The 135,964-nt window shown below is 55.2% G+C and overlaps 7 protein-coding genes across 12 annotated transcripts in view; 3 read left to right on the top strand and 4 right to left on the bottom strand.

Moving 5' to 3' along the window:
• Positions 1-6,584, top strand: part of SLC6A7 (solute carrier family 6 member 7) — a 13,517-nt gene extending 6,933 nt beyond the window's left edge. Inside the window, exons 4-14 of one of the 2 annotated variants that reach the window (XM_066560409.1) lie at positions 235-469; positions 942-1,080; positions 1,351-1,485; positions 2,119-2,222; positions 2,775-2,899; positions 3,274-3,386; positions 3,462-3,593; positions 3,922-4,021; positions 4,387-4,487; positions 4,686-4,853; positions 5,765-6,584. In XM_066560409.1, the coding sequence (XP_066416506.1) occupies positions 235-469; positions 942-1,080; positions 1,351-1,485; positions 2,119-2,222; positions 2,775-2,899; positions 3,274-3,386; positions 3,462-3,593; positions 3,922-4,021; positions 4,387-4,487; positions 4,686-4,853; positions 5,765-5,980 (1,568 nt within the window). In that variant the 3' untranslated portion in view covers positions 5,981-6,584. Of the gene's footprint in view, positions 1-234; positions 470-941; positions 1,081-1,350; positions 1,486-2,118; positions 2,223-2,774; positions 2,900-3,273; positions 3,594-3,921; positions 4,022-4,386; positions 4,488-4,685; positions 4,854-5,764 lie in introns of both variants that reach the window. The other variant, XM_066560410.1, reaches the window with a different exon arrangement.
• Positions 6,585-9,126: 2,542 nt separating this feature from the next.
• Positions 9,127-43,379, bottom strand: CAMK2A (calcium/calmodulin dependent protein kinase II alpha). 2 transcript variants are annotated; one of them, XM_066560412.1, is made up of 19 exons: positions 43,202-43,363; positions 37,629-37,723; positions 34,680-34,739; positions 30,716-30,770; positions 30,409-30,474; positions 28,836-28,908; positions 28,389-28,491; positions 27,847-27,930; positions 27,170-27,264; positions 26,683-26,805; positions 25,838-25,921; positions 24,492-24,534; positions 22,735-22,775; positions 17,882-17,914; positions 16,752-16,800; positions 15,375-15,450; positions 14,466-14,560; positions 13,870-14,107; positions 9,127-13,675 (listed from the first exon to the last, which is right to left on the bottom strand). In XM_066560412.1, the coding sequence occupies exons 1-18, from the start codon at positions 43,261-43,263 to the stop codon at positions 13,875-13,877; spliced, it is 1,470 nt and encodes a 489-aa protein (XP_066416509.1). In that variant the 5' UTR covers positions 43,264-43,363; the 3' UTR covers positions 9,127-13,675; positions 13,870-13,874. The 2 variants fall into 2 exon arrangements, with proteins under 2 accessions (XP_066416509.1, XP_066416508.1); XM_066560411.1 differs by lacking the exon at positions 17,882-17,914 and having other exon boundaries at positions 43,202-43,379.
• A 7,003-nt stretch (positions 43,380-50,382) lies between these two features.
• ARSI (arylsulfatase family member I) lies at positions 50,383-53,169 on the bottom strand. The gene is made up of 2 exons (XM_066560305.1): positions 52,850-53,169; positions 50,383-51,787 (listed from the first exon to the last, which is right to left on the bottom strand). Exons 1-2 carry the CDS (start codon positions 53,167-53,169, stop codon positions 50,383-50,385), a joined length of 1,725 nt encoding a protein of 574 aa, XP_066416402.1.
• Positions 53,170-73,500: 20,331 nt separating this feature from the next.
• On the top strand, positions 73,501-93,310 carry TCOF1 (treacle ribosome biogenesis factor 1). Of its 3 annotated transcripts, XM_066559909.1 has the most exons (18): positions 73,501-73,611; positions 74,144-74,199; positions 76,737-76,879; positions 77,612-77,718; positions 77,995-78,343; positions 79,172-79,257; positions 79,716-79,928; positions 80,515-80,784; positions 84,657-84,831; positions 84,978-85,120; positions 86,947-87,114; positions 87,520-87,751; positions 87,975-88,066; positions 88,752-88,980; positions 89,998-90,597; positions 91,681-91,778; positions 92,279-92,315; positions 92,774-93,310. In XM_066559909.1, the coding sequence occupies exons 1-17, from the start codon at positions 73,501-73,503 to the stop codon at positions 92,309-92,311; spliced, it is 3,105 nt and encodes a 1,034-aa protein (XP_066416006.1). In that variant the 3' UTR covers positions 92,312-92,315; positions 92,774-93,310. The 3 variants fall into 3 exon arrangements, with proteins under 3 accessions (XP_066416006.1, XP_066416007.1, XP_066416005.1); XM_066559910.1 differs by having other exon boundaries at positions 87,978-88,066; positions 92,279-93,310; XM_066559908.1 differs by having other exon boundaries at positions 92,279-93,310.
• Positions 93,311-93,581: 271 nt separating this feature from the next.
• CD74 (CD74 molecule) lies at positions 93,582-97,575 on the bottom strand. 2 transcript variants are annotated; one of them, XM_066559911.1, is made up of 9 exons: positions 97,470-97,575; positions 96,117-96,292; positions 95,902-95,993; positions 95,760-95,813; positions 95,502-95,597; positions 95,188-95,278; positions 94,678-94,866; positions 94,279-94,364; positions 93,582-94,178 (listed from the first exon to the last, which is right to left on the bottom strand). In XM_066559911.1, the coding sequence occupies exons 1-8, from the start codon at positions 97,538-97,540 to the stop codon at positions 94,291-94,293; spliced, it is 843 nt and encodes a 280-aa protein (XP_066416008.1). In that variant the 5' UTR covers positions 97,541-97,575; the 3' UTR covers positions 93,582-94,178; positions 94,279-94,290. The 2 variants fall into 2 exon arrangements, with proteins under 2 accessions (XP_066416008.1, XP_066416009.1); XM_066559912.1 differs by lacking the exon at positions 94,678-94,866.
• Positions 97,576-101,655: 4,080 nt separating this feature from the next.
• Positions 101,656-104,574, bottom strand: RPS14 (ribosomal protein S14). The gene is made up of 5 exons (XM_066560081.1): positions 104,450-104,574; positions 103,094-103,244; positions 102,649-102,810; positions 102,389-102,465; positions 101,656-101,764 (listed from the first exon to the last, which is right to left on the bottom strand). The coding sequence occupies exons 2-5, from the start codon at positions 103,240-103,242 to the stop codon at positions 101,697-101,699; spliced, it is 456 nt and encodes a 151-aa protein (XP_066416178.1). The 5' UTR covers positions 103,243-103,244; positions 104,450-104,574; the 3' UTR covers positions 101,656-101,696.
• Positions 104,575-109,473: 4,899 nt separating this feature from the next.
• NDST1 (N-deacetylase and N-sulfotransferase 1) lies at positions 109,474-130,507 on the top strand. Its single transcript, XM_066560159.1, has 15 exons — positions 109,474-109,554; positions 120,619-121,526; positions 122,053-122,535; positions 122,741-122,828; positions 123,052-123,206; positions 124,240-124,425; positions 124,804-124,932; positions 125,091-125,273; positions 125,604-125,700; positions 125,845-125,968; positions 126,138-126,312; positions 126,496-126,666; positions 127,855-127,964; positions 128,698-128,800; positions 128,905-130,507. The coding sequence occupies exons 2-15, from the start codon at positions 121,017-121,019 to the stop codon at positions 129,022-129,024; spliced, it is 2,634 nt and encodes an 877-aa protein (XP_066416256.1). The 5' UTR covers positions 109,474-109,554; positions 120,619-121,016; the 3' UTR covers positions 129,025-130,507.
• The last annotated feature ends 5,457 nt before the right edge of the window (positions 130,508-135,964 follow it).

The raw sequence follows: 135,964 nt of genomic DNA, 5'->3' as shown, positions 1-135,964 counted from the left end.
TCAAATACTTTTATTATCAACATTAGACTGGTGTAAAAGTTTTTGTATGAGGCAATAGATCATCAATACAGAGAAGGCACGTCCAGATGTTGTAATGGCAATAAGTGGCTCCCCCAGCAGGTGAACCTTGGACTGGTTGATCATTTGGCTGCTGAGGTGCAGTGTCTGACCCTGCTTTTGGATGTGCTTTGCTCTGCTCCAGCTCACTCCTTCTTTACCCTCTCCTTCCCCCAGGCGTTGGCATGGGCACGATCCTCATCGTCTCCCTGGTGGCCATTTACTACAATATGATCATTGCTTACGTTCTCTTCTACCTCTTTGCATCCCTCACAAGCGACTTGCCCTGGCAGCACTGTGGCAACTGGTGGAACACTGACCTGTGCCTGGACCACCACGTCATCAGGGCGGGGAACAGCTCCCTCCCCGTCAACATCAGCAACACCGTCAGCCCCAGCGAGGAGTACTGGAGGTAACGGGGACAGCCTGGGGGTGTGGCTGGTGTCCAGCCAGGGAGAGGATGGGGAGGGAATGAGGGGTGAGGATTTGCACAGCTCACAGCACAGATGCTGCAGGTCTCACTCACGGGGGTGGTGTGGGTGCAGCAATGGGCTCGTGTGCTCAGCTCTGGGTGACAGCTCAGTTTAGCCACTGGCATGTGGGAGGTGTCCATGTTCTAGTGCTGCTTTGTTGGCTGGGAGATATGCTAGACTAAAATGCATCCCACGTCTGGAATGGCTGGCAATTTGCTCTGGAGATGCCAGGCATCCCTTCTGGGCTCTCTAATACGTGGTGGAGAAATCACTCCAAGTGTTCCCATTTGCTTGGCAAGGAGCTGCCTGTGATAGCTGACAAGGTCATTTTGCAGCAGAGGCATTTCTGGGGTCAGAGGGCCTCTGGAAGGAGGCAGCCCATGCTCACCAGCAGCTCTCCTTCCTCCCTAGCCGATATGTCCTGCACATCCAGGGAAGCTCGGGGATTGGGGATCCTGGGAGGATCCGCTGGAACTTGTGTCTGTGCCTGCTCCTGTCTTGGACTATTGTTTATCTGTGCATCCTTAAGGGAGTCAAATCCTCTGGCAAGGTAAGGGCTGGCTGCTCTCCTCTGGGGGGGACCTGCAGCGATGCTCACGGGGTGTGCAGCTCTGCACCTCTGGGGAACTGGGACCCACAAATGGCATCCGCTGGGTGTCAGGTACTTTGGGGATGCCTTGCACACCCAGACACCAGCAGGGCTGGCACACCGGCCCTGCTGCAGCCCAAGGACCCCAGGGTGATGTGTCCCACCCTAGGGACAGGGTGTAGGGCTGTGCTCTCATTCCCAGCTCTCCCTGCTGGCTCTGCTCTCCCACAGGTCGTGTACTTCACTGCCACCTTCCCATACCTCATCCTGGTGATGCTGCTCATTCGTGGTGTGACCCTGGAGGGGGCCTGGAAGGGGATCCAGTTTTACCTCACACCCCAGTTTGATCACTTGCTATCTTCCAAGGTGAGTAGGATATTGTGCAATTTGCTCAAGACACAAAACTGAAACTTCTCCTGCCACCTCCTGAATGCCACAGAGGCAGTTCCCTCACTCAGGTGTCTTTTCTGGCCACACCCTAACCTAAAGCTCTCTTGGTTGCTTCCAGACCAAAAATCCTTGTCCCACACCTGGTCTGGGCCACTATTTCCATATGTCCCCACCCTCTGCATGTGTTTATGGCTCTGCATGGATGGGATGGTACCAAAATTCCCCTGAGTACCAGGACCAAGGGCAGGATCATCCCAGCCCCTGTGATGGGCTGATGGATGCCTGTGGTGGATTTGGCTGTTTGTGGTTCTCAAGAAATCCCCCCATGAGTGGGGGTCAGCAGTGGTGGTCATCAAGAGACCACCCAAGGGCATTTAATGCCACACTGGGCTGGCCCTAAAACATTCTTATTAGCCCTTCCATTAGCCAGCTGATCCACGATGAGTGGTGAGTGTTAGCAAGGAAAGACAAATATCCCATAGGCTGTGCATGCTTGGAGTGCTGGGGAAGATGTGCCCAGGGCTCTGGGGAAGCAGATTTCTAATGTCATCTTCCTCATGTGGAGGATCCCAAACCCCTGCTCTCCTCAGAACTGCTTCCTTCCCCCAGGTGTGGATCGAGGCAGCCCTGCAGATTTTCTACTCCCTTGGGGTGGGCTTTGGGGGCCTCCTCACCTTCGCCTCGTACAACACCTTCCATCAGAATATCTACAGGTGGGAGTCTGCTGCTGTCTTGTAAAAATTATGACTTGTGAAAACCTCAGCTGTGAAAACCTGAGCTGGTGGGTTCAAAGCCAGCAGAAGCTCATGGTGCAGCACAGTCACCTTGCTCTGCTCCTTGCACTGAGGGCATACCTGGCAGTTTGTGCAGGCTTGAGAAGAACACAGGGATCCATGGGAAAAAATTTTCCTAAGCGCCAAGGCAGAACACCCAGCTCAGATGTTTTGGGCTGTAGGTGCTGAAAGCTGGGGATATTTGAGGCTGGAGTTGTGCATGTGCCCAGCATCCAGCGTAGTTCACTGAAAGAGACACTTGTTGGACGTTTCTTCTGACCCCATCCACAGGGGACAGAGAGATTTAGAGGAGCCCAACAGTATTATCCATTAAATACATGCTCCTTTTGACCCTGGGAAGCACTTGCCATCAGAGGCACTGAAGGACAGTCACAGGGTCACCCTACTGTGGCACCTGGGGCTGGCAATGCCACCGTGCACTGGTGTGGGAAGGAATGAGCATGTTCAGAGCATCTTCCTCCTTCTCTGTAGGGACACCTTCATAGTGACCCTGGGCAATGCCATCACCAGCATCCTGGCAGGGTTTGCCATCTTCTCTGTTTTGGGATACATGTCCCAGGAGCTTGGGGTCCCTGTTAACCAGGTGGCAAAAGCAGGTGAGGTCAAACAAAGATGTTTTCCCCTTCTCCCTCTCTCTGGGTGTGCTCAGGAGCATCCCTTCCAGGATGGAAGGCACCTGAGGGTGTCAGCCTGAGGGATGAAGGTGGATGCTCAGCTGGCCAGGGGGAGGCAAGGAGGCAGATAAGTTCCTGTGGTGTAAATATTGAGTAACAAGTGTTGTCTAATGAAGGTGTGAGCAAGGCTCAGGCTGTTTCTCCACCCTCTGCCACAGGACCCTTCCTGCCCATCTTGCCAAAGTCGTGGCAAGTCTGTGCCATGGTGCTGCTCTGCTGAGCTCTCCTCTCCTCCATCCCCCCCATGCCCAGCTCTGTCACCACCTTTTCACCCTGCTGTCCTTTGCCTCCCCTAGGTCCTGGTCTGGCCTTTGTGGTGTACCCCCAGGCCATGACAATGCTCCCCCTTTCTCCATTCTGGTCATTCCTGTTCTTCTTCATGCTGTTAACCTTGGGCCTGGACAGCCAGGTAAGGACAGAGCCCACGGAGCCAGGCGTGCACTCCAGGCAGCCTGAGGGCTCAGGGGACCCTCTCCTCCTGCAGTTTGCATTCATGGAGACCATTGTCACAGCAGTGACTGATGAGTTCCCCTACTACCTGCGGCCAAAGAAAGCTTCCTTCTCTGCCATCATCTGCATCGCCCTCTTCCTCATGGGGCTCATCCTCACAACAGAGGTATGGCTGTGGGGTGGATCCATTGTGGGGCCAACTAGGGACTCGTTTTAGGGAGAATTTAGGTCAGGAGCCAAGTTTTCTCATGTATATTCATATCAGGTAAGCAGATGAAGGAGAGAGATGAGCCTGGGCTTCCAGAAGGTGGGAGGGTCAAGGGGAGTGGCACAGTGTCATTGCCATCCCTACACCAACCCCATCAGGAGACTGATGTCTCTTGAGGCTGCTGACTGCTGTCCTCCCCAGGGTCCCCAGAAGTCAGAGGACATGGGTGGAGGTTTGTTGGGATGATGGTCCAGGAGATGCTGGCCTCTGTGCTTTGTCTCCACAGGGTGGGATGTACTGGCTGGTCCTGCTGGATGACTACAGTGCTGGCTTTGGTCTCATGGTGGTGGTGATCACCACCTGCCTTGTGGTGACACGTGTCTATGGTAAGGCTGCCTGTCCCCACAGGGGCACAGGGAAGGGTGTGCTGCCTGTCTAAAGAGAGGGACTTAGAGGGAGCAGTAGGGAAACCAACAGCCTCACAGTGGAGCATGAGACTCTGCTTCCATCACCTGTTTGTTCTTGGCTGTCACTTGATTCACCTCTCCAAAGGTACAAGTGGTGCTGAGCCTGGTCCTTCAGGCAGCACCAGCTGGGCCCCCCTCCTGCATCTCCCAGATGGGTGGGGGGAGACTGCCTTAGAGGGTACAAACCACTGCTGGTGATCTGGTGATCAGTGCAGGGCAGCCTGGTACAGGCACAAGGCTCTGGGGGAGGGATCAAAGCTCCTGAGTCCCTCTCCCTCCCACAGGCATGAAGAGGTTCTGCCGGGATATCCACATGATGCTGGGATTCAAACCAGGCCCATACTTCAGAGCTTGCTGGATGGTCCTGTCCCCAGCAATGATGATGGTAAACTGCTCAGCTTGAGCTGCTGGATGGTGCTGGAACACCATGGTGCTGCCAGTGGCCCTGGGGGACCTCCCAGGGTGATAAGTTGGCATCTCCTGCCCCAGAGACCATCCTTCTTCTGGGAGGTGTCCATCATCTCCATCTCTTTTTTTGAGCACGAGACCTCTGGGATGATCTCACTTTCTTCCCATCCCACAGGCTCTGCTGGTGTATAACATTGTCAAGTATCAGCCTTCTGAGTATGGCAACTACCAATTCCCCAGCTGGGCAGAGGCCCTGGGCATCCTCATGGGAGTGCTCTCCTGCCTGATGATTCCCATGGGCATGGTGGTGGCTGTGCTCCAGGAAGAAGGGACGCTGTGGGAGGTAGGAGGTACTGGGGCCTGACACTGCTGGGGAGCACCCCAGAAACGTGCAGCAGGGAGCACAAGCCCCTGCCACGTCAGAATCCCTGGAAGTTTCTGTATCCTCTCTCCTGGGGGTGTGTGTCCCCATTCCCCCTTGCTGCCCATGGGGTGTGAGACATGGCACATCCCAAAGCATTTCCAGCAGTGCTGCTTCCCTTGATGCCAGGCAGGTGCTGAGTAAAACAGCTGCCCAAGGGGCAGCCCAGTGTGCACTCCCACTCCAAAACAAGCCTGCTGTGCCTTGTGAGAGAGCACATTGTCCCCAGCGTGGGCTGGCCATGGGCACCTGGGACTTTGCACCCGCTTGGCACAAGCAATGACACAGCAAGGCAAGCAGCTGCCAGACTGTGCAGGCAGCCCAGATGGGATCCCTGCCCTGAAAGGCTTCTCCCAGGAACAGGTTACAGAGCTGCTGGCTGCTCACAGCTTTCCCAGCCCTTCACTGCTCTTGCCAGGCTGTTAAAAGCAGAGGAGCAGAGCTTGATGCCCTCCCCAGGAGCACTTGCTGGCTGTAACCTGGCTGACACAGCCATGGGCACTGTGGCATGGCCAGGAGCCAGCTTGGCCAAGGCTAACCCCTTGTCTGAGTGGCTCTAACCCCACAGCACAGGGCTGTAGCCCTACAATAGCCCCTCACTCCTGCAAGCCCTCGCCACCAGCACCCACAGCTCATGACACCTCCCCATCCCACAGCAAGACACTTAGACAGAACCACCTTCCCAAAAGGTTTCGGGACGAGCTTTTGACCCCATCCCCTCCTCACTGGTTCTCTCAGTCCCTGGGGGCCAGCAGGGCCCTGGGAGGGGTGGGTGAGCTGGGGCTGGGGAGCAGAGGGTGCAGGTGCCTGTGCTCCTCTGCCTTCCCTCACAGCGGGTGCAGCAAGCCAGCCGGCCGGCCATGGGCTGGGGCCCGGCCCTGGAGGAGAACCGCAGCGGTGCCTACGTGGCCAGCCTGGCTGGCAGCCAGTCCCCCAAACCCCTGATGGTCCACATGAGGAAATACGGGGGCATCACCAGCTACGAGAACACGGCCATCGAGGTGGACCGGGAGATGGAGGAGGAGGACGAGGAGGAGTCCATGATTTGAGGGCGCCCAGCATCCCGCAGGCTGGGTGGGAGCTCGCCTCCCATTTTGCACAGGTTGCACTGCAGCACTTCAGGACAGCTTGGGGGGGCCTTTCAAGGAGTAGTCAAGAGCTGCTGACCCTGCCAGGTTCCCCATCACCCCCCTGGCCCTGCCAGGACAGAGCTGCTGCCTGTCCTGGTGCCCCTGCTGTGTTTCTGTTCAGTGTGACAAACTGTGGTGAGTCCATGTGTTTGTGTGACAGTGTCTGGTTGAAGTGTCACGGCTGTCCCACTCCCACCCGCAGCCCCAGCCCTGCTGTCCCCTCTCAGGGTTGCCCAGGGTGGAGGGATGTCCAGCTGCAGGAGGTGGGGAGGAGGAGAAGGAGCTCCTGTGTATTGATCTGTTCTCTGTCTGTCTGTATTTGACTCCAATAACCCATAAACACATGTGAGAGAATCTGTAACAGCCTCCATGCCCAGAGGACAACTTGTGCCAGAGTGCTCTGATCCCACAGAGGTATTTCGGCAAAACCAGCACAAATCAGTGTCCTCCTAAAGCAATTTGACCTAATAAATGAGCAGTTATAAACAAGCAGAAGAATAAAAGAAAAGGCTTTATAAACAAACCAGGCTGTATAACCCCCAAGGACCTTGGTGGATCAGGGTGGCTCTTCCCTGTGGTGTCTGGCAAGGTTGGGGTGATTTGAAGGGAGAGCAAAGATGGTGTAACCTGTCCCTCATGTGTGCAGGGGGTCAGGGACAGGTTTCAGCTGGACCTGTGTCTATTGCCAAGGGAGATCCGAGGTGTGGCCCCAGCCCTGAGTGCTGCCTTTCCCAGGGAGAGGAGAAGGGCTGGGTTTCAGTGCCTGTGTGTGATGTGGGGTAGATCAGCCCATGTCCCACCTCCTGCTGCCACTGCTGGCCTGAGGGCCTTGGTAACCTCCTGGATGAGTCTGTTTGGACCCGGTGCTGCCAGTGCCCATCATCCCAGTGTCATGTGTGCCTTGTGCCATGTGCCATCAGCTCACTCGTAGCTGTGTGACACACCCCCTGCCTGGTTTATTTGGGGAGGTGTTCAGCATGGAAGAAAGGCACATCCAGAGGAGCTTCCAGGGCTTCCCATACACATCTGGAGGGGCACAGCTCCTCCTGATCTTTTTTCTGCAAATCTTTTTCCTGGTAAAAGACAAAACTGTAGGACAAAGAGAAAAATGAGTGTCTGTGTCAGGATTGTGGATGTGCTCCTGGTGCACTGGGTCCAGCACTGACCTCCAGGATGAATTCTGTCAGGAGGCTGCAGTCTTCTTTCCCTACAGTATAGGAGATTTAATTATTGCCTTTGCCCCTCCAAGAGCGTAGGATCGGCTCCTACAGCTCCTCCTGCCTGCTCACCTCCTCTTGTCCAGGGATGCTGAGCTCATTTCCAGATGGCTGTGCCTTTCCTTTCTCCTGCAGGACCCCTGGTGGCTTTCCCCATACTCCCCACGGCTGCAGCCCATGGGGGTCCCCCAGCTCCAGCTGCCCCAGCTCCCTGGGGCTCTGGCAGCACAGCCATGGAGCACCTTGGGCTGCTGGCCCTGGGTTAATCATTAGATCCCAGCCATAAAAGTGTGGCTGATGGAAAGCCCAGGCCATGGTGGCTGGGGAGCAGGGAGGGCCTACCATAAACATTTATGGCCCCAATGAATGCCTTGCTCTAACCTTGACACTATTTACTGAGCAGGAGGCCTCTGCCGGTCACGGTGCTGCCCAGCCATCGCTGTGGGTGCCGGCCAGGGAGCCCGGGCTGGGCTGGCCTCTGGAGGGGCACACACAGGGGTCTGTGTGGGTGGTGGACTCCAGGGTTTCATGATGGCACTCCTGGTCACAAAGCACCAGAAGAAGCAGGAGAACCTGATGCCTTCCCACAGCATGAAGCTGCTCTGGGCTCACCAAATGGTCCAGGCTCTGATGTTTCTCAGCTTTTCCTACCTGCAAGGGGTCCTACCATATTCCCCAGAGCCCCACAGCAATCCTGGGATCCTCAGGGCTCTCATTTGGTAGCTGCCATCACCCAGCACTGTGCTGCAGACAATGGGAGGGACGGAGCTGAGGCTGTGCCAGGATGTGGCTGGGAGGCAAAGCTGGCACTGAGGAAGGACACCAAGGGCAAAAGGCAGTGGGGCAGTGGCACATCCAGAGGACACGTGTCCTGTGCCATGCATGGCTGCCCAGGGCTGGGGGGGACGCAGCAAAGCAAACATTCCAGTGCTGACACCTGCTGGGGCAGATGGCAGGGACAGGGGGCAAAGGGGCACCCCTTTGGGCTGGGCCTGGCGTGGAGCAGGAACAGGGAATGTGGCAGCCTGACTCCAGTCCCCCTGAGGTACCAGCCCACCTGCATGAGCAAAGCCCAGCAGCTGCCCCTGGGGGCTCCCCAAACCCTCCCTGGACTTAGCTGGAGGTCCTGTGCCCCTCACCCTGTAGCACCAGGTTCCTCTAAACTCCCCCAAACCTCCCAGTGGGCACCCCCACCCCCATTTAGCTTGAGCACCTGCTGGGGCCTCCCAGACCCCAGCAGCACCCAAAGCCCTGTCCCTGGGAAAAGGGCTGGAGGCAATGAGCTGGGTCTGGGCAGGACCCTGAGCTCCCCGAAACCCCAGAGATGCTGGAGACCAGGGGTGGGCAGTGTCCAGAGCACCAGCACCCTGCAGGCAGCAGGATACCTGCAGCTCCTGCCCAAGGCCTGCTCTCAGCCCTGATGCTTTCGAGGACAGGAGTGCGGTGACGGAGGGACAGGGGGTGGCAGACGGTCTGAGTCACTGCAGTGACGGAGAATCATCCGTTTCCATGCTCAGAAGTTGGTAGCTATTTATTGCACTTGAACACCAAGAATAAAACTGACACTCGCCCTCCCTCCCACACCCACCCCCACCCCGTTCCCCGTCCCTCCCCAAACAGAGCATCCAATTTGAGCAGTGATCATTCTGTTCACAGCCGCAGGTTCAGAAAAGACAAAGGAAAAGGAAACAAAAACAATCCTCCCCCACACCCCCTCCCCCCTGCCCCAAGTTCCCACTGAATCCAACACGGTCACACTGCTCAACAGTTCGAGTGCACTTACAAAAAGAGAAGAGAAAGGCTTCAGCTGCAACCGTACGGACAAACAGACACGAGGGGACAGGCAGCTACCCCTCCCCGGGGCTTGATTTTTTTGTTACGTGACAAAGCTCGGTATACTCTTAATTATAATATATTTTTTGCAATCATCTTAAATAAATATTTCCATAGAGATTTCCTGCAAGTATATATATTTTTATATATATATATAATATATAAGAGAGAGAGATAGATTTCATTTTCTTTCCTTAAACCACTGTTAACATATTTTCCCTGCTTGTCCAAAAAATGTTACAAAAGCCCTAAAATTGTGCAACAATTAGAAAAAAGGGACAACAATCCAAAGAAGGAAGGAGCCACTCGACACAGTCCCCTCCACTGCTCCCTCTCTCCCACTCCCTGTTGATGACCTGCAGGAGGGAAGGAGATTCAGATGAATCTGGTGGCAGAGTGGCCACCAGCCCCTGCTCTGGTGTCCCCACAGCCTCCTCATATCTGGGTTTCCCTGTCTGATATGGACAGGACCTGCACCTTGGGACACGGGCAAGGTCTCTGCTGGCTGGAGGACCTGTGCAGCATCAAGAGGAGGGGTACACCACAATCCATCCTGTGGTGGGGAAGAAGGGTCAGTCTGTCTCCTGGGGTGATCAGAGGATGTGATCTCCTGCTGGCAGACACTCTTGGTCCATGGGGCTGTGTGGCTGCCCCTCACACACAGCCCTGCAATCCCACCATGGGCTGCAGAGCCCACCGGGGGCTCCAGGTGGGAGGAGATGACTGCTGCCTGCTCCAGCTTCTGGAGATCCATGGGGCATCCATGGGAGGAGAGGCAGGTTGGGGGTCAGACAAGGATTTGGTGCCTGGCAGAAGGGGCATTTCGTGCGGGTTCGGGGGGGAAAGACAACTCTCCCAGCAGTGTCTGGCTGGGGTGAGGAGGAGGGTGCTGCTCCTCCAGCAAAGAGCAGAGGCCTCTTTGTCTTCCAGAGGGGATGCATCAGCAAGATGTGAGAAATGATGATGTTGCCAGTGGACCTTGGCAGCCAGGAAAGGAAAACAGGCAGCTCCCAAACCCACCTGTGGAGCTGGGAGCTCAACACCACTACAGCAAGTGCCTCCAGTTAGACATCCCCTGCGGTCTGGGAGAGGAGGAAGAGAGGATGAGTTTGGAGGACTCCCGAGTTTGGTTTGACCCAGGCACCAGGATACCAGAGGAGAGGAGTTCTGTCTGTGCCAGCCTTGAGGACGATGGGACAGGAGGTCATGGTGGTAAACTCCATCCCAACAAGGTGGCCCTGTCCATGTTGGTTATTAGGAACATCCCTGGACGTTGTCATTCCCAGAACCATGGTGGGGTTGTTGGGGCAATGCCCGTTTGCATGTGTCAGGGACAGTGTCAACAGCTTAAAAGTAGAGATGTAACAGCAGCATCCCTGGCTCTTCCAGCCAAAGAAGGATGATGGAAACTTATTTATATAGCTTTCCTGCAAGTTTAGGAGAAATCAGCAAATGGGAAGGAAGACAGAAACAGATGCTTTCCATGGATACTGAAAGAAAAGGTGGAGTCCATCAGTGCTTGCTGAGATGCTCTGGAGATACAGGAACCCGCTCTGGAGAAGCAGGGCAAGGTGGGGCAGAGACACCAGGCAGGACAGACCCCTAAAGTGCAGGTGCTTAATGCTGCCAGCGTGGGCATGTTGGAAACTTGGGTCTCCCTTGGTCAGGCTGCAGCTTGACTGGAAGACTAGAATGAGTTTAAACTTCAGACTCTGCTTCCCTTGCAAAGGAGTGTTGCAAGGACATCCAGCTGCCTCCTGAGGAGATAATCTTAGGGAAATATCAAAGAGGAGAAACTCCCTCCAAAAAGACACCTCAAAGCCTTCCTGGGAGCCAAGATGCTTCTCCCTAGAAGTAACTGTGGGTTCTCAGTGAAAGAAGCTTGTATCTACCCCAACATCTCATCTGGTATTCCCAGGGAATCCCACCAGATCCCCAGTCCTTTCTCAGTAGCAGCTGCTGGAGCAGCTTGACCCTCACAGCCCATGCAAGGTCCACAGCTATCAGCAGCTTCAAAACCAGGCTGTGATGGCATCTGCCCTTCAGCCCCCATGCAGAGCCCTGATATGATGTCCTCCATCATCATCCACCTTATACCAATTCCCAAAAATCCTCTTGACACCTGGAGAGCTTGGACATCAGAAGGTGGATGACACTGACCACGGCTGGCTTCAGAGCCAGCTCTGGAGAGGGAGAGAGAGAACTGTGAAAGAGCTGAGTCCTTCCTTTAAAAATTAAAAAAAAACTTCAGCACTACATGACTACAGGAAGAAAAACAGATCTGTAAAAACACCCAAACTCTACCTTAATAACTAATTCTTTCCCTGCATGGATTTCCCTGCTTTGGGGAACTCTTGCAAGCCTATGGTGCACAAAGGCATGGGGAACCCCATGGGCACCCATGGATCAGCTCTGTGATTTGCCCCCAAAAAGGCAACTCCTACAAACATCACCAGCAGCCATCTCACTGCTGGCCCAGAGGAACACACCAAAACACTTCTCAGGGCCTGTCCGTGCCCCAGCAGTTTAGATTTCTTCCCCTCCATCCAGTGGGAAAATATTTTTGCAGTCTGCAAGGACGCAGCTGCGTTTGGCATGGTGGCTGTCCCTGCCTCAACAGAGAGCAAAGCATTCAAAACCACAGAAAAGGCAAAATACACACTCAGAATTTACATGGAGGAAACATTTCCTCTTTTTTTTTTCCTTTTTTTTCCTTTTTCCTTTTTTTTTTTAGGTCCAAAACAAGCAGTTTTTGTTCGTTTCTTTGTTTTTCAACACACGCACCGTCTAGAAAGTTGAACACCATGCAGACAAAGAGAGTGGAGCTAGAAAGTACCCCGGGGCAGCAGTGCTGCAGGAGCCTCACACCAGTGAGTGAAGAGGCTCCAGTCAGGAAAAAGAGAATGTGAAATGGAAGAATTGCCAGAAGAACACCCACCCTCAGACCTCTACCTGATGGCAAAGAGGTGAGACCAACGTTCCCCTTCCCAGCCATGTCTTCTGTCCTGAAAGCCACACGCTGGTGGCACTCCCAGAGCCACCCCTGTGGTTTGCCCTGCAGGAAGACCCATAGGGTGCAGGAAGGTGCCACGGTGATGTGGGTGCCCCTGGAGGTGGGGGTCCCTGGAGGTGGGGGCCTTTGCCACCCAACGCTGCAGGACAGAATGGGACAAGCCACGGTGTGAGAGGAGGGGGCTGGCAGCCGTGGGACCCCTGGCAGGAGCATCGTGGCAGAACAGCCCCACTTCAAATGTAAACGCAATGAAAAAACAGCAACCCCCGAAAATCCCCCCTCCCGCCCCACTTAAACAGTTGAATGTTTCTAGTTATTACATAAAGATCCATTTCAGCAAATACTCAAAATCAAGTTACGAAATACACGGTAGGTTGGTTTGTTTTCCCTATAAAAAGGCATGCGCTCAAAGGAGAAGACAGCGAAAGGCTCGTTTGTTGTTGTTGAAGCACAATCAGATTCTGCAGTTTGTCACTAAAGCTTGCATTCCTTGTTGTCGCTGGAAGGAGTCACGGGGGCCATGGAGGTTGGTGCCCCGAGCCAGCAGCCAGCTTGGCTGCCCCCATCCCATCCTGGGAGTCAGGAGCAAGGGAACGCCAGTGCTGTGTGTGGGGGGCAGGGGTGGGTGCTGGGGTAAAAGATCCAGGCTGGGTGGTGGGTGAGGAAGAGGAGGCTGCAGGGGTGATGCTGCTGCCCAGACATGGATGGGAGAGCCCCAGCTCCCGTCTGTGCTGATGGGAAGCAGTTGTCATTCTCCTCCTCTCTTCTCCCAGCATCGCCAGTCTCTGCTCCAAAGGGAGAAGGGAGGAAGAAGGGAGAGCATCCTTCTTGGCACAGCAGTTGCCTGGAACCAGGGTGCAAACCTACTTGCTCTCCTGGGAAGGAGCCAGCCTATGCTGGGAAGAGAAAATGAACAGATAGTCTTTACTCACCCATCCAAACACGGCCCTTCTTGCACAGGTACGCATGAAAAATGGACTTGGCAAATGGATTGAGTTGCAGTTCCCTGGACGAGGCCACTGGGAAGCAGGAACTCAGGTTGGGAGCAGGCAGGAGTCATGGCAGCAGACAGGGACCTTGATAGCAGCAAAGCAAAATCCACCAGCACGCAGGGAGGATGCAGCAGAGAGCAGCTCAAAACTGCCCCCCTTTCCTCGGAGAGCTTCCAGCAGGGGTGGGGATGGAGGTGGATGATGAGCCTGAGCCCAGTTCAGGAGATGTGCTGAGTGAGGAGGCCACGAACGCTGTGCAGCCGATGAGGGGGGCCTGTACACCGGCCAGATGCTTGGGTTTGAGTCCATGGTTTCTCTTGTTCTGGTTCATGCAGAGGAAGGGGGCCCAGTGCCGTGACCCTGGCGGGTGGGGGTTGATGGATGCTTGTGCTGCACTGGCGGGGCTGTCGAGTGTGTGCGGTGAGAAGCGAGGGGTTATTCCAGCGGGAACCAAGCAGCAGAGCCAACAGCCAAAGTCCTGTAGGTGAACATGTCGGAGGGGGTCTCCCCTTGGTAGTCAGTCAGTGACAAACCCAGCACGGGCAGGGCCACACTTCAGCTGCAAAACACAAACCGGGAAGAGCCGGAATTTGCTTTAACCATCCCTTTGGCAGAGCATCCCTCTCCCCACTGCTATCCCACAGCCATCAGCCATCTCCCCACCACAGATCCTCAGCACAGGATCCCACCTCCTGTGAGCTGCAGCGTGCCCACCCCCAGCCCCCCCCATCCCTCGTGGCCCTGGATGCTCACAGGGATTACTGCGGTAGGACCGAGGGCGCGCCGGATCTGTGGAAGTGAACAATCTGCCATTTGCCATCCCGGCGGTGCCAGATGCGGGTCTCCTCGGACTGGGCAGTGCGGGGGATCCCTCCAGAGTCCACGTACTGTGTGATGCGGATGTAGGCAATGCAGGCAGACTCGTCCCCCATCAGGTGGATGTGGGGGTTCAGGATCGTCGTGTGCACAGGTTTGCTGTTCCGGGACCACACTGGGGAGGGGGACAAGCACAAGTGGATTCAGGCAGGGGAAGTGGTTTCGGTGGCTCTTGCTCAGGGTGGCAGCAATGTTGGAAGGGGAGACACTTGTGTTAAGCTCTCTGCTTGATGGGGCTGAGTAAATGCTGTACAGGTGGATTCAGGATGGGTCCCTCTAGAAAACAGCTAACCTAACAACCTCTAGAGATACCTGGCCCCAGGGGACCTAACACTTCCTGCTGGGATCTTCCAGATCAGCCAGAGATGCTGCCACAGCAACCCTAGCCCTATTCCCTCCAACAAACTGATGGAGGTCAAGACAGACACATGGGAGGTGGGAGGGGTCCCTCACAAAGCAAGTGAGCTGCTTACGGTTTTCAAAGTAGAATCGGTGGAAATCCAGGCCTTCCACAAGGTTTCCCAGAGCCTCAGGCTCAAAAGCAGTCATTCCAGGGTCACACATCTTCCTGGGGAGCCAGGAAAGGGAGAGAAAAGGGAGAGGTTATCTCACCACCTCTGGCATGAGAGCCTCAAGATCCCAAATGCCTCCTGCTCGGGATGGCTCCCTCAGCCTGAGGAGTGTCTGCACCAGTGAGTAATTATTGCAAAAATCTGACCTCAGCCCTGCATTCTGCCCAACACACCTCCCCTCCTGTCCATTAACTGTAGCCAAGGCCCCACCAAAGCAGGGTGCCTTCTCCATCAGTCACACTCTGCAATTAAACCTCCTCAAACATTGTCATCATCTTTACAAGAAGAAAGACATCAGGAAAAAAGCTCATATTATCTGCTCTGTGTCAAAATATCCCTGCTGCGATCCTCTGAGGCAGGGATGACAACCTGCACTCACTCAGACATCACTAATTACATCAGCCTTGGACACAGAAGAGGTGTACTCTGAACAGCATCAGCTCAGCAAGCAGAAATCATCTACACTTCAGAGCAGCCTGTGGCAATCTGGATATAATGGATTCCATGGATACAAACACTTCTTTCACCATAAGTCATGTTTACAATTATTCCTCTTTCTGCAAACCAAAAATTGGGCTCATCTGTGACAGTGAGACCAGCGAACTGTGGCCAGCTGAGCACAAGAACAGCATCAGGCTCAGAAACTGATGTCTCCTTCTTTTGGATGATCTCCACTCTTCCCCACTACATCAACCTTGTCACCCTGCCCTGGCAGCAGTAAAATCTCCTGGGCAGCACTGTAAGAGTGTGAGACCCTGGCCTGGGAGGCTGAGCCCTCACCCAGCCCAAACCCACACTGGGCACACTCACGTGTAGGACTCGAAGTCGCCATTGCTTATTGCTTCAATCAGCTGCTCTGTGACTTTAATGATTTCTTGCTTCCGTACTGTTGGTTTAAAGAGAACAAGGAAATAAAAGGATAAAGCAAACCAGAAGTAGGCACTGGTGTCACCATATCGGTGAGAGATCTTTATCTCATCAGAAACAGACCAGAGGATGTGGGGGGACTTTGAAAACTGTACAAGGAAAAAGCAGGAGAGCGAGTGGGGAGAGAGAGGTGGAGAAGGGCTCTTCATCTCCAGATTTTCAAAGCCAGGGCAAAGCTGAAAATGCCTGTAATTTCCTAAAGAGCCAAAGGGTTAATCACCAACTGGGAAGCTACCCTCAGCCCAAAAGTTGGGACAGGTTGGTCTTGGCTGAAAAACCTTGCTAAGCTGGGACCCTCTACCCCATGAAGTCACAGCAGAGGCCAGCCAGGACAAGCTGGACCAAGGAGCTCTCACCTTCCTTTTGAAATGGGAGGAGACAGTCTCAGAAGGGAGGAGAACAGGTGAGTGACATGTGCAGCCACCCCAGGAGATACAAGAAGGGACCCTGCAAAGGGCACAGAACTGTGCAGCTGCTGCCAGAGATTCCAGGCACTGCCGGTTCATCTGGGAAGGGATGGGCTGCAAGAGCAACTTTGGGGCTCCCAAGGATGCAGGAGGAACTGTCAGAGGTAACCCTGGGCTTATTAACAAAGCTCTGCTTCAAATGCAAATTGTCATCATGCTTGATTTTTTTTTTTCCTTTGCATTGTGACTCATGAAAGGAGAGGGAGCGTGTTCCTAGGAGCTGTTCACAAAGGCGAGGGAATCCCATCGCTTCCTGAGCACCACCTGCCTCCACAGCCAGGCCCAAGGAGCCCCTCTCCAGGAGGACAAGTTCTCTCATTAGCTCTCATGTCAGGCCAAAGTCCATTTTGCTTTGTGCCGGGATCACTTCATCGAGAGACTTTACAAATTAACACGGATAAATTATTCCCTGGGTTATTCTTAGAAAGCTGCCTCTGGCAGGCAGGCAGGCAGGCGGGCAGCAGACAGGGATTTCCCCTGGAGGCTTTTCCCAAAGGGAAGCTTATTTTAAAAGAGCAGCCAGGCTGCTATCCCTGCAGATTTCTGCCATTTCCACACCTGCTTTCAGGGAATATCCCTGTTCATGGGAGCACCTTGCTCCTCACCAGCAGTGCCCCAGCTGCTTGTGTCAGCAACCCAGCAGTGAGGAGTTAAAGCAACTTCTGACAAGCCCTGAGGCAGCTTGGTGGTGGTGGGTTTTGCTGTGGCAAATATCTCATGAGGGGTGGCCAGACCCGTGGGCACCCCTCCAAAACAACCTGCCCACCTTCCCACTCGCCCTTCCCACTGGTACCTTTGGTGTCTTCATCCTCAATGGTGGTGTTGGTGCTCTCCGACGATTCCTGAGCAAAGAACAGAAAGGAGACATGGCATGGTGAGGAGAGTCTTCTCCCCATGACAGGTGTGCTTGTGTGTTCGACAGCCCCCCGAGTCTGCCCCACAGCTCAACTGTGCCAACAGACAGAAACCAAGGAAACGCCAGCAGGTCCAACCTGTCCTCAAGCACAGCTCTAGGGCAGCACTGGCAGAGCCCTCCCTGACCTCCACTCCTTGTGGCCAAGGGCACAAGAGGTGGGCTGTGGAGGGTCTCGTAGGAACGGCGCTGCCTTTCCTACTGACACCTGTGGGGACAGAGATGGGGGCAGGTCCAGGGGCCGTGTGGAGGGTTCCTAGGAGCGTTGCCGGAGGGGCAGGGAGAGGGGCTGTGCAGGGGTGGAAGACACCATGTTGACTGTACAATAAAGAGAGAGATGTACAAATTAACAGAGAGAAGGAGCTGGGATGAGAAAGAGGGGACTGTGCAGGAGTGAGAGAGACCACACTGACCGCAGAGTAGGGAGAGAAATGTACAATAAAACAGTGCTTCCAAGACCCACATGGACCACTGAAGGCTGAGACACAGCTCTTTCAAGAAACAGCTGAGCACTACACAGATTTGGGGGGAGAGGGGTACTGACCCCCGTCTCTCTCCGGGAGCCTCATCAAGGCAACTCTGCTAGCGGAGCTAGAGCAATGGCTCTGCTAGCTCTTCCCAGCAGAGCCTTGCTTGTGTATTACCCAGAAGACCCCGATGTAGGTTGGCAAGGTGTCCCATGACCATACAGTCCCCGCAGAGGCATGGAAGGTGTTTCTCCAAGGCTCCTTGGACCGATGCAGCCTGCAGACCTGAGTCAGGAGAACTGGGAGAAACGGCATGAGAACCCATCAGCAAGAACCAGGGCTGGCTTCCCACCAGCTGGTGGCCAGCAAGGGCCTGCACCAACCCTGTTAATGGGGTTTGTGGGTGATACGGCTTTGAGGATGTTCCCTCCAACCCCGCTGTCCCTTCTTCCCTACCCCGAGGTAACTTCCAAAAACGGGGGAAGCTGGAACATGTGGAGAGGCCCAGCAATATCGGCATTTAGGAAGACGAAGGACACTCACCATTAACTGAACGCTGGAACTGGACTTTCTTTTCTGGAAAAACAAGGAGAAGAGATGGAACAGGAAGAGACACAGAGTGAGAAAGGCTGAGAGCAGCACATGAAAGGCAGCAGCTCCTGAGCCACCCTTCTTGGTCCTCATGGGCAAACGAAAGGCGCAGAGGGGCTCGTTGCTCCTGTGGGGACGTGCTGCTGGCTGCAGTGTTGGTGGTGACTTGCAGCTCCCTCCCCACATTCCTGCCAGCACTTTTCTCTCCTGACCTGTCACAATCTCTGGGGTTACTCATCCCAAGGACCTGGCTAGTCCAAAAGGGAATCCCCTAGGAGTCAATGACCACTCTGGTGGCCTATGACCAGGCCAGCAAGCTCACAGGAACAGAAGCGGGGTACTGAAAAGCTAAGGCAGCTTCACCACAGCCCTGTGCCCAGTGTGAACGCTCTGCTGACTTCTCTGGATCTGCTCTGGGTGCATCTGCTGATGGCACTGACTGCTGTGGATACACTCCTTTAGCTTTGAAACTAGACCAGTCCTAAGCTGGCTGGTTTAAGGCCAGAAAGGCTTTAAGGCCTCAAGGCAGGCTCACAGTGTAGGAAGCAGTCCTGAACACAGCTCCAGTGCTTTAAATCAGGACTCCAAAGAGAGGACCTGCACATTTATCTCCATCCTTGACCACTACCACTAGGCTTTAAGGTTTTTTGAGTTGGATGACCCCATATCCACTCTTCTGCTTGCAATCCCAAACTAATTCTGGACTCTCCTTCCTTACTGTGCTCTGCTCCCCATCTCCATCACTAATTTAGCTGGGAGGCAGGGGGACATGCCTGCTGACCTCATAGCCCTTCTGCACCTCTGGCTCCCAGGGAATGAATCCCAGTGTGCGTCAGGGAATACCAACGTGCAGAAATCAGAATCTGCAGAGCCAAATAACAAAGTGCTGTACCAGCATATTTAACAAGGCACCAGCTGTGCCTGCCCTGCAGAGGGAAAAGCAGCACACACTGTGCAAATCTCTTGGGAAAGCCCATAGAGCGACCCGTTGGGGTGCGTGGGTGGGCTACAGCATAAAAACTGATGATATCCATTCTCCATCATTGCTCCTTTCATATCCTGACTCCCACCAGCATCCTCAGTGAGTTTCCCCCTCTACTACTGCTGCTCTCCCCTTCTTTGCTAGGTCATAGAATCATGTAATCACAGAATGGTTTGGATTGGAAGGGACCTTAAAGATCTCTCCAGTTTCCAGTAGACCAGCTTGCTCAGAGCCCCATCTAACCTGGCCTTGAACACTTCCAGCAATGGGGCACCCACAGCTTCTCTGAGCAATTTGTTCCAGCGCCTCAACACTCTCACAATAAATAATTTCTTCCTTATATCCAATCTAAACCTGCCTTTTATCTGTGTGAAGCCATTCCCCTTGTTCCAGAACTCCATGCCCTTGTCCAAAGTTCCTCTCCAGCACTCTTGTAACCCCTTTAGGCACTGGGCCATCTCTTGCCTTTCCTTCACCCAAAAAAAAAAGATGTCCTAAAGGGCAGAGTGAGCTGTGGTATTTTGTCAGGAACCTCATGGAGAAAGGGAGCCACTGGAGCTGGGCTGTTGCAGGAAGGACTGACAGCTTCTGCTACCCAAGGACATGAGACGGGGCATCAAACTGCAGAGATTTCAGACGCAACAGAATGCAACACAAAGCAGTGACTGCACCGAGTCTGGACATACAGTAACAGGATGTGACACGGGGCAGTGAGCTCTCAGCCCAGGACGGGACAGGATGTGACATGGGGCAGGGATTCCATCAGTTTACAATGGGACAAGATGTGACACTACACAGGGCAGTGAGAGTATCATAGCTGCTGGAACGAGAGGACCTTCCCCGGATCCCAGAGCAGGGCTCAAGGGGGAATTCTGGTCCCGGGAATGCTTTTAGTAGGTGAGGAATTTCCTCAGGAGGGTGAGTTTTGAGCCCTCTGAGCCTGGGCTGGCACCGTGCTGGTGTTGGAGGGCTGTGCAGACAGGCCAGAGGGCAGGTGCAGCTGCCTGCTGCCCACCAGCCCAGCTTTGGGCAGGAAAGGCAGGGATCTGCCTGCTCCTGTGGGGATGGGCAGGAGAGGCAGGGCTGGCTGCCTGGGATCTGCCTGCTTTCATGAGGATGGCCAGTCCAGCACCTTACTCCAAGTGGGGACACCACTCTCCTGACAGTACCCACACCACGTGGCCCTGCTCTGAGCAGGCAGGACCATCCCCTTCCCACCGTGCCAAACACTCAAGGCAGGCCTCCAGGTTCCTACCTTGCTTTTCCAGCCAGTTAAAGAAATTAACACTGCTCAGCAGTGTCCTGACATTTGCTGGTTGCCCAGTGGGCCATTAGAGCTTCACCCACAACACCCAGCCTCCCTGTGAATGAGTTATGCTGCAGGTTCCCCCAGGCTGAGCATGGAAATGAGAGGTGGGGATGGTTATGCTGAAGGTGGACAATGCAAGGAAGCTGTTGGGAGTGAGCTTGTCTCTACCTTGTCTTCTCCTCCTGCACCTTCCTGGCCATCTAGCCAAGCTGTCTCCCCTTTACTTGTTGAAAAGGGAGCAATAAAAAAGCAAATTCATTCTCAGAGTTTGTCCACACTCTCCAGATGAGTGCTGGTGGGTAGGTTGCACTTAGAATGAAGCCTCATCATCTGCTCCCTTCTGGCCAGTGAGGGCTGAGGGCTGGGGATGCAAACCAGACTCTCCCCACTGAGTTTCAGTGAAGAGCCAGAAGGTTGTTCACCCAAATAAGCTATTTTGCTGCTATAGGAAGTGCCTCTTTTCCCAGGATAATGTCTGACCTCAAAGCTCCTTTGAAGTCCAACAGGGAGCATCATTAGCAAGCTGGGCTGGCAAATGGTTGTCTACCACAACACAGAAATTCAAAACTGTCCCTTTTTGCTGGAAAATTAGATTCAGGACTTTGCCTGATGAAGCTTCTTCATCCAGCAATCTCTCCTTTAATAGGTTAAAAATGCATCTTCTGTTTGGTCTCACCTGTGCTCCAGCAAGGAGCTTGTACCAAGTCAGCTCTACCTGTGGTGACACATCTTAGGTGACTCTCAGAAGCAACCAGGACCTCAGAGCAGCAGAGGACAGGCCAGCAGTGTCTGGCACCAGGGGTGTTGTTACTGCCCTGGGATCTGCCAGCCCCAGCCCTATTAATTCTGTTCTGGGAGTCTCCTGATATCCTGACAGCCCAAAGTAATGTCCTCTCAGAGCCATCCAGGCCATCAGCCTCATGCTGCAGAATAACACTGCATGGCCAGAATGGCCTCTCATGAAGCTGAGCCCAGGTTGGAGGGTTGTGCACGGTCTCAGTCCTTGCAGGCTTCTCCTGTCCCAGCTGCTGGGCCTGGGAAGAGTGAGAGAAACACATGCCATCCCTATACTGTCAGCTTCACCAACCATCCCTACTGAGGAAGGAAGAAGCTGGCTGAGGGCTCTGCTCTTCCAAAACCCTGCACCTGTCACAGCCCAACAGTTGGGTCCCTGCAAAAGGGCAGGAGAAGGTTCTGTAGGTTCTCCCAGCAAAGGGCCCCTGTACAGGAGGAAGAGCAGCCACATGGCAGTCGGGCTCCCAAAGCTCTGCCTGACGATGGAGGATGTCACCACGATGGAGGATGTCACCACACCAGCTCTCCTTGCTGAGTGATCCATTGTATTTATGAAGGGAACAGGTAAGGAGAGAAGGACCCTCACATGGACCATTCCTTCCTGCAGGAGGAATTTAACAGAGCTCAATAACCACTGCTATCCACCACACCTCCATGTCACCAGAAACAGCAGAATTCTGCTGCCACCTTGTCCTGGAGCAGAGCTGCACCCCCACCTCGGAGGGGCTGATGAACGTGCAGGCTCTGCAGCCCAAGAAACAAGATCCACCAAGGACCAACTTGCTTTTAGAGCATCACCCAGCCATTTACTCTGTCGAAGCACCACCATGTTTCTTTGCTGTCTGCACTGTGCACAGGGGACAAGCAGCACTGTTAAAAGCACCCCCGTGTCACCCAGCAGCACACCAGCCCTTGGTACAGGATGGGACAGGAACTGGCACCAGCCTCACCAGCTGCAGCAGGACCCCCACGCTGAGCCAGCAGGAGATGAGGCCACCCATCCCGCTAGAGAGCTGCTGTTGGAGCCATGGTCCTGGGGTGCAAAGCTGCCTCCTGCTGCCCCCTGTCCTGCTCCAGCCTCTGCCTCTCTCCCTCCCTGGGGACAGCGAGGGACACGAGGGTATTGCCGGCACTGAAACAGCAGCGAGTTCCCGCAGCGCACCCTCCATCCAGCACCAGCCCTCGCCCCTGCGCTGCAAAATCTCCTGTGCGCTGCCTGTGCTGGCAGCAGCCCGGGGACACACCGGGGACACACCGGGACAGCCGAGCCAGCAGCTGCCCTTTAAAGCGCGGGGTGCAGCAGGGACTGCCGAGCGGAGAGCACGGGCACAGCACGGAGCCCCCAGGGCCAGCGGGGCACGGGAACGCTCACCGCCGGCACGGCACGGCACGGCACGGCACAAAGACCCCCTGCATAGGGACCCCGGCACAGGGACCCCGGCACAGGGACCCCGGCACAAGGAGAGCACGGCCACAGGGACCCCGGCACAGGGACCCCCGGCACAGGGACCCCCGGCACAGAGACCCCCGGCACAGAGACCCCCGGCACAAGGAGAGCACGGCCACAGGGACCCTGGCACAGGGACCCCCGGCACAGGGACCCCGGCACAGGGACCCCCGGCACAGGGACCCCCGGCACAGAGACCCCCGGCACAGGGACCCCCAGCACCGCCCGGCAGCGCCGGGGCAGGCAGCGCAGGGCACCGGGGCTCAGCTTACCTTCACGCCGTCATTCTTCTTGTTGCCACCACTTTTGCCTCCTGGAGAGAGGAGGAAGGAGATTAGCAGAGCCAGGCAGGGCACCAGGACCAGGAGGGCGAGGATCAGCAGCATGGTGCTGGGTGCCAGGGTGTCAGGAGCCCCCGGCCCGGCTGCTGGGGTTCTCCTTCTCTCCAGCAATCACCGCTGCACCCGTGGGAGCTCAGGGGCGACCTTGCCAGCGCCGTCCTGTCCTACCGCAGCGGCTCTTGGCCCGGGGCATGACCCGATCCTAACGTCACGCCAAGCGCCTGGGGCGGCTGGAGGGGCTGGCAGGGCTGCCCGGCAGAGGCGGGCTCTGCCCGGGCCGTGCTGTTGACCCGGCGTGGTGCAGTGTGGAGGAATGGGCTGCCCGCCTGCCGCCCTCTAATTTTAGCCCCATGCTGCCGGGATCATGTGCTGCCGGCCCGCCGGCCCGACAGCTGCAAGCCCGCATTTTGACAAGGATGAGAAGCAGGCGCCTTGCCCTGAGCCCACCCTCCGCTGCCGACACTGCCCCGGCCCCCCGGCTGCACACCCGGTGCCCCGGAGCCCAGCGCAGGCGGCACCGCCGGAGCCCAGCGCCTGCCGCCCTCAGCTCCCGGCCAGGAGGGACTGCTGAGCCCCTGGGCCGTGCGTGGGACGGGCAGCACCAGGAGAGATGCTTTGAACTTCCTTCCTTTCGGTGCTTCCTGTCCGCCTCTCCCGGCGTGGGGCTGACATCGGATCCCCCCAGCTGCTGGACTCCTCCAGCGCCCGCCACAAGTGCTAAATGTGTCAGCGCGATCCCCCCACGACAAATGCAGAGAGCAGCCCTGGCCACAGCCCTCTGCCCTGGCACCCCTGCCCACCTCCTACACCTGGCACTCGGGGAGCCTCAGCAAAGAGCCCTGAAACACCCAACTAACCCCAAAGAGCTGCCACCAGCCAGCTGAGCAGCGTGCAGGGCTTGGCTGGTGTGTCCCGGCCCTGCAGCACCACCGCAGGGCTGTCCCCAGCACTGGGGCAGGGCAGGAGGTGACAGCGGGTGGCTGAGCCCTGCAGTCACACGGTTCCATTTGGTTCCATGCCTGGGGAATCGCCTGTGACATCCCATATGCAGTGAGGTGTCCCCAGAGGAACAGCTCTCAGGGAGGGCACTGGAGCAGAGGGATTCTGGCTGCACTGAGACCTCTCCAGTGCACAGGCCAGGCTGCCAAGCTGCTCCTGTCTCCATGGCAGAACCAGGGATGTAGGGAGGCAGGAGGAGAGTGGGGAATCCTGCAGGGTTAGCATCCACCTGCCTGGGGAGAGACCTGTGAGATCCTGCTGCCATCTGCCTGCGGTGGCACCAGGGGCCTTTCCCTACTCCCGATGCAGAGGATGCTCTCCCTGAGCCACAAACATCTCCAGGAGGACACAAAACCAAACCAGCTGCTTGAGCTCTGCTGCCCCCAGCACCCACATCCCCATTCCTGTCAGATGGTTGGGTGGACACAAACCCCAAAACCCTAAAGCACTGTGGATCACTGAGCCTCAACCCCACACTTTTTCTCTTGCATCCCAAGCCAGAAGCCAGCCTGGAGGTGCCAGGTGACCTCTCCTGGAGGAGCACCCACAGCCACACATCCCCAGAGGCACGAGGCTGCAACCTCAGCCTCTCTGTGACACATGAGGCAAAGCCAGCTCTCCAGGGACCCTACAGATTTGCCCTGGGTATCCTGTAAGACAAGGAGATGAGTTCCAGAGACAGCACCTACCGGAGAAGTTCCTGGTGGCCAGCATGGTGGTGAGGATGGCTCCCTGAAAGACAAGGAAGGCAGAAGGAAAGGGCGTGCTGGACCCCAGGTCCCTGCACCCTGCTGCTCCCCCCATCCCTGGGGGAGGAAAGCCCTGCTCAGCACCTGTCCCCCAGCCACGGGAAGGAAGGAACTGGCCCACGGATTGATATTCTCCTCCTGCCATCAAAAGCAGCTCTCAATACCTGACTCCATACCCCAGCACCATGGCTGGCATTGGGTTGCATTCTCTAAAACTGCCTTCCCTCCGAGATTAAAGGGATATTAAATATCTGCAGGGCACTTTTCATTCCCATACTGCCCTGTCCTAGATGAAGCACAACCCCACTGACTGGGGCCAGCAGCTGGCAGCAAGGGCACCCACTGGGAGTGGAACCGGATCTAATTGTGATTAAAGCTGTGCCAGCTCAGAGCAGCAGGGCAGGGGTTGCTCATGGGAGCCACGCAAAGATCACCACCACAAAACAACATTTGTAAAAATCCTTCCCCTTTTCCAGCTGAGTCTACTAACTAGTTGCTAAGTGTATAATAAGATTACTTTGGACTAATTGCTTACAGTAATGGATTACTATTTTGAAGAGCATGCCTGAACTAATTTGATTACTTGTCTAGCTGAAAAGTAATAATAGTTTATGGCCAGTTTCTTTGCTTGATAATCTTGTAAGTGGCCTGCAGCTGCACTGCTCTGTGTCACGCTGTGTTCAGGCCTCGAGCACTGATGGCTCAGGCTGTGGCACAGACCAGCCTCACCCCACTCTGCAGGCAGCACTGTGATTTCCAGAGCCCATTCTCAGCACCCTGCTGCCAGCTGAGGCTGAGCAGCACCGGGAGATGGGTGCCCCAGGGAGGTGCTCAAGCTGGAGATGGTGATTTCAGAGGGGTCCAGGCTGTGGTGCATGGCAGCACCCCAGAAGGGAAAGGCTGTGGGGCTGCTGGGGTGGGTGAACTTTTTGTCTGTCTGTGGATCACTTTATTCTTGGCCATCAGGAAAAGGGTCTCACTGTGCCTCTCAGGCCAGCCCCAGAAAGAAGCTATCTGGACACTGGCTCCAGTGGAAAAGTCCTCACCCAGTGTCCAGTGTAACTCAGTGCTTTCCTTCACCATGGCTTTCTTTGAGCAGTTGGGAACCCCAGCCAGATGAATCTGTCACCCCACGCAGTCTCCTTCCCCTTCTTCACAATGGGGGTCCCCAAAAGCCCATCACCCCCACACCACTGCCATAGACACCACCCTGTCATTTCCCACCCAGGGGACAAGCCCACCAATGATCTGATTGTGCATTTAGCAGCCAGCTTGGACAGAGTTACCTTCAGCTTCCTGCGGGCATTGAACTTCTTCAGACAGTCCACAGTCTCCTGCCTGTGCATGCATGACGCCACGGTGGCACGGTGCTGGGGGCAGAGAGAGAGAAAGCTGCCTCAGAGCAGTTCTGGGGGAAAGGGCCCCCCAGCCTGGCTCTCACATGCTCACACACGTGTATGACCTCCCACGGCCGAGGCTCGGGCCAGAGCTGCCTGCAGCAGCAGCAGATAAAAGTTTAATGGGCAGTGGGAGATGGAAGCTTTGGAGTCAGCAGGATCTGCTCTGGTGGTAGGGGTGTGTGGAGAACTGGCTGCCCCCTGAGTTAACCCCTTGACTGACCAGCCATGTTTAGCAATGTGCTCAGGGTTTGCACATGTCTGGTCAGGCCCACAGACTCCTCCTGCCTTTAGGATCTGATTCAGAGTGAGAACCAGCAGCTGAAACAGCAGGATGCAATGAAGGGTGGAGGGACTGCTGCTGGAGTGGATGGATGGATGGATAAACATGAGCCTACTCCCATTGCCCCTGAAGAAAGACACCCCCCACCCCCCCGCCCCCCCAGGACAGCATGACACTGAGAAATTAGTCAGTTCCCACCAGGGCAGGGAGCCTGTGTGTCCCTCCCATCACCAGGTCCCCCAGGAACACGCTGTTTGCACTCACAAGCTTTTTGCTGCTGTAAAATCTCAAGGAAAATGCTGCTGTGAGAGCATTGAGAGGAACCCTGCCAGGAAACCATTCTCCCAGGATGCAGAAGAGAGCTGGCAGCATGTTTGATACCAAGGGATCCCCAGTGAGATGTTCCCCACTTGTGAATGCCCAGATCTCTCTTCCTTGAGCCCCAGCTCACCGATATCCAGGGGTGCTTCAGAGCCTCGGCGGCCGTGATGCGCTTGGAGGGGTTTATGGTCAACATCTTGTTGATGAGATCTTTTGCTTCAGGAGTGACCGTGTCCCATTCAGGGGAGGGGAACTGCCAAAGCAAAGGGAAGGGGGTGAGACATGGCAGAGAGTCCCTCTGCACTTGGGACAGGTTGGAGAATTGGTGGCCACTGGAAAGAGCTGCCAGGTGGAAAACCAAAAAGCAGGAGGAAGAAAGAAGTTGGAAGGCTCAGGATAAGACCTCTCTCTCTCTCACAAAGTGGCCCTGAAATGTGCCAGTGTGTGTGCTGGGGATGGCAATGAGGCCAATGCTCTGTGACCAGGGCAGAGGAAAGTGCTTGTTCCCAATTCAGTCAGAATTTGTCTTGGTTGCTCTTCTAGAGCAGCAGCTGTGAGGCAGGGACAGCAGGAGAGAGAGGAGACTGTGAAAGGAACAGCAAGACAAACCCACTCACATCGTAAGCCCCAGCCTTGATCTGCTGGTAGAGTCGGTGTTGGTCTTCATCCCAAAAGGGTGGGTACCCAACCAGCAGGATGTAGAGGATGACACCTGCCCAGGAGAGGAGATGGGATCAGTGGGAAACAATTCATTGCTGGCAGCAGGGGCACACACAGCCTGGGGACTGATCAAGCTCAAGCAGAAAAACAGAAATTAGGGAAGCATAGAGATTTGGTCACTGTTTAAAGAGCAAAAGGTTTGTTGGTGGGTCCCGTTCAGCACCTGGGGAGGGTCAAGGCTGTGGCAGCCACCACACAGCCCAAAGTGGGTGCCCTGGCAGGGGTGGGTGGTGCCTCCTCCCCATCATGGATGGAAAAAGGCTCCCCTAAGGCTGCAACTGCAGGGAGGCATTGCCTGACTCCACCAGCACCACAGGGAGAAGAGGCAGGATCTCATCTGACTGGGAGCTTTGGGTGCATAACTCCGAGTTAGGCACCCACAGGGGGGTGATCCTGCAGAGAAGGGTGCCACTGGATTGGGGGAGAGTGTGTTGCCCAGGGTGATGTGCCATCTCCTGGGTAAATCCTCCACCCTGACTTCGCTGAGGTGTGACTGGAAACTGCAGCTTGGGACACGCTGGATGAGCAGCCTGCCTCATCCAGCCCAGCCCGGCCCGGCCCCGGTCTGACTCACCGCAAGCCCACAGATCCACGGCTTTGCCGTAGGGGTCCTTCCGGAGCACCTCGGGGGACAGGTATCCCGGGGTGCCGGCGAAACCTGGCACAGACAGCACAGACAGCACAGACAGCCCGTCACTGCCGCCGCCAGGCAGCCCCTGCCCCAGCTCACCGGCAGGGACTGCTCCCGGCCAGGCACGGCCAGAGCCCCGGGGCTGGCACACCCCGAGCCCCGCGACAGAGGCCTCTGTCACTCCCCAGGCCAGAGCAAACGGTGTTTTTCTAGCACTGCCAAACCCCAGATGGTGCCCAAGGCTGGAGTGCTCTGCTCTGCACTTCCAGCACTTTCCCCCCACTGGTCTGGCCCTGTTGCTGGCTTGTCCATCTCACTAGGACACCTCGGTGACTCAAGAGTCCCCACGGAGCTGTTTGCTCCACATCAGCCTGCTCATCCACAGTGCTTCCCGGGCTGGTGCTCTGGGGCCCTCCCAAAACCCTGGGCTGGGGTCCTGGAGCCCCCTGAACCACCATGCCCCGCCTCAGGCCAGTCCCACTCACCAAACCACGCTTGCTGGTCACCCTCCACCTCGATGGCGAGGCCAAAGTCAGCCAGCTTGACGGCAGCCCCCTTCAGCTTGGATGCCAACAGCAGGTTCTCGGGCTGCAGAAGGAGATGGGGTCAGAGAGGAGTGAAAACCCCTCAGGGTCTCTGCTCTTGGCAGGGGGAGCTTCCCAGCACTGCACAGCACAGAGGAAGATCTGGATGTGCTCCCTAACTGCTTTGTCCTGCTCTTTGTCCTGGTGTCCCTGGATCCCAGACTCCCTACCCCAACTTCTGTCATTTCACTCCGGAGTGGTCTTTGCTCTGTGGGTTTCCCGCAGCCCTGCACGAGTTCCTCCCTGCTGTTTCAGCACCCTGAAGGACTCTGGGCGTTGTTCCCCAGGGCTCTGCATCACAGATGGGGTCCCCTGTCCTCCCACAGGCACTCTGCCTGCAGCTCCTACCTTCAGATCCCGGTGAACCACCCCCATCTGGTGGCAGTGCAGGACGGCCTCCAGGATCTGCTGGATGCAGTGGCTGTGGGAGAGAGAAGAAAGCTCACACAAGTGCTGTGGGAGAGAGGAGAAAGCTCACACGAGTGCCTGGTGAGGCAGAGTTTTGTCAGACACTTCTGTTCTGCTGCATTTCACCCCTCTCCCCATCCCTCTGCCCATCAGCAGCCCTGCAGCCCAGCTCAGCATCCCCCTCCACTGACACCCACACACCTGTGGGGAGCAGTTCTAACCCAATAAGAACCTAACAGAGCTATTGTGCACCAAATAATGGTGAGCAGGAGCTTAGGGGACACAGCTGAGCCCACGGGGACCCCACAGGAGCAGCACTGGAGGCGGGGAGCTGGAGACCAACAGTGAAATCACAATACCAGCAAAGATTTGGTCTCCAAACCCAGGCAGAGCAGATGTGCTCTGTGCAACCTTTGCTCCAGCCCCATTTCCCTGCTTTCCTCTAATGCAGGTGGCTCTGCTGTGTCTGCTTGCTTTATATCTAGTTCATTACATTCCAGCTCTGCTGTGTGCGTGAGACAGGAAGGGAAAAAGACAGAGGCACTGATCACTTCTGCTCCAAAACAGCTTATGTGCAAGGCAGAAGGTCTTTATTTACATGTATTTTATTTTATTTGTATGACACTAATAAGTGGATGGACTGTAAGTGGATTCAGTGCAGGCAGCCCATTAAATGAGATTGTTTTCTGCCTAGAAATAAAGGATATTTCCATGCAGGGAGGCAGTGTAGAGTTTACCACCCCCTTGGACGTACAGGCTATGCTTAGCCTGGGGGCAAAGCCAAGAGGTACAGCGATATCTGGAGACTGGAGAGGGCCAGATCATGTCCCCTCAAAAGAGTGAGACTAATCCTGTCCCCCGGATGAGCTGCAGGGACCAAAGGGGTGGCTGAAATGGCTCTGCAGAAGGTACCTGGAAAGTGCCAGTGGGAGTGTGGGAGGGAGCAGAGCTCCAGCACAGCCTGTCTTGACTGCTCCTCCTCAGTGCTTTCAAGTGGCAAATGCCAGAGGAACACTTGCAGAGGGCTAGAATGCAGCTCCAGGGGGAAGGAGTGACATCTGCAGGGTGTCTGTGCTATCGTGGCCCTGGCTGGCCACTAGTGCTGGGTTTCCTCCCTGCCAGCCTGGGGAGCCCTGGTGCCCCCAGAGCAGGGAGCACCCAACACCCAGTTCATGTACAGGCAGGTCAGATGTTGGCTATCCCAGCATCCTGAGGATGAGGATGCTGAGGGCAATGGCTGGGAGCCACAGGAGTCAAAGTGGACACCAGTGCTATGGCAGCACATGCACCTCCTGGCACAGGAGCTGGGTGAGTTTAAAAGAGCATTTTGGGTGGTTTTGGGGTTTTTATGCACCACAGTTCCAGTCTATGAGTATGTGTTGCAGACCGGCTGTAAAACACCTCCCAGAACAGAATGAGCTGGTGCTGCAGAAAGCCAATCATGCAGGACCCTGGGAGGGAGCAGCTTGTGAGAGAAGGGGACACCTCCTGTCCCCTCCACAGCCTGGCTCACCTGGCATCTGCTTCGCTGTAGTACTCCCTGGCCACAATGTCCTCAAAGAGCTCCCCGCCGGTGACCCTGCAGGAGAACAGGGGCTGGATTTACTGACAGCACACCCAGCCCTGGCAATCCCCCCAGAAACGGCACTGCACATGCAGGGGGGAGAACTGGGGGTGCAGCACAGGGACCTGCCCTCTGCCCGGGCTGGGGGACCCGAGTTGGGTCAAACCCAGCCTGTGGGAAGGGCTTGGGTGAGGTGGAGGTCAGGTCAGCCCCGGGGCAGCACGGAGCTGCTGTGGGTAGGGGATGCATTACTCACAGGTCAAATATCAGGTAGTGGTGGCCCTCTTCAGAGATGCTGTCGTGGAGCCTCACTGCAGCAGAGACAGAAGGGTTATGGGGTACACCTGGCTCCCACCCCCCTCCCTGGGAATGCCTCTGCTCCCCTCTGGGCATGAGCAGGAGCTGGGGAAGGGCACAGCAGGGCTATTCCTCTTGCTATTGCCACTGGCTGGGTGGGGGACCCCAGCCTTGGCCCCAGCCTGGGGCAGTCATGCAAGGCTCAAAGATCACATCCAAACTGGGGAGTGCCCCAGGGCTGTGCCTGGCCAGGGTTCCAGGCAGCTGCTGGGCTATCTTGGGCACTGGGAAGGCTCCAGGCATGGGTGTCCCCAGCCCCATCAGGAGAGGTGCCCAAGCAGAGGGAGAGCTCAGCGGAGAGCTGAGCTAACAACTCTGGCACCCACAGGGCTTTTTATTTTCTGCTCATGACCTTCCTTTTCTCCTTAGGAATCTTCATGGGATGAATTTCCCCATCTCCTGGCACCCTCTCCCCTCGGGCACACCCCTTGCCAGGTACAGCCAGGTACAAACCTGTCACCCTGCTGCATGCTGGTTATTCAGGCTCAGATCCCTGCTCACACTTAGCAGGCAGGTGTGCAGCAAGGGGACTGGCACAGAAACAGGTGGGGTGGATAAACAGACACTTCTCCAGCATCCTCTGCCCCCTGGTATTTTGTTTGATTCCCTTGAGGCTATAAATATTCGGTGCTTCCTCTCTCTCACCTGGTTTCAGCCTGATACAACTTCCAACATATTTGAGAATGTTGGGAATCAGGGAAGAAAAAAGAAACATTCAGGTGAGAGATTTTGTGGGAGTTTTTACTCCTAGCCCCTTTTACTGCATCTAAATCAGCTGAGCCCTATATGGAAACATCCTCCAGACTGAGTGTGAGCCAGGGGAGATAACAACCCCAGCAATGAGCACAGACACTGCACCATGTCACTCTTATCTGCCAGGCCAGCAAACACCACTTTGCTGCTCCTTTTCCTGTCTCCAAGCTCTGTGGGCAAATCCAGAGGCTGCCAAGAGCAAGTTGCCAGCAGCATCACCTCACCTGGCCAGGGTACAGAGCAAACGAGGGCTGATGGGTGTCACCCTCTTCTCCTAAGTTCTTCTAAGACTTCTGATGTTTACAGTTTTGTAATGGAGTTTCTCATGCGCTTTTCATGTAAATAATGATTGTTTTGCATTCCTTTCTGGAGGAGGAGAGAATTGATGGACTGTTGGTTTGACCAGTGTGGCTGGAGAGGCAGCAATTTCATCCTTCAATCCATTGTCACTTCTGAAAGTCCATGAATACTGGAGTTTGGAAATAAACTACTCTCTTTTTACCTTGGACATTTCAGTGTGTGCATGTCATTCATTTAATGTCCTGTTGTGACAGATGGGCTGGTGAGAATCTTTTCTGTCTCTCTTGTGGTCTTGACTACTGACACAAGTTGCTCATCTCATTCCCCAGTTATCCCTCCTGACTGCTGGCCTCTGCAGACATCCCCTGTGCTCTGACATCTGTGTCTGCTCTGTTTTTCTCCAACATACAGCCCCAGCTTTTCTGCCTTCCTCTGCTGGAAGAAACACATTTCCTCCCGTTTCATCTTGCCTGGGAGGGATTTGGGGGTATCACGCCTGGGATCCCACAGAAGCCAAAGGATTCTCAGAGGGATTAGGTGAGTTTGGTGTGGATAGGGCCAGCATAACCATAAGCATATGGTCCAGATATGTTCCCTGCTTGGGAAGTCCCAAAGCCTGAGGCTGCCAGGAGCCAAGAAGGTATAAGAGGGAGCAGCTGCTCTAAATATAGCCTGATCCTACAAGTATCTGTTACTGACCATAGTCAGAGAGAGCCACACTGGCCAAACCACTCCAGCTCAGAGCTGAGAGCCAAGGCAGGAGCAGGACACAGCTTCAGGAATGAGAGTCAGAGGACAAGTACCTGCAGCTCAAACTCCAGGGCTGAGTGCAGCCAAAGTTTTCCCAATAAAGCAAGATTTCCCTGAATGGAAACAGCTCTCCCTAGTATATCACCCAGTGCTGTGGGTGTGCTGTGGGGTCCTGGGCCTGCCTTTGACTGCCCCTGCAGAGCTTTCCATGTGAGCTCTCCAGCAGGCACGGCACAGAGCACAGGTTGGTTCCTCCAGGAACAGCATCTCATGGGAGATGGAAGGACCCCCCCTCCCTGCAGGGAGCAAGTAAGAGGACAGCAAAGCCCCTTGGCAGCTGGGGTGCTCCTCCCCGGGAAGGGCTGGACAGGGCTGTTTTGGCTCCTCCAGCAGCAGTGCCTCCTCTTCCTCAGGCCAGGCTGCTCTGCAGTGCACTGCTCATTCCAGCTCCTGTGTGGGTACTGAGCCGCCTGTGGAAGCTGCAAGCCCAAGTTTCCAGGCAGCAGGAGCAGTGGAGGGGGGTGAAAGGAAAGAGGGTGTGGGGTGGGGGGTGGAGAAGAGCCTCCTGAGTATAAATAGCAGCAGATTGGGCTTGTTAGCATCTCATGCTGTTAACCCCTTCCAGCCTTTGCAGCTCTGAAGCTGCCGGGTCACAGCCAAACAGTGAGGGGTAGTGTAGGGATGGGGGACAAGGACAGGGACAGATGAGGTGTTTCAGTCCTCAGAGAGCTTGCCAGACCCAAGGGAATGTGATGGAGAGGGCGAGGTGGAAGACAGCGGTGGGAAAGAGCTGTGGCCAAGCTGGGAACCTGGGGAACCTGCAGGTGCCATCCTGCAGGTGCCATCCCGCAGGTCTCACACGGTGAGTTCCTCCAGGTTTAGCATTTCTTCCTACTCACACACTCTGCAGTGTGTTCCTTCAGGTCTCGGCAATCCCCGCATGTATTTTGGTGCAAAGAGGAGGCTGGAGGCCCCGGAGGGACCCCTGCAGGACAGCTCCTGGTCCTGCTGGAGCAGAGGCTGGGGAATGCTGCAGAGTCCGGCAGCCCGGCAGCGAAGGGGAGACCTGCCACGCAGCCGTGTGCCCGAGACAGATGGAAGCTGACAGTCTTTTTTGGAACTGAAATATTTATGGGACAGGAGCCACATGGCTTGTCCCAGTGGCCCTGGTTCTAGCTCCCTGAATCTGCTGCAGCAGCTCCTGGGGAAGGATGGATCCAGGTCACCGGAGCAGTGAGGGGGCCAGGGAGCAGCTCAGCCACGCAGGAACCCTCGCAGCTGCTGACTGTGGGTTCAGAGGGCTGCAGAAACCACCAAATGCTTTCCCTAAAGCTGCAGGATCTCACTGGGGTTGGCACATCCTGGGGTGCAGCAGAGAGAAGAGGGGGCTCACCCAGACCATCCGCAGGGATCAAGAGCCTGCATCAGCATCACTTCCACGATGGAGTTTGGGATTTATTTTTTTTTTTTTAACTGCAGTTTTTCCCCTCCCCTCTCTCTCTCTCTCTCCTGGCCTATTTTTGTCTTTTGCAGGGGCTCAGGAGTTTTCCTGAAACAGCTTTTCCGAAGGAGGCTACTTTCAGATGGACGGTCGGTGGGAAAGTCTTCGCTTCCCCCCGCCATCGCTCCTCCCACACGCCCCGCGCTGCCGCTGCTGCTGCTCCGAGCCGCAGCCGCTTTTTGGAGCACGCACAGCAATACGGCACCCGAGCGGGGGGAGAGCAGTAAAAATAGCCTCTTGCAGCCTCCTGGGGCTCCGCTGCTCCCCGAGGGAGCTGTGGCCAAGTGGGTTAGTCCGGACCTGCTTCAGCCCCGCTGTGCCCAGTGGGGACCTTTTTCCCCATGACCCCATTTGGAGATGGTGTTTCCCGTGAGGAAGAGGAGGGATGGCTCTGCAGATCAGCCGGGCAGGACGGCACCGAGCCCTTCTCGGCCTCTGGGACACGCAGCCCGTGCTGCTGCAGACAGGGCAGGGTGATGGATGGAGACCCCCTGGCCCTGGCTGGGACCTGGGAGGGCAGCAGAGCCAGGATGGAGCACCTGCCGTGGGGTGCACTTACCAATGTTGGGGTGCTTCAGGAGACGGCAGATCCGGGCTTCTCGCTCCAGCTTCTGGTGATCTGAAAGAGGCAACGGCCCTAGATTAGGATCTGAGGAAAGGAATCAATGGCTCTAAGAGGTGGTGTTGGCACAGGAAACCTGGGGGCACAGAGCAGCTTTTTTTTCTTTTTGCTAAAGAGTTACGGATTCTGGAATAAGTTCTGCATCAAGGCACGATTGGGCACAATCCCAGCACAGATGCAGTCCCTGGCTAAGCCCCTCAGGCACTGATGCCATGGGCAATCTAGGGTTTGGAATGATCCCTCACTCTTCCCTCTCCCTTCTCTTATGCTGAACAATCTCTGATCACCTACCAAATACCCTGGATCTGCCTGGGTTATCCTTGCTGGCAGCACTGTTCCTTTTTCTCCTATTCACCCAGGCACAGGCAATCAGCCAGGACCCTGCCAGTCTTGCATGGTACAATTTGAGCAATTGAAGGCAGAGTGAACCAGTGAGAGGTGTGAGGATGAAATGAGGCTATGGGCTTCACTCCCCCTCGCCATCGTCAGCCATTCCACCCCAGGGCTTTGCTCTCCTCCACAGCAGAACCCTACCTCAGAACCAGTGCCTGTCTCCAAACAGGAAGCACAGGTCCCACTCCCCAGCTTTCAGCAGCCTTGGGGATGTGAGACAACAGAGCTCTGGGCAAAGCAAGCTGAGCTGAGCCAAAAAATCCTCCGCCCTGGGACAGCTCAGAATGAATCTGCAAATCGCTTTGTTTCTTCCCCTCTCTCCTTGCTCACACCTGACCCAGCTGCCCTGCATGGAGGTGCCTGACTGGAGGCATTTTGTGCAGGCACTCAGCAGCCAGGACAAGCGAGGATATAATTAGGGCTGCTGTCTCTCAGTGCTCTCACTGCTACCTTGCAGGTTCACACCCCAGAGTCTCGCTCTGCATCAAACCAAACCTGGGTGTCTCTGACCGCTGAGCCGTGAAAGCAGAGCAGCCCCTTCTCTGCAGGGCTGCAGCCTCCCCAGGGAGCAGGATCCTGTCCCAGAGGCACTCTGGGGCTTGGGGTCAGCTTTGCTGCCTGTGCTGGAGGCTGTCAGCTGAAGGCTGAGATAACCTTGGTGGCCTCATTCAGCTCTCCACACTGTTTCCCCCGATGGGTGACAGCCTTGCCAGGGTGGGACAGGGTGACAATGAGAGGTTGGAGTTCAGGCTGTTCTCAACTGAAGTGCATTGTGGGGTGGGTGATGGGGATGGGATGGAGGGACAGTGTGACCAGTGGGGCAAGCACTTCGTTGGGGAGGTGGGTTACAGCCTCTCCTATGCCACAAACCCAGCTCCTGCACAGCCAAACCCCATTTTTCCTCCAAAATCTCCACTTCTCTCCTCCTGGCCCCTCTGTGCTGGCAGCCAGGAGGATGTCTAAAGGAACAGACCATGACTGGGGATGTTTTGCAGCTTCTCTCACCTTCTCCCCACCTCTCTCCTGCCTGCCCTTTGTACCTGGGGAAGTGCCATCCTCCCTGCCAGCACTGCAGAAACAGGGGGTTCCACACCATTAGCCAGAGTCACTGGTGATTCCAGCTGACAGAGCAGGGTAAAGAACCCCAGTGAAGCCTCTGCAGGGGACTGCTGGGCACTGCACAAAGCCCAGGAAGAAAGGAGCGGGGCAAACAGCCGGAGGAGGCGAGCGGAGGCAGGAGGGAGCACAGGGAGGGCGGCTCAATCTGCTGCTCCAGGCAGCCCTGAAAACTGGGAGGCGTTTGCCAGCTGGGGTACCCGGGCAGGAGCCAAGGGCTGAGCCCAGCACTGCACACCCTGCCCAGAGCCCAGCCTTGGGCTTGGAAGGCAGAAAATGATCCGCATGCCTGATGAGGGGCAGGAGTCAGTGCTGGAGGACCTCAGGGGCTCAGTGCCGGTGCTGTGCCGCTTTGGCAGCGCTGTGGGAGGGATCCTGCGACATGCTGGTTTAATTCCAGGTCAGAAAGGAGCTTGTCACTCTTTTCTGCATTTCTGTTTTGCCTTCGGAGGTCAGCAGTGGAACTGGGAGAGACACCGAGGGAGGTTAATTAAACCCTCCTGGCAGGGTGCTTCCTCCCCGCACACATCCTGCGCTGCCGGCAGCCGGGGGGAGCCGGAGCAGGGACACGGCATCTGCTGCCTCATCCTTTCAATCCTCCTCACCACAGCTCCTCTGCCAGCTGGGGCAGAGGGGGGCAGAGGGGTGCCTGGCTTGGGGCAAGGGCTGGTTGATGATTTCTGTGCTGGCTCATCTCAGCCTCACTGGAGATAGACCCACCAGGACAGACCCCCCCAGCACCTCTTCCAGCAGCAAGCAGCCAGTATGTTCCACCAGAGCAGAAAACAGCGAGGGGTGAGGGCCCATTTCCAGGTAGAAATGAAGTCAAATCCCCACCTGAAGGGATGTTCCCCTTTCATTGATGTAGGTATATGAGTAAGAAAACTTACAGACCCCAGAGCAGGGATGGGGTGTCAGCAGAGGCCCTCTCAGGAAGTTATGGTCCCAAAATAACTGTGCTACCCTGCACCCAAAGCTGGTCTGACTTGTTGCAAGGCTGTAAGCATCGTTTTGCTGCAATGTGTGTGCAGGGTGGTGGGGGGGTCTCAGGGACAGAAATGGCGTTCTCTGGCTCCTGAGGCAGACTGGGGTCTGGGAGTTCCCCTGGCACAGCCAGGCTGCAGATGCATCCCTGTGATCAGATGGGAAGTGGCAAGCAGCCACCAAGACACCTCCTCGGGAATGTTCACCCCATCCATCAAGGAGCTCAGGGAGTAGCACAGCAGGGACAGGGTGGCACGAAGGGTCCCCCTTCAAAGACCCCTCACCTCATTGCACATCAAAGGCATCCTCCCAGCACCATGCAGAGGGGACAAATTCCCCACTGCATGAGCCCTGCTCACCTCTTGCCTTCCCCAAAACACCCTCAGTCCTTACCTCGAGCAGAGAGCTTCTTGGTGTTGATGATCTTGGCCGCGTACTCTTGTCCTGCCAGCACCTTCACGCATCTCCGGACGATGGAGAAAGCGCCCCTGGGAACAGCAGAAGCCAGAGTTGAAGGGCTTGGCGTGGGAGAGGCACAGCTCAGCCCTCGTGTGGCTGTGGGGTGAGGGGCAGCCACAGGCGTGGGGACAAGGATGGGGATGGGGACAGGTGCTCACTGGGGCAGGGATAGGGATCAGCTTCCCTGCACCACTGTCCTTGAGGAGTGATGGGAGGAGGCACATGCAGAATTAGAGATGAATGTGGGCTTCTCCCCTCCGTGCTCCTCTGGGATACCCCAGGCACTTTTCCTCCTCTTCCTCCTGGCTTTGCCCTACCTGTTGCCAGGAGGGAAGGGGCAGGGATTTACTGGGGGCAATGGTTCCCAAGGGAAACTGTGGTGGCTGCAGCTGCCACGAAGCTCTCGGCCACTTCAGTCTGTGTAGCTCTCTCTGTTCTAGACCTTTCAGTCACAGCAGGACTTGGCAGCTGTGCCCAGTGCCAGATCTCCCCTCCCACTGCAAAACTGTCACCCAGGCAGGGACAGCCCAGGGGACCCTGCAAGGATAGAGCCCAGCTGGGCAGGGATGGATGCTGCACCTTGCACATGTGCAAAGCTCTCCTGGGGTCTGGCAGGCGAGCAAGCACGAGGATGGGACACTCCAAGCACTCCTGCCTGCGCTGGTACCCCCTGCCCCAAGTCCTGCCAGCTCGTGGCACTGCAATCACACACACAGGCTGGGAGCTGCAGCACTGCAATCACACACACACGCACGCTCCAGCCCCGCTGAGCGCAACCTTTGTGCCAGGTTCCCGTTCCTGCCAAACCTCTCCAATCGCTAAAATAACTCTCAAAAGCAATCCCACCTCCTGCCCCACCCTCCCCCAGTCCCCTTCACCCCGCTGCAACTCCCTGCCGAGCAATGAAAGGCCTCGGGCTGCCGAGAGCGGCTGATAATTGATTTTAGCGGCGGGGGCGGGTGGAGACGGGCAATTTGGGTTGGAATGTGATTTTTAGGAGAGCAGGCGAGCAGCGGGTGTGGAGGGATGGGGATGGAGCCCCAGCAGAGCTGGCAGCCCACGCGCCCGGTGCTGCCACGCAGAGCATCGCTCACAGCACGTGCCAGGCAGGAGTTGGGGGAAAACATCCTGGTGCTTCCCAGCTTCCCCGTCCTGCCATTTAATCCTGGCTGCTGAAAGAGCTGAGCTGTTAATACCCCTGAAAACTGGGGAAGAATTAACTGGAAAGGGTGGGCAAAATGCTCCATAGCCAGCTTGCCGTAGGTAGGCAGGCCAGAGCTATTGGCAGTCCTGTGGGCTCGCTCTCTTCATCCTGCTGGGAGCCCCACACTGTGTCGGGTTTGTGGGCTCCTCTGGATCCCTGGGACTCATCTTATCTACGTTTTTTCCTAAAGACATGTGTGATGTTTCTGCAGTGGCAGGACAGTCTGCAGCAGAGAGTGCAGCAAGCAGGGATGTCCCTCCGCCCCAGCTCAGGGTTTCACTGCAGAACCCAGCAGGTTGGAGGGCTGTGGGTGTCCCAGACTCACTGGAGGCTGGGGACTGATGGTCACTCCTGGTCCCAGTGTCCACAGCCACTTGCTCATCTTCTTATTTGAATTGAACAGCACAAAAAGGGGAGTCATGGGAAGCGACTGTTTCATTCCCCCATCTGCATTCCTGGTTTTGGCTCCTCCAGACCTTCCTAACAGAAACCAAATGTCTGTTTGTGGTCTGTAAAGCATAAGCAAAACCCTGTGTGCCTGGAGGGTGGGTGGAACCTGGAACACTGGATGCAGGTGCAGGATACCCAGGGGTACAGCATGCTTGACATACCCCCATCCTTGCTCCAGTTGTGTCCTTTAGTGGATCTGCATTAGCCAGGAACCCTCCCCACTGGGTGTTTGACCCCCAGCCAGGCTCTACTCCCTGTGCCAGGCTGTTCCCTTGCTACTCAGCTCCATGCAGGATTTTTCCATCCTAGGGGGAAAAAAGCCCCCCTTTGCTCCACCTAAGTACAGCATCTTCATGGCAAAGGCAGCATCCCCTTCCACACCAGGGGTTCATGGAGCACTGCAGGCACTGCTGGGGGTGCCAGGCAGGAGCTCAGCCCCCTGAGCTGCAAGAAACCCCTCTGGAAGGAAGGAATCATGTCCTGTTCCCTGGCCATGGGCAGCAGCGTGTCCCTTTGCTCCGGACTCTGGGTCTTTGGGTGGGGATCACCCCAACCCTGGTGGCAGCTGAGGCCCCCACCTCTGCCTGGCTTGGATGAGACAGCATGTCCCAGTCTGAGCAGGGGTTGGGTACATCACCTGCAGGGCCATGGGCACAGACCGTGTCCTTGTCACCTGGCTGGCTGCCACCGCCAGGTGATGCTGGACCCAGAGCCCAGAGCCCACCTGTCTGCAGCCCTGAGCCCTGGCACTGCTGAGCCCCAGCCCTGCAGCCCCTGTCCCTTGATCCTAGGCCAGGCCTGACCCCGTGCCTTGTCCCCAGGGCCTTCCCCACCAGCTCAAGCAGCGGCTTTGCCACCAGGATGCTCTGCTTCTCCCTTTTTCACACCTTCCCTGCCAGTGCCCGGCTGTGCTGCTGCCACCCTCCCTCTCTTCAACACCTCCTCCTCCTCCGAGGCATTTTTTTTCCTTTCTAGAGAGAAGAGTGTGGGCTGGGGATTTTTTGTTCCTCCATATTTTTTTCTTCCCCTTTTTTAATAAGCCCCCTCTCCTGCAGCTCCGGGAGCGGAGGGGCTGATCCTACGGCTCGGCACGGTAATTGTCTCCAGCCTCTCCCTGAACATGCTGCGGGGGCGGATTTGGAGGCGCCGATGGAGCTGCACTTCATGTTTGTCCTACTCCGGGGGGCCGTGGGCAGGATGCTCTCCCTGTCCCCCCCGCTGCCCCCCGCCCGATTCCCTCCTGCCAGCGTGGGGGATCCGAGCAGCCCTTCCTTCCCTCGCTCAGCTTTGCGGGGGCTGCCGCAGGAGTGGGCTTTCCCCGGCTCCGTGTGCCCCGCTCGGGACAGATGTCCTGCCGTGCTTGGGATGTGCCAAGGGCTTGTGCCTTGTTGGGCAGACTCCGCAGATCTCCCTCCCCATCTCTGCCTGCCCCCAAAGCCCCACCGTGGGGCTGCCATGAGGTGTGGGGCATCTCAAACCCCACCTGCCCGGCTGTCGGGGTGGGTGACGGCCGAGCAAACGGCGGAGGAACGGGGCGGGTGCAGCAGCCTGGCAGCCAGACCTGCCCTCCTGCCGGCCGGGCTGGGGACACACCGTGTGCTCCACAGCAGCCGCCCCAGTCCCTTGGGGACAGCAAACTCGGGATGGAGCCTCTCTGCTCTGAATCCTTGCAGGACGCTGCTCCCTGGTGCGGGGAGAGCCGTCCTGCCCAGCCCTGCCGGGACGGAGCCACCCCGGCTGCACCGGGAGCATCTCTCCGGAGCAGGAACGGCACTTCCCAAAGCAAGCAGCTGCCGCAGCAGAGCAGAGGTGCGGCACTTCGTCCTGATTTCCCTCTCCAAGCCCATGAAGCAGAAATTTCCCCGTGGGAAAGCGCTGATTTTTGAATGTGCCAGGATGTGCTGGAAAGCATCTCAGTGGAAAATCCCCAACCAGCCCCACAGCACCTTGGCTAACCTGGTGAAGCCCCTAACTCGGGAACACCTCAGTGCTGCTGTTGTAGCTGCCCTCTGGAGTGGATGGAGGAGCTGTGGGATGCAGGGAGCTGCGGCTGCTGCCCCTGCCTCAGCCCAGGACTGGGGTGGTCGGGGGCGATGCTCACAGGGGCGGATGAGCTGCTGCGCCAGCTTTGCTCCTTTATTCCTTTAAAATGCATCTGTGCAGGTGGTTTTGGACCACAGTGCCAGGCAATGCAGGCAGCCCCTGAGCCTGGGTGCTCAGCCCTCCAGTCAGCACCCACCCAGCAAAGTGTCACAGCCCAGAAGCCTCCAGGAGCCCTCCTGGTCTTCCCTCATCACTCCTGGCCTGCGAATTCCCCTCCACATCCCCACAGCCACCTCTGCCCAGCCAGAGCCCCACAGCCTCACCACTGGCACCGAGCAGCCACTGCCTCACCTGCCCATCCCCTGCCACCACCACAAAGCCCTAGAGCCCTGAAAAGCCAAGAAAAGTCTGGAAAAAGCAGGTCCCACATCCCACCTTGCCACCAGCTCCCCGGAGGGTGCCCATCCTCCTGCTGCAGTGCCAGCTGGGGCTGTCCCTGCCACAGGGACCCACTTCCCAACCCAGTCCCCTGCTGTCCACCAGCCCCTCTCTGTCACCCTGATGCCACAGGGATGGGTGTGAGTGTCCCAGGACAGGGGGGTCCCTCTGCCTCCTGCACTTCATAGCAGCACCCCGGTGCCACAGTCTGGCTGGGGAATGTGAGCAGCACTCAGCCCAGCCAGCACAAAGTCCTCCTGTCTCAGCCTCTCCATTTCCCCATCTCTGCCCTGTCCCTCGCCCCCGTTTCACACGCCCACGTGCAGGTGGGCACACGCTCAGGCACAGGCTGCTCCGTGCCAGGCGGCGCAGGGCTGCGGGCTCGGAGCGTCCCTGTGCCTCTGCATGGGCAAAGCTTCCCCTCCAGAGCACAGGCACCCCGAGCCCACCACCACACTGCCAGCCACCCCGCAGGGATGGTGGCCACACGGCCCAGATTTACACACCAGCTCCAAAAAAAGGCACAGAAACCAAAACAGAGGCACATGCCTGCTCACTCCTGCGCCCGTCTACAGCCACACGCTGGGCGGGACGGGGAGCATCCCTGCATCCCTCCACACGGGGAGCCTGGCATCCCCTGCTCTGCTGCACCCAGGGTGCTCAGTGCTCCCCAGGATCCCCTTGCCAGGCACAGGCAGCTCTGTTTGCACACACACACACACACACACACACACACACACACACACACTGATCCAGGCACACACGATGTCACCTGCACCCGAGGAGCTGAGCCCTCCCTCGCAGGAGAGCAGGGTCAGACAGGGCTATGGCTCACCCGCACTGGGACAGGGGTGGGAAATACCCTGGATCTTTCCAAAAGCCACCAGGATTCTCTGGAGGCTGCCAGGCAGACTGGGTCTCCTGCAGGTCTAGTCAAGCCCCAGTGAATCCACACAGATAAATTCCCTAAAGAAATGTGAGGGGTGTCCACTGCTTTGGCTTTCCTCCTCAGCTGTCCTGTCCCTCCTCCCGGCTGGGGAACTTCCCAAGGGAGCTACCAGCCTCCTTTTTTGGGAGCAGCTTTTCCATAAGAGGGGCAGCCGAGCCCTTCCCAGGTAACTCCAGCCCTCTGGGGTGTCCCAAGCCCCCAGCCAAGCACCCATCAGCAGCCCCTGAACTCAGGCAGGGACAGAGAAGCAGGTCTGGGGCTGGAAGCCCCCATCCTCACTCGCGTGCCCTCTCTGATTCCCACTGCATTCTCTCCATGCCCATCTCCTTTCCCTCATCTCCAGCAGTTCCCAGCTCTGCTGAGTCTCTCTGCCAGCCAGGGCACAGCCCTGCTCTGAGCATCCCAGCCCCATCTCCAACTTACTTGCCCAGTTCCTCAAAGAGCTGGTACTCCTCAGTGAAGCGGTTGCAGGTGATGGTGGCCATCCTGAGGGGCTGGAAATGCTCCCTCCCAGCGCGGAGTTTGGGGCAAGCAGCTCTCCTCTCGCTCCCTCCCTCTCCGTGTGCTCCCGGGGCTCTCTCCTCGCTGAGGTAAATAAGGGAATATATTTGATTGACAAGCCCAGAGATAATGATGAGGGCAATTTGTCTTCTCAGCTTCACAAGCCTTCGTCAGCATCGCCGTCCCCATGGTGACCACCGCTGCCAGAAACGCCCTGTTTCTGTTGCCGGGGCAACTGCTTCCCAACCCCGCCGCCCTCTGGGGGACCAGGGCCCTGCTGGGGACCCGGCCCGGGGGCTGCCCGGGGGTCACCCCCCCCCTGCAAAGGGGGGACATCTAAAATACAACTATTAATGGCAAATTAAAGGCTGTGGCAGTGGTAAAATAATTGGGGCAAAAAAGGTTTCCATGGAAACCGTGGTTTCCATGTTGCAGGAGGATGCTGTCACCCCAGCAACTGCTTATCTCCCCCCCCCCCCCCCCCCCACAAAAAAAAAAAATCCAGGCCCTGCTGGTACCTGCAGCAGCATTCCTGGGGGCCCTGGGGGCTGTGGGATGGGGCCACGCTGCAGCAGGAGGGAGCAGATGGAGCAGAAGTGTGTCAGGAGAAGCTGGAGAAATCATGGCAGGTCCCCAGGTCCCCACACCGTCCTGCCTCCAGCCAGGGTCCCCAGAGGGGCTGGCCCTGATCCCACTGCAGGGAGGGCTGGCTGCTCCCACTCCCCCCTTTGCCCACTGCGTCCCCCAAGAGCCATGGTGCTCCTGTGGAGCAGCTCCTGAGGGTCCCCCCCAGAGAGGGACGAGCAGCCTGGCCTGAAGCACAGCTAGAGGGGAGCACAGGGCTGTGCCCTGGGGTGCTGTGTCCCTGGGCTGCCCCAGCCAGGGTAGAAAGGGGGGAGTTTCAAAGTGGGAATAGGAGGAAGGTCTGGCCCCCCAGTCCTTGGACTTTTTGTTGCTGAGTCGCCTCTCTGCTGTGCTGAACATAAGGAAGCACAAAAAGTGCAATAAAAGTGGAGCTGTGAGGTCCAAAACCTCAGGGAAGGGGTTTCCCTCTGAGTTCCCACCAGCCCTCACTGGGGATCCAGCAGCACCCACTCTGTCTACACCACCCCTTGCACTTTCCACCTGCTGACTTCCCCCAGAAGAGCTCTCTACTAAGCTTTTGTCCCAAATCTGGATGATTTTGCAGCAGCAGGGCCCTCCTCACAACAGGAGAAGGGACTCCCTGTGCCAGCTGGGAGAGCATTGCCTTTGGCAGCTGAGATGGATTGAGCTCCCTTCAGGCTGCCATGGAAGGGTTAAAAGGAAAAGAAAAGGTTCTAACCAGACAAAAATAGGGAGAAATCTTTGAGAGGGGAGAGAGGAGGAGCAGAGAGGGAGAGAAGAAAGGAGGTGGAAGTGGAGGAGGACAGCAAGTGGCGGAGTGAGGAAGAGGAGGGGGAGGAGGAGAAAGGTCTAATGGCTTTTCCATTAATTGCACCATTACCCACCTTCATCCCCACCTTGCATCCCTGCATCCAGCCTCCTGCTCCTGGCTGGTCCCATCCAGGGGACCCTGCTGGCAGAGCAAGGACCGATTCCCATCCAGGGAAGGGCACAGGGATAGACCCACAGTCCCCAAGGGCTGATGACCTCCAGACCCACCCTGGCCATGCCCTGGCATGGGCAGAGCACCCCGGGCACCTCCCTTGGGCTGCAGGGAGTGCACATGTGCCATCTGTGCCCCGGGGACACAACGGTCCCCAAAACGCCTCCAGGCATCTGCACAACTCCTCCCCACGCTGCTCCCACAAAAAGGGGCTTCATTCCCCACGCCAGGGCTGTGCCAGGAGGTGGGGGCTGCCGTGGGGGCCGGTGCATCCGGATGTTTGTGGGAGCGCTCTCCTCCTTCAGCACTTTGCTGCCAGCCCCCAGCAGCCCCCTGCAACCCTAGAGGCAAGAGCAGGAGCCCCCCACTCCCAGGACCCCCAGGATGCCCGTGGGCAGCTCTGAGCCCCCTCCTCACTCCCAGTGCCTCCCACCTGTGCTGCGTTCGTGTCCCCGTGCGCTCGGCAATGTGACCTGCCCCCTCCCGTGCCACCCCCGCGCTGCCACACGTGCTCAGCCCCACACGCGTGACTCTGCGTGCTCCAGGGGAGGGCTCTGTCCCTTGCTCCCCCCGGGCCCTGCTGCAGCCCAAGCCCTCCCCCGGACAGGGGTGATGGCACAGTCCCCACCAGGACCCTGCCTCCCTCCCCAGGGCTCTCCAGGAAAAGTTTCTCCCTCTCTGCTCTTCTCTCTATTCAATTTTTTTTTTTTCATTTTCCTCGACATTTTTCCTTCTGAGGGTAAGGGGGTGTCAGACTTCTGCGTGCTGAACAGGCTCTGCTTTGCTGATAATGTTTTCCCAAGCAGGAACTGCTGTGTGGTCCCAATCCTGGGTGCCTGGGGACAATCCCAGGGGAGCAGGAGCTTTGGGTGGAACCTTCCACCTCTGGGCTGGGGGCTCCCCTGTAGGGGGGAGCACTCCCAGTCCTCTCTCAGAGGCCTCAGGATACCCTTAGGATGTGTCTGTTCCCAGCCATCCCAAGGTTTGCTCCTGCAGGGCTTTGGAGCCATGCTGCTCTCCTGCTGCCATGCTCGGGTCTGGCCACCTGATGGAGACCTTCATCCCCAGTGCTCCTCTCCATCACTGGGCTGGCCTCTCCAAAAATGCATCCTGCTCTCCACACCCTGCTCCAGCTCTGCCTGCAGAGCTTCGGTTTCTGCATCCCAGCACGGGCTGCCCCAGGGTGGGCACCCGAGGTCGGATGCTGAACCCCAGCCTCACGGGATGGGCAGCTCAGGATGGATCCACGTGTCCTGGGGGGCTGCAGCAGTGCCCCTGCTCCCAGGGGATGGGGCTTGCAGCAGTGCCTCGCACACCAAACCAGCCAGGCTGCCAATTACATACTGCAGAGATCCCAAAATTACTGGGACAGCTTCACATGCAAGCTGGGGTCTGGGGGATGCTCAGTTGCTGTCCTCTGGGAAGCTGAATTTGGGGTTATTTTTAGATAAGTTTATAAATACCGTGGTGAGGAGAGCTGATTTACATTTAGGACTGTGTTTGCAAACGTGCCCTGTCCCTACAGGCCCAGCACTTGCTCCTGCAAGCAAAGCAAGGTGGTTTTGGCTGAGACAGGGTGCCCTCAGTGCCACCCTCTCCCCTCCAGCAGGGTTCACAGGCAAAACCCTCCTGGGGACATGCCCATGATGCTTGGGGACACTCAGCAGGTGCCATGTGGCTTCCTGTGCACCGAATCTGAGTGGGGGAAACCTGCAAAACCACTCGTCCTCAGATCTCTGGCATGAGAAAGGACACAAGTGTGCCCCTGATGCAGAACACCTGAGGTGCTCAGGGTGCTCTGCCTCTGCCACTGGGGCAGTTTGCTGGGATGCCCATCCCCTGTCCTGATGCTGGGCTTCTCCCCTCTCTCGGGTGGGAGTTGCCTGCGGGGCTGGAGAGGCTCTGACGTACCCCCAGTCCTGCCTGATGCATCCCATCCCTATTCCATCCCCGTCCTATCCCATCCCCTCCTCTTCCCAGCCCAGCCCAGCCCAGCCCCACCCCCCTCTTACCCTCCTCCCCATCTCTATCCCATCCCAGCTCCATTCGTTCCCAGCCCATCCCCTTCCCCCTCGCTGCAGCCAGCGGGCTGGGAGCAGCCCGGCCGGAGACAGCCGGTCCATCCATGGCTGCAGGGAGGCAGCCCCCACCGCCCCCTCCGGCCCCCACCGCCCCCTCCGGCCCCCACCGCCCCCTCCGGCCCCCACCGCCCCCTCCAGCCTCCACCGCCCCCTCCCTGCCCTGCCCTGCCCTGCCCCGTCCTACACCCGGCTCCTGCGGGGCTTGAAGGGAGGCGGGCAAGGAGGGGAGCCTCAGCCTGTCTGTGCAAACACATCTCCCGGGTGCGGGGAACTCCAGCGCCTGAGCATCTCTACAGCTGCATTAACCCCTTGGCAGCCAGAGCGCGCACACAGCCCCGGGGGACTTCAGCTCTCTGAAAACACGGGGGTTTGGCACATAGCTGTGTTTTTCCCAGCACAGACCATTAATGAACATCGCTCTGATGAGGGGAACACGTGGCAGCAGCTGCATCTCCTTTCCCAGCCCAATGTTCAGACACAGCACAGCTGGAATCAGGGGTGAAGGACAACTGCTGCCCTCAGGCTGGAGGCTCTGCTCTCTCCAAGCACCCAGAGATGCTCCTGCCCACCTCTCCTCTTTGTTTTCAGGGACTAAGATTTTCCTTCAGCTGTTTCTTCTTGCAAACATTCAGAATCCAACTCTTTTTAATTAAAAATACAGATGACAACAGATCCACCACTGTGACCAGGCTGACAGCAAACCCAGCATCAGCCCAGCAGATCCAAACCTGGAAAGAGGAAGTGTGACCAGACGAACATTTTCATGGGGATGTTAGTAAAAAGGGAAGGGAGAAAGATTGAACATGTTTTCATGGAAATTTCCATTTTTGAAGAAAGAGAAAATAAAAGGACTAAACTTGGATGCATTTATGTAAATATGGAAATGAAAGCTGTTTCCTGAGCCTTGTCACCACCTCATGTCCAGCCCTGCTCTCCCATTCCCTTCAGCACCAACTCTCCCTTAGCTAATATTTGTTCCCAAGCCCCTGCAGCATCACCCCCTGCTCTCCCCTGGCTTTGGCTCTGCCTGCTGCAGCCTCTTCTTCTTCAGCAAAGTGTTGCTTTATTTTCAGCAACTGCTTGGTTCTGCCAAATGGCAGCCGGTGCCGCAGTCCCGCTGATGGTGCACATCCCCAGGGACCAGGCTGGCTGGCTGGGTTTGAGGTAGTGTGAGGATGTGGAGCATCCTCCTGGGGCTCACCCAGGTGATGTTGTGGGGACCAGTCCTCTTGGAGCAACATGCTAAGGGAGCAGGGATGGGGATGGGGCTGATGGAGGAGCTGAGCCCCCTCTGAACCCTGTGCTTGGGATGTGCCTGCAGGGATGCAAGGATGCAGGGATGCAGGAATACAGGGATGCAGGAGCCAGCAGGTGGGATGGCACAGGGATGCAGGGATGCAGGGATGCAGGGATGCAGGAGTGCTTGGGATGTGCCTGCAGGGGTGCAGGGATGCAGGGATGCAGGAGCCAGCAGGGTGGGATGGCACAGGGATGCAGGGATGCAGGGACGCAGGAGCCAGCAGGGTGGGATGGCACAGGGATGCAGGGATGCAGGGATGCAGGAGCCAGCAGGGTGGGATGGCACAGCGATGGGCGTGCGCGGAGCTGCGGGGACTGGCGCACACGCTGCCACACTCCAGCTTTTCAAACTCCTTCCCAGCTCCACAAGAAGAGGCCTCCTCTCTTCTGCCTTGCTGTCAGCTGGTTTTTTTCCTTTGTTTCTATAGAAAATCCCAATACCCCCAAATAATCCAGCTAAGAGTAAGAAAAAAAAAATACAAACATGTCATTTTCTTCCCATCCTCATCCCTCTCTCACACACAGGGCTTGAAAGAGCACTGAAAGGTATTCAGTGTGCACGCTGCCAATTGTCACATCTTTCAATGACAGATTTTAAATGAATGTTATTTTGCAAGGGAGAAAGAGAGGGGGGAAAAGAAAAAAAATAGAAAGCCCACACTGCTCATCCAAGAGCTGACAAGTCCTAACGGGCCTCATTTTCCAGAGACAAAAATAACTATTTTCAAAATTCACAGCAGGGCCTTCGCCTACACACGCTGCACCAAGAGAAACCTGTGGGGAGAAATGTAAAACACATTGTGTAAATGGAAATGCACCATGCATCCAAAACGATTTTAAAGCTATTTACCCCCTTCCATCCTTGCCAGCTCTCCTGCGAGCGCACGTATGCGCGCTCTCACCCTGCTGAAGGCCAGCAGGGAGCTCTGCTGGCTTCCCTGGGCCCAGAGCTCTGCTGGCTTCCCCAGGCCCTGGCAATCCCTGGGCTGGCTCCCCCAGCAGTGGATGATGGGGAGGTGTTTTCCTCCCCACGCGTGCACTGCTGGAAGAGCAGTGCCCATCTGCGAGGAGGGGACGTGGCGCGGTGCTGGCAGGCGGGAGACGGCCCCATCATCCCCATCCTCCACCGTGGCTTCAAAAGTCCTGCAGCTACAAAGCAGCAGATCAGCTTCTGCAGAGACCCTCTTGAGATCTTCTCTCTGCACCAGGTTCAGCAATGGGACGTGGGGACAGGGACAGCTCCAGCACTAGGAAGGGGCAGACAGGGTGGTTGGCTGGTTGGATGTGTAGGATTCATAGGGAAGAATGGGGGTGCCTAGAGGCTTGCACATGAGGGGGGTGTCCAGGCAAATTTTGGGTGAAAGGCTCTTCTCTACCCATGTAGAGTCCACCACCATAGCCTGGGGCAAACCTTCCTCCCAAATGTGGGGCCAAAGAGAGTCACTTGTCCTCTGGGAGCATCCAACCATGCCTCCATGGGCCACAGCTCCTCATCAGGGCTGCTCCTGGCCCCCCAAGCCAGTGGAGAGGAGAAGCCATAGCCCCACATGAGGTCACTGTAGCAGCATGACTTAGTCCAGCCATGTTGATCTCATGTCTGACATCTGTCAGGAATCCAGCCCTCCACAGAGAAGCAATGTGGTCTTGGGTTTAGGGAAGGCCCTCAAGTTCCCAGAGCAAGAGCAGAGGTTGCAGTTGCTTGGGAGCAGGCTGCAAGCCAGGAGCAAATAGAGGGAAATGTCGAGGGTTCACGTGAAGGCAGAGCCCCCTGTGCCTCCTCCTGCCCTTGCAATGGCCAACACTTAAAGCTTATGATTGGCTGCAGAATCCTTGAGAAAAGATCTCTCTCTTTGGAAGCAGTTGTGCAGGGCCAGCCCAGCTCAGCACAGTCATTCACCACCACCAAGCATGGCAGCAGAGACCACATCACCCTTCCTCACCCACTGGGAGGAGCTCCCTGTGGCCACCACTCTGGCCAGGGAGGAGAAGTGTTTTGGAGTGAACCTTGGAGCAAGGGAGAGCAAGAGAGCACTGGCCACCTCCCTGCCTGTCCTTCTCCCTCACTCCCAACCCGTGGCACTGCAGTCCAGAGCTCCACCCTGGCCAGGATGGGTGGATGCTGGGGGAGTGTCCTGTCAGATGCGGTTGGACATGAGCCTGGTGTTCAGCTTGCGGAAGAAGGAGCGCAGCTTGCAGATCTTGCACTTCTTCTTCTTCTTGTTCCTGCTTTTCAGGGGCTCCCGGCCTCCTTCCCACTCCTCCCCCTCATCCTCAGTGGCCCAAGGTCCCCAGGCACCGCCGTTGAAGTCTGGGTGAGCGCGGGGGTTCTCGGCAGGGTACCGCACCGGGATGGCCGTGCGGTTGTAGTGCACCAGCCTCATCAGGAGGCTCCTGACCACGTCTGGGCGCTGCTCTGAGAGGTCGTAGCGCTCGTAGGGGTCAGCAGTGATGTTGAAGAGCCACACGGACTTCCTCAGGCCATCGGTGAGACGCTCCAGGTTCCACCAGCTCCCTGGGAAGTTGGTCAGGGTCTGTGGGGGTATCCAGTCGCTGTACCCTGGGTCACCAGTGAGGAGCTTCCACTCCCCAACCCTGATGGAAGCTTGTACAGCCGTGTTCCAGATGCCGAAGCCGTCCTCCAAGGAGCCGTACTTGGCATGGTTGTACAAGGGGTCAATGTTGTGCAGGATTTCGGTGCGTGGCGACTCCTTACCCTCACTGATAGCAGGCCAGACATCATAGCCATCCAAGCCTTGGACATTGCTCAGGTTGCCCCTGGCCAGGCTCACCAGAGTAGGGTACCAGTCTGTAATGTGAACCAGCGCCCAGCTTGTCCGACGCTTGCGCTTGATCAGGGGACTGTGGACAAAACCAATGCCCCGCACTCCCCCTTCCCAGTACGTCCCTTTGCGACCCCGGAGCGGCCAGTTGCTTCCCCCGGAGAAGGTCTGCCCGCCGTTGTCCGTGGAGAACACCATCACACTGTTGTCATAGTACCCATACTTCTTGAGGGCCCAGGTGATGTTCTTCACCGCCTCGTCCATGCAGGTCACCATGGCCGCGTACTTGCGGCGGGCGACGTTGCCCATGGAGCGGTAGCGGTAGATGTACTCTTTGGGGGACTGCAGGGGCGTGTGCACCGCTTGGAAGGCCACGTAGATGAAGATGGGCTCCTTGGGGCTGTGGGATGCCAGGATCTTGCTGACTCGCTGGGCGTAGAGGAAGGTGGAATATTTCCCGCTCTGGTCCCACGCCACGTCCTCCCCCTCGTGCAGGTCGTAGCCGCAGACGTCGGGCCCGTCGCAGTTGTCGTAGGTGTAGTAATCCACGTTGCCTGTCAGCGAGCCCAGGAAGGTGTCGAAGCCCCGGCGAGTGGGCAGGCACTCCTTCTTGTAGAAGCCAAGGTGCCACTTGCCCACCATGTGCGTGGAGTAGCCGGCTTCCTGCAGCTTCTGCGGCAGGGTGACCTGGTCCAGGGGCAGGCAGTTGGGCTGCCGAGGGCGGATGATGGAATGCTGCAATCCTGTGTGGATCTGGTACCTGCCAGGAGGAAGAGCCAGAGGAAAGCAATGGTGATGAGGAGCAGCACTGGGTGAGGATGTGATGTGATGGCACTTTATGTGTTGGAAACCCAAAACAAATGCAGATTTCCATGTCGTCCAACCCAACCCAATGAAGCAAGCTCCAGCCAGGGACAGGGAGCTCCTCATCTGTCTGTAAGTACCCAAAGTAGATGCAAATAACACAGACAGAGGCTCAGCAGACCTCTCACAAAAATGCCACCAGCATTTGTCCCCACTGCTGCCAGCCTGGGGAGGTGGCTGGGCTGTGTCAGGGCTGGGCAGCACAAGCAAGTGGGTTCATAAAGTCCCACCCGAATGTCCCCACCATCTCTGTCCTCCCCTGCTTTGCACACCACAAAGATGTCTGGGACCCCTCAAGAACCATCAGGAGAGAAAGGAGGCCTTTGCTTGGACAGTGGTGAGTTCCATCACTCCAGGCAGTAGGTGACCACATCCATAGGCACCTCCCTGGGCCCACTCCTCAGCAGGAGGTGGTCTGGTGGGATCTGCCTCCTACAGGGAGTGCTGACCATGCAGAACTGCTCCAGAGAAATCCCCACCTATCCTAGAAGGCAGAATGGCCCAGGACAAGGGGACATCTGACTGTGCTGCCATGGGAGAGGGCAATGGAGCAACATCCAGCCTGTGCTGGCCAGTGCAGCACTGAACACACATGCAGGCAAAGCACAGACCAAGGGCCTCACAGCAAATCTCCAAGGGCCAGCGTGTCAGGGACTACCTGGGGACACAGCTCCTTGCCCAGCACCAAACACCTCCTGACTAGAGACCACCCTCTCCCAAAGTGTCATCCATTACCCAGCAGCATCCACAGTTTTGCTCTTGCCATGTGCCACTCTTTATCCTGTGTGGAAATCAACTATTCACCCAGGAAGCTTTCTAGAGGAATCCAGATCTGCTGGAGGATCTCCATCCTCTGCCAATACACCAGGGCATCACTCTGGCAGCAAGGTGGGGTTAAGCCCCTCAGAGAAGGGACCAAAGGGGGACATGAGCAGGCTGTGAGCAGGCACTGGCTTACCTGCCAGTTATCAGCTGGCTCCGGGACGGGGTGCAGATGGGCTGGATGTAGTAGTTCTCCAGCTTCACACCCTCTGCTGCCAGCCTGTCCAGCGTCGGCGTCTGGATATCTGAGCCATGATAGCCGATGTCGTGGTAGCCCTGGTCATCGGTCAGAATGAAGATGATGTGGGGTGGTCTGGTGAAGGTGGGAGGCAGTGATTTCTCCATGGGGTCTGTGGCCACATCAGCCACCAAACTGGGCTTCATCCAGTCCCAGGACAAATAGCCAAAGCTGAGCAGGCTGACGAGTGAGAAGCCCGTGAGGGCATAGACGGCCATCCCGAAGCACTGTGCTGCCTGCCAAGGGTGTTACTGTCCCAGCATCGCCCCAGAGCCACGAAAACAGGAGGAGGAGGTCTCCCCCTGCTCCAGGAGGGCTCCCTGACCTAGAGGATGCTCCCCGCACGCCCCGCAGCCAGTTTTGCGGGAGCAGCTTCCATCCAGGCACACTCGCGTGCACACAAAGAGCTTAATCCGCCGGGGCTGGGTCGCCTTCAGTCAAAGGAAAATCGGCCCAGCGCTGCTCCAATCGCACACATCTGCACGGCAGGACGGGCTCCTCGCACGGCCCGGGGCCGCTCACCAGCGTCCCGAGCGCTGCAAACACTTCCTGCCTTCCTGGGGCTTTCTCCCTTTATGAAGAGCTCCACAAGATCCTCGTCAGACAAAGTTTCTGTGGCTCCTCGCCTGCTCCAGCCCTGCGCCTGCCCGGGCTCCAGCCGGCTCCTCGTTAAACTCCTGCGGAAGAGGGTGCTAAAGTTCAAGCCAGGGGTGCCGAGCTCTCCTCCTCACTCCGGGCAAGAGCCGCCCTCTCCTTTTCCCAGCCTCCGCTCCAAGGCACGGTCCCAACATCTGTCAGGAGTTGTCTGAGCCGCCAGGTTTATGGGGAGCTGCCGGCTCGGCCCCTCCCAGCTCAGCGGCTCCAGCAAAAAGCTGGGAAGCCCCAGGGCATGCAGGATCCTTCCTAAGCGTGGCATTCCCTGAGCCACCGATGCTTGGAGCAGGGCCCCTGGTGGGATGCTCAGCTGAAGCCCCCGCAGCATCCAGCCCGGCAGGGCAGCGGGAAGGGCTGGGTCTCTGTCTGGGAGGGATTGCTGGGGCCGGCTGCCCACACTGGCAGGATCATCATCCAAAGAAATCCTGAACAAGGAGAAGCTGCAAAAACTTGTTTGAACGTACCCAGTGTTAATAAAACCATCCAGGGACTTGCAGAGCACTAAGGAGTGGGTGCTGCTGCAGACATTTTCCAAGTGGGGAAACTGAGGCAGCAAAGGGCCATTGTCACATGAGAGGGATGAGGTTTGGTGGGAACCAGAGACTTCTGCCAGTGCAGGGCTACTGATCTGAGCTTGGGGTGCTGGGGCAAGGGGCCAGTGCCTGGCAGAGATGAGCAATGGCCCTGTGCAATTCCTTCTGCAGGGCCAGCATCCATCAGGGAGCCCTCGTGCCTGGTATGCATCTTGTCCCCCCACTTTCCCAGCCAAGCACATGGCCCAGGAAGGGGGATTTTTAGCACAACCCCCTGTCAGAGCTGGGAGCTGAGTCCTGTCGCTCTTTGCAGTCCCAAAATGATGGGGACCTGAGGGGTCCCAGTACAGTGGGCAGCCCAAGAGCCCCCAGCCCAGCCACCCCACCTGCCTTTACAGCTGCAGGGCTGTGCTGGAGCTCACTGGGGGGCTGGGAGGGCTCTGCCTTCAGAACTGGCTGAGAAGAGCAGATGAGACAGATGGCTCCATGGCTCCCTACACATCTCCTCCCCAGACCCCCTCCTCTGGGTCCCCTCCCTGGGCTCCTCCCACACTCCCTGTCCTTCCACTGACCCTCCAGCCCCCAGGTGTCCCCCCTGCCCCACGCCAGCCTGCTCCCTAGGACCCTAAACACCATGGAGGATTGGGGAGGAGGGATCACCAGGCTCCTCAGTCCCAGGGACTCCCAGGAACAGCAGAGGGAGGATGGGCTTCTCCCTCCTAGCTTTAGACACAGGCACAGAGGATGGGGTCAAGGACAGGGACCAGGACCAGCTCCAGCCAGGGCTCAGGGGCTTGCAGGAGCACAGGGAGGGGTGCAGGGGACAGAGCAGGAGGCAGGGATGGATCACTGTGTTCTGTGCTTTTCCCTGCTGGCAGGAACCCCTGCTCACTCGACAGCTCAGAAGGGCTGGGCTGAGCCCTTCAGTGAGCTTTGATTAATCCCCAGGGGTTCATCTCTCATTTCTTCCACCCAATTCTCTTCTCCCTTTCCCTCACTCCTTGCCACCACTTGCCTCCCTTTTCTTCCCCAACACCTTTAGTTTTGAACAATATCCTCCTCCTGGAAAAACCTGGACCTGACTGAAGGGAAATAGAGGTGGGGGATCCAAAGTCTCCTGGGTCCTGTGTTCTCCTGCACACATGGCTTTGTACACACCCCAAACCAGAGTTATTGCCAGGGCTTGTAATCAGAGCTCTTCCCAAATAATAAATAATGGTCCACTTGGGTGAGTGTTACAGATGAGAGAGGAAATTGAAGATGTCAGGCCTGAGACATGGCAGAGAAACTGTGTTCAAGGCAACAAAGATCACTGATAAACTATGTCCTGCTGGGGGCCAGGGGATGAGCAGGAGGGAGGAGCAGGAGGGGGCAGCAGAAGGGATGTGTGGCCACAGGAATGAGTCTGGAGCCCACCTACGAGGAGCAGGGCTGGATCCCACCTCTGAGGAGCAAAGCAGAGCCAAGCACCTCCTGGGTGTGATTTGCTGCTCCACAGCCTGTGGTGGGTCACATCCAGCTCACACCCTTAGGATGAGGAGGCACAGGCTGGGAGAGTCATCCTGAGTTTCAGCTGCTGTCAGTGGCCAAAGCTCAGAGGATTGAAGGAGGGAAGGAGGTGGCAGCAGGGACCTGGGCACATGCTGACAGGGGCAGGGGACCTTCTGTGCCAGCCAGGGCAGCTGGCTCAGTTAAATCAGTGATGGGTCCAAGCTGGCCCCAGGTCTGGGGAGGAAACAGCAGGGTTAACTCAGCTGAGGGAGCTTTTCCAAGAGCCAAAGGGTGAATAAATAGTGAATTTGTTGGCAGTGACCCTGCTCAGAAGGTTCAGGGACAGCTGGCTGGGTCTCAGCAGCACATGGACACCTTCTGAGTGCTCCTCCAAGAAATGACAAAAGGGTGAAAAGCAGAAAGGGGTGCAGTGAATGCACTCTAGATCCCAGGAAATGGGGTGCAATGGCACCCTCCAACCAGCCCCACTGACATCAGGACAGGAGGCAGGAGAAGGGAGTGGCTAGCAGGGAGGAGGAGGAAGAAATGACAAGTCTGGAGTTTTGGGGTCAGGACGATTTAATCTGTCTGCACAGCTGCTCTGAGAGTGATTAATGCATCACAAGGTCTAGGGATGGAAAAAGTACTCAGGGCCTGCAGGCACCCCTTCAACCTCTCTTAATTCAAGGCAGTCACTCGTCCAGCCTCACTCAGAGATGTCTCAAGTGCCAGGAGCTTCCTTGGAGAGCTCCAGCATGTTGCACAATGGGGAGATTTCCCCTGGCAGGCGGCCCGGCTGTGAGGGCTGAGCCAGCCAGCAGACCCTGCCTGCTTTGGTCCTGCATCTGCCCTGGCAAGGACAGCCCTGCTCCTCCCATCACACCAGCTGCTGTGACACAAGACACTGAATCTCCCTCCCAGCCTGGTCTGCAGTGGCATTGCCAGTTCAGGGTGATGGGGAGGCCCATCAGGTGAGCTGGGTGCTGGATGTGGGGCTGGCAGCAGCTCTATGGGCAGAGCATCACCCCCTGAACCCCAGCCCAGCCCTTCCAGCTCCCTGCAGACCCTTCCCAGATGGAACCAAGCTCCCCATGCTGAGGAATCACTCAGAAACCAGGGTAAAGTCACCAGCCAAAGCCCAAACTGCTCCTTTTTGGTGCTTTTACACCCAGGAACATGACCTGCAGGGCATCAAACCCTGACCAATGCCTGGACCAAATCCCTCCATGTCCCTGCAGCTGTCACAGCTCCTCACATTTGCACAGCTGGTTCTCTGACCAAATATTTAATTATTCATTTTTCTTTTTTTTTTAATTATTAATTTTATGTGGCCTGGGGCAAGAATGAAAATAAGCACAGCCCTTCCTGCTTTTTTCTCCCCACCGCCCCCCGGCTCCGGCCGCACTTGCGTTTTGGCTCCGAAAGTGCTCGCTGCAAATGGGGTTATGCAAACAGGCTCCACATATTTCTCTGTGCCTGAGATCTGCCACGAGGGCCACACAGCAAAATTTAAAACTAAGCTTCAAATCTTTCTTTTTTTTTCACTTTTTTCCCCCCCGTTTCTTTATTTTTTAACCCTTCCTGAGGCCGTAGCTGTTTCAGCTCTCAATACTGCCTTTCTCCTGCCATCAATGGGGCATTATGGCAGGGGATTTATTGGAAGCAGAACTCCCAGGCTTTACAATGGGAGCTCTGTGCAAGGCAAATATTGCACAATCTGTTTGCACACCGTCAGCTCGCTGCCCTTCCCCTCCAACAGCCCCACTCACGCCTCGGCCTCCGGCCTGCTGAAACAGGACCTTAAAAATCAGAAAAATGAAAGGTTTTTAATAAGTCCCCTCTCTCCTGCTTCAGAGCAAGACATTTGACCTAACAGGGCATCAGGGAGCCTCGCAAAAACACCTCTTGTCGCTCTCGCCTCTTAGATGTTTAAGGGTTTCCACTCTCCCTGGCCAGCCTGTGATGCATTTACTCTTTTATTGGCATGATGAAAGAGGCTAGGCGAGTCTGGAGAAGAAGGGAGCAGTCCCAGGAATGGGGAAAGGTTGTTTTGTCTAGAAAGGGGGAAAAGGCTGACAGAAGGGGTTGGTCAGGTAATTTGTGGTGAAGGAAAGAGGCTGGAGGCATCACCAGTCCCAGGCCCAGGAGAGGATGGGGCTGGAGGTGAGTGCTTCTCCACTGATTTTGGGAGCCTCCAGGTGGTCCTGGACATCATGTCCTCAGCCTGATGAATGGTTCTGTCCTGGTCTTCTCCCTGTCAGGAGCAGTCTTTGCTCCCCAGGGTCTTATCCTCCAGGGGTATCCCCAAGGATGATTTTTGCTCCCTGGTGCATTTCAGGCAAGCAGCATTTCTGCCAGGCAGTGCCAGGCCCTGCCTCCTCCCCCACCAGCCCTCCATATTCTTTTGCCCACTCTAGGACCTCATTTTTCCCACACAGAGCCCAGCACCTCTCTGCCTCTGGCCACATGGACCCTGTGGATAGAAACCAATTTTCAAGTGACAACCGCTGCGGCAAGACCTCCACCAGATTACAGGGTTTGGGTTTGGGTTGGGGAAACTCAGAGGTTTTTAAACACACCATAATTCACTCTCTGGGAGCTGGAGAAAACAGCAAATCTGCATCAGTTCCTGGTTATGCAACCCTGATCACTGCTGAAAGGACGAGGAGCGGTGCAGCAGCAGCCGTGGCACAGGATGCCAAAGCCACCAAGGCAGCACGTTATGGAGCAGAGAGGAGAGCATCAGCTGTCCCTCTGACAGGGGCTCTGGATTTTTTTCTTGAAGCCAAATGGTCTTTTTTTTTCAATTCCCTGCCTGTATTTCACACCATTTTAGCAGTTGAAAATAATCATCACCGTCAAAAATGCACTTGGAAGCCATAGCAGAGTATTAGAGTCTTTTCTAACGTAAACCATAGCCTCTAACAACACATGCTGGGCTTGGCCAGGGTTTGTTCACCATCAAAACACTGCTGTTCCCCTTCCTCCTCTCAAGGTCCTGCAGTACCAGCAAAATAGGAAATAAAAACCCTGAATAAGAAAAGTTCCTCTTAGGATAAGGAATTTTTCTTCTGCTTTTGGTCACTGTGATGATGCATCTCAATGATTCTGCAAAACCTCCTGTGAAATTACTTCTACACCTTCCTGCTCATGTTTGTTTTCTTCCTTCTCTTTCATTCAGGAGACTTCAGTCCATCAGCTTCCCTTCCTTCACATAATATTCTTTCCCTTGCCTTTTCTCCACCCTCTGGGAAACTGCAGCTCGCCGCCTTCTCCTCTCCTCTCTCTAACGACTTGCTTTGAAGAGCTGGAGAGGAGCCCATGGGTTTGGCACCGCTCCCTCCTTCCCATGCCTTATGGCAAGCTTTCCACGTCGCCTGGGTGCTCTCCCTCCTCGTCCTGCTCCCTCTTCTGCAGCCCAAAATCCAGCAGTCCCTGAAGCGAGGTGCTCCCCGCTGGAGCTGTGCAGCAGAGCCCCGGGGCTCACGCCGTGGCTTGGCAGTCTGGATGGAGAATTCCCTTTGCTGTGAACCAGGGATGAGTGGAGACGTGGATCCCCCACAGGTTTCAGAGAGGGTGACAGGAAGCAACTCAAATCTGGCTTTGCAGGCAGGATAGGCTGGAGATAGGGAACCTGCCCAGGTGTGGCAGTGTTTGATGGAAGATTGAGAGCACGTGGGCATTGCCTGGTCCTGTCAGGCTCTCATGGCTCAGGTTCCTGGTGTGGACTTTGCCCCCAACACACTCACCTTTTCCAGAAGGACTGAGCCTTGCTAAAAAAATGTATAAAAAAAGAGTCAGCAGTTCCCTGGCCTCCAAGGGCTCTCTTTGAAGCAGAGAAGGTCCCAAGGCAGCGGAAGGAAGGATTTAAGCATTTAGCATAGCTGGTTTCTGGCAGCACTGCCATGTGACCCTGACACTGGCTTCCCCAGCTTATTGATTTTGGACTCCCCCACCTTCATTCCTGACACGATTTATCATGGGAGACACAGAAAACTCCTCAATCCTCAAAGTATGCAAGATGCTGGCATCACTTTCAGCCTCACCCAGGCTGGGAAAGAAAGAGCAATTCTTCCCAGCACCTGCCTGGCAAACATCTTCCCATCCCAAAACCATTCCAGACTGCTACCTGGCACCTTTGGTGGAGCCCCTGAACAGGCTTCCCTCCTGGAGCAGCCATGGCCATCAGGTATGCAGGGACTCAGCAAACTCCTGGGTCCACGGGAGCAGCCCCAGCCCCTCCATGTCCTCCTGATACCCCACCAGGGTCCTGGCTCTCCTCCCAAGCCACAGCAGAGCAAGGGACCGGCCATCCTCTCCCCAGGGCTGGGCAGCCTCCTGGCTCCTGCCTGCCCTGAAATTCCATCTCCCCTTTCAGGTGCAACCTCTTCAAAGGCAGGCAGTGGGTTTGGGCTGGCAGGAGATGCGAAGGACGGTGGGCAGGGTGCCCACCCAGAGCTCTGCCTGCTGCCCCGAGCCAAGGCATGGAGCACGAGCAGGGTGAAGCCCAGCACTCCCCGGCTTGGCTCAGGTGCCTGCCCCAGACAAGGAGCCCTTTCTCACTGCTGAGCTCGCAGCAGGGCAGGGCAGCATGGCCTCAGCACCCTGCTTGTTTATAACCCCACTTCAGCACAAGGAAAACACACCTGCCCATGCCAGCAGGGCTCACACCTGTACCCTCTTCGGGCAAACAGCCCCCTGTTTATCCAGGACGAGTTTCCTCAGCAGAGATGCTGCTGCTCCCCAGCACCAAGGGTTGTTTTCCATCCTGGCAGGAGACAGAGTCAGAAAGCTCAGGAGTGGCATTTCAAAGAGTTTGACATCAAGGCTGTCCACAACCACGCTGGTCCAGGCAGACCCCACAGCTGCTCCCTGCCCACCCATCCCTGCAGGCAGCAGCCAGCCCTGGGCACAGGAGCTGGAAGGTCCTGCCCCCACCCTTTCCAAAGGTCTCTGTGCTGTTGAGCACTGTCTGGGGAGTGGTTCAGAACAGGCAAAGAGCCCAATTAGACACTGCATTGCTTAATACAAAGGGTATCAATAATCCAGCAGGAGATGAGAGCTCTTTCTCACCCAGGATGCCAAGAGCACAAATTGCCTTCTTGTAAAAGAAAGGCTTAATTTCCATAGAACATGACAGATTAAAGTACAAGTGGGTGGGTCCACTCTATTATTCATCAGTCTTCAGTGCTAACAGAAGAGGGTGTGCTGCCTCCTTTGAAGTTTCTTCGACGGCCCAGGGTGCCCACAGACATTTTAGCAGGGTGGAAAGCAAAATATGAGGGAATGGAACTTTGAACACTGAGCACCCTGGGTTTCCCTTCGCCCTGGGTTTGTAACACAGCAGCCTTGCTGTTGCTATTGCTTCCTAAGAAGAGTCAAACCAGAAGGTTTGGTTTAAACCCAGACACCCTATAGACCTTAAACTAGCACAGAAGAGGTCCAGGATAACCATGGTGCTGTATCAGCCGTGCCCAAAGCCAAGCAGAGCCTCCTTTCCTGGCTGTGCAGTGAGCTCTGTCAGCAGAGAAATCTAGGATTAAACTTTGGAGCTTGTATTCCTCCCTCCTGAATGGGAAACAGAGCAGAATAATGAGAATAAAACCCAGTTTCTCTCAGCTGAATTTACTGAGGAGAACACTGGAGTATTTTACTCAAACAGAAAACTCCAGGAGTGATTCCTCAGAGGCAGCACATGGCATTTGCAGACAAACTCTGCAGGGTGAGATTTTGCCAGGGGAGGTTTAGGTTGGATGTTGAGAAAAATTTCTTCACTGAAAGGGTAGTGAAGCATTGAAACAGGCTGCCCAGGGAAGTGGTGGAATCACCATCCCTGGAAGTGTTGAAACAACATACAGATTTGGTGTTTAGAGACATGGCTTAGGAGTGAAACTGCCAGTTCTGAGTTAATGGCTGGATATGATGATCTTAGAGGGCTTTTCCAAATTTAATGATTCTAAGATTTTATGATGGGTGCAAATAAGTTCATTCCAAAGCAGAGGGGCCTGGAGCAGCCTCCTCCTGGAGCCATGGGTCAGGGTGAGCTGTGTTCACTCCAGTGCAGGCAGCTGCCCACCAGGCACCAGTCAAAACACCAGATCAAGCAAAGAGATGCAGTTTCCTCAACAGAAAACACCAAACCCAGCACTGGGAAATCGTCTAAGGCAACATGGGCACCCGGCAGGACAAATGTTGAGAAGGGATTGGAAGGGGCTGGAAGCAAAGTCCCAGGCTGGAACTGGGAGCTGGAGCTGAATCACAGCATGTGTACCAGGACACCTGCCACACAAAGGAGGAGAAATGTGCTCTGTTGGAGAAATGTGCTCTGCAGACACTGGATGTGGAGCACCATCCCCATATTCCAATCCCACCTGTTACCATTGAGGGTTTTCTGCTTGTAATCACAGGCATAACTTACAGGGTGGTTGTTGGGAGGCTTTGAGTACCTATATCAATACTGCAGAGGGTGATTCATGATTATCTGCAGTAATCCAGAAGCTATACAAAAAATTGCTAATAATAGGTCTTCAAAACCGACATTTTAGTCAAGATAAAAAATGACTGGAACAAAATCCAATCATGCTTTGCTAAAACTATAAATGGAAAGGTATAACCCATATTCAGCTCCCCTAAACACCAAGCTAAATGCAAACAGGGGATGCAGCTCCAAGTCAAGGCAGGATTGGGATCCCGCCCTGGGAGAAGTTGATTCTCAAATATGCTGAAAGCAGCTCCCAGTGTACCAGGTGCCACAGGACTGGCTTAAATCCGGGATGATGGAGAGGATTCGGGAAGGGGAAAGCATGAGCATGGATTATGTAGCTGCCCTGGCAGCACATGACAGACTGTGTGCTGGCAACTGCAGAGCTGCCAGAGCCGAGGCTGCAGCAGTGGGGATGTGGATGTGGGGCCCGGCAGGGTTCACAGTCCTGCTGAACACCATTTCTTTAAGGCTGCTGTGCGATCTGATGCACAGTTGCTAGGTGACCAGAGCCCAGGGATGCGAGGATAACGTGGGAACGGCTGCACAGGTCAGCCCTGGTCCAGCTCCTCAGCATCACATCCCCAGGATGGTCTCTGGGATGCATCAGGATGTGCCTCCAGCATGAGGAGTGGGATAAATACAGACCTTGTGCCAGGAGATGCCGCGCACATGGTGCTGCCCCTCAGCCCGAGCTCTCAGCCAGGAAAAGGGAACAGAGCCTTGCCCAGCCCCAGGTCCCAAACCTTCCTCTCCCTTGCAGTTCCCACACTCCTCCTGCCTCCAAATGCCTACTTACCCTGTTGGGAAATCTCTTCTCACCCCGCCTGACTCGCAGTGTTTCATCTGCCCACGGATGGGGAAGCTGATAAAATGTGCTGAAGGCACCGAGTGGAGCCCGCTCCCTCCATCCGCTCCCCGAGCTCGGCCAAACCCGCGGCCAAGCCCCGAAAATCTCCCCTGCCATTAACACTGAAACAGAGCACAGCGTCTGCAGGGCCAAAGTAAACACCAAATCTGCAGGGATTTTTGTGGTATTGAGGACAACTTAACGACTGGAGCCTGAGGCAGATTTATTGTCACAATTTTCACTGAGGTCGGTAAAAGCCAGCGTGTTGCAAGCCGGTCGTTAACATTGGCTTTAGGCTTTCACAGTTCTGCCTTGGGGAGGGGCAGAAAATGTTCCTGTGTGTTGCTGTGGGACTGAAGGTAAGCGTGGGATCAGCTGTTCCTCTCAGAAAAACCCTGGCCCCGTTAGTTTTGGCATAACCAGCCCCTCTTCCACCTTCCCCACCCTTCTCAAGGGAGAAAATGTTTTCTCCCACCTCCCTCTTGGGGGGCTTCACAGTCCCAGATGGGTGAGGAAAGGTGGGATTTAACCCCATAGCAGCTCCTGGGAGCCTAAAAGAGGAGACTTTCTTACTTTTTTTCCCTACCAAACCATCAGGCATTTCATACCAACCACTTAAATGAAACCAGACTCCTTAGTCCAAGCAATTACTCATAAGCAGCTTCTAATTACTTCTAGTATTTAAAGAGAACAGAGAAGAATCTCCTTGGAGTGTAAACTCAGTGAAGAAGCTGCAGCTGCAAGGAAAAGCCTGTGTTACCCAGGCACACACCCTCCTTCACATCACCCCATGTCCCTGTCACACGTGCACCTCCCAAAGCACTGAGGGGGCAATCACCCCTTTGTCCCCTTTTTGCCAATAACAGCACAGACAACAGTTAGGAGCGAGGGGATTTACAAATATACATCCCAATATACCATATCCATATGTGCACTCCTGCAGCAGCAGGAGGGGTAAAAGGAGCCCACACTCCGTGGGAAAATGTTGCCCAGCTCCCCAGAGCAGCCAGATAAGCACAGAGGTTGGCAGAGCCACCCTGGTGTCTGCTGCACTGCAGGTTCTCCCATCCCAGCCCAGATGAAGCTGCAAGGGAGCTGGGGCTGCTGCTCCAGGCTGCAGATGCTGCTGAGCCCACACCCGCTGCCCCAGCCTCCTGGGACATAGGCAGGGTGAGACTGGGGCTTGGAAACCTCCCAGAGCACTGCAATCTTCTGTCTTGCACAGTGCCTCGGGTTGTCCTTCTGGAAGCAGAATTTAGCAAAGATCATCCTTCAGGAAGCTCTCTAGTCCCTGACCACACTACACCACAGGCAATGCTACTGTCTCAGAGGGAGGGAGAAGAGGCAGAAGGGACTACTGGTTCTCCCCAGGGAAGGCCACAAGGATTGGGATCTGCAACAGAGTCTCCACAGGGCCAGCAGTACATGGCCGTGGACAGAAGGCCTGTGAGGTGTGACATGTCCAGGGTAACCACACATTGGCACCTTGGGGATATCCCAAGCAGAAAGAAGAGGAACAGGAGCATCTTCCCTTTTCAGTATCCCTTCAGGTGGCACAGATGCTCCTGTCCAGTGGCACCAAGCTGCCTCCATCCCAACCTTGTCTGAGTTCAGGCAGCTCCTCCACCAATCCATGTGTCCAAGCCCCCAGCACATTTGGAGCACTGGAAGGTGCAGGTTTGGCTGGCCACAAGCTCTCCATGAGCACAAAAGACAGACATGGAGCAGCTCTCTGCTTTTCCAAAATTACTATAAAACATGGGTTTCACATTAGACCACCAAGGGGGAGTGAGGGCAAGGCTTCTCTCCTTGTCTGCTACAGCAATTTTGGGGAGTTCCCCCCTTGTTTTTGGCAACAAAAATGGTTTGCTGATGCCAGAAGTGATGCTAACTAAAGCTAGGTGGAATAAAAAGTCCCCAGCTCCTCAGTACCAGCATCTCATTTCCAGCCAGCACTCTCTTCCATCCAGGACTTCATCAAGGACTTTCCAAGACTCTCTGGTTGCCCTCCAAAGGGGATCACTGTCCTCTGCCAGCCCGGGACACCGCTGGGTTTGTCCTGGGCCACCACAGCACAGGATGGCACTTTGTCACCCTCTTGTGGCTTACAAGGGCTGGCAGGCTTGCTGTGGCTTTGAGGTGGCCACGTCCAGGACCTCTGGTCCAGGGAAGGCAGGGGAGTGCCTTCAGCATCCTCCTTATTCCAGCATCCCTGCTTTGGCCTTTTGCTCCCAGGGGTTAGGGGAGGCTGTGCACCCCCAGGGGACTGGCTCTCCCAGCTCTCCTGCCCCATGAGTCAGGAGTCTCCAAGGCAATTTCAAGTTCAAGGAAGAGCCTTCCTTCTACCAAGACATCCCTGCTCACCCCACACTTCCAGCAAGCCATGGAAAGTGCCTGCAAGTCATTCAGGTTGGGTTGCTTTAAGGCACTCCCTCCTTCCCGGTTTAGGTGGCTGAAAATCTCCTACCCAATTCCCAACCCACCCAAATCTCAGCTAGGAAATTAAGCTGCATCAGCCTCTGAGACAGAGAGAGATTCATTCAGCTTTATCTGAAAGCCATTTCAAGTATGTCCAGATTCCTAATGAAACTTGGATAAAGCTCCAGAGATTAATAACAGTGCAGGGCTTTTTCAGATAATGGTTTTCTTCTGTTCCCAAGAGAAACATATATAGATGTGCTTTGGTGGAATCTCTGCATACAATTTTTTGGCAGAAAAGCCAAAATAAATCCTTGTACTGCAACAACCCTCAAGCAAGATAAGGCAAAAATCTGTTTGCAATTCCTGCATATTGTTGTCACACACAGATAAACATGGCATCTCTGGCCATGCTGCCCCCTCAGCAAGGCAGGGAGAACAGGCACTAATGTTGCTACAGAGGTTCATCTTGGCTGTCCCCATCAGTGCAGGTGCAAATCTGGTCCCCCCACATGTTACTTCTTCACAAGCACACATATACATGCTTCTCCTGCCTTAAACTTGAGTTTTTCTGGTACATCAAAGTTACGTCAATTTGGAGAATGTGCTTGGAGCCAGTGTGGGGTTGTGTCCCACTTGAGCAGAAGCAAAGTTCCTCACAGTTCACCTGGGAAGCCCAGGAGCAGACAGGTTTGGGCCCCAGGGGCACGAGCTTTCCATCCTGCCCACCTTCCTGTCTGGCAGAGGGCAGGCAGGGAGCAGAGGCTGTGCTGGGTCACCCACCCACCCTTGTGTGGCTGCCTCTGCTGGGCAGGGGCAGAGGGTTTGGGCTGCAGCCAGTCAGGCTGGCTCAGCACTCACACTTTTACAGGGGGAGGATGCTGTGAGCAGGACCATTGCCCTGCCCACCCCTGGCTGCTCATGCCACAAGCATCAGGAAGGGCTGGCAGCACTCTGACACGAGGCAAGGCTCATGCTGGATGTGCTCACACAAGTCTCCCCTGTCTTCAGACTGAGCCCTGCCAGAGCTGGGTAGACCCTTGCAGGGTGTCATGTCCCTTGTGGGCCCCCCCTCAACCCAGAGCCACTTGGTCAATGAGTGCAGGTCCTGGGGGAGCCATGTTCTTCTCAACTCTCCTCCTCCTGAGGCAAAACTCCTAAGGAAGGAGCCCTCCATGACTGCCCAGAGCATTAAAGCATCTGGCATCTGTCCACTCCACTCCTTTAACCACTGTGGCTTTTTCCATCTTCATAAGCAGGGAAAGCAATCAGCGTAATGAACGTCTCTGAGGCTCTCACCAGGGCTCTCAGGATGTGCTAAACGAAATAAACACACATCAAGAGCCCATTAATGGGGCTCTCTCGTGCCCAGCAGCCACATTCAGGCACAAGGGGACCAGGAAGGGATGCTAATGTACAAAGCAGAAACCCTCAGAAAGAGAGGCCTAAATTCTTACTTTTTTTCTCTCTTTTTAACCCTGTTTTCAGTTTGCTGCATCCCCACTTCCAGCACATGGCTGTGTCCCACTAGGATGGTGCCACAGGGAGGGTGGTGGGCCATGCTGCTGCACTGTGATGCTCCTCACAGTCATCCTCCCCTGGGTGATCCATCCTGCCGAGCCTTCCTCTCTTTCCCAGCCTCCCAGACTCTACACAGGGAGAATTCAGAGCAAACCAGCTGGCCACAGGTGGTGGTTATGGTCAGGGACTGTGGGACAGAGACTGCCAGGCTGACAGGACAAATGCTGCTGGTCTGGTGGGAGCACAAGCAAGAGGCAAGTGTCCTGAGGCAAAGCAATTAGGATACAGCCACAGCAGTGGGGCAGCTCACTGCTGAAAAACAAGGGGTGGTTCCTCCTTTCCCAGTCTCATATTGTGGCATTTAACCAGGAGCAAGAGTTTTTCTCTGCTCAGAATGGAGCTGAGGAAGCTCAGGAGGCTAGAAGGACACAAACCACAGCTCAGGTCCACAGCAGGACCCCGGCACAAGCAGCCCCTGCCTCCCCCTGCTGCCTCCTCCCCTTTTCCTGCCCCACACCTTTGGAGCAGCAAAGGATGCCCGATGGGAGAAAAATAATACTCCAGATCCCTGGCTTCATGAAGGCAAACAGAGCCCCTTCCCTCTCCTCCCAGGTAGAGCTGCTGAGTCCTGGATCAACACAGCAGAGCTGTTGTGGCTGTTGGTGTTGGCCGTGCTGCAGGCGAGGCTGCCAGGCCTTTTAACAGAGATAGGCTTACAAAGGAGAGCAGGAGCCTGCGGGAAAGCAGGCTGGGCTGGGGGCTGGTTAATAACAACAGCCCTTCTGCTCACTGCATCCATGTGTGTTGGATCTACTCCCCCAAAAAATGAGAAATTAAATGGCCTAATGCTACTTGATGTTCAGTGCCAGCACTGAGTATCTGCCACGCCAGCAGACACACAGGCAGTGAGACACAGCCAGAGACACTTCCAACCGAGGCTGTTAAGCATATTGCAACAAAATGTTAATGTCACGTCTTCTGCTCGTTGGAGTTCTCAAATCTGTTCTTTCAGCTACCAAATTTAAAAGACTGCTTTATATTCCGCAGGCTCAGAGGTGACTTTTTTCCCCCCAGTTAATTAGTTTGAAACTAAAAGGGCTGGGTCACTCTGAGTTCCAGTGATGGAGCTGTTGGGATATGGGTATATATATACATTTTAATATTTTTCTTTTCACTTCTGAGCTGCTCCTTCTCATCTGGCAGCAAGCTGCCAGAGAGTGAGTCAATATTATTTGATGCCTGCCTCATAGCTTAGGGGAAATGATCTGATCACCCCAAGCAAAGCTTCAACAGCAAGCAGCCACATCACAGCCCTCAGGTTTGGCTCTGTGAGTCCATCCTGGCTGTGGGGCCAAGCAGGAGGCAGATGTGGGGACACAGCTTTCCAGAGGGGCCAAGGGCTAAGCTGGAGGTGCTGGGGAGGGCTGTGATTCACCAGGTCAGGCTCCCTTGATCTTGTTCTTCCACCCTGTGCAAAAATCTTTTGAACCTAACATGAGAACTGAGTATCATTTATAACCCTGAAGTCCCCAAAGGCAATGTGGAGCAGATGTTCCAAAACTAAACACTGGTTTCACCACTGGCAAAGTGTCATGGGCTTGGTTTGGCCTCCAGAAATGCGGCTGTTGAAATGAATGAATGTGACTAGGACACCCAGGCTGGGGAGGGCACCTGCCACCAGGCTGGTGGGGAGGCCTGAACGATCCTCAGTGTACTTGCAAAGCTGGAGGGAGAAAGCTGAGGCTGCCCAAGCGAGGGCAGCAGGGCCTGTGCACAAAACAATGCCATGATTCATCTGAGATTGCCATAACCCATCGCATTTCATCAGGATGCTGTGGCATTTAAAATGGCATTTCCTCCCATCTGCTGTGCATTAGCAGACAAAGAAAAAGGAGGAGGGGGGAGAGAACAGCAAAACAAAGGGGGGGGGGAGAATAAAATGGGATTCCTGAGTCAGACTATTCCCAAAGCAGCTCCTTGTCCTTGCAAAGCCCGAGCCCACTGGCTGGGCAGAGGACAGTGGCACTGCCCACAGACAATCCTGCCCCCAGCGCTCCCTGGCTGCAGCCCAGCACGGTGCCCTGGCACGGTGAGATCTGCTGTGACTCAGATCCCTGCCGAGCAGCACCTGGCAACCCCCTCCACACCCAGAGCTGCCCAAGCAGGGGCCCCACTGAGCAAATCCCCACAGGCTAATTTCATCATTTCCTCTGCTTCTCAGCCCTCCTCAGATTTTCCTTTGCTTCGTACCTCCCTCCCCTGACTCATCTTCCCTTGCAAATAAGAACCCCTTTCTCTGTCCCTTCACTGCTCCCCCTGTGCCTCTCTCTGCTCCCACCTTCTCTCCTCACTGTCCCTCAACACCTTTCATCTCCATCCATCTCCTGCACCTTGTCCTGCCCCATCTCCACCTCCTCCACATTCCTTTCTCTGCTCAGCCCAGTGGTGCTCCCAGGGTTCTTTCCAGGAGGCAGAGGGCTCGAAGCTCTTTTGACAGGGCACTCCTAGCAGGGAAATTCAGCTCAGCTTTTGAACTGGGCCATGAAGATTATCCTTTGAAACATGACTTGCACTTTTAGCCAATGCTCTGACCCATGAGACACATCAGAGTGACTTGTTGGGGGTCAAAAGGGTCCTGTCCCGGGCCACCAATCCCACCCTGCTCTGGAGCCAAGGCAGGAGCATCGTGCCTGCAGCTCACATTCTGGATGGCATCAGCAGCCATGAAACATGTCAGGTGAGGAGCTGCTGCAGCTGAGGAGCAACCAGAGCAGCTTTCCTCTTGTCCCTGCTCCACCACCGTGATGTAAACACCAGCAGCCAGAGGCAGAAACGTCCTTGGGCAAACAGCCTGGGACCTTCCCACATCTAGACCCCACATGTGCTGTGTATTACCCTGCCTTGTGATCCCCATGGATCACAGTCCCTTCATTCTGCAAGCCCTCAGCATCATCAGGCATCAACAACCCCATGTGCACCAAACAAAAGGCAAGAGCGTGACAAGAGATGTGTCCCACATTGCTACCACACGTGATGTGTCAGGGTGGACAAAGACCTGAAGCTTGGAGAGCAGCCAGTGTCCCTGCAAGCCCAAGGGTCCTGCAGACGTGCCTGGGGCTGTCAGCTCCTGCTGGGGAAAACGCAGCAAGGACAGAGCTCCCCAGCCTGCAGGCACACTCCCTGACCCCAGGCTTGGCTGGGACACAAGCAGTCATTCAGAACGGAATAGGTGTGGACAAGTTTGACCCCAAGCAACAACCAGGGAGCCTGTGAAAGTGGCAGCAAGCAAAGACCTCAGCTTGTAGGCTGAGGGCAGGGAAGGGCTGTGTGGTTATTAGCAGACTGAGCTGAGCTGGCTCCTCAATTACAGCTGGTTTATCCTGTCTGGACTTCCAACAGCTTCCTCCGATCCCTTCGTGACTCAGTGTCTTGGCATGGAGAACACATACCCGAGAGGTTGGCTTTTGAAATCCACCAGGGACATTTCACCTTCCTAAAATAAAGAGTGGGCAAAATATTTTCAACCTCCTTCCAAAAACTGTGAACACAAAATAAAATACCACTCCCTAATAAGCGCGTGTTGTTGGGTCTCAGCTGGTTTTGGGCTGGGGTAGATTTTCCTGGTTATAATCATGCAGCTGTTTGCTGACTGAATAGCTGTATTTATTTTTTGACATGTTTACTAACCACCTCAAATACCTTCTCTACCTGTAATTGTGGTGCAGCACACATATTATTTTTTTTCAGATTTCTTCATTCAAGTGGGTTGTGTTATTCCCAGGCCCTGCACTGAGGTTTGTGGAGCGTATTCGTGGTTGGAGGGAATGAAGCTTTGGACTCAGGTGACCCTGAACTATGGCAGATCAGTGAGGAGATACTTGGTGGGGGCAGGGGGAAAATTGAGCCAATTTTTCAAGCTATTTGGGTGCGCAGAACTCTAAAATCCTCTATTTACCTTTCTCAAACAGTCTCTTGTGAAAGCATTTCCTCCCATCTGTGCCCATCTATCTTCCTCCCTTCCAGGTTTTATTGAAGTTGGTCAAAGCCAAACCCCTTATGCTTTCTAGTGCATGAGCCACGGAGAACAAGGGAGGCCTGAAAATGCAGCAGAGGAGGGGCTAACTGCATTCCTGGCCCCCAAATGCTGGGCTGCTTTCCCCGGGCACCCTGTAAAGAATCGTCAGAGGGCTCTGGAAAAGCCGGGCTGGCAGAACACCTCCAGCCCCACCCTGCAGGGCTGTGCTCCCTCTCCTGCCCTCCCTGACCTGAGGGTCTCCTTGCCTTGTCCCACCCCTGCAGGTTAGCAGGATGTGCTCCCCTCCTTTGTCTCTCTGCTGGCATCTTGATGATTTGCTAATCTGGTCACCTGGCATCCTCCCGGTGCTTAATGTCCCACCCACCCTCTGCCCAGACCTCTCCAAACAGTGCTTTTGCAATTCCCTGCACCACACAAGCCTCCATTAATAGTTTGACATTTGTCTCAAGATGTTTGGAGAGTCTTGCTGCCCAGGAGAGACCCTGAGCCCGGGGCAGCAGCTCCTCTAATCACCAGGGCTAGTGTTCAGATTTGGGATTTTTTTATTTAAATAAACAAAGCAAACTGAGCAATTCCTGGAGGTATAAAGCCAATCCAGACCATGTCGAAGTAGGTCCAAAGCTGTTCATCCATATTCCTGCAGCAGACAGAGCTCTTTTGGGGCTCCAGGGGCTCACTCTGAACCCAACCTCACTTTCAGAGGCCATGAACAGCCCCCTCAGGCTGCCTCTGTCCGCTCAGCCCCATCCACAGCCTCCCCAGGAGACAACCTTCTCTCCTCTCTGCCCTGGGATGCTTCATCTGGCTTTTCCTCTCCAGGAAGGGCCACAAACCAGCCCACCAGCTGAGACGTTGTGCCTCAGGTCACCTCAGAGCAGCCAGAGCTGTGCTGGGACAACTCGTGGTCCAGCCACCCCATCACGGTGTGTGCTGAGGCCACACTCACACCAGGCTGCAGTGACCACTGGAGCAGGGGGAGGTCAGCCCCAGAAAGGGCTGTCCAGGTCTGAGATTCATTTACAGGAGCTGTAAAACTGCCACCTGGACCGTGCCTTTACAGCCTTGGACCGTGCTGGTGTCAAAGATGTTTGGTGCAGGAGCCAGCTGGAGCCAGGCCAGTTTTATATTTAATCCTGCCTATGAATACAAATGCAGGGTCTGTGTTTCAAATGAGCGACAGGCGCACCACGGACATTATTAAACCTTCCAAAAATAAACCCCTGCCAAAGTGATGGGAGCCAGATTTTTCCTGGAAAGTATCAGCACGGGGTGAGGGGTGCTGGTGGGGCAGCCCCTCCCTCACAGGCCCCTCTCCAGCAGCTGCTCTGCATCAGGAGCAGCTTCTTCCCCCTGCCCCTTTGCTTATTTAAGCCCCACAAACGCCAGCGTGGTTCTTCCAAGCAGCTCAAAGTCCACTCAGCACTGTTAGGAAAATTAATCCACAAACACCAAGGGGTTTATGTCCAAAAAGGAGACAGAGGAGTCCTTTCGGCTTTATTCAAATAAAGGGAAAGGCCATGGGGCATTCCCCTGGGATCTCTCAATTTTTGGAGGATGCAGCCTCCCTTTTTATCCTAATTTCCCAGACACATTTCCCTTCTCTCTTTCCCCATTGGCTGAGATACTTGAGAGGTACAGACTCCCTGATACACCTGATACTAAAGATTTCCCAAAGATTTCCCTCTAATGTATAACCCTCCCTCTTAATTTTTAATTCTTAAGGAATTTAGGGGTTTTTCTTCCCCATTGTTTCTTTCATCTCTCAAGGTCTAATTTCGTTTATCAGCAAACCTGAAGTTTATTTGTAAAAGCAAATCTCTTTTTCCATTCACCAACCAGTGGAATCCTTCCCATTGTTTCTTTCATCTTCCAGCGCTAGTTTTACCTACCAGCAGACCCACAGCTTGTTTGTAAAGACAAATCCGCTATTCCTCTCAGCACTAAATCAGCTCTGCGAATTCGCCTTCAGAGCATTTTGGATGAATCTTAGGGAAACTGCTCTGAAATATATATATTTACATAGGGAAAACTGCTCTGAAATATATAGAATTACATAAGGTGTTGCTGAGGCAGCCCCGCTGGTGGGAGGCTCGTCCTTCCCCCGCCGCTCTCTGCTCGCCCCCATCTCCCGCCCAGGGCTGCGAGGGGTCCGGCTCTGGCCATGGGGTGAGACCCCGCTTTCCCTGCTCTCCATCTCCCTCAGGGCGGTGGAGGGGCCGCCGTGGGCTGGCCGCCCTTTCCCTGCTCAGCATGCCCCGCCAGAGCGATGCGGGCACACCGTGAGGGGACCCCGCTCTTCTTTGGCGCCGTCCCCAGACCAGGGGTGTGAGGGAACCTCATGGGGTGAACCCCCTCCGCCCTTCCGTTCTCCCCATCTCCCACCGGGGCGTCATGGGAGACCCCATGGGGTGATCTCCTCCTTCTTTCCCCCGGGCCGACCCCCCGTGAGGTGACAGACCGCTCCCCACCGGTGCCCCCCCGGCCACTCCCGGCACTACGTTTCCCACGGGGCCGCGCGGCGGAAGCGGAAGTGGCGTCTCTCCGGCGCGGCACGCGGGCCGCGCCATGGCCGCCGACGGCGGCGGCGGGCGGGAGCTGCTCGCCCTCATCCACCAGCACCTGCTCCGCGGCGGCTTCGCGCGGGCCGCCCGGGAGCTGCAGGCGCAGAGCGGGCAGGTAACGGGCGGCCGGGCCCGGGCCGCGGGAGAGGCAGCGGGGACGCGGTCTCGGAGCGCGGGCCTCGGCGGGGCCGCACGGCCCGGTCCCGGTTCGCGCCCCCACCGACCACCGGCAGCGCCACGTGGGTGCCGGCCGCGCCGCGGGCCCTCGGTTCCACGGCGGTCCGCAGGTCCGTGCTGGACCCACGTGGTGTCCCGGCACCCAGCGGGCGCTCCCGGTGCCCGCGGGCCGGGCCGGCCCCGAACCGGCTGGGGAGAACGCTGGCAGCCCGCCCGGTAGAGGCTCCGGTAGCGGGGGACTGCTGCTCCCCGAACACGTGCGGCTCCAGGAGAGGTCTCTGGGGAAACACGCGGCCCTGGGTGCCGCGGGGCGGGGAGTGGGAGGGATTCACCGGGAGGTGTGTGCCGGGAGCGCGGTCCCGTTTTCGGGGGAGGTTTGCATGGGCCCCGCGGTCACTGTTCTGTCTGGTGGGCACATCCCGAAACTGGGATTGGGCCGTGCTTGACTGGTGTTCGCTCTGCTTTCACAGAAATTGCTCCCTTCCCTCTCGACCTCTCTCGAGGACATCTTTACCCACTGGGAAAAGTAAGTCACAGGAGGGAATGAGTATCAAATAGATGGCAGACTGTGCTGACGTCTAGGCTGCATAGCATGAGTGATTTCTATTTGTTGGAATTCCACGTTGTCAGAGGATTTCTGGTGATAACTGTCCTCGGTAGAATTCTCTCCTAACCTTTGGTTTCACAGCAATTCGTTTCACATATTTAGGATTATGCTTGGAGATAAGTTGTTATTTTATTTTTGAGCAGCTGATGCTGTTTGTGCTGGTTGATGCTGCAGTGTTGTGGAGCTCAGAGTCATGCTTTACTGTAAGAAATCTGTTCCAGTTCTGTTTCACTTTCTTTTTAAAGCCACGTGCTTTGCAGGATTATTGACCCGAGAACAGAGGAGTTGAGCAGGTGCTGAAATGCCAGAGCTCTTACATGGACTTAAACCTTGGCATAGATCACAGATGCTGTGACTCAGAGGAAATCTCTTGGTTTCAGCCTGTCCTTTCAAGTCCTTACACGTTCCAAACGCCTTCCTGCACCCTTACCCCCCTTTGAAGGTCTGCAGGAGGGAGCCTTCCCATCTGTGATGTTTGCACCCACCCTGTGCCTTGGTTGCATGTTGCTGCTGTGGCAGCTTCAGTGCTGGGTTATCTGGGAATCTGTGGGGTTACAAGCTCTGGACTGAAGATCTTCTTAGCATGGCTGTGTCAGCAGCCTGGGGAAGAGTTTTTTTCAAAGGTGTTTTCTGCTCAGTGCCTCGTGCCTTGCTCTGGTCCTCCATAACTGAGCAGGAGAAAGGCTGGATGTAGATGAGGATGTAGCAGCATAGAAATGGGTTTGCAGTTCTGCCCTCTCACAGTTTGTTGCTCTCCTGGGTGCTGATGGTGACCTTCCCTCGTGCTGGTTATCCTGCTTGCTGCAGCAAACCCTCCCAGACACTCTTGCTTTTAAACTTAAGGGGCAACAGGGCATTTGCATCAGGTTTGATTCGTCTTCAGCATCACCCTTCTGTCCTAATCCTGCCCCACAAAGACATCTGTCTGTTATTCCTGGTCTGCCTGGTTGGGAGTGAAAATGAGGGATGTGTTGGCCAGTATCTATCCTGGAGTGCTCCTGTGTGTGAGCTGTCTTTATCACATCCTGTTGCTTCATGGGCTTTTAGCCCAAAAATGTCCTTCCTTACCCTGTGGCTCTTGCCCTTCTCACCAAGGCCACCCCGGGTGCTGTTCTCCAGAAACTCTTCCAGACTGAGCCTGAAGCTGAGATTTCCAGTTCCACAAGTGACCTCCCTCCAGAGCTGCATTTACACTTGGAGGATGCAGAGAGGGGGTGGAAGGGTGCCTGGGAGCTGGGGAAAGCTGGACCAGCCCAGCCCTAGGAGCAGCCTGAGCCCTGCAGGCCTCAGATATTCCAGAATGCCACAGGGACAGTGCTAGCAGACACCATTTCTTCCCCTCACAGGGTATCCCTGAGTTCCTGGTCACTCACAACAAATTCTCACATCACTCTGTGCTGTGCTGTCAGCTGCCACTGGATCAGAATGGTGTTGCAGGATGAGAGCTGCCTTGTTGCTTTATTAAAAGATTATTGGAGTAGTTACAGGACTTTCTAAGGGCAAACGTGCCTTTGGCTTAGCCTGCTTGCACAAAACTTGCTGTTACAGCTGTGCTGCCAGAACACTCTGACACCAAGCACAGCCTTTACTCATCAGATTGTTAAACTAATCCTGTTTTTAAAACAGATGAACAAATAAAATGGGCTAAACTGGCCCAGAAGTGAGGATATTTGCTTCTGATAACTGTGTGTCCCAGGGCTTAGAAGCATTGCCTGTGTGACTCACACCAGCATGTTCCCAGTATTACCCTTGTAATAAAGCAAATGTGTTATCTTTAATTCTCAAATGAAAACATGGGTAACTTTAGCCACATCATCTCTCCTGGTACAGTTAGGATTTAGAGCCTGGAGAAATCTTTCTCCAGCTTAATGTTTGAACCCAATTGAGCAGCTTAAGTGTTTAATACTTATGTGTCCTTTTCCTCCTCTTTTACTAACACATCTTCTGTAGGTCCAGCCACTTCCTTTCTTAAACTTCTCTGCAACCTGACTTTCCTTTTGACTTGGGAGCCCAAGTTCAAATGGCTTTTGTACCCTTTAGATTGGCTTCTCCTGGCCCTGTGGAATGCCAGGACCTGGTATTTTGGGGTTATCTGCCCTAACCCTGAGGCTACACTTACTCTGAGGCTGTAGCCCTTGGAGAAAGAATTTGTTCTGTAGGATGCCTTCTATCGAGCACCAGCCTGACTCTGTATGTTTTTATTTCTCTGCTAAAGTAAGAAGGAGTCTGCCTAGGGCACAGAAAAATCATCTAGGTTCTGTATTTACCTGAATGTTGCAGGAATATGTTGCTCTTGAAAGTTTACTGTATTTCCCACCCCCCTTAGGAATTCCTCTGTAGAGAAATTACACTGCCTATTCTTAGGCTGGAGCCTGATCTGAGAGTAAATGAATAATTATATTCTAATTTGTTCAAGATATTTTTTCCCCATTTTGACACCTATTGTCTTCCCTCAGAACTCCACCAAATTCCAAGAGAAGAAATGTGAGTGATGAGGAGGCAGCAATCCCAGAAAAGATCAGAGTTCCTGATCCCGTGAGCAGCTCTGAGAGCTCAGAGAAAGAAGAGGATGAGAAAGAGAAGGCAAAAGCTGCAAATGGTAGGAGCCTTTCATCCCCCTGGAGCTGACAGGGTAGGACTGGAGACTTGTGTAGGAACAGCCCAGCTTGCTTGGCTGGAGAAAATGCTTGTAAAGTGATGGCTATTTATTTGTGCTCATAGAAAAATAGGACAACTAATTTAGCATCCCCTTCTCATGTGGAGTTTCTGAGGAGCACAGATGTCTGCTGAGGCTAGGAAAAAAACCTGTTATGATTCATTGGGGAGGGATGGGTGTTGTGCTGGGTGATGAAGCTTTGGGAACCTCTTTCTGCCCACTATGGAGCACCTCCTAGTTGGTCCCAGGTGTGTGTTGGGCCAGCAAAGGCAGGTCTGTTTCATGGGTCAGGAAAGGTCTTGATTATTAGTCCGAAAGGCCAGTGCCTCTGTCTGAAGTGGGGATAGATCTTGTGTGCAGCTGATGTGGGAGGTGTTGGCTTGCAGAGTCTAACAAAAACTTGTGTCTGATACATTTTGGCAGATCAGTCTGATCTGCTGTATACCAGCCTTTAGAAAAGTGCAGATCTTGACAGATTCCCTGTCTTGGTGGCTGGGAGAGGGATGGGGTGGAGGAGCAAAGTCCTTGCCTGTCTTGGGACAGCAGTGGTGGTGGTCTTGGGTCAGGTGTGCAGATGGGACCCTGCCCTGCTGCTGGGGCCCTCCTGCAAACCAGAGACCGTGTTGGTGTGAGAAACACACTGACGCAGCTGCTCTGTGGCTCTCTCCTTTGCAGCAGCCAGCCTTCCTCTGGCCACGAACTCAGTAGTCAATATAGAAAGCAGTGAGGAAGATGAGTCCTCATCAGAAGAGGAGGATCTGGCTGGGAAAGGTGCAGTGACGGTAAGGCAACGCTCAAGGCTGTCAAGGCTGGTGGTACTCTGAGGCCAGGCCTGTCCCATGCTCCTCAGCATGTGTAGAATTGTGTCCTGGGGTGGAAATCATGTTTAAATGACCCTCCTCTGCTGCCATAAGCCTTTTCTTAGATATCTGTCCCCCAAACACTGCCCTGAAGAACTCTATGGCTTACCTTGCTGCCACATTACTGTTGCAGGTACATTGTCTCCAGTTTAGCTCTCCATCTGTGTTTAGCCTTCTAAGTTCCTTTATTTCCCATAGGTGACAGCAGCTGTGGTGGGTGGCAAAGCTGCCAACTGCCTGCATTCTCCTCCCAAGGCTGCTGCCCCAGCAGGCAGAGCAGAGGCACTCTCTGCTGCTGACAGAACTGTGCTCTCCAACAAGCAGCAGCCCAATGCCCCAGCTGCAGCTCCATCCCCAGCCAAGGCCCAGAAACTGCCTGGTCCTGGGAAGCCTGGACATGCCACAGCAGCTGTGGCCAAAATAGGACAAAGCAAAGCACCAGTATCAACCAAAGCACCAGAAAGTTCCAGCAGCAGCAGCGGCTCCTCATCCGAGAGCGAGGAGGAAGAGGAGACACCGACTGCAAAGGCCCCAGCCCCCAAAGCGGGTAAGGAGCCTGCAGGGTGGTGTAGATGTGTGTGAGCTCCAGCTCTGCTGCAGATTGGATCAGAGACGTGCCTTCAGCTTGTTCCTTTCAGCTCCTTTGCTGGAAAGCTGAGAGTGATGCTTGTTCCTTGGGGAGGCTGCTAGAACATTGCAAAGCAGCCAGCTCTGGAGCTCCGTGGGATGAGCGCAGCGTGCTTGCTCCCATTTCAAGCAGCAGATCCTGTGCTAAGATGTCTGGCAGCACCCAGCACGTACCCAGGGGTTGGGGCTAACAGTGTAGCATGTCCGGAGGAGGTGCAGTACTAATGCTGCTGATACTTTCAGCTTTATGGAAAGGCCCTCCAGTGTTTTCTCTTTATTCCCAATTGCAAAGTGATTCGTTTTGGGGTTTGAAATCTTCAGGGAAATCTTTAAATGCTTTGAAGTGTGTCTGTGTGTGTTGGAGGAGGAGGGTGAGAAATAGATCATTAAAGTTCTGGAAATGATCCTCCTCTTGGCTCTTATCCAGAGGAGGCCCAGCCAGGCTGGGTGCCCCTGCAGGGAGCTGTGTGTGGCTGGGCAGCACCCCATAGGGTCAGAGGGTGGCCAGGCAGCATTTCCCATCTCTGCCTGCACTCAAGGAGAGGTGTTTGTGGGTCAGCGTTTGTCTGGAGAAGCTGTTCCCAGCAGCCTATTGATGTTTTCAGCAAGGCTAGGTCCCCTTCCCTGCAAATCCCCTTAGCCCTCTCTGTGGCTTGTTTTGCTTCCCTGACTTCAAAAGCCACATTAGCATCACACTCTGGGGGCCCAGAGCAGGCAGCAGCTGTGACATCTCCTCGTTGTGTTTCAGAGCCGGCAGCTGGGGCTGAGAGCAGCAGTGAGGAATCAAGTGAGGACACATCCTCTGAGGAGGAGCTGGTAATTCCAGCCATCCAGGTAACCTCTCCAGCACGGATTCTTTGTCCCTAGGAAATCACTTCCCTTCTTTTGAAGAAGAGAGGAAATGCTGCAGTGCTGTATTCTGACAGCATCCCTTACCTTGGGTGTTTGAGATCCCCAAGACCAGAGCATATACCGTGTGGCTGAGAGCCTCACTAAACCCTGCCAACATCAACCATTCTATTCCAGTTTTTTCTAGTGCCTGAGGCTGAGGGAGATCCTTGGATCTGTAGGAGGTGATTAGTATGCGATTTAATGGATATAGTCAGGCAGTCCATGGAGAAAGTGACTTGCTTCAGATAAGCCACGGCTCATGGGTCTGGAAAAGCCTGTCCTGGTCAAAATTAGCAATGTAGCTGGCTTTAAAACAGATTCCATGCAGTTAGAGCTTTCAACTATTTTCTTCCAAGGTGTTACCTGATTCTCCTGTTCCCTTTTGTTCCTCCTGTTCCCAGGCCAAGCCAGCTGTGAAAACAGTGCGGTCTAATGCAGCACCTGTGAAAAGTGCACCTGCTGCTTCAGTGTCCCTGAAGAAGAATGCAGTGAAACAAACAGCCCTGGCAGCAAGCCAGGCCAAACCAACATCAACAGCAGCTCCCAGGGCTGCACAGCCCAGTGACACAGCAGAGAGCAGCAGCTCCTCAGACAGTGAAGATGAACGTCCATTGGTAACCCAAGTGCCTGTCTCTGAGATCCTCCCTCTCCTTGCATGCCTCTCGGGGCTAGGAGCTGCAGTGAAAAGAAAATTTTGTAAATACATGTAGTGTGTAGCAAAGTCATGTTGGGGGTGGGAGGAAGGAGGCATGAGTTGTTAAAAGGCACCTCCGTGTCTTTGCTCTGAGCTTTAATCAACCCATTGTGCCTTTCTTAGAAAAACCCATCAGTACCTTTAAAATAAAGAAAAACCCAGTGATTCTTTTCCCACCTGAAGAGGCAAATTAGCATGGTGGAATTTGCTTCTCAGGTATAAATTGCAATAAATAGTGTCTAATTTGTCAAACTAGTGCAGCTCAGCTTCCCTACTGTGGAGATTGCAAAGTGCTGCCTTGTACCTCACTGGGGGGGACTGGTAGTAGCAGTAGACTGATGAAGAAAGCCAGATGAAAGAATTCCTTGTGTTCTGCCAGTCACTAATCTTCCTTCAGGGTTTGCCTTTCTGGGGGGGCTCTGAAATTTCTTCCCTTGATTATCTGAGCAAATGAATTATACTGCTGTGGGATTTGCCTTATTTCACTCTGTTCATGTCTTGTCCAGACAAAGCCACCTCCAAAATCCTCCCAGGCCATCCTATCCCCAGTGAAACCTACAGCAGCAGCATCACTGTCTGTCAAAGCAACTCCAGCAAAAACACTTCCAGTGTCCCAAGGGAAGGCAGCACCAAAACCAACAGTGCCCAAACAGGTTAAAACCTCACTGGGAAAGACTGCTGCTCCCACGAAGCCTGCTGAAAGTAAAAAGCCAGTGGAGAGCTCTGCCTCATCAGCCACTGAAGAGGAGGACCTCCCTGTGCCCATCAGCCAGAAGGTAGGTGCTGCATTCAGCCCAGTGCCAAGGCATGGAGTATACAAGACAAGGGTTTATCCCTTAAATGCTGTCACTGATCTTGAAACACCAGGAGTACCTTGTTTCTCACTCCCCCAGAGAAGAAGATCTTTCTAGCTGGTGGCAAGTACAGCCTCACTCTTCTCACACAGGTGTACCAGAGGAGGTGGGAGGCAAATGGTTTGATGCCAGCTATTCACTCGTGCCCCTCTGGAGGCCCTTGTGTGCAGGGTCACAAGTATCTTGGTCTTGGCTCTCCTGTGGGGTTTGTTCAGAGTTCTCAAACCAAAGGAGAAGGACTGGGAGCTCACAATGGACTCAGGTGGCTAAATTCAAAGGGATGCAAATCCCTTCCTGAGAGCATCCCTAGGCACATTGTACTGAGACCTTCTGCCTCAAGTCTGAGCTGCAGGGGCCTTCAGAAAGTGCCCTGAAAGCAGTCTTCAGGAGATGCAGCCTTACTGTCTGCAAGGGAGGAAGGGAAGCTGGGGGTAGAGCCTCACGTGTCCTTGCAGGGAGGCTCTTTGTCAACACGTCCTTTGACTATTGACAGGCAGGAGCCAGCAAGGCTCTGCATTTTTGTCTTCATAGCCTTGGTCTGCTAAGGTGGGTGGAGGGGGATGTTTCTCTCACAGTTGGCTCTGTGCTGCTCTCTTCCTGCATGATTGATTATATGTGAAGATTCAGCTCTAGGTGACAGGAGCAGCTATTTAATAGCTGTGCTATGAGGTCCCACTGTAAAACCATAGAGAATTGTCCATTTTAGCAGGATTTATGTGCTGGGGTAGGTTTGTGTCCTCCGGTGTTGGTTCTGTGAAGCTTTCAACAGCAAGTTTTACCTGCTGATTTAACCACTTCAGCATCTTCCCTCTTGCAAACTGACATGTACCCCTCCACAGCCAGAGTGAGCAAGGAAGAGCTTGTCATGGAGGGAGCTCTATTTTTGCTATACAGGCTGTTCCTTCCCTTGTTAGTAGCCTACAGGCAGGGACCACGAGTGAAGCCTGAAGATAAACCATTGGGCTTAGCTGTGTCCACGGTCCTGTCCTCCCAGTCAAACTCTTCTTAGCTCATTCCTCACCATCTGCTACTTGGGCATATGCTAACCACTGACTTACTGTATCCTGCAACTTCCTCTGGCTTCTGTGCAAGATCCAAACAGATACAGAGCGTTGGAAGCTGCTTCATCTTTCCCTGTGGGGGTGGATTAGCACAATTAAAATGAACATCATGCCTAAATTGAACTGCTTAATTGGTATGTTTACCCCTGAAGACTCAGGAATATTTAGTCAAAGAAGTTGACAAGGTGTGTGCATATTTTGGGGGGACAGGGTAGTGATGGGGGACAGTCTGATCTTAAAGATGCTGTGAGCTGCTTTTCTTTTGGAACTGCTAATTTTGCTCTGCTTCTTTACTGAGTGTTTTGAGCCAAAGGTGGCACTTGAGCCCTCTATAGACAGGCTTTGGCTTCTGTTTACAAGGAGTGGGTGTGAGGTACACGTGCATCCATGTGTTGGGAACCCGTGTCTTCCTTGAGCATCCCAGGAAAACCCGCGTGGGTTGTGCTGACAGAAGTTGTGCCAGCAACTTTTAATCTTGGACTGCAGGCTGCGTGGGGAGAGGCCAAGTCTCCCAAGAGACAGAGGGTCTCTTTTCCTCCTTGAACGCTGTTCCCCCTCCTGTGCAGGTGGCAGTTGCCCCTTGGCTGGGCTGTGGCACAGCTGAGGTGCTGCTCCCAGTGCTGGTACAGGCAGTGCTCACACAGGCAGTGCTGGAGTGTGATTTTACAACGTGCTGGGCACACGTGGCTCAGTGTTGTTCCTCCTCTTGTCATGCAGCGCTGCAGGATGCAAATGGACCCAGCGAGTGGCAGATGGGTTGTGCGGGAGCTGAGTCATCACACTCACTGAGCCACAGGCAGCTCCTGCTTTGGGGGCTGGAGAGGGAGCAGGAAAAATGATTTCCTCTTGAGTTATTTTCCTCCTCTCTGAGTTACTTCAGTACCTGTGACTCTCAAGCTGTCAGGAGCTCTCTGCCTGGTTTACCTGCTCCCTGGATGTAACTTGGCTGTGCTGTTGGCCAGATCCCACCTGAGACTGTCATCCATTTGATGTGGATGGATGGACCTTGGCTGCCTCCCAGGAAGTTCTGAGGCTGTGTAAACCTTATGGTGGTTTCTGTTATGTTCTTTCTGTGTGTGATGATGCCCCTGCGTGGCAGCTCTTTCCCACTCCATTGCTAAGTTAGAAAATGGAGCAGCCCTATGCTGTGCATCCACATAGAGGGAGAGGCCAGACCATTGCTATGAAGCACTTAAAACTGTGGGCTCTAATCTTGGGAAGCTCTTCCCTTGCACAGCAGTGTTTAGAACAGCAGAGAGGAGTTAGCACGTTCAGAGCAGTGTGTGTGAATTCTTTTGACTGCTTCAAGTACTTGTGTCTCTTCAGCATTGCAAAGCTGGCCTCTCTCCTGGAGATTGTGACTCACTGGTATCAAAACAAAACAGAGAAGTGAGGTTTGCGGTCCCCCCTTCTCAAGCACTTGTGGAGGTTTCTGTTTCTCTAAAGCAGATTCAAAATGTGCTTGGCTCGTTCAGAGAGCTGTTCTGTAATGGGATAAACATGCAGATGCTGTTGTCTGTTTAGTGTTTGGCTTGGAGATGATAAACAGTTCCCCAATGGCAGCCCATGGCAGGGCTGTGCCAGGAAGCTCAGTAGGATTGGTCCTCCCAAAAGGCTACCCTGGTGCTCTCTGCTGTGGGCTGTGGGGGTATCACTGCATTAGCAGCATAGCAGGGATGGTGCAGCTGAGCAGGAATCTCTCATGGAGCACCAAAGCAGGCTGGCATCACATGCAGGGTGCACAGGGCCTCCCTGCCCTGGCAAACACTGTGTACTCCTTGGCAGAGCAGCCCAGAGATGAGCCATGAGTGGAGTGAATGAGCGGGTGCCGAGCACTGCCAGCCTGGGGAATTTCTGCAGGAGGGGACATTCCCAGAACATTCCACAAGCACTTCTTCTGCTCTGCCACCACTGACCTTCAGTGTGCAGGAGGGGGATCTGCAGCCCTTGGAGAGGAGTCAGGAAGAGAGAGAGTCTCACCTGGCAGTTGTGTATGTGGGGCACAGGTGACTGTGGCTTCCTGGTGCTGACACAACAGGAAAAGTGGCTTGTGGTCTTTCCTGGAACATCTGAGTGTTGACAGGTGCTGCAGAAAGACACAGCCCAAGTGAGTGTCAGAGGTGTTTTGTTGTCTGGAGATTTCTAAATTCTTAGACCTGTTGACAAATCAGCTTCCAAGTTGAGTTGCACTCTGTCTCTGCCTGCCCTGTGTTCCCAACCCTTGTGTCAGCCCTGTGTCTACACTGAGCTCTCCAGCAGCTCTGGGCTGTAGCTGCTCCAGTGCTGTCTCTGAATCTTGCAAGTGTGATGGCCCAAGGCTTCCCAACACCTACTGATTTCCTGAACTGTGGCTAGGTTGTGCTGAAATGGCTTCCTTGGAGTGGGAGTCTTGGGGTTGCAGTGCTTCTCCTGTCCTCAGCCAGTGTCTCTGTCTCAAGAAAGAATTGCTTTTAGAAGCTTACATGTACTATTAGCCTGTGTGCTCATGTAAAATGTGCTTGGGCTTTCTGTTGGAAGGAAATTGCTAAATTCAGAGGGATCTATCTACAGCAGCTCAGCCCAGGCAGTGGCCAAAGCCCTTTCACTCATAACACACCAAGGATGGTGAGAATGTTAGTAACAGCTCTGTTAGGGTAAAACAAAACCCAACCTGAGCTGAAACTGCATTTAAACTCCTAAACAACACCTGTACTAATACTGCATTTCTGGGCCTGTGTTTTCTTTTTTGTTAAGAGGTTATCAGACCAGCCCAGGCCTATTCCCAACCTGAGCCAGGCTGCTAAAGCTGGGCAGCCTGAAAAAGCAGCGGTCAGCACCTTGAAAAGCCAGGTTTCAGAAAGTGGGAGCAGTGACTCGTCTGACAGTGAAGAGGAGTCTCCTGCAGCCCAGGGACAGCCTTCACCAGCTGGTAAGTTGCCTGGTAGTAGCCAGGATCCCTCACCTGTATCTTTATGGGTTTCATACTCTCCCCTGCACATGGAGCAGCTCCTGCTCTTGATAGCCCCAGAGAGCAACTCATTCTCACAGTGACCATCTCTTACACTTTTCCTGCAGTGAAAAACAATGCTGTGCCCCAACCAACAAACGTGAAAAAGGTACCAACTTCAGCACCAGCCACAGCCCCTCCAGCTGTGGACAGCAGTGAGGATTCTAGTGAGGAGTCAGATTCAGAGGATGAAATAGTCCCTCCTTCCCAGGTGAGGAGCTTGGGCTGTAGTGCTGCACTCTCAGGAGGTTTCAGGAGTTGGGAGGTGGTGGTTGTGCACATGGTGAGCAGTGCAGAGCAGCCTCCCCTTGGCTGCATTAGGTTTCCTTGGCCGTGTCCTTGGGTCTGGCTGACCCCAGCTCTGGGTGCACATCTCAGCCACAGCAATCCTGCAGTGTGTGAGAGCAGTGGAGAGTGTGTGCTCTGACAGGAACGTGAGTAGACACACAAGCCCAGGCTTTCCCTGGGACTCTGTCCCCTCTGCTCTACTCCAGGAATTTAGGCTGGAAAAGCAGCCAAATCCTTACAGGAAGAGTTTTTCCATGACCTGTGTAGTAGCTCCAAGGCAACCCATTGCCTGGTTCCTCACAGACCTCTGAAGTTCTTTGCTTTTCTTTTCCACAAGCCTTGGGAGGATGGCAGGATCTGCCCTGAGGGTAGCACAGCAGTCCTGCTGCCTTTTAGCTGGAGAGAAGGGAAGGTGACCCCATATCTGTGCTGAGAGCACCCCTGAGTGTCTTGGAGCTGATCCCAGCTGTCCCACTGGAGTCTCTTTGTGTCCCCATGCCAGTCCTGCAAAGCTGTGGCTGAGCTCCTTGGGGTCAGAGCTGCCTTGGTGTGAAGCTGTCCTGGGGGTGTCTGCACTTGTGCTGCAGTTTGAGCCCAAGAAACCACATTAAAAAACCCACTGACTGAGGAACATGGCTGCTGTTCCACATGATGGTGGCCTGGCTGGTGTTCTGAGCCCAGGGTTTGGTGGCCAAGCACACTTCATATCCCACACATGCCTTTGCTGGGAGGGGGACATTATGAGCACTCAGGAAACCCTTCCCCATGTTGGCCTGAGGCTGTAGCTGGTGGAAAGGCTGTCTCCCTCCAGCTGATGGGCAGGCAGCCATCCTGAGCTCTCCTTGAGTACAGCATGTTTATATTACTGAGATTTTCTACAATCATGCAGTTGCTGTAACTTGAGCTTTGTGTGAGAGGGCCGAGAGCTCGCGTTGGGCTGCACGGCGAGCGGGGCCTGCTCCTTCCCAAGGCAGACGATGTGTGGGGGAAATGTCAGCCCTCAAAGGCCCAGCTTGTCACACATCTGCAGGGGGAGAGCTGCTCACACAGCCTCGTCAGTAACACAAACCAGGAGGCTGAGTGCTCCCCTGTGGCTCCTTCTCCCTCTTCTGCTGGCATTTGTGTCATGGTCCTGTCCTCAGTGCCTGGTTTCCATGCCCCTGGCCTTTCTATTTTTAACCCCTCTTATGGTAAGTTTGATGGGAGGTTTTAAATGTGAGGCAACAAAATTGCTCTTGTTAATTTGACCCCTAATCTGTCTTTTGGCTTGTGGACCTGGAGGCAGATTTTCCCTGTGGTTGGTGTCTTTGTTCATCTTTGTTGCCAATTAACTCTTGCTGTGTGATTTTCAGAGTGTAAAAGACGTCAGGGAGTCCAAGTGCCCGCTCTGCAAAGGTTTACAGCTGCAGACTTGCGGGTGCTGCAGTGGGTAGGGATTCACAGCCTGCAAGCACAGCACATTTCCCCTGCCTGCCCTCAGGGTAGGTGCCTTTGGGGCACTGAGCTAATGCTTTTGGCACTTTTGGGGTGCTGACCCTCATTTCTGCTCCTGGCTGTGCCAGAGGCCTTGCTCAGAGGCTCATGGGAGGCAGAACTGGTTTGTAAAGGAGAGAATTAAAAAACAAAAGGTCTTGGTGCTGTGCTGAAAATGATGGAAAGGCTTTGGAGTTGGTGCTGGATTGGTGTATGCCTCTGTATCTTTTCCCTCCAAGTTTGCTCTGTCCTGAATTTCTTTTTCATCTCTTTTAGAGTCTGTCCCAGCAGAATGTCAAAGTAACTGCAGTTTCGAGCATGATGGCTGCAAAGGCAAATGCCAGCCTGCCTTCAGGGAAGAAGACAAAAACCCCTGCTGTCTCTGCAGTGAGCAGAGTGTCTGAGAGCTCAAACACTGATGAGCACAACATGCTGCCAGGAAAGGTAATGATGGAGGAGACCAAGGTGGGGAGCTTTCCTGGGGAGAGGGAGATGGGTCTGCCTGGGGCTGGTGCCACATCCCCAGCTGAGGGAAGTGTTCATGAAGCCAGGAGAGAGGGGCTGCCCTATCCTGACCACAATGATCCTGCTGTGAGATGAGGCAGAGGAGCAGAGGGCAGCCCTGGTACCTTTGCTGTTCCTGGCTCCCAGCTGGCTGGCTGCTTGTTTCCTTTTGTGATAGCAGCTGTCTACTTGGCTTGGGCTGACTGTGACACAAACTGGAGCAGTACAGCTGAAGAAGGGCCAAGGTGTTTCAAGCCCATGTACTCTGGGCTGCTGCTTGTAGTTCATGGATGTGGGCAGTTACTTATTCCTCCTTCCAGATCTATTTCATCTCCCTCTCCCTAGGTCCCTGCTGCTTCTAGCCAAAAGCAAACGGTTCCAGTGGGAAAAGCTGCTCCTGCCAGCACTGCCATCCCAGGAAGTTCCACTGCCAAGGCAAGGCAGCCAGTCCTGCAGCCAGGACAGGACACCCACCCAAGCCAGGCTGTGCCACCCACTCATGCAGAGGACACCTCAGACAGCAGCATTTCCTCCGACACTGACGAGGAGGAGGCACCCAAGGAGCCTTCCAGACCTGGTCAGTTTTCAGAAGATGCTCTCGGTGCTGCTGGGATGGGGACAGCCTTTTGTTACCCCATGGCAGGTTGGCAGTGGTTGGAGAGGCATTCCTCCTCTCTAGCCTGGCAGAGCACTCCCCTTTTTTTGGAGGCAGAAGGGCTTTTGGTGGCAGTGCCTGTGCTGGGAAGGTGAGCTCAGCCCCAGGCAGCAGTGGTTTAACAGGAGGAACTCTGCTCTTCCAGCAGGCTCCCTACAGAAACCAGGAGGGACCCAGCCAGCCCACAGCTCCTCCTCAGAGTCCAGTGAGGAGGAGGAGGAGGATGCAGCATCACAGGTATGGTATTGAGCAGGCTGGATCCTCTCTGGTCTTGCAGCTGGCTCCCAAATAGGACTGAGAGCCTCAATTCTCATCCATAGCAGAGGGGGTGCTGGGTGGGTTTGCCAGCAGATTGGTGGGGGTTCCCCAGTGCAGTGGTGTGAGCAAGACCTTTTGGCAGAGAGAGTGAGAAGCTTTTGAACCTGGAATGCTTCCCCAGGCAGCCAGGCCTTGGGTCCAGGGTTCATGGTGCCTTCCTTGGGAGAAGAGACAGCAGGATATGGTGCCTTGCAAGGGTTAAACCAGAACTGGTGCACAGTGCCAATAGCAGCAGGGATTTTTTTCCCCCACTTTAGTTTGTAACTTAAGCCATGTCCAAGCCATGAAATTGCCTTTGTCAGTAACGTGCAGGGCGTGCAGCACATCTGCAGTGCATTAAGTGTGCGTGGGTGATGGCCAGGAGCCTCCCCCAGCCTGCCTGCCTTGCTGGGTGAGAACAAAGGAGAACCTCTGGCTCAGCTGGTGTCTGTCAGTGCTGGCCCCTCTCCTGGTAGCCCTGGGCTCTCAGAGCTGGCTCCACAGGTGGCCATAGGTGGGCCCTTCACTTGAAGCATGAGGATAATAGCAGCAGAGACAGAGCTGCATGTCTGGTGTGTGGGAGGCTGCCCTGCTGTGACTCCTCAGTGTGTCTGTGCTGTTTCAGTCCCTCCTCACAGGCTACCCAGTCCTCTCCAAGACCCCAGTAACACCCCATGCACCAAAGACGGTTCTCCCCCAGCCTGGGGGTGAGGTGGGGCCAGGGAAGGCAGCTGTGAGTGCTGCAAACTCCCTCACCAAGGGCTCCCTGAAAGCAGCCATGGCCAACAGCTCAAGCAGTGACAGCAGTGATTCTGACACAGATGACAACCAGGTGGCTGCAAACCACAAAGCAGGTGGGTCTCCTTTGGCAAGGTTGGGAATTTGCTTGGCCCTGGAGCAAAGCTGTGCTGGCACAGGGGGGTGGCACCAGGGAGGGTGGCACTGGGGAGGGTGGGCCCTGTTCCCAGTGTGTCTCTGCCGTGGAACCCCAGGATGGAGCTCTGCTGCCGTCTGCTGGCTTCCCTGGCCACAGCACAGCCTTCACCCTCAGCAGCCTGCTTGTGCTGGCTGCCTCCAAGGCTCAGTGCCTTTGCCTCTTCCAAGATGTGCTTTAACCACATTAATGAACAGGAGCAGGTAGGGCTCTCCCTGGAGCCAGTGCACGCTGCATTGCTGGCTTCTGTGGAGGGCTCAGACACTGCCTGAAGAACATCTGCTGCACAGTGCTGGTATTCAAACCTCCCCTTGGGCTGTGTGGGCTCTCCTGCACGTCTGGAGAGCAGAGGAGGGGAAGCAAGTGAGAAGACTTGTGGAGAAACAGAATGTCCCACCCTTTCCTTGGTTTGTTGGCAAATTGTAAAACTTGGAGCTGAAAGCTGCTTCTGCTCTGGTGTGACCCTGGCACCTTCAGATGAACTCTGGCCCACTCCAGAAGTTCAGATGGGTCTGTTGGTCCCTTGGGCACATCATGAAATTGTGCAAAGGGCTGTTGAGGAAGTCAGAACTATTTATATAGGGGCTCAAGAGGTTCCAGGGGCTCTGGGCTTGGCCACTGGTGGTGATTGCAGGAGGGAAGGTGGAGACCCCCACCACCTTGGGAAGTCCCCAGCTCACTGGGGATGGTGTCCTGGGGAAGGACTGCTCCATCTATGCTCACCCATCTGGTCAAACAGCCAAAGCTCTTGTGGCTGTTGTCACCCACTTCAGGCTGAGGCATCTTTCTCTGACTCCGCTACAGATGCCAACAAGTTTAGCTTTTTTTTTGGGAGAAGAACCGGATGCTCCTCTTCAAATGCATATTTCTATCCTCCTGTGACTAGTCTGTGTCATGAATGCTCGCTGAGTTTCCCTGTTTTTGTCTGTTTCTGCAGAAAACAACCCCCCTTCGGGGCAGGAAGCTACAGAAGCCTCCAACAAAGAGAAGGTGGCAGGAAAAGCAGAGCCAGGTCATGCCAGCCTCAAAGCTTCCTCACTGAAGAAAACCCTGGCCATGAAAGAGAACAATGTTGGGACAACAGGGGTGCAAGTGACCCCAGCATCATCACATGCCCTGCCCTCCGTCCCACAGCCACAGCAGCCAAGCTCAGGGAGTGAAACTGAGGTCACCACTGCTGCTGAAGTCCCTGCAGTGCAGACAGCAGAGGGCTCGCAAGTGAAGAAGAAGAAGAAAAAGGAGAAAAAGGAGAAAAAAGAAAAGGAGAAAAAGGAGAAAAAAGAAAAGGAGAAAAAGAAACCATCCTCCACAGCAGACAAGTCTGTGAAAACATCCAAGAGCAAAGACAAAGAGAACAAGAAGCAGAAAACGTCTCAGAAGCGGAAGCTGACGGGAGAGGATGGGGCTGTGGGGCAGCCCAAGGAGAAGAAACGGAAAGGGCAGGCTGATGAAGAAGTACCCAAAAAGAAAAAGAAGAAAGCAGATGGTGACCTGGAGAAGGTGGCAGGCAGCAAGGAAAAGAAAAAATCAGCTAAAAGTAAGCATCTACACTTGGGGCCTAGTTTGCAATAGGTTCTTGCAGCTGATGTACTTTCAGCCTCTGGTACAGGGCCTTGCAAATAGCACCCACTGTCCCACTGGCTTCCTGCTTGGCTGCTTTCCTCGTGGAATCAGTCATGTGGCTTGAAAAAGGTCTCTCAAGATCATCAAGTCCAACCGTTAACCCAGGCCCATCCCCAAACCATGTCCCCACATACCATTTCCACACATCTTTTAAATGCCTCCAAGGTTAGTGACCACACTGCTGCCCTGGACAGCCTGTTCCAGTGTTTTAACAACCCTTTTAGTGAAGAATTTTTTCCTAATATTCAACTTAAACTTGCCCTGGTGCAACTTGAGGCTATTTCCTCTTATCCTGTCACTTCTGCCCCTTCTACAGCTTGTTCTGTAGTGGCTTTCTCTCTGCCCTAATCCAAAGGCCATTTTTTTCTTTACAGTGCAGCCTGTATTTGCAAATCAGAGCTGGTTCTGTGCTGGATCTGGTAGAAAGAAAAGAAAAAAAAAGAAAGAAAAAGAAATAGGGAGAGGGGATGTGAATTGGCTGAGCCACGTCTGATGGTATTTCTGTTCTGCTGAAACACAGCCCTTATTTTTGGAGGAGACAGACTTGTCTATTGGCCCCTGTGTGAGCTGTTTAACAGGGGTGAGTGGAGCCTGTTGAGCAGTTGTGCTGAGCTGAACCTCGTGTCCATCCTGTGTCAGCAGCTCCCCTGGCTCTCATTTCTGCCATGTGCCCATCTACTCCAGCCCTGAAGCAGTTCCTTGGAGCAGGTGGGCAGCAGGAGGGGGAAAGAAGGAAATTCTGTGTAATTCCACCCATGTGTGTGCACAGATGGTGGGATCAAGCTGCTCTGGCTCAGGGGTATTAGGGAAACATCCCTGGGTGCAGCTGCCTGTGGGTAGGGCTCTGCCTTCCCCCAATTCCTGATCTGGAAATCTTGCTCAGGTCTGGATGTGATTGAAATCTTAACTGGAAATGCTCCTACCAGTCTGTGCCCCTTCTCAGAGGCTGACAATGCCAGAGTCCCTCTCTTAGCTGGCTTTTCTTTCCCACTCCTAGAAAAGAAGGCTGGAAAGGAAAAGAAGAGCAAAAAAGCATCTTTGGAAGGGGTGCCTGTGGCAGATGGCTCTGCTGAGGTTCACAAGAAGAAGAAGAAGGTATGTGTCACACCCTGGGCTGTGGTGCTCCCCCCAGCAGGAGAAGGAACAGAGCCATGTCCTGGCCTTGCTGGCAGTGCAGGGAAGCCTACAGTTCACTGTGGCCAGTCTGGAGGCACCCTGACCTTTGGCTGGGGTTAGAGTGACTCAAAGGGCTTGTTCCTGTATTGCTGCCCTAGGAGATTCCTCTCCCTGGAATGCTCAAACCCAGGGACCCTTTTGGTGGCAAAGGACTTATTAGTCCTGTCTGAGGAGCAAGTGCTGCTCTCCAGCTGTCTGCTCATCTCATTCTCAGCAGAAGCTGGAGTTCCTGAGGCCTTGGTAGACTTGTGCATCCCATCCCAAGGGCTTGAGGGGTGACAGAGGGAGACTACAGGATGTTCCTTGTGGTGGCTGCCACCTCTACAGGGACATGTCCGTGAAGCCTCTCTGGCTTTGCTGGGTCCTTCATGTCTGTGGTGCAAATGATGCTGATGTATCTTCTCCCCTTTCCATTTTAGAAGAAGAAAGGAGCTGATCCTGAAGGATTGTGAGAAGGTACATGGCCTGTGGGGACGGCCATTGGCACCCTGAGCGGCGTAACCTTGGCCACATTCAGAACTCCTGGGCCAGATTTGGGAAGACAAAAAGAGCCCTCTGAGAGCTCCCTGAGCCAGCCTGGCCTTGGATCAGAGGGCCAGGGAGTGGAGCAGTGTGAGGAATGTCGTGCAGCCATGTGCTGGCTGCTCTGGATGTGTCTGACCTCAACTCTGTAGCTGCTGAGATGTCCAGCCTGGGTGTTGCTGACCTCTGTCACCAGCAGAGATGAGTGGCCTCTGGCAGTGTCTGTCTGTCCCTGCTGACCCCCTGTTCCAGGGAGCTTGGAAAAGTGATGGGATTAGATGGTGATGTTGTAGCCACCTGCAAGTGGACCAGATGCCTTTGCCCACGCTCTGCTCAGCTGTAAGGCTGCTCTCCTCCTCCCCATCCCTAACTTTTAACTCCTCTCCCCAAAGGTACCGCATTCCTGTGATTAAAGATTTATGGGTGAAGATCAAACAGAAGAGAGGAAAAGGAAGCTCACCTGGAGAATTCCAACTTTTTTTTTAAAATAGTAATTTATAATTTCTTTTAACTGTGACTTTTAGAACAGTTGTGTAACTTTCTGCCTCCTCCTGCCCTGCTGAGGCTCAGAGAAGTGTTTATAGTCCCTCCAAATGGAATGGAAGTGGAGGAGGCAGTTTGACCAGAGCAGAGCATAAACTGCTTTTCCCCTTGTTGACACCCAGCCATCCCTTCTCTTACCACAGAGCTATATTTTTGAGGAAAACTTTTACCTTTTTTTCCCCTCCTCCTGTGACTTGTGGTGTCAGTCCTTTTGCTACTACAAAGAAAGCTCTCGGGTTTCCTTTTTATTCTAACACTGACAGTGGTGATTATCATGTCCCTGGAGTTGCACTGAACAGTTGTGTCCAGCAGCTGTTCTCAGCCAAGGCAGAGTTGGTTTTTGTGTTGTTTTTTTATGAAATACAAAATAAAAAACAACAAACAGAGTTTTCTTCAGCTGCTTTCAGGGGAGGCCAAGGCTGGCTGGCTCTGGAGGGTGTTATGGGTGGGAGAGCAGAGCCCAGGGTCTGCCTGTCTGGGGCAGGAGGACCCCAGGGTCCCAATGAAATCAAACAAGGGATGGGATAAGGAACACAGCCAGTCCTGGGTGGAGACACAGCTGTCCAAGTGCCTGCAGAGATTTTTCTTTATCTCTTTTTTGTTAAGTTTCATTTCTTTATAACCTCGGACAGCTGCAAACAGCACACGAAGCCCTGCTGGAGTTGCTTACAAGGCTTTGTTATTCAAAAGTTTATTTGAGATTATTAGCTTGTGAGATCATTTGTAAAGGAACAATCAGATATATTCAGGAAAACAAGAAGCACCTCTGCCTATGGTTACCCACTGCTGAGGCTGTAGGCGAATCTCTATGTACAAATCTGAGCACTCCAGAATAAAAACCCATTTACTCCAGGAATCTAACAGGGCTCCAGCCTACAGCAATCAGTTAAGAAGCTGGTGGGGGTTATTTTGCTGCTTTTAATATCTGTTCAGTCTAAGGAAGCTTAAGTTCTTCAGCAGCGTTGAGCTGCACTGCTGCCTGGGTGTTGTTGGAGGTCGAGTCAAAGAGAACAGGATTTATGGATCTGAGGTGGTTGAAATCATTTTCCAGCCTGCTCTACCCACCCTCTGAGGGGACTCTGTCTGATGGTGGTGGCAGCTGTGCAGCCAGGGAAGGGTGCCCGGGGATGCCCACTGTTAACTGTCTTGGAAAAGCAATGTAAGAGCAGAAAAAGAAAAAATTATTCAAAAATTAGCCAGGAGCTGAAGGAGCCGGGATGCTGAAGGCAACTGCTGGCATCCTCTTCTACTTTTCTGTGGGGGAACAAAAGGAGGTACTCAGTAAAACAGCTCAAGGACTTCCCAAAACCCCTGTCCAGCAGTCCCCAGGACTCTGGGGCTCTTGGACACTCACCTTTGCTTGGGTTCACACATCGACCCCAGAGAAGATCATCTCCTCTGGGTCTGGGGTGCCAGCAGCAGCACTGGGAGCAGCAGTGCCTGCAAAGGGAGCGCAGGATGTGGGTGCTGGACCCTGGGGCTGCCCCATCACCCACCGCCATCCCTCTGAGGGCAGCAGGGGGGAACCTGCACCCAGTGCTGAGTGGGGGGCAAGGGGGGCTCATGGAAAACCCTGACTGCACAGCTCAGCTGCAGCTACCCACGGGGGGCTGTCGGTGTTGGGATCCCTTCAGGCCTTGACATACTGGCACTGGATGGGTGAGGGGTGCCCCCTGAAGCCTGCATGCCCACCTCTCCTAGCTCAGCTCCCAAGCAGTCCATGCACATTACTCCTTCCTCCCTGGCCACCTACCAGGGCAGTCCAGCTTTTCCCGAGTTTTAGTGCCATTAATCTCGGTGCCATTTTTGTAGCAGCACCAGCAGAAGCCGCTGGAGAAGTTGCACTGCTTGGGCAGGTAGTCGCCGTTCTCATCGCACTGGGGGCGGAAGTGGCCCAGCAGATCGCTCCCAAAAGCTGCCTCTGCTTGGCACTTAGTTTGCACTAGGGCAATAGAAACGGAGGGGACACTCCATCAGCCCCCAGGCCCTTCCCCTCAGCAGGAGATTCTGTCCACAAACAGTTAAAGGTGAACAAGCCCCTGCTCGGGGACCTTTCTGAGGTTCTTGGTCTGACCAGGGATGGAGGATTTGGGGTGGGGCTCCAGCCTTTTGTTCACCCCAAATGCCCTACAGGCAGAGATGTTCTGTGATGTCCTAACAGCCACAAAACAGGGGTTCCCCACACAACAAATAGGTCCATGTGAGATATCCCGTGCCACCATCTCCCTGCCTGTGCCCAGCTCTGCAGTCCCATCCCCAGTACCTTTCTCTGCTGGGATTGTCTTGCGGTCCTCAGACTGGGGGTTGTTGGCCATCAGAAACAGCAGCCACTTGTGCAGCCAGGACTCGAAGGACTGCAATGAGAGGGTCCAGCACATTAATGGGCATGGGGGAAGTTCAGCCCAGGGGAGCCATGTCCTGAGCTCTTGGACAGGGAAGGTGGTGAACACCATCCCCTCCTCTGGGTGGGAGCAGCCCAAGCCTGGCTAAGGCTTTGTTCGTCCTGATAAATGTCCCTTCCCAAAGCACTCCTGGACAGGAGGCAGGTGGGACAGGATGACAGTGACAAGCACTGACCTTCCAGTCCATATGATTCATGGTGCTTCTCAGGTGCTTCAAGTTGTCCATCAGGTTGTCCTTCAGCTCCGGGAACTTCCTGCTGGGGTCTGCTTGCTGTAGAGCAACCACCACAGTGAGGGCAAGGAAAAATGAGGTGGGGGGGGTGTGGGTTGGAGTTCTGCTGGTATCAGCCAGACATGCTGCAGGAGGTCAGAGCTCCCACCAGCTCTGAGCACCCTGAGGGACCCCAGACCAGCAGGGAGCAGGGGACCTTACCAGCAGCAGGTGCTTCACGATGTCCTCGGTTTTGTTGCTAGCAGGGGCCTTGAACTTAAGAGAAAAGGCAAAGGGGCACTGTGAGCACGGCAGCAAGGCCTGAGTGCAGCAGGAGTGCCAAGCAGTGGTGGACTTCTCTTACCGAAATGTCTTCAAAGGACGCAGGATGCAGGACATTCATGGCCAGAGGTGTGTTTGCCTTGGCCATCTTCATCTTACTCACTGGCTTGGCATCTGCCGAGGAAGGAGAACTGTGAGGGGACCCAGCCGGGTTGGGTGGTCCTGGAGGGTCCTGGAGGGATTCATCCCCTCTCCCCCTCCACCTCCCAGCACTCTGGTGCCCTTGGGGCTACTGACTGGCAGGCAGCTTCCTCTGCAGAGCCTCCAGCTGCAGGTTCTGGGAGGTCTTGGTCAGCTTGCTGATCTGCCCGCTCTGCTGGTACACGTAGTAGATGGTGACAGCCTGGCCGGCGATGAGCAGCGCCACCAGGATGGAGAGCGTGGAGAAGGCGGCTTTGCGCCCCAGCGCAGACCTGCGGGACACGCACAGGGAGCTCAGCTGCCCAGCGGCAGCAGGAGGTGACATCCTGCTGTCACCCCCTCTCGGCCCCAGACACTCCTGTCCCGAGGGTTTGCAGCCAGACAAATGCAAATTCCCCCATCGCAGAGAGCAGAAGTGAAACCTCAGCACCCCTCCACACCGGGAAGCGAAACCCACAGGGGGGGCGGGGGAAGGGGGGACACGAGAGGGGGACCGAAGGACACGGGACAGGGGATTTTGGGGAACAGCATCACTCTGGGCATCGCCTTCTGCGGGATGATGAAGCCACTTGGAATCTCGCCGGTCCATGGGGCAGAGGACACGACTCATTGGATGTTGTTTAAAATGTTGTGCCAGATCCTGCCCCGCTGGCTGAATGTGGCGCTGTCGAGGTGCAGCGGTGCCTGGCATCACCCCCTGTCCCCGCGGCCCGGGGACGAGCGGACCCTGCCCGGCGCAGGGACAAGTCCCGAGCGGGACGCGCTGCGCGGGCGTCTGCCTGGTGACTGGTGACGTCACCGCTCCAGGGCTTCTGATTGGCTGCAAGTTTTGGGTGGGGTGTCCCCCCGCGGGGGTTGGGACATAGGGAAGAGCTGGGACATGGGGGGGCAGCCCCATAAAGCCATTCGGGTCCAGGGTCCGCTCCTGCCCCATGGCCACGCCGTCATCCTGCCTGTCCCACAGCCTCTTCCCACAGAGCTGCTTCCCCCAAAGCTTCAAGCCATGGCTCCCATCCTGTGAGCCTGCCCACCCCACCGCCACGCCTTGTCCCCTTGGCCCAGCGGTGCAGTGACCCCTTTCATCCCGCTGCCACTCCGTGCCCTCCCAATCCCACAACCACCCAATTCCCCCATCCCACAGCCGCCCCATGTTCCCCTCCCACAGCCGCCTCATGCTTCCCATCCCACCGCCAGACAATTCCCCCCATCCCACAGCCCCCCCGTGCCCCTGCCTTGCCTCACAGACCTTCCCACGGCCCTCTTAGCTCCACAGTGCCCCATTCCCACAGCCTGCGCCCCATCTCCTGCGCCATAATCACTCTGTGCCCCCTTGACCCGACTGTATCCCCTTCCATCCCACAACCACGCAATACCCCCCTGTTCCACGTTCTCACTGTGCCCACTTTGCCCTCCCCGTGTGCCCCATCCCCGTGTCCCCAGCAGTGGCACCTCTGGGTGTCCCCAAGGCTGAGCACACCGCTGGCGCGGTCAGAGATGAGGTCCCTCTGCTCCTCAGCCATGGCTCCGCTGGGCTCCCCGAACACAATGAGCACCCCGAGGGAGGCTTCTGGAAATACCCTCGGGTCCCCACCCCGCCCGGACACCCGGGGGGGGGAGGCCAAAAAAAAAGCGCTATTGGCTGCTGGCACTTGCATCACTCGTTGTCAGGCAGAGCTCTGCTCCAGAGGTCTCCAGTTCAGAAATTATGCTGGGCACAGTCCTGAGCTCCACAGCCGCTCTGTGGGGCTTCACTGCCCACCCCACGCCACCAGCAGGTCACCGTGCCCAGCTGGTGACACCGGTGCCAGGGGCCCAGAGGCCCTGGTACCCCCAGGGAGGCAGGAGGTGAGAAAAGGGGGGTGGCAGTGGGGAGGATGAGAGGAAAGGTGTGAGGAAGGAAGTGGGGTGCAGAGCTGGGACAGGGGGGGTGGGACACCATGGGGAGGACCCCCACACCAAAAGCTGAGCAGGACCCTCCGTGGGGGCACAGTGCCAGGGTTCATCCCTCCTCCCTGACCCCCTCCCCTGCTGCTGGGGAAAAGCTGCACTTGGGCTCAAGCCCCTCCTTGAGGGTCACTCTGGACCCTCCCTGTGTGGGGGTTCTTGGCCAGCACTTCTCAGGCTGAGGGGACGGTGGCTAAAGGATCAGGGCTTTCAAGCCCTCCTTCCTTCTAGCATTACCCTCTTTGCTTTGCCTGCAGCAGCTTCCAGGGGTTGAACCCCCGAAGCCAAGAGAGCAGGAGCAGCCCCTCGATGTGAGCGATCCCAAAGCACCAGGGGGAGTGGGGCAATGAGGGTCTCCAGCCCCCCACAGCCCACAAGGGTTACACGGGCAGGAACAGCCATCCATCCCATAATGCTGATTTTGGAGGTGTTACACAATGTCCCAGAGCAGCCCAGGGGTAACAGACCCCCATGTCCATGCTGGGCCGAGGGTCACACCAAACCCAGCACCAAGCTGGCTCCAGTGTCAGGACTCAGCACAGCCATGGCCAGAGCTCAGCCAAAAGTGAAACTGCAAATGTGGAGGTGAAAGTCCTACCTCCCCCTACCTAACCAGGCACCACGGGTTACCTGGCAAACCCCCTGGGGCGAGCAGGGACATGTTTCAGAGACTCCATTTCTTTTCCTGATTCAGTGCTGAGCCTCCCAGCTGGCAGGACAGCCCTGGGAGAGCAGACAAAGGGATCATTTCAAAGCACTTGGTAGGGTGGGGTCTCCTGGCAGGTGCTGTTCCTGGAGGAAATGTGGTGGGATAACGCTCCTTCTTTCCTGGTGGGAAATTGCAGCCCCACACAGGGGAAGGGTTTTGGCACCTGGAGCCTGATCCCCACCCTGCAACCCAGCTAAGAAAGGCCTGGGCACCCAGGGTTTCACACAGCACTGCCCCAGGGTGTCCATCAGCCTCACCCCAGGCCAGTAATAAAGCTGTGTTTAGAAACCATCAGAGGGGTTTGAAAAGAAAATAAAAAGGGAGAGGAGACTGATAGAAAATGGAAAAAAGAGAAGTAAAAAAAGGAAGAAAAAAAAGGGGGGAGGAAGAAAGAACACAAAAGCCTTCCATACATTTTTTGTCTCTGCCCTCATGGGCACTGGGACTTTTGGGGGACACACAGGTTTTCCTAACAGCCCCAGCCCCCACTCAGCTCCTCATTTTGGGGCCACAATCCCTGCCTGGAGGCCACGCTCCTGGTGCATTCCGTGACCAGCCTCAGCCATAAGGGGAACCAGACAAAGTCTGAACAGGAACTTCACAAACAAAACCTCAGCGATTCCATGGAGCTGGGCTGGCTGTGCAAACCACAAACGTGGGTGATAACCTGGGGGTGAGGAACATCCCCTTCCCAGGCAGGCTGAGCCCCTTGAGCCCCAGCCTGGAGGAGGAATGTCAGCCCTAAGCCCTGCTCCACACGCAGACATTTCCAGTCAGCTCTTCAGTGCTTCACACACAACTTTCTGCCCAGGGCTGTGACACCCGGTGGGTTCTCAGTCTGTGAACCAGTTTTCCAGGGAAGACAAAGACACTTTCAGAGAGCAGCTTCCATCCTGTGTGACCCTCCTCACTCTCCCATCACCTGAGGCTGGCAATGAATTGTCACCACCCTGTTACCCCAAGGCTTTGTATTTAGTGCTGCCCATCAAAAACTTCACAAGCCTTTTTTGAGGACAAAAAAGCCATCTGGAGCAAGGAGTGATTTCAGGACTCTGATGAGGACCAGGCCAGCAGAGCAATTATTTCAGGCAGTGAGGTGGAATAACCCAGTGGGCATTCACAGGAAGCCATTCATCCCCAGCTGGGCCTTGTCTCGCAGCCCTCAGCCCCAGACCCTGCACAAAGGTTCGGGGTGAACACACAGACCCACATTTCCCACCGAGCCTGAGGTGACGCCCTCAGCAGCACAGGACCAGCCCTGGGCAAACCTGAGGGGAAAGGCTGAGCCACAGGGCTCACCAATGACCACAGACTGTGTCTGGGGAGGGAGCACAGCCCCTGAACAGCCCCATGCCCTCCACAGGATGAGCATCCCTGCTGGGGTGACACAGGGTGGGCAGGCAATCACTCAAGCCAGTTGGGTGAGGCCAGGGAGTGCCCAGAGCCAGGAGACCCATCCATGCCACTCTGACAGGAGGGCCTTTCCCTCCAGAAAGCCCCAGGACATGAGCCAGGAAGGTGCTCTTTGCTGGGGCTTTGGTTTCTCTTCCTCATTCATCATTTCCTCTTTGGGGTTATGCATCAACACAGGAAACTGCTTCAAAGACGTCAGGTCAGCTAAGAAATCAAAGCAATTTCTGCCTTTAACTGTGCAGTGAGCCCAGGCACCAGCATGCCCATGGCACAGCACTGCCAGAGCAGCACATGGCACAGCCTGGGTGTACAGCAACGCAGCTCAGCCAGCCCTGTGTGCACCTGCACAGCTCCAGCTTCCAAGGATTAAGGGTTAACAGAGCAAATCCACCTTCCCGTGGAGCAGACACCTTCCCCTTTCTACATCTGGTAGAGGCTGAACCAGCCTGGACCAGGGTGGGCAGCAGAGGGAGTGAGTGGAAACACCTCCCCCTGCACTGAGAGATGAGCAGAGCCTGCTGAGTTTTTGCTGCAGCAAAGGTCCTGTGTTGGATTTCTGCTGTAGAGCTCTCCCCAGATGTGCCCCATGAAATAACCATGGTGATGTCCCCTGGGACAGAGTAACTCACAGGGAACACACAGAACCACCAGGCTGGAAGAGACCTTTAAGATCATCAAGTCTAACCCAGCCCTAACACCTCAACTAAACCATGGCACTGAGTGCTACATCCAATCTTGTACTGTGGCTTTTCGTCGTGTAAAAACCATGACTAACAAAATAACCCAACACCAACCAACCAGCAAAACTGCAACAAACTAAAAACCCCACTAGCAGGAGGGAACCTGAAACCCTGTCTGCTTGATCTGCCACGCCATGCCCTCAGACGTGCCACGCCATGCCCTCAGACGTGCCACGCCTGCGTGGCCAACAAGAACAGCAACAGCTTTCACTGCATGCAAAGTGTATCAAAAACCAGAGCGGAGCTGTTGGTAACAGTGCCCCATTCCCTCCTCTCTCCTCTGCCCTGCCCACTCCTTCAGCTCCATGTTGGCTGAGCTGCTTCTGGTTTCATGTTTTTAACACCTTCTCCTTGTGGAGTTTAACCACCACTTTAAGGACAGGAAAAGTGATCTGAATGGCAAATGGTGCACGTTTAAGACAGTAAGGGAAGTTTGTTCTAATATTTTCCATGGCCACATATAAAATAACAAATAAAACACTATGGCTGCGCCAAAGGAAATGCTGGCTTAGGAACAGATATCCAGGCAGAGAGGACTTTTTCCACAGAAAAGGGAAGTGATGCATTAAGCAACATTTTGCAGAAAATCCAGCAGCAGTTGCTCGTTCCCAGCCCAGCTTTCTTTTCCAGGAGATGCAAGAGGTCATGACTCATTTTAAAAGCAGCCTTTACTATATGAAGCCCAAGACCCCTGTGGCTTTGGATCAACCAGCGTGGTTCCCCTCCAAGCCAGAGGCCTCGTTCCATAGCACAAGCCATCACTGGATGGAATTACTTGAAGCCCCTTGGCTTCTGAGCACACCCCAGTAAGAAAACACAGAGTTAAACAGAGGTTTAAGAGAGCTTTAATAACAGAAGGTGCTGCGCTGGTTACAGACGACGTCCACGGCGACCACCCTTCCTGCGAGTGCTGTCGGAGGGGATGGGGGTGACATCCTCTGCAGGGAGAGAATCCAGAACACAGTTACCTTCCTGAGGCACCCCCAGAAACCACCTGGGCACAGCCATCACCCAACACCTCAGCACCTGGATGCCACAACAGCTGCACATGTGCAGAAGGAACTCTCCATGAAGGTATTTGGGAACTTGCCACAGGCTGGGTATCCAGGGCTTTGATGCTGTGCAAGCAAAAATTCCCATCTCCCATCCCACTCAAACCAAGCAGCCACAGCAGTTCAGAAGAAACACAGGATGCTTGAAGAATTTTCAGCACAACCACCACCACTCCGTCTTGTGATTTCCCCACAAAGTTCAGGACTCTCCCTACAACAGCTGGAGAACTCCATTATTACTGAGTCACCAAGACCAACAAGGTATTTTTAGGTGACAGAACAGCCATATGACATCAGAGGAGGAGCAGCAACCTGCTCCAAGCTGGGGTTTGCCCTGCACACAGAAACCTGGGTTCTGAGTGCTGCTCTCACCACCTACTGGTCAATGTAAGGATCTGTTTACATTAAATCCTTTCATTGATGCCACCTAAGCGGCCATGAAGAAAGTCCCCAAGTTAAGACCAAGCAGAGCAATCATTTCACTAAATAATCCCTTTTTCCCTCACTCACCAATGCGGCCAATCTTCATTCCAGAGCGAGCCAGAGCTCTCAGGGCTGACTGAGCACCGGGTCCAGGAGTCTTGGTCCTGGAGGAGAGTCAGAACCAACAACCTCTTTAATGACCCAGAAACTGAACACAGTTTACAAACAGCCAGGAATATGAAAGCCACACTTTCCCCATGCCAAACCACTCTCCTGGTGTTCCACACCCATTCACCATCAGCCCTCACAGCCATGTCCCCATCGGTGTCCCAGCCCTCCTGCTGTACCTGTTGCCCCCAGTCGCACGCAGCTTGATGTGCAGGGCAGTGATGCCCAGCTCCTTGCACCTCTGGGCAACGTCCTGGGCTGCCAGCATGGCTGCGTAGGGAGAGGACTCATCTCTGTCTGCCTTCACCTTCATCCCACCGGTCACACGGCAGATGGTTTCCCTACAGAAGGAAAAGGTGATGCTCAAAAGAAAGCCATTCCTTGCTCTTCCCCAAGCCAGAACTTATTTTTTTTAATGTTAACAGATCAATAAGCCACACAGTACTCTGAACACCATCTTGATCAGAAGAGCTCACCAAGCCACCCAGTTCATGTATATGCACCATGCATGAAGCTCAGCAGAAACTCAAGGATTTTGGTGGAACCTCTTGCCAAACCCAGTTTCTGCTTTCACACCCGAAGGAGCTGGGCACTGCAGGGAGGTGATGCCTGTCCCATACTCACTTGCCAGACAGATCGGTCACATGGACAAAAGTGTCATTGAAGGAGGCAAAGATGTGGCAGACGCCAAACACATTCTCTCCTTCAGCAACCTGGGGTCCCAAGCTGATGACCTGCTCTTCCTTCTTCTCCTTGCCCTTACGAGGTGCCATTTCTGAACAACAACAAAAGAGATGTATCAGTGTTGGTAGTTTCTCAGTATTGTTAAAGAATTTTATGAAATTCCTGCTATTTCAACCTTTTACCAAGCAAGAAAAAATGAGTTATCACTGGCAAAACACAGGTACATTTCTTATAAACCCCATAGTTCCGAGCTTTGCTGTATCCTGGCACACAGGTCATCATCTACAGCTGTTTAGTGGAGTCTCTCCTGATGCACTACATGGCAGCTGATGTCCCCAAGTCCCACCACAACAGTGCACAAGGGAGCTCATTTCCTTGATAACCAGCAATGCTGAGCATTTCCCCTTGTTATGTGGGTTTATGGAAAGAAAACACCAAACCAAACAATTACACAGACCCAATATTGTCAGTAAGCCGCGAGTCTGCAGACATTTAAGTACCAGCTTGGATTCCTCGAGTCTGCAGTCATTTAAGTACCAGCTTGGATTCCTCCATGTTACTGGTCTCCCAACCACATCCTTGGGACTAGCCCAGCTAAGTCTCCTGCTTCCGAAGCCCATCCCCAGCGATGGGAGACAGGAGGGGCAGCACTCGGCCGTGCTCGGTTTGATGGCCGCGTATCCTGGGCATCTGCTCCCAAGCACAGAAAAACGGTTCCCTATTGCCCTCTCCTGCCAAACTCCCGCTACAGCCGGCGCCCTGCACAAGGGAGATGTCCGGCCACTGCACCGAGGTACTCAACCCAAACACAATCCACGATCACCCTCGGCCGTGTCCTCTCCACCAAATGCCCCGGGCACTGTAACATCGATTTACAGCAGTGTCTGCGCGGCCACTTCGATAGTACCACATCCCCTCCTCGACACATCCATGGCGCACGGGCTCCACGGACAGCGCTCTCCCCAGCCCAGCGAGGCCCACACGGAGCACGCAGCACACGCTGTACCGCCGGCATCGAGCTGCGAGCGACGAACGCGCCGCGTTTCGCCGCGGCCCCGACCGCTGAGGGTCCGGGGGAGGGCCGGCCTGGGGCCCAGCAGCCCCAGCCGGGCGCTCCGCTACTCCAGCCCGCGGCTCTCCCGCGGCCCATGGCCCCGCTCCGCCGGGCGCGCCTCCCCCGCGCCCAGCGCGCTGCCCCGCGCAGCTCCGGTCCCGCGAAGGCGGGAGGCGGGCGCGGAGGCGGCGGCGAGGCGCGGGCGGGCGGATGGCGGCGGATACGGCGCGGCCCGGACTCACCTGCCCGTCTGCTCCGGCGGCTGCCGCGGAAAGGAAGCAGCGGGGTCAGGGGGCGTGGGTCACCGCCTCACCCGGAAGGGATGGCGGGAGGCGGCGTGTCCGCTGCCGCAGGCGCAGGGCTGTGTCCCCATCCCAGTCCCGGTCCTGCCGGGCCGGGCCAAACCGTGACCGTCCCTCCCGAGGCCGAGCCGGGCCGGGCCGGTCTCCCCGGGATGGCGCGGCCGCCTCTCCCCGCACACAATAATTATTCCGCCGGCCCGACCTCCCCAAGATGGCGGCGGCCTCCCCCCGGCTCCCTCCCCAAGATGGCGGCGGGCTCGGGGCCTGTTTGCGCTCCAGACGGAGCCAGCCCGGGAGAGCTTTGGAAACGAACAGGTTTAAAAAACAACTGGAGGGAAATGGGTGTAATTCCAGCAAGCATCCTGCTTCCCCCCGGCTACGCCGCTGCAGTCGGCTGTGCCCCGGCTCAGCTAGAGCCGGGTTGGGGCGCAGGCCTTTCCTCCTCGCTCCCCTGTCGGGGCTGAGCATGGTGAGGGGTCCTGGGGGTCTGCAGGCAGCTGCTTGTCCCCGTCGGAGCCCTTACTGCGAGGAGCTGGTGGGGAATTCACTCACAGGCGGATGTATGTGGTGGTTTAATATGTGTGAGTGGCATATTTTCGTTAAGGAGCTAATGGGAGACTTTTCAGTCGCGGTGAGTCGCTCAGGAGCTCTGGCAGCGAATGGAAGAAGCAGAGACTGCAGCTGTGAACTGTGAGTGATGGTGCAGGAACACCTCCCTGAGCTGTGTTGGAGGGGGTTTGTTCAACCTCAACAAAAAGAATGTCAGTTTGTAAAATTTTACATAAAGGTGGTCCAGCAAGACAATATTTTCTGTTTCCAAGTGATTTAAAAAGTGCTCAGGAGAGTAAGGATGGGGAACACCAAAAACCTTCAGAACAGAGGCACAACAAAATTGAATTTATAGTGCTGATGAAATGCATCCTGGGCATGATCCTGCCCTGCTTCCAGCTGCTCCACCTGGTGCTGGGCTGCCTCTGGGAAACAGAGAGCTCTGAGCCACATGGGCTGGGGTGTGAGTGACAGAGCAGGAGCAGCCATGGTTCCCTCCCTAGGAACGCCTGACAGAGCTTCAGATCTGTGCCCAGACCTGTGCTCAGAGCTGGGCTGGTGGAGGAGAAGCAGCTGGACAAGGGAGGCTCCTTGTAACAGCACTGCTAGCGAGGCTGCGCAGTCCAAAGGCCTGGAAACATCGCAGGGAGGGTCCAGCACCTCTGACTGAGAATATTTGGTGCTGGCCCATCAGAAACTTCTGCCTCTCTTCTCATGTCCATCTCCTCTGCAGCTGTGGGGTGCTACATGTTTTTAGGGTGGCATCCACTTGCCCATATTGCTCATCCAGATTTCCCATACATTTTCCTTTCTCTGGCCAAGCATTCCAGGATGCAAACCTCTGGGCTGCCAGCAGGAAAAAGAGATTTGATCCTTAAGGCTCCCTGTCCCCGTGCACCGCCCCCACCCGTGCTGGGATTTTTTCCCTGGGAAAGCTCTTTGTGCTCAGGGATGCCACTGTAACCCTGGTCTTGACCCTGTGAACACCTTCACTTGCTCCTGTGCTCGATACACTTTTGCCACTGCATCAGGGATCTTCCTGTTTGGATATTGAAGGAGAGGCTTTTAAAATACACACTGGCAGAGCTGCTGTAATTCCAGCCGGGAGCTCCGGTGGCAGCGGCTGTGGCCTGATTTGGAGTAAAGGGGAAGGAAAGAGTCAGCAGCAGAGGTCAGCCTGTGTCAGGGCATGTGTGCTGTGGGCACCCTGTCTGAGGAGGAGCCTGGGGCTGGTGAGGGGTGCCCAGGCAGCCAGGCAGGCTGGGTTTGTCCCCACGGAGCCAGGTGTGCTGCTCTGCCTGTGACAATCCTCCAAAAGGACGAGGCTATGGATATTCCCCTGGAACAGATGCAAGCCAGAGGCAAAGAGAAGAGCCTCAACTTATGGGCAACAGGCTGAAATAACCATATTTCATTATGGAGCTTCTAAAAGAACTAACCCACTGGTTCAAAATCCCCTGATGCCCTCAGCCCCAAAGTTGCTGGGAGACAGACTGCTCCCGATCCCTCCAGCCTCTGGGCAGGATGGAGCTTTCTCCACTCCCTGGGACACATTCTTCCCTTTCACTTTGACTTGCACTAGTTCTGATATGTCTGCAAGGGAGCTGCCTGCCCTGCAAAACGTTCCTGGGGCTCGAATGCCAGCTCCACTGCATCAGGGATCTTCCTGTTTGAATATTGAAGGCCGTCCTGCTGCTGAGGACAGCGCTGAGAGCGTTCCCTGGCTGGGATGAGAAGGGAGGGGCTTCCAGCAGGGGCTGGAAGGATTGCGTCCTCCAGCCTGGCTGGGAAGGATGCTCAGGCCACTGTGGGGTTAGTGCCAGAGATGATGTGTATTTGCTTTGAGAAATCCCCCAGATTTAGTTCCTTAATGGGTAATTAACATTCCAGCTGCTCCGTGGTAATAGCCTCTCCAGCCCATGGGAAACCCACAGACACGGTGACGCTGCAGGCAGATTTCATAACTCAGCTGGTGACTAAACAAAAAGGGCAGGCAAACAGGAATGCTGCTCCTAACATCTTCTCCTGCCGGGCTTTGGCCTTGGAGTAAACTGGTTCAGGCTGAGTGGGGTCAGTGGGAGGTGAGTGGCCTGACCTGCGAAGGCCCCAGCTCTGGGCTTCCCACAAGAAGGAATTTTTGGTGCTCAGCTATCACTGTCTTCATGGCTGTGACCTGTTCCCATGAGCCATGGACCAGTGGCCTTACTGGTGGCCCTGAAACAGAGACTGAAACTGGAAGAGGCCAAAATTCCCCCTGCAGCAGGCTGAACCCCAGCTGTCTGCCCGATAGGGAGCAGAGTCTGCAGTAGGCTCTCTAACAGACCCCTCAGGATGGCATATCTCCTCTAACAGCTATGGCAAAGAGACATTCAGGGTCCCAATTGCATCATTCACAGGTGAAAAAAAAACCTCAAACTTTTCCATTTGCTTTTAATGCCATTTTTAGTTTCAAGAAGGGCAGTTGGTGCATGCACACATGTAAAATGATGTGTCAGAAACAGGCGTAGGAAGATTAAAACAGAAATCTCCAATGCTGAAGTTAAAGCACTTAAGGAATTGGCAGAGACTTCAAGAGCGAGTTTCTGGTCCTAATGAAGTTGGTGGAAGTGCTGCCATGGACTTCAAGGGGACCGTAATGTGGTTGTAACTCAGTAGGGAGCTGGAAGTGTTGATTAATAAATTGGAAACAATGCAGAGGAAAGCCGCTGAACTGCTTTCTGACAGATGTGCTGAAGAAGAGCCTGTAGCTTAAAGCACGCAGGAAAGGAATTGGTTTCCTTTGTGTTTGCAAACAGAAGACAGGCAAGAAAAAAAAGCTACCTGATACTCATGTAAAATGGCAAAGCTGGTATTAATAAATCCCAATGCCTTTCTGAGCAGCTTTCTGTTTCCAGTGAGTCGTTTTTTCTTAAAAAAAAAAAAAGGTATTCACAAATGCCAGACCTAGAATTCAACAAATTCCTTTTTCTCAGAAGAAATTATTCAGTGGAAAACTTTACCGCTTGGGACTGTGGATTCTGCAGATTGTTCTTGGAGTTTGGTGCGTGCCTTTGATTACTCATTGCTGGCTTTTTGCTCAATGATTTGTGCATGAATCTCCTCTGGCGGAGGTTAGCATGGCCTCAGAATGCTGTTCCCAGGGGAGATACTTTTTTCAGGCTGAGTTTGCAAATCATTTAAGGCTGAAAAAAAAAAATCCCTTTAATACTCTTTACAGCAGTTCACAGTTGAAAAACTTGCTGTTTGTCCCTTTTTGTTTTCTGAGCTTTCAAGTAACTTTGGCATTTGCAAAATATTCAGGGATCTTCAGAGAAAATGCTTGTGAGGGAAGTGAAATGTTTAAGAAGTCTTTGACTTCAATGAACACTTAGAAAATTTGCAGCCATAATAGTCTGCCATTCTTTGTGTCTATTTCCCTTCAATTTCCTTTCTTGTTTTCCTTTTGTTTGTTTATCTGCTTGCTCCATTTGATTGAAATTGCTTCCTCGACTCTTGTTCAGTCGGAAGCTCTCCCCGGGTATGCTGCCTAAACCAAACCCAGCAGACCTGCCACATCTCATCCCCACGGGCTGGACATGAAACTTGTCCCCATGGGCTGGACAGGGTTGTCTTAATGCACCTCATCCCTTCTAACTGGGCAGTGAGACAGACCTGGGCGGCTCGAGTGGGTGATTAACTCTGGACCTGAGCGTGTCTCTACATGCCGGCACAGTCCCCAGCAGCCTCCGAGGGCAGGGCAGGAATGGAGCAGCTCATTTCCCCCCTCTCTGAGGAATGAAGGGAATTTTGTGTGTGTGCATGCAAGTTGGGGGCAGCCAGCCAGTAACTTGGATGTGGCCCTTGAGCTTATCTTGAAGTCAGGGAGGAAAAGCTGAAACGATGTGATCCCAGCACCCTGAAATGACACCTGGGCTCTGCAGATGGGCAGGAGGCTGGGGACAACCTCAGGTTTGACCGCCTTTAGAAATCTGACACAAAGGGTGTGTGCACACTGGGGGAAGGATGAAAAGGCTCTGTGTCGGAGCCTGACGCCCCAGTTACACCAAACACACAGCCTGGGCCATACCCTTTGGACACCCCATCGTGCTCATCCCGGCAAACAGTGGGAATGAGGGGGCCTGGCGGGCGCATCGCGGAGCACCACGATCATCACAGGCACCCGGGGCGCGGGGATCTGAGCCCTCCCGCCGGGGGATTACCGCCCGCCTCACGGTCACCCGGGCCCGGAGGGGCGCGGAGCGGGGGCTGCGCTGGGAGGGGCGGGGGCAGCCCCGAGCCCCGCGCTGCCCCCGGCGCTGTCCCGGGCCAGCCCCGGCCCCGGCCGAGCCGCGGAGCCCCGCGCGGCCCCCGGGCGGTGCTGGCGGGGGGCGGCGGGGGCGGTGCCTGCCCGGGCGGCGGGCGGGACGCGCCGAGCAGGGCCGGGCCGGCGGAGCGGGCGGCGGCGGCGGCCTGGCGGAGCGGAGAGGAGCGGAGCGGAGCGGGCCCGGCGGCGGCAGGTACGGCCCGAGCGGGGCGGCGGCGCAGACAAAGGGCGGGCGCGGGAGCGGGCGGGCGGCAGCGCGGGCCGGGCCCGCCGGGCCTCGCACCGCCCCGGCCGGGCTGCGCCGGGAACCGGGCCCGGCGGGTCCTCCCGTCCCCCGCGAGCGGCGGCACACTCCGCCCGGCCCCGCGGCGGAACGGCCCGGTGCCCTCGGGAGGAGCCGGCCCGGCTGGAGCGGGGGTCCGGCGGGAGCCCCCAGCCCCGAGCCGAACCGCGGCCCCGCCAGGCCGAGGGGGTCTCGGGGCTCGGAGGAGGCGGCGAGGCCGCGCGGTGCCCGGGGCTGCCGTGGCCCCGCCGCTCCGGGCACCGCCGGGGAGCAGCCGAGGCCAGGCTGCAGCACGGTGCCAGGCGCGGGTGCTTGGCCTGGGGTGTCCCCGCTGCCCAGCGGTGCGAATGGAGGTGGCTAAAAGCGTGCGGGACCGAAGAGGCAGGGCAGCGCGGCCAGGACACCTGGAGGTGCACACCTTGCGCATGGCACGGCTGGCCCAGCCTGGCTGGCGGTCTGTGGAGCACCTCACCACCCCCTCTTGAAGAGGTCCTGGCATTTTCTCCCCTGCTGGTGAGCTCCTGGGCTTCTCGTGCATAGCTGTGTGTATTATCTCCCCAAGTCTTTTGGGTTTGCCTCTACCACCGCACCAGGCTGTCCCCTGCAGGTATGGGCAGCCCCTGATGCCCGGTGGCACAGAAGCCATAGCAGCTTGGGCGACCTTTGGCATGACCTGGAAGACTTTGCTTCCTATCGAGGCTGGTGCTCCCTCCCAGCACTGCAGTCATACCCCAGCACCGGGACTCTTCTATCCCATGATCCCAGTCAGCTGCTGCCACAGCACACCATGGGGATGGTTGTCTTCCCACTAACGGTGCTTGCAGGGTTGGGAAACCGGCGCCTTGCAGTGCCCCTTTGTCACCGGCAGCCTTAGAACAGCAGCTCTTCCTGCAGCAAAGCAGCACCTTTGTTACTCACATCTCGACAGTGGTTTTTACTGGGCTGGGCTGGTGAAGATGGGGAGGTGAGCAGCCCTGTGCCTGCTCCTCTCAGCTGCATATGGGGACCACAGCTGAGGAAGCTGTCCTTTTCCAAATAAAACAAGCAGGACAAATTCAATAGGAAATAAGTTCCTCTCTTCTGAGTGAACTTACCGTGGGTGGAGAAGAAGGAAATTAAACAATAGAAAAAACGTGCGGGGCTTGATATGGCAGGAAAATAAACCCCAATGCTGGTGGCCTCTGGCAAAATGACTGAGCATCTTCCCTTTCCCTGTGTCAGTGTTCATTTTGGGCAAGGACAGCAAAGGCAAAGCTCATGTTTCCCAGTGCCCCTCCATGGCTGGGGCATCCCTGTGTGGGTATGGGGAAGCCAGGACCACCCCATGCCACCCATTGCCCAGCCCCAGTACATGCCATGACACCCCACCAGCTGCAGCCCCCCAAATTTCCCCTTCCAACCTGGAGCTGCTGGCACAGGGCACGGATGCTGGTGGGGAAGCCCTCACACACACAAAGCCCTTCCCGCTTCCTGTGCCTTTGGGAAGCTGGTGGGTCTGATATGATTTTGTTTCTATGGGGTTGGAAAATCCATGCCACCAACATACAGGCAAACAGACTTTTCCTGACAGGTTGTTTTGGGTTTTTCCCCCCTTCCTGTGTGTCTCTGTCAGTACTGTAGAACAGGACATATTTAATACGCTGTTGGTGGTAATTTAAACTGAAGGAAAAAGACACCTCATAAGTCAAAACCCAGGCTGGAATGAAGAGGGAATGATTAATATTTTCTTCAGTGGCATGTCATGGTGAAGTATGGCACAGTCGAGTGTGTCCCTGCTGCAGAGTGTCACCATCAGCACCTGCTTTTATAAGCAGGTTTGATTTTGGGGTATCTCTGGGTGCTGGGCTGAGGATGGAGGGCTGTGGTCCCACCAAGTTTCCCATCTTGGCCAGCTTCTGACTGCATGCTGGAGATGGAGCTACTGTCTTGGCTCCTTGTACTCTGGGGCAGAGTCATGGAGGGTTTTGCTTAAAAGAGGTTTTTTTCTGCCTTCTAGATGTACGTTAATGAGCTGTGTTTTTATTTTTGGCTGTTGAGGTAGAGCTTACCAGCATAAGGTTACGACTCCAGACAAGAGAAGCAAGATACTAAGTTTCTGTCTTGTATTTGCTTCATGGCCTCAGAGGACAGGGGCTGCCGGTCTCTCACTGATGTTTCCAACCCTTCCAACTTCAGGACAGCCCTTGACATCCCTGTGAGGTTTTGGCTGAGGTGGTGGCATTGCTTTGTGCCATGTCACATGTATGCTGGTGGTATTGGAACTTGACACAGGGGCAGGAGGACTTGGGTGGAGGGAAAATGGGATGCTGCTTTCTTGGAGACCATCCTGCAAGCCTTGGGGGCTGTGCCCAGTCTGCAGGTGCTGGTGGGAGATGGTGCCCCTGTGCCCACTCTGTCCCCAGGTGTGGAGGAGCAGGACAGCCCTCATGCTGGACTCCTGGAAGGGCTGGATGAGTCCCACCCTGTGGACACAGAGAGATGGTGGACTGTAGCTTATGATTCATGTTGTTTTCCTGCGAAAGCCACTGACTGTAATGGCAGAGCTGGCAGAAGACTGATCAATATTGAGCTGTAAATCCCTCTGTGACTGCGGCCAGCGGCAGCCACTGGGAGCACCTCAGTTCCCATGTCCTCCCCAAAACCAGCAGGACCTTGCTGCAGCCTCCAGAAACAGGACACTACCTTCTACACTACCTTCAGGTGGCACAAGCCTTCCTAAAGGGGTTTAGGAAGGTCAAATGATCCCTAAATGGGAGGCATCCCAAGAGGAACTGCCCTGGTATTTATGGTGGCCATGTCCTTACTTCAGCCCTGCTACTGATCTGGTCAAAGCTGTGGAAATACAGATTGTCTTGGAGCGGTCAAGACTCTCTTCTAGGACCTCTGTCCTGTTGTCCTGCTTCTGCCAGGGAACACAAAATAACTTGGAATTTACATTCTCTAATGTAAAGCAGGGAAGAAGTGTCTCCTGTCTCTGAGCCTGGGCATGTTGAGGGTTGGATGTAGTGAGGGATGTCCAGCTCAGCTCCCTCTGCCTCATGGGGAGATGTGTGTCTCACCCCAAAGCTCTGGGTATGCTTAGGAAGGATGGCAACCCCTAGGATGTTGCTGCTCCTTGGGGTAGCCTGCTCCTCTCCTGGCTCTGCTTCCCATGTCTTGGCAAAACCCAGATACCTGGGTACAGGTATCCAGATACAGGGCTACAAGTAGTAACCTTCTAGCTATTTGTCATCTCCCACCAAGTATTCACCTTCCTTCCAACACTATCTGCATCTTCACAGCCTTGTACAGGCCTGCAGCCCCAGGGCTTGGAGCTCTTAAAGAAAGGGGATGCATTAAAAAGCGTTAACCACAGTTCTGAAGTGTGGCTGTGAGTGCTGTCAATGCCTGGACACGTGGCTCAGGCCGTTTTCAGTCTCCTCCATCAGCCTTGATCCATCCCTTGCTGTGCTGGTGCACTGCTGGTCTCATGGGTTTGCGTCAGAGAGTGGGATTGAGGCCAGGAGGGAAGGAGTTGGTGCAGGTGGGGCATGACAGGTTGGTTCCTCGAGCATTTGCTTGCCTTGGAGCCCCTGCAGAGGAGAAGGAGGGGACAGGGCTGATGCTAGAGCAGAAACCAAACCAAAGCAACATACTTATCCTGGACATGCCATTAGGTTCCTGCAGCCTCAGACCTGGATCTGGAAGTAGGAGAGGCAAGAGGCAGCTCAGATGCTTTTTGGGGGCAAGTGTGGCCTTCGCCAGTGCTGTTCTACGGGGGGAAAACAAAACAAATCTTGCAAGTGTTCACTGTGCTCTGTGCCTGTTCCTGCTCCCTATGTTTCCCCTGGGCTGCTGAGCCTTGCAGCCTCTGGTACATTTGAAGGGTGACAAAGTTTACATGCAGAGGTAATGTCTTTTATTAGCCTAACTAATACCTTTAGGAAAAAACAGATGTGCTCTTGGGCCTGAGAAATGCCTGTGCGGCCAAAATGTGTTGCTTTTTCCAACTGTGTCCATTGGTCTAATAAAAGATCTGACCTCCAGCCTGTCCTGGCCATGACCTTGGAGCGTGCTGGCCCTGGAGGCTCCTGCCTGTGTGTCAGTGTGTGCTGCCCAGCCCTTCCCAAAGGACCTGCCACCCCAGGAGCCACCCCAGGAACACACCCACGGCACAGCAGGCGCTGCTCTGACTTCTCCTTCGATACTGGCTGCCAACACCTGGCCCTGAGGCTGCTTTGGGCTCCTGGCAGTGTCTGCAGCAAAGTGGAGATCAGAGGCAGCTCAGCAAAGCACTGGGGCATCAGGCAGGATGGATGTGGTGTGACAGGAGCATCCCGGGGAGCCCCTGGGAGGAGGGAGCAGCTCCATCCTTGCAGGGATTTCTCTGGAATGTGGGCACTGGCAGGGGGGTTGGTTGCTCTGTGTGAGCTGGTCCATGCTGTGGTTTTATGGATTCTGCTTTGCAAAAGTGCTGGTTCAGGGCTGGGCTAGCACTCACAGGGCAGCCTGTGCCCTCCTGAACAGCTGGCAGGATGGCTCTGCTCTCCTTGCTCTCCTACCAACTTGGGAAGCTGTCAAGAAAAGGAAGCAGCTGGCCCATCCCATGGGCCTGGCAGTGCTGCCGTGGCTGAGCACAGGGAATTGCTGCTGCCTCAAGGCTCTCTGAGATCCAGTGTCACCCTCACACTCATGGCAGGACCAGCATCTCTGCAGAGAAAATCTGGCCCAGCCAAGTGTCAGAGGCAGCAAAAGGTGGCATCAAGGGGCTTTCAGGCCTTGATTTTTTGGGTAGGAGTCCTCGTGTGACCTGCCTGTGAGAGGGCAGGCTGCCACTCCAGTGAAATATAAAAATGCATGTGAGATTATTTTCCCCTCATCCTTTTCCTTTTTAAAATACTTGGGATTCAGACCCTGATTATCCAGAAAGGCTCTTGGGTGCTTGGAAAGCCACAGGAACCGACACGGCACATTTCGAGGCAGGAAAACCCAATTCATTGAGTGGATTTTTTCCCCCTGTGAACCCACTTAAAATTCATGGGGAGTTTTGTCGGTAAGAACCTGTTTCAATTAACAGACAAAAGAAACTCTCCTCGTTAAGCGCCTCTTTCAATTAAGGTTTGGGAGAATTCCCCAAGCTCTGCTCTGAGGCTGTTCCCAAGGATTCAAGGACAAAAAACACCCCTGAGGAGCAGTCACCTGTGAAGGGCTTCAGCTTTTTTGGGGGGGCTGCTGTGGCACAACCCAAGCCATAACCTGGCTGTGGGGAGTTGGGGTGTTTTGTTGGGATGGTGTTGAGGATCATCAGTGCTGCGGGATCAGCTGCCCAACCCCAGTGTCCCTGGGGCATAGGAAAACTAATGACTGCTGCTAATTGCTGGCCTGGTTTGTGGAGGAGACCGATTTCACGTGGGTATTGGGAGATGGTGAGGTGCTCGTCCAGATCAGAGTGCTGAGGACAAGGAGGGTGGGAGCCACTGCTGCCCCAGGATCAGAAATGGGTTGACCTCTGCAGAGGATTCCTCTGTACAGCCTCACTGATGGGGCTGGGGAACAGAGTGGGACATGGGGATTAGCAGGGACAGGACCTTGGGATGTGGGTTTGAGATGTGGGGTTTGCTAGAACTAGTCTTAGAAACCCACCAGTTGGGCTTACCAGCTGCTCTGCCATGAAAAGTTTTAATTATGGGCTTCCAGAAACCTAACCCAGTTTTTAGGGATTTAGATTTTTTTTAAAAAATTATTCAGGTTTTTTTCTCCCCTAAAAATTCAGCATATACATGCCACACACACTGAACCTTGCTTTTTCATCCCTCTGCAGGCAATGAGCTGTTCTCATGATTGTTTTTTTTGAAGAAAACCTGAGAAAAACATGACTTTTATCTTTTGCAGTAAAACTGAAGTGCTAACAGGGCTTTGTGGGTGAAAAAAATGCCTCTTCCAGAGCTGGACACTTTGACTAAAAATAAATTTTTTTAAGTGAAAATTCTTAACCACTTTCACTGGTCTCATTGCTCATATTGGTTTCATTCCCCCAGGAACAGGAAGGTGGTGGGCAGGCAAAGCCAAAGGTTTATTTCCAGAGCAGAGTGAGTGTCAAGGGGAAGCTTAGTTCAGCAATCCAGGTGAATACTCCAACTGACCAGGCTCTATAAATCAGATCTTAACAAAAAAGAGCTGAGAAAAAGGGAGGATTTTCCTGCTGAAGTCCTCCTGGGGTGGAAATTCTCCAGACCTTATAAATCACGGATGAGTTTTCCTGATACTCCCCTATGTCTGGTCATACCCAGCCTGTGCAGGAAGGGGAGAAGATGAGCCATGTGGGCTTGCAGTGGGAGCAGCACCAGTTGCTGCCTGTCACTGCCTGTCCCAGGGGCAGCTGCTGGGGCTGCCCTTGTCCATTTATAACCTGGCACCTCTTGGGCACTGGTGGAAGGCTGGTGTCCTCAGGAAAGGAGCACTGGGATTGTCCCTCTCACAGAGCAGGGTGTTTTTCTCCCTGGTAGGTTGTAACTACTGTTTGCAAAGTACTTAAGCAGCCTGTGTAATTACTACTAAGATGCTCCTTATCTGGCATTACAAAACCTCTGGCAAGTGGGTGACTGGGACAAGCTCCTTTCTGCTCCTCTGTGTCCTTCTCTGTGTTTTCCCCTCTCTGTCTGCTCCTGCCCAGACACCCAGGCTTTGCAGCTTGGCAGGAGGCAAATGGATGTCCCTACAGCTGTCCAGCTCTCTTGGGCCCATCCTCAAGGCTCATCCAGGCTGTCAGGACATGGAGATCACCAGGAAAAACTCTTGTTTTTGCAGTGGCTGAAGTTTTTATTCTGACTTTCTCTTCCTGGGCTGCTATGGCTTAGTTTCTTGTGACCCAGGGACTGTTCCCCAGCTCCAGGGGCATCCTGGTGGGATCATCACACCACCACACACCACAATAAAGGAGATCATCTCCTGATTGTGCCTTCTCTTGGTCAGTGGGTCCAGCTGTGGCTGGGGAGAGAGGAGATGGGGACAGGGACAGCCAGTGGTCCTTCACACCCTGAGACAGCTCTTTTCCCTTGCCAGTGCTTCCAGCTGCCTGCAGATATTTCCAGTCATAGCTGGGATCACTGTCATTTAGAGCTGATAAAGGCAGCAGTGCAGAGATGGGTGTTTAAAGGCCATTTTTCCATGCCAGTTACTTTTTCATTTTCAAAGCAACCTCCCCTGTCTTGAGCTTGCAGTTGTCTCCTGAATAATGTGATGGCATTAATCTCTTCTCTAAGGACATGCTTAGCTCAGTGGTTTTAGATCTGTAGCCCTCTAAATATTACCAGTGAGTGAAGGGGATTCCCTCCAGAGGGAACTTAAACCTATTAATAATAATATGTCTGCCTTGTGCATCTTTTACAGGTAGTGCTGATTCCCATGGCTGCAGGGCACCACTTGGTGATCTCTGGGGATGCTGCTGAGGGTGCCTGAGGTGTGAGAGAGACAGAAGGTGGGGTTGGATGAGCACTATCCACCTGCTGGGGGCCTGAGCCCCAGCCTGGCCAAATTTAGACCTTCCAGTAGCCTTTTGCTTCCAAGTGGGAAGTGCAGCAGATGTGTAGGTGGGGCTGATCCATCCACATTCCTGCAGTGGTCGGAGAGGGGAAGTGTTGGAGCGAACAGGAGTGATTGCAAATCACTGAGCTGTGCAATGCAATTTAGCATCCTGCCTCTAAATCCTCCTCCATCCATGCTTAACCTCCAGGGCTGGCTCACATGGAGAAGTGGAGCTGGCATGGTGCTGAGGAGGTGATTAATCAGCACTGGTGGGTCTCTCCCTGCAGTGATGAGGAGTGAGAATCAGGGGTGCCCACCCAAAGGGTGCCAGCAGGAGAGGGGCAGGGTGACCCATCTGGCTGTGATGTTTAAGATGTGGCTTCATCTCTGTGGGTTGAATGTTGGAGGATTTGGAGCTGCTAGAATTGGGGACCAAGCTTCTTGCACAGAATCTTGAAGTGTTTTCTGTATGACAGTGGATGCCTGCTCTTCTCCTTCTGCCCTGTCCAAAGTAGTGTAAGGGAATGTGTGAGCAATTTCTTGTTCTGTCACACCCATAGTTTTGAGCTCCCCTCTTGTTTCTGAGCTATGGGCTTGGGACAGTTGATTTATCCAACATATGGGACTTGTGAACTGCCTGATCTTCACTGCTTGCACCTGCAGCCAGACCTATTCCACCCCCCAATAAATCAAACCCTGCTGTGGTTGTCTTTTGGGATCACTGACCCTTCCCTGTCCTCCAGATCTGTTTGCACTTCCTTGCTTATATTCAATCTTTGCATCCCTGCAAAATCTCACTGGAATTTAAAGGAAGAGTGCTGTAAGCCACTAATGGAGATGGTTTCATTCCCTCTCATCCCATCTGGTGCCTCCCTGACTTTCTGGGGTGCAGTGGTTCCCCAGGCAGTATTTATGGAAAATAACTCTGAGCAGGGGGAAACCACCATCCCCAAACTGCACCAGGGGGTGTGTTTTGAAAAGCTTTTCAAACATTTTTCCTTTCCTCCTGCAGCTCTCTTAGATTTGAAAAGTAAAGGGCTTCCCTGTCCCCTGGTTGTGCTCCCTGCCTGTCCTGGGGTCGGATCCGGCTCCGCAGGGCGCTCCGGGCTCCCAGCCACGCCGGGAAGCTGCTTGGATGCTGATTGTGTTTGTCAGGGCAGCCGGATTAAGAGCATAGTGGCTAAGCCTCCTCACTGAGCCTCCTCTCCAGTGGAGTCTGTGCCAGGGCATTGCTCAGAGACCCATGAGAAAAGAGCATTTTCCAGGGCTCTTTCTCCCGGGGTCCTTGATGTGCAGCTGTGGCTGAGCACCTGCCCGGTGATGGGAGCCTGCCAGCACCGATTTTGGGGGCCTGAGGTCTGTGTGTGAGACTCAGGGTGACATTTCCAGCTGGTGCCTTTTAAACAACCACTGTGGTTTCAAAAGGCACCTTAGCAGCATCTAAAAATCAGGTTAAAAGGAAGTTTGACCCCAGCTGTCACCTTGCCAGGTCTTGTGGTTTTTTAAATTTTACCATCTTGTTTCTGTTTTTGTTTTAGAAAAGCTGTTGGTCTCAAGGACTTGTTTTGTGCTTTTGGGCATGAACCTGCTTCCTTCTCTGGCAATGAGCTATCCCACCACTGCTGGGGCTGTGCATGGGTTTGCTGGGCAGGATGCAGCCAGCACCCACTGTGCAGGGGGGTGGGTTTGCTCTGGCAGTGAACTGGCAGAGCAGGATTCCTGCCTGCTTCCTGCCACACTGGCAGGTCCCTGGGGCAGGATGCTGCCCATCCCAGCCCCAGCTCTCACCTGGCTGCTCTGGGGGTCCAGTGCTGGCCCCCTGCCTGGGCAGGCTTTAACGTGGCAGCCTGGGGAGACTCAGCCAGAGTCTGGCTGGAGATGCTGTCTCCAAAGCCTGGTCATTAAGTACCGGTAATTAAAAGCTCTTAGGAGAGTGGACTAATGAAGCGCAGGTGATGTAAATGCAGAGTCCTCTTCCCTCTTTCATGGAGGGTGGAGCAAGGATGGACACACCATCCTGTCCATCAGCTGCTGGCTCTGGTGCTTGGCATCAAACCCACTGCTGCCATTTGCCTGCCCATCACTGTGGGAATGCAGCTGGCAGCACCCTCTGCTCCTGGCAGATGAAAGAAATGGAGAGGGAGTGGGATAGCACAGCCAGGTGCTGGATAATGCATTCCCAGCTTGCTGCATCCCTAGGCAGGGAGATGCAGGGAAGCCTCTGCACAAGCACATCCCTAAAATCAACAGACCTGGAGAAGTGCCCTGTCCCAAAACCCCAGCAGGGCTGTTGTCTCAGGGATGCTGGAAGGGCAGAAGGACTGAGGTGGAAGAGACAGGACACACCTCAGGGGGACTAAGGAGAGAAGGTGCAATCTCTCTTGGTTGTGCCTGGAGATCATCCATGTGCACAAAAATAAATTACAAATCAGTAAATGCAGGTGTTCCACCATGCTCAGCACAGCCAACAAGGGGAGATTGCTGGTGTGTCCTGGAGATGGTGAAGGAGGAGACAGTGATGGAGGCTGCAAGGAGACCGGCTGCCAGCAGCACCTACAGAGGCCTGGCTGAAGCAGTGCCATGTTGGCAGGATTGGGAAGCACTGCCTGGAGCAGGAGTTGCTGCTGGGAAGGGCAGGGATGACAGGATTACCCTGCCAAGCCCCAGCCTGTAATCCACAGTGCCGCTCAGCCGGCCACGTTTAATCCTGTTAGGAGCTCGGCTGGTGTCAGCAGGAAGGGTGCTCAGCCACGATGCTGGCAGGGCACAGGGAGCTCTCCCTGGGAGGAGCAGGGACTCTTGCCCTTGTCCCCACCACTGATAGTGAGTCTGGGAACAATGCTGTGAGTCACTTCTTTTCCTTAAATGCATTGGCCTCATCAGTCTGTCTCCTAGTTGGCTTCACCTTCTGGCAAACAGTGCTTATTGTTTTCCTGTTCTTTTTTCAAATAAGCCTTTCACAGGGAAGACAAAAATATTCCCAAGGTCCCTTTGGCTCCATGTGGTCACTCCTGCATTCCCATCTCGGTGACCTTGGCTGGCGGCTCCTGGCTCAGCCTTGAGCCACCCTGCTGGCAGGCTCCCCACGTCCCTCCCGTGTCCCTCCCTGCCAGCTGAGCTGGGCCATGGGGCTCAGACCACCCCCCGTTCTCCCTGGCAGAGTGCAGCTCCTGCTGGGCACAGGCAGGAACGGGGCTGCTTCTCCAGCTGCTTGAGGTACCAGAGATTCACCAGGGGCTGGGGGCTCCCCTCCATAGCACCTGGTGAGGCACCTGCACTCCAGGTGCACCCACAGCCGGGATCCCACGGCACGCCGCACTCCTGCTGCATCCCTGGTGCCACAGCATTCTTGTGGCAAGCCCTGGCACGCCAGCGAGCTCGTGAAGACTCTGCTGGGGCTGTCAGGCTGGCAGAAACAACAGCAGCAGGTTGGCACTGTCCCTGCCCTCTCATCCCCCCCCTCTCTCTCAGGGTGCCGTGTGGAGCCGGGGAAGCAGGGATCAGCCATGCCCACATTCCCAGCAGGATCCACGCCGAGGCCGCCCGCCGCCCCCTCGCCCCGCTGAGGCCATGGAGCTGCTGCTGCTGCTGCTGCTGCTGCTGCCATCACCACAGGAATTTTGGCTTGGCAAGGGGACTCTTGGTGCCTCTGCCATGGTGACATGAAGCAGACGGCGAGGGACGCCGGACTGCTGGAGGGGAGAGAGCCTGCACAGGCAGCCTGCTAGTATTTTAATTTATTAGTAGTATTCAATTTGATTTTACCTGATTTTTTGTTGGTTGGTTGCTTGCTTCTTCCCCTCCCCGGGGCTTGTGAGGGGAGGGGTGGGCAGGGGAGAGGGACCCTGCCTCACCCAGCGGATGCAAGGATGACTGTGCTGGCCAGGGCCCGGCGGGGTATCTGGCAGCTCTCTCCGCAGGTGGTGTTACTCCTGCTCTTTGCCTTCTGCCTGCTCAGTGTTTTCATCTCTGCTTATTATTTATATGGGTGGAAAAGGGGCTTGGAGCCCTCTGGGGACGTGGCGGGGCCGGACTGCGACGAGCCCAAGGTCGCCCCTTCCCGCTTGCTGCCACTGAAGACCCTCAAGGTGGCCGACTCCTCCCGCACGGACCCCCTGGTGTTGGTCTTTGTGGAGAGTCTCTACTCCCAGCTGGGCCAGGAGATTGTGGCCATTTTGGAGTCGAGTCGCTTCAAATACAGGACAGAGATTGCCCCGGGGAAGGGGGACATGCCCACGCTGACTGACAAGGACCGGGGACGCTTTGCGCTCATCATCTACGAGAACATCCTCAAGTACGTCAACCTGGACGCCTGGAACCGGGAGCTGCTGGACAAGTACTGCGTGGAGTACGGCGTGGGCATCATTGGCTTCTTCAAGGTAAGGGGGTACAAGGGGCAAACCAAATCCCATGGCCAGGCCAGATGTGAGCCCTGTGTCCTGCTGCCCCACCGGGACTTTGCCCTCCCCATGATTTCTCCAAGCAGCATGAGTTGCTGTGGAGCACAGGCTTCTAGCAGAGAAGCTCTCCCTTTGGAAGGGCTGTGTGGCCTTTGGAGATTTTGGGGGAAAAAACACACTTCTGGGATCAGTCCAGTTGCTTTTAGCACTTGTTTTCCAGCAGTGACCCTTGCTGGGGTTTGCCAAAAGCATGAGCAGATATTTTGCCCAGCAGCCCTTCTCCTGCCCAGGGCTCCTAGCCTTGGGGCACTTTGCACATAGGACGTGAGCAGGACTGAGTGTGTGAGGGGGATGAGGGCACCCCATTCTCCAGAGAGGAAAGAGAGAACCCAGAACCTGGATCTCAAGGGGTGGTGAGCTGCTGCCTCTGTTGCCGTGGCTGTTGGTGAGCCCCTGCCTTGTCCCCAATGTCCTGTCTCCTGTAGCTCCCATTTTCCCCATGCAGGCCAACGAGAACAGCCTTCTGAGTGCCCAGCTGAAGGGCTTCCCACTCTTCCTCCACTCCAACCTGGCGCTGAAGGACTGCAGCATCAACCCCAAGTCGCCCCTGCTCTACATCACGCGGCCCAGTGAGGTGGAGAAGGGTGTGCTCCCCGGGGAGGACTGGACTGTCTTCCAGTCCAACCACTCCACCTACGAGCCCGTCCTCATGGCCAAGACCAAGTCAGCTGAGTCCATCCCTCACATGAGCGTGGATGCTGCCCTGCACACCACTGTGATGCAGGACCTGGGCCTCCACGATGGCATCCAGAGGGTGCTCTTCGGCAACAACCTCAACTTCTGGCTGCACAAGTTGGTCTTTGTGGACTCTGTCTCCTTCCTGACTGGCAAGAGGTTGTCTCTGCCCCTTGACCGCTACATCCTGGTGGACATTGATGACATCTTTGTGGGCAAGGAGGGCACACGCATGAAGGTGGAAGATGTCAAGGTGTGTCTGTGCTCTCCTGGATGGGTGGGCGGGGCTGGACACTTGTGCTTGCTCAGGGATGCTCCAGAGATGAACTTTCCTGCTCCCCTGTCCCTCTGAGAGCCCCTCTGCAAAGTGCTCGGGGACATTGGTGCTTGCCCTGATGTGGCAGCTGTCCCTGAGACCACGTGCTGAGGACACTTTGCTTTCTCTCCCCTTCTCCCAGGCACTGTTTGACACCCAGAACGAGCTGCGCACCCACATCCCGAACTTCACCTTCAACCTGGGATACTCAGGGAAATTCTTCCACACAGGTTAGGAGGGCAAGGGCACCGCTTCTCCTGTGGGTGCTGTACAGCTGGTGCTGGGGCACCAGTTGGTGCTCAAAGACAGTGCTGTCAGGGCTGTAGGAGAGTCCTCAGGCATCCCACCCCATTCTTCTATCACCTGGCCACCAAGAGGGGCTGGCCCTCCCTCTGCCCCAGCTGCTCACACAGCTCTCTGTGCTCAGTGGTGACAGCAAATGTCATGCCACAGGTACTGATGCTGAGGACGAAGGTGATGACCTGCTGCTGTCCTACGTGAAGGAGTTCTGGTGGTTCCCCCACATGTGGAGCCACATGCAGCCTCACCTCTTCCACAACCAGTCGGTTCTTGCTGAGCAGATGACCTTAAACAAGAAATTCGCTGTTGTGAGTAAAATGCTTCCAGTGGGCTTGCTTGTGGTGAGGGCAGGATGGTAGAAGAGGACCAAAGAAGATTCCCAGGGAATGCCCCCTTCTTGCTGGAGCAGAGGGACCTGGTGACATTAAGTCATGTCCCCCATGTTGCAGCTGTGTGGGTAAATCCATTTATACTCTAGTAACTAGAGCTAAAGGATTTATCTGCAGCAGCCAACTTGTTGCTGTGGCAGTGAGCTGCCCCAGTGGCTGTTGAAGGGGAGACTCTGTGCCCTGCAGCTGTGCTCACCTGGCCTGGAACCGTGGGGATGCAGAGATGCAGCCCAGGGGGATGCTCAGCCTGGCACCGTGTGAACATGTGCTGGAGCCGTGGCTGTGCTGGGAGGCTCTGGCTGGTGGAAACTCCCTCTACAGGCTGAACTGTCAGGGACATGTTTGATTTTAAAGGCAGGCTCTGACCTTCAGCTTGGTCTTGGGCTGTCCTTTGTGTGGCACTGACACCAGTTCATGCTGTGATTGACTGACAGCTGTCTTGAATCCAAACTGGTAAAGACAGACCTGTTAATAATTGGATCCTTTGGCCTAAGAGAGGGATCTTCAACCTAGCTTGAATTTATTATCTGATAATTACAAGTGCTTAATTAGAGAGAGACCAGACTTTTCCTACTTAGGATGGGCAATGTTCCAGCTCAGACTTTCCAGGCTGTTTTGTATCTACTGATACAAACCAATCCGCAGACCTATATAGCTGTACCTCCTCATTCTTCACACAACAGCTTGCCTGTGGCTGTTTTGTGGGTGACAACAGAAGACAGGGACGAGGATGGTCTGAATGAAGCAGAGGAGTGGGTGTCCACCCAGCATGGCTGCTCCTGGGCTCCCTTTTGTGGAGACAGCGAGGCGTAGGAGAGGATGCAGAGGCACAGCCTTGCCCTGGTGGCTCTGCAGAGGCACAAGTAGACAGTTTGTAGCTGGGGATGGAGAGGAGTTGGTTTGTGATTTTGGGGTCTCCACAGTCACCCATTCCACACTCTCTTCTCTGCAGGAGCATGGCATCCCCACTGACATGGGGTACGCTGTGGCCCCCCACCACTCGGGCGTGTACCCTGTGCACGTGCAGCTGTACGAGGCCTGGAAGCAGGTTTGGTCCATCAGGGTGACGAGCACGGAGGAATATCCACACCTGAAACCCGCCCGCTACCGCCGCGGCTTCATCCACAACGGCATCATGGTGGGTGCTGGCCTTTGTCTCTGGGCCTCTCTTCTCCTGTCTCCCCCACCAAAACCAGCACCTTGAGATGTGGTTTCTGTGCGGCTCCAGTTTGAGGGGGTTGTTCCCCCTTGCTCATCCTGCATGGGTGAAGCTTGTGTGAGGACAGTTTTTGGCTTTTCCATCTGTCCACATCCTTCCCTTCTGTGAATGGATTCAAGTGAAGGGTGGTAAGGGGCAGTGGAACTGGTCCTGCCCTCCAAGGGATGGAGGTCAGGTTCCCCCTTTTTGTGGGGAAGGGAAGGAGACCCAGCTCTCAAAGCCTGGAGGAGGCCATGTGGCCATTTCATTTCCCTGGCTCTTTCACCTGTTCCATACATATCTTTTTTCCTGCCCCAGGTACTCCCCCGGCAAACCTGTGGCCTGTTCACACACACTATTTTCTACAATGAGTACCCTGGTGGCTCCAGTGAGCTGGACAAAATCATCAACGGGGGTGAACTGTTCCTGACTGTCCTCCTGAACCCTGTAAGTACTGCCCAGGGACAGACAGACAGATGTCTTGCGGGGCTGTCCTGGCCCTGCTGTGGGAGATGTCCCCAGTGTCCTCAGTCAGGGTGGGGCCATTTGTGGGATGGCTGCTGGGTGAGGCTCCAGTAACCCCTGCTCTGTCCTCTTGGCTTCAGATCAGCATCTTCATGACCCACCTGTCCAACTATGGCAACGACCGCCTGGGCTTGTACACCTTCAAGCACCTGGTCCGCTTCCTCAACTCCTGGACCAACTTGAAGCTGCAGACATTGCCCCCCGTGCAGCTGGCACAGAAATACTTCCAGATCTTTTCCGAGGAGAAGGACCCACTGTGGCAGGTACCCCTGTGCCTATAGTAGGGGGGCTGTTCTTCTTTATTGTGCTGGGAGAGGGTAGTGGGGTACAGCTGGCCCTGCTTTGGGCCTCAGGTAGCTTCCAACCTGGATTTCTTTCTGGTTCCCTGTGTAAGATGTGGCTTTTCACCTCTCACTGGTTCTGCAGGCAGTGCCAGAAAGGGATTTGTCCTGTAGACCTGGAGACAAGCCCAGTCTTTGTCCTGCTTGCTGAGCAGGGTGGCCTCCCCTGTGTCTGCTGAGGCTGGAGGGGCTGAGCAGTGGTGGGGTCCCATCCAGGCTGCTCTGTCTCTGATCCTCCACACTGTGTTTCAGGATCCCTGTGAAGACAAACGACACAAGGACATTTGGTCCAAAGAGAAGACCTGTGACCGATTCCCAAAGCTTCTCATCATTGGGCCTCAAAAAACAGGTGCTTCCCTTCACCTTCAGTTCTGTGAGCATGCTGGGGGACTTGACAGGACCCACAAAGAGCCTCTGTCAGCCCTCCTGCCCTGAAGCAGAGCTTGGAGAGAGGTTTGGCCTGTGTAAACTTCCTCTTTCTGTCTGTCCAAAGGAACAACTGCCCTTTATCTCTTCCTGGGGATGCACCCGGACCTGAGCAGCAACTACCCCAGCTCGGAGACCTTTGAGGAGATACAGTTCTTCAATGGACACAACTATCACAAGGGCATCGACTGGTGGGTCTCTGCATTGTGGGGACTGTCCTGGGAGTGCCCATAACTTTGGGAAGGCGAGCAGTGGTGCTGTGAGGTTTCCCTTCTGAGTATCTGAGATGTCCCCTGTGAGGGCAGTGCTGGGGCCATCTTGTGGTGCCTGTCTGCCAGCCTCACACTGTGCCTCCCCCAGGTACATGGAATTCTTCCCCATCCCCTCCAACACCACCTCTGACTTCTACTTTGAGAAAAGTGCCAACTACTTTGACTCTGAAGTGGCTCCTCGGCGAGCTGCAGCCCTGCTGTCCAAGGCCAAAATCATCACCATCCTCATCAACCCTGCAGATCGAGCCTACTCCTGGTATCAGGTCAGCCTCTGCCCCTCCCCTGGGTTGGGCAGTCCTGTGGGATGGTGGGCTTGGCTCGGGATGTGAGGTGACTGGGGCTGAATGAGGACACATCATGGTGGCCTGGCAGCCCCTGCACCTCGTGGGCAGCCCAGGATTGGGTTATTACCCTGGGGACAAACCTGCCTTGCTCCTGCCTGACAGCACCAGCGAGCTCACGATGACGTGGTTGCCCTGAAGTACACGTTCCACGAGGTGATCACGGCGGGGCCCGAGGCGGGGCCGCGGCTGCGGGCGCTGCAGAGCCGCTGCCTGGTGCCGGGCTGGTACGCCACCCACATCGAGCGCTGGCTCAGCAGCTACCACGCCAACCAGGTAGGGATGGCAGCAACCTGCCACAGGCTTCTTTCATGGAAAACCCTTTCCTTAGGATTTTTTCCTCCCGAGAAGCTGAGAGGCCTCAGAAACAAAATGTAAACATTGATTATCTGCTGCTGTGGAATGCAACAGGTGGATCTGTGATTGGTCTCATGTTGGTTGTTTCTAATTAATGGCCAATCACAGTCCAGCTGGCTCAGACAGAGAGCCCAAGCCACAAGCCTTTGTTATTATTCCTTTTTTTTCTATTCTTAGCCAGCCTTCTGATGAAATCCTTTCTTCTATTCTTTCAGTATAGTTTTAATATAATATATATCATAAAATAATAAATCAAGCCTTCTGAAACATGGAGTCAGATCCTCCTCTCTTCCCTCATCCTAAGACCCCTGCGAGCAGCAACCAGTCCTACAGCCCTCACCCACACAAGGATGTGGGGGAAAGAGATCTTGCATCCTTCCCCTGGGAGCTGTTTTTCTTAAACCGTACAAATTACGGGGAGAGGAGTAAAAGTACTTGGAGAAGGGGCAGAGGGGAGATGCTGTGCAAGAAGGGAGCCTGGTGATGAATAACACACAAAGATGGCCTTGTGTGGGTTGTCAGAGCAGGGTTGAAAGGCAGTGGGGCAGAGGGCTGTGGGTGGCTCTGCAGGGTCACCCAACACTCACCCTCACTCTTGGCCACACAGCCCTGGGGCTGCCCTGTCTGGTGTCACCATGGAATTGAACAGGACAAAAATAGCAGGTGAAGCTGCCCATAGTTCAGGCTATCTGCAGGGAAAACGGGAGCTGGATGCCAGCCCTGCTGTGACCCACACAGTGCAGCACTGCTGGAGAGTAAGGATCAATCCCTGAATGATTTTTCCACTGTTGATTAACCTTATAAAGTCTTATTAGTTGCCTGCTGCTAGTGTAATTGCCATGTTGCAATCCCAGCTGCCTGTGGGTTGGGTAGCCCTGAGCAGAAGCTCTGATGTTGTCCTGGGTGGGTCCTGGCCCTGGCTTTAGTTGCATTTCATTTTTCAACATCCAATGTAAGGGAGCACCAGGGCACATTGGTATTTAACAGGTGTCCTGGTGGCAGATTTGGCTCCAGGGTGATCTCAGGTGTGTTAAAGGTGTCCTCTTGCCTCAGGAGAGCAGGGCTGGGAGCCAGTGACACCTCACCCCTCTGCCTTGCTCCCTGCAGATCCTGGTGCTGGATGGGAAGCTGCTCCGAACAGAACCCGCCAAAGTGATGGACACGGTCCAGAAATTCCTCGGCGTGACCAACTTCATTGATTATCACAAGACCCTGGCGTGAGTCCTTACCCAGCTTCTCCTTCCTCCACCCTGCCATTGCTCCCATGCACTGTATTGCCCTGGGGACACTGTCCCAGAGCAGCCCCCAGCCCTGGCCTCTCCACGGAGCTGCTGTTGAGTTGGATGAGGCTGAGCTTTCACCTGAGACTTATCCAGACACTACAGTGAGCTCACTCCAGGCAGCCCAAGAGCAGCCCTGGGCTCCTGGAGCAGATTTCAGCATTTGTGACACAGATGATGATATTGAGCCCTGGCACTCCATCTCCTCATAAATGCTTGAGAGCAGCTGCTGGCTGTGTGGCACCTCTGCAGGTGTCACCTTGCTCTGAGCCTTCCATTAAACCCCACTGTGGGAAGCCTCCAGAGCTCCTAGAGAAATAATAATTTACCTCTGCCAGGGCTTGCCTATGTATTTGTCCACCCAGGTGCTCCTGGGGCACTTGAGGGCATCCAGGAACAAAAGTGCTACAGAAAATGGTAATTAAACCCAGGTAGAGACTGTGCTCCCTCATCAGGGCAATGAATGAGCCTTGGTGAACTGCTTATTGCACAGCTGCAGGGGGAACCTGTGGTACCAGGGGGTTGATAACAAGATGTTAGCTGGGTTGTGGATTCCAGAGGTGGAGAAGTGCCCTGTGCAGGGCTGGAGAGCAGTGGGAGCTGCTGGACAGGATGTCCATGGAAGGTGTGAGGGGGATAAGAGGGCTGAGGCAGAGCTCTCACTTTACAGGTTTGATCCAAAGAAAGGATTCTGGTGTCAGCTTCTGGATGGAGGGAAAACGAAATGCTTGGGAAAGAGCAAAGGGAGGAAGTACCCCGAGATGGATTCAGATGTGAGTATGCAGAAAGCCTCCTGGGCTGGTCCTGAGCAGGGCAGGGCTGGGCTGGGGAGCTCCAGGCTGGTCCCCTGACTCTCCTCTCTGCTCTCCCGTTGCAGTCACGCTCCTTCCTGCGGGACTATTACAGGGACCATAACATAGAGCTCTCCAAGCTCCTGTACAAAATGGGGCAGACTTTGCCCACCTGGCTGCGGGAGGAGCTGCAGAGCACCAGGTAGCTGCTGCTGCCACCCCCCAGCAATACCTGAGCGGGGCTGACCCTGTGCCAGCAGGACCTTCTCAGCAATACCTGGCCTTGGAGGGGACCCCAGGAGCACACAGCATCACTGGAGGCTTGGAGGGGATCCCCAGGAGCACAGGGCTCCGCTGGAGGATGTCTGAGCAGCGATCCAACTCTGCAATCCCTGTGCTCCCACCTCTCTGCCTGCCCCACACCTGTATCTCTTTCATTTTATTTTTCCTTTTTAATTCCTCGTCACTTCCCGCCCTGCTCTGGCATAGGGAAGTGGCACAAATTCCCCCTTTCTCTGCTCAAAATGGGTTCCAACTGCCTTGGGCCCGAGGGCAGCACCAGAGCTGTCCCTCACTTCCTGGTCCGAGGGTGGAAGAGCTGTTGTGGGTGCGCTGGTGGTGACTTTGCTGAGCTGGAGCAGAGGGATGGAGCTGGCGGAGACCTAAAGCACAGAGGAAACCAGACCCACTCCTGCCATCAGCCTCATGGCAGGAAACAGGAGAGTTTGCTGGATTTCCCCAGTACCTACTCGGAAAAGCTGAGAACAAGGTGGATTTTTCTTTCAAAGACTGGGGCACCATTTCTTTTGTCATCTCTGTCATCATATTCCAGCTCCTCAACCTCTGGCTCCCTTTCCATGGGCAGTGTGGTGGGAATGTGGCCTAGCAGGAGAAGGGGCTGGCATGCTGGTCTGGGCATACTGGTCCCAGTATGCTCATGACCCCCAAGCCCTTCCTGCACTCTTGTACACATGTGGTGTTTCCTGTGGTAAAGCCAAGTGGTGCCCAGCACACCCTGGCTTGGAGGAGAGCTCGGGGACAGAGCAGACATTGGGATAACGGCAATCAGAAGAATGCTGAGAGAACTTCAAACCTCTTGAATATTAAAAATGAAAGTATTTTAATAATGCTGGGTTTTACGGGGGGAGGGGGGGGTGGTGTGTTCATTTGGTTCCCATTTTGCAGGGAGGTGTTTTTTCTTCAGTGCCAGGATTTGTACCTAAACCCCGAGGGTTTTATGTGGTCTCTTTGGTCATTAGACATGACATGGACAAAGGTCAGAGGGGAAACAGGAGGGTTTCCCAGTGGGAGACACATCTTTGTACCAGTGGGGCTGCACAGAGCTGCAGCCTCTCCCACGCCCTGGGATTGCTGGCAGAGGAGACTGAGCCATCACGGGTTTGCTGGGATAAGGGCCCACGGTTCCCCTTGGATGGAGCTGCCCTGCAGGATGTGGGATGGCAGCAGTTCCATGGGAGGGGAGGCAATGCCCAGTGCTGCCCGAGGGGGCCAGGGCAGTGGGGTGGATGTCTCACTGCCCTGCTGGCAGCAGCATTCCCACCTGGATGTTTCACAGGAGCCCTGTAGCCACACCTGGGGCCATGGGGGCTGTGCTGGGGAGGCTCCCAAGCACTGGTGTAGGGTCCTCTTGAACCAACTGCTAATAAATGGGGGGGGGCTCTGGTTTTATTTGTTGTTGCCTGTGTCTCTCCTCGCTGGCATGATCCAGCCCTGCCCCTGGGGGTCCTGGCTGCCTTTGGGCCCATCTTTGGGGGTTTGGAGGGGGCTGTGTGGGAGCAGCTCTCCATGCACGAGGTGGCAGCAGCTCTCTAGTCCTGGATCCGTGCACACTGCACAGCTCCCAGAGCCTCCTCCTCCTCCCGGGACAGCATCCAGCACCGACTGCCTGAGCACTGGGGAGGGATCTGGGGGCCCGGGGGGTCCTGCTTGCCTTCTCCCCCCTGCCCCAGGATCCATTCCCTGCCTGCCCGAGCCTGCCCGCCCGTCTGCTGCCTCCCCGCTGCCTTCCCGCCCGGCCCCTGCCGAGCGCTGCAGGAAACCAAGACGGAGCCTAATGAATCCCAGACGGGTCTGTTTGAACCTGTCCGAGTGACAAACGACGTGTGGTGCCGAAGGAGCCGCCGGATGGAGGGAGGAGAGGGGGCTGCAGGGGGAGATCTGGGGGGAACGATGGAGCTGCTTGCCCAGAAGAGGAGGCTGCTCATTCCCTGAGCTCATTCCCTGGAGCACATCCTGGCCATGCACCCACCATGGTTCCATTCCTGTGTCCCCATGCCCAGGAAGGAGCAGTGTCAGGGGCTGGCCTCCAGCCCCAGATGATGTGCAAGGAAACCTCCATCTTGGCCCTGGGCTGCCCCAGGTGGGCCCAGCTGGTGCTCAGCTTAGTCCTGAATTAATTGCTTGGTAATTAACAGGGTCATAAGCACAGCTCAGTTCCATGCCATGACCATGGGGTGCCCAGGAGGATGAGGAGGTCTCTGCCCTCCCACAGCCACAGGAGAGCCCTGTGTGGGAGGATCTGTTCCTCTTGCCTGTCACCCGCCTTGGCACCAGTGATGTTTTTTAGCTTCTGCCAAAAATGCGCAAAGTTGGCAAAATCCTTTCTGGGCTGAGCAAGGGCCAGAGGCTGGGCAGCTGCAGCCAGCAGGCTCAAACCCTCACTGCCCCCCGGACTGCAGGGCTTGTCTGGGCTGTTCCTGCTGCAGCCTTGTCCTGCAGCCCCTACCGGGAACCCCACGGCAGCTCCTGCCCAGCTCTGAGCTTCCATGAGCTGCATGGGGCACTGGGTGGCAGTCAGCAGCTTCTTGGGGTTCCCAGAAGAGCAGATGAGAATGCTCCTGGCAGCCCCAGCCTGCAGGCAGGACCACGGTGGCCATGGTGAGGGCTGGCTTTGCAGCCCACAAACTGCTGTGGGGTTGGGTTCATCCCTGATGGCTGCATTCTGCACCTTGATTCATCCTGCAGCGTGTCCTGACACATCCTCTATCCTCGTCCTGACACATCCCACCTCCGTGCCCCAACGTGTCCTGTATCCTCCTGGCTGTTGGGATGTGCAGGATGTCTGCAGGAGGGACATGGAGCTCAGCTGTGCCTGGGCTGCTCTTCCCATGGGGTCAGGGAGTGCTGGTGGTGCCACAGCCCACCCAGGGGCCAGGAGGGATGTGGGCAGGAGGGATGCAGGGAAGGGATGATGTGGCAGCAGGGATGATGAGGCTCACCTGGCTGGGCACAGGGTTGGAGGCTGCTGGCTGCAGGCAGTGGGGTAACTGATGAGAATGTGCCACTGAATGCAGGCACTGCATGCAGGGACCTGTTGTCCCCTAACCCTTTCCTTGTCCCCAGCACAGCTGTACAGACCAGGCCTGGATCCCACCCCTAAGGTGCTTCACTTGATTTAAGACCTCCCCAGCCCTGGGAAGGAGGGGTTGGAGAGGGGTTTTGCAGGGAATGAGGTGGCAGTGGCAGCAGTTGGGGTGCATGTACACCCAGCCAGCTCCTCCTGCCTGCTGCCAGCAGTGCCTGGCTCCCTGTGGCTGTTGGGAGGCAAAGCCCTGCAGAGGGATATTGTGCCTTCCATCATCTGGTGAGCAGGGTGGGCGGGGGGACAAGAGACAGAACTCTTGGATGACTTGAAAGCCATCTCCTGTGTTGGCTCCCCAAAGCAGATGGAGGTGGGGGTGCTCAGCAGTTTATGGGTGGGATGGGTTCCTCCTCCATTCACTCTGTGCTCTCCCCAGCCTTCTCAGCCTGCTGAGCCTCGACATTTAAATCAAGCTTTACAATGAGACTCACCAGAAATCAGAATTATTTCAATCAAAGTATGTCTATACCACGGATTTAGGTTGAAGGAATCTCACTGTCACTCCCCCATCTCTGCTCCTCCAAAGAGGCACACAGATATGGCCAGAGCCCAGCAAGCTCTGGCCTGTCCAAGACCTTGGCTCTGGAATCCATGGAGGAGTCAGGACAGGCCATGGGCACTGCTCTCTCACAGGCTGTGTCTGCACCCAGTCAGTAACAGAGATCCCTGACCATGAGGAGCCCCCTGCTCCTTGAGAAAGGTGTCCCCAGCCCAGGTGAGGCTAAAGCAGATACTGCAAATATTTTATACTGTGGCAGGACTGTGAGCACAGCAATGGCTTCACCTTCTTCCACAGCCCTTTGCTGCAAGCTGGGGGCCTCCCAGGGGATCTTGTCATGGACAGGGAGGTGACAGAGGTGCTGCTGGTGAGGCTCTGGCTGGGGTCGTGCTCCTGCAGGGTGATGGGACCCTCATGGAAGGTCAGATTCGGGGCTATTGGAAGCCTCCTGAGGGCCCATGTGGTGTCACACAGTGCTGTGTGCTGGGAGGGGACTGTGGCCATGCCAGGCCCTGCTGGAGAGCTGGGTCCCTTTGCATCCCCCCCACAGCTGCTGGGATGTGACCTTGGCTCTGCAGCCCTGACCCTGCTGCATCCTTGTCATGGGACCTGTGACTGGAGAGGGATGATGCCTAGGAGGGGGGAACAGTGCAAGTCAGCAAGTCCTTGAATAAAAGCCATGCAAAATATTTCTTTTAATGCCTCTCATGATTTTGAAGTGACATATTTACACTTCATGATAAAACAACACTAAATCCCAGTGTCTGAAAAAGTCAATGTGTTTCTGTTACATGTTCATCTACCCTGTGACTACAAAGCTGATATAAATCGTTTTGTAGATCTACATTTTCCTGTAAAGATTTATAGCTCTTGTTTCAAAGATACAAATGTATAGAATGTCTCCTATACATGCAAAGACATTTATATATAAGGTATTTACAACGCCTAAGACTGTAAACACAAATTGCCCATTTAAATGTCACAGCCCAAATCAGAAAATGCTGGGGATGCAAAATAGACTTGAAATGTCAAAGGACAGATGATGAAAAGAAGTTTCTTCCATCTGGGAAAATTCTTATAACCAATTTCCATTAATCCCAGCTTTCCAGTGCCTGCAGTTAACCCCGTTCTGTGAGTGCTGCTTTTGCAGAGATGTGGTGATGGGCAGCTGGGCCCCTCCAGCCCCCAGGGCTGGTACCCCCCTCAGCATGCCCCTCATCCCAGCCCTGCAGCTGCCCTCCCTCCCCACCTGCAGCCCCTCACCCTGTATCCCACTGCCCTCCCGAAGGCGCCTTTGTCCCTTCCCGCGTGTTTGTGATTGGAACCAGGTGTGGGAGCAGCTCTGGGCCTGGGGGCAGCAGGGGCTGCTTCCCTGGGCTCTGGAGGCAGGGAAGCAGTGGGTTGTTCCCCCCCCAGAGGGGTTGCAGGGGCACAAGGGGATGAAGTGAGCACTGAAGGGGTGACCCGAAGTCCTCTGGCTCCTGCTGGAAGTACTGATGGCTGGCAAAGCTGGAACCAGGCAGGTTTTGCATGAGTGGAAAAAGATAAAGGCTGATAAGGAGGATCTGGTTTAATAATGCAGGGGCCAGCTGGGAGGCAGGCTGGGGTGTCCTCTCACGTCAGGAGGCCGAGGATGAGGAAGGGGTGTGGGGGGATGCTGAGCCCTAAAGAAAAGTGAAGGCAGACACTAAACAAGGCTCCAGACTCTGAGGGGGGCAAAGGGTGACAAGATGTGTGTGATTCTGGCTGTCCTGGCAACTTTTCCTTGAGCAAATCCAGCTTCTGGCCACGTCAATGCAGATGAAACTTGTCTGAGCTCAGGGAGAGGCAAATCCCATGCTGGTACCAGCACATTCCCACTGCCAGGGGGCTGGCACTGCTGTGGGGGTGGAACTCAGCCCACACAATCTGTAATTTTCAACCATTTTAATACTTCTCCTTGTCATTTTAAGCCCCGTGGGGACTCGGTGCCCTTTGTTTGCTGGTGCTTTCAGGTTGCTGCCCTCCCCAACCATCCCAGCACTGCCCAGAGCTGCTGGAGCATCCCCCGTGTGTCCCTGCCCTTGCTCCTCCCTGGGGCAGCATCTGCAGCTCCTTTTCAGGGCACACTTGGGGAGCGAGAGAGGAGAAACCCGGGAGCCAGGGCTGCTGCAGGGGCTTTCCAGCTGCAGGCACAGAGCAGGGAAATGTTAAAGGGTTCCCGCTGCTGCACATCTGGCTTGAGTTTCACCGCTGGAGCCTCCCCGCGCATCACGGGGGTCGCCGCTGCCGGAGGCCCCGGGGCTTGGGGAGCCGTGCCGTGGATCCCAGCGCCGGGGCGGGCAGGGGAGGCTCCGGGTGTCCTTTCCCCCCGCACTGGGGGCTACAGAGCCCATCTCAGCTCCCATCTTCCCAGCCCATCCTCCGCAGCCAGGCGTGAGCAGCCCAGCCCTGCTGACCGCTCAGGCGTGCTGGGATCGCCGCTGCCACCCCCGGGACCCTCCCCTCGTCCCTCCCTGCCACCTCCACCCAGCTGCCCCCGCCGGGCTTTGCCAGGGGCTTTCCCCCTTATCCCTTCCATGCAGGACATCACCTCCACCCTGCCCTGCCCCATGTCCGGCAGGGCTGGGGGTGCTGGGATTGCAGTAGGAGGGGGTTTGGAGCCGCACGGCGAGCCGGACCCCCAGTCCCGGCTGCCACCAGGGTCTCTTCCGCGGGCCACACACATCCATATGGATATTTACACAGGAAGGGAGCGAGCATCCAGCCCTGCACGGCCGCGTGGCTCCCCACGCACACCCCCCCCCCCCAAGCCGTACGGACCCAACACGAATCAAACGCCTTGGAATGAGCCAGAATAAATATTTTACGGTAAATTACCAAGGCTAATAATTATAAAAATCTGTTCATATAACCCGGAGCCAGGGAAATGTTTCCAAGCAGCTGGTGACCACATGGGTGACAGTCCCCAGCTCCCCAGCTGGGCTGGGGGACCCCCCCTGCTCGTGGGGAGCAGCCCAGGGTAGGGATGGGGTGGGTCTGGGGTGGGTCTGGGGTGGGTGTTCTCCCTGGCTCTGCTGCTGGGCTTGCTGGGGGGTCTGTGAAGTCCCGTGGAAGGGCTGGAGTCAGGATTTGCTGCAACAGCGACTGCTGATGGGGTTTAAGGAGGGGATGGTGTGGGGAGGGGAGGTTCAGCTGCCCATGGGATGGGATTGTTTTTACCCATTCGGCCACTCAGAGATGACTTTTGGTGCGCAGCCATCCTCCCCAGCCAGCAGGATCCAGA

Source organism: Molothrus aeneus, chromosome 15 (assembly GCF_037042795.1).
Source record: "Molothrus aeneus isolate 106 chromosome 15, BPBGC_Maene_1.0, whole genome shotgun sequence".
In the NCBI taxonomy this organism is placed as follows: domain Eukaryota; kingdom Metazoa; phylum Chordata; class Aves; order Passeriformes; family Icteridae; genus Molothrus; species Molothrus aeneus.
Note: the sequence above shows the minus strand (reverse complement) of the source record. Positions and strands in the feature narration are given on the sequence as shown.

What these genes read in the sequence shown, in the direction of transcription:
- CD74 (XM_066559911.1), bottom strand. Translation starts at nt 97,540, where the DNA reads ATGGCTGAGGAGCAGAGGGACCTCATCTCTGACCGCGCCAGCGGTGTG. An exon ending in TCGTGAAGCACCTGCTGCTG is followed by an intron (nt 95,598 to 95,759) that starts GTAAGGTCCCCT and finishes GTTGCTCTACAG; the next exon opens with CAAGCAGACCCCAGCAGGAA. An exon ending in GGAAAAGCTGGACTGCCCTG is followed by an intron (nt 94,365 to 94,677) that starts GTAGGTGGCCAG and finishes CTCCCTTTGCAG; the next exon opens with GCACTGCTGCTCCCAGTGCT.
- CAMK2A (XM_066560412.1), bottom strand. Translation starts at nt 43,263, where the DNA reads ATGGCCACCATCACCTGCAACCGCTTCACTGAGGAGTACCAGCTCTTT. An exon ending in CCTGAAGCACCCCAACATTG is followed by an intron (nt 30,771 to 34,679) that starts GTAAGTGCACCC and finishes TCTCTGCTGCAG; the next exon opens with TGAGGCTCCACGACAGCATC. An exon ending in CACTACCTGATATTTGACCT is followed by an intron (nt 30,475 to 30,715) that starts GTGAGTAATGCA and finishes GTTCTCCTGCAG; the next exon opens with GGTCACCGGCGGGGAGCTCT.
- RPS14 (XM_066560081.1), bottom strand. Translation starts at nt 103,242, where the DNA reads ATGGCACCTCGTAAGGGCAAGGAGAAGAAGGAAGAGCAGGTCATCAGC. An exon ending in GTGACCGATCTGTCTGGCAA is followed by an intron (nt 102,811 to 103,093) that starts GTGAGTATGGGA and finishes TTCCTTCTGTAG; the next exon opens with GGAAACCATCTGCCGTGTGA. An exon ending in CGTGCGACTGGGGGCAACAG is followed by an intron (nt 102,466 to 102,648) that starts GTACAGCAGGAG and finishes ACTCTCCTCCAG; the next exon opens with GACCAAGACTCCTGGACCCG.
- TCOF1 (XM_066559909.1), top strand. Translation starts at nt 73,501, where the DNA reads ATGGCCGCCGACGGCGGCGGCGGGCGGGAGCTGCTCGCCCTCATCCAC. An exon ending in TGGTAATTCCAGCCATCCAG is followed by an intron (nt 79,258 to 79,715) that starts GTAACCTCTCCA and finishes TCCTGTTCCCAG; the next exon opens with GCCAAGCCAGCTGTGAAAAC. An exon ending in GTGAAGATGAACGTCCATTG is followed by an intron (nt 79,929 to 80,514) that starts GTAACCCAAGTG and finishes TGTCTTGTCCAG; the next exon opens with ACAAAGCCACCTCCAAAATC.
- NDST1 (XM_066560159.1), top strand. Translation starts at nt 121,017, where the DNA reads ATGACTGTGCTGGCCAGGGCCCGGCGGGGTATCTGGCAGCTCTCTCCG. An exon ending in GCATCATTGGCTTCTTCAAG is followed by an intron (nt 121,527 to 122,052) that starts GTAAGGGGGTAC and finishes TTCCCCATGCAG; the next exon opens with GCCAACGAGAACAGCCTTCT. An exon ending in TAAACAAGAAATTCGCTGTT is followed by an intron (nt 123,207 to 124,239) that starts GTGAGTAAAATG and finishes TCTTCTCTGCAG; the next exon opens with GAGCATGGCATCCCCACTGA.
- ARSI (XM_066560305.1), bottom strand. Translation starts at nt 53,169, where the DNA reads ATGGCCGTCTATGCCCTCACGGGCTTCTCACTCGTCAGCCTGCTCAGC. An exon ending in AGCCAGCTGATAACTGGCAG is followed by an intron (nt 51,788 to 52,849) that starts GTAAGCCAGTGC and finishes TCCTCCTGGCAG; the next exon opens with GTACCAGATCCACACAGGAT.